Below are 144,179 nucleotides of genomic sequence, written 5' to 3' on the forward strand. Positions count from 1 at the left end.
AATGAATGGAGAATCCCTAAGATCCAGTCTTTTGAGAACTAATCCAGCACAAAAATGATCTGTAGCAACTTGCACAGCTGATCAACCCTTTAATTATGAAACAATGCACAACATCATGAGCAAAACTGCACATATTCCACACCAAGCAGCACTTGCTGTTACTTTGTGGAATCATGTGACTGCAGACATATTTCAGGACCTCTCATGTTCTACAGATTGCAAAAAAAACTCAGTGGAAGTCGGCATCCAATGCTTTAAAAGCAATTGTCTTGGCTCTCAAATGCAAAATTTGCTTCCAAGATCAGATGAGTGGAAATATGTTTCAAAGCAATTTTATATCTTTTATCAACGCCCGCATTTCATCAATAATCTCATTCCGACAATGGACTGTAGCAATGAAGAACTTTCATGCGGCTGCGGCAATGAAACTGCTGCTAGAAATCAAAAATCCTAAATATAAGGTGGTCTTATTCATAGATTACGAAGCATCATTTGATTCCTTATGGTGGCCCCATTGCATAAACCAATTCAAAAGTTATAAAATTCAGGGACCAATTGTAAAATGAATTAAACATTATTTCTTGAATAGAACAGCCAAAATACAACCAGATAACTTGGAAGCTGAAAAGAACATCACAAAAGGGGCCCCACAGGGGTCACTGCCGATGGACAGCCTATGCCAATGACGTTGTGATCTTAATGCCTGCGAATTCCAGGAGAGAAATAGAAAACATTGCAAAGGAATGTTGCCATATGGTGGAGTCATGGAGTGTGAAACTGAAATTCAACATTTCTGTTAATTAGACCAAATCAGTCGTGTTTGGGAAAAAAATGTTACGAAACCCAACTAGAAAAATCTATGGTCAAAACATCAAAAGAACCTCCGCATTCAGATATCTGGGCATTGAATTTGATGACAGACTTTACATTCTAAGAACATGCAAATTACGCAGAAGGCAAGGTCAAGAAAATATTTAACAACTTGCAAAGGCCGTGGAGAAACAGATTTGGCATCACCACAAATAGCCTAAGAGCTATATGCAATGGAGCCACCATTCCAATATTGGCATACAACTGCGAGGTTTGGGGAGAGAGGCTAAATTACAGCAGAAACTGGAGTAGGCCCAAAGATCTTGCCTAATTGCAATATCCGGGAGCTACAATATGGTCTATAATGAAGCTGCACAAATAATTACTAGGCTACAGCCGATAATATTCTCAATAGAGGAAAGAAGAATCAAGTCACTGATGAAGCAGATGGAAGAGGCTACTCTGGGAGATGTAACTTTGTCTCCAACTGAGAAATGAAAGGAAGGTTATGAGAGTGTATTTCCTAGATAAATGGGAATGAGAAACATTAGAAAAGGGGAAAACGACCAGGCAATTCCTACCTAGCATGAAGGAAAGAATGAAGATCAACTTTAAAATTTACAAAGGTATCATGTGAATTTTAACAGGAAGTGGGGAGTTTAGATCATACCTCAAGAAAATAGGGAAAAACAAGAAGGGGACGTATGAATGCATGATGGAGGAGGACACGGCAATACACAGAGTCCTTTATTGCCCAATTAATGCCGAGGAAACACGCAAATTTGAAGCTATCCTTGGATATTTGCATAACGTCCAACAAATTGGGAAATATCTGCACGAGGAACTGATTAAGAACATGTTGGATAGATTTATCAACAAAAGATAAAAAGGGAACTGGGAGAATGGCGGAAAGTAAGGGTATTTGACTCACATTTTGTATTTTGTAAATTATTAACTAAATTGTATTGGGAGTTTAAAAATAAGGTACCCTAAAAAATTGAAACAATAAATTGCCCGATTCTAATTGAACAGGCCAAATTTATATTATCAATGGACTGCATATAAACAGGTTTCTTCTCTGTACAAACCAATTAATGCCATCACCTGCTTCCTTATCCATGGATTTCCATTTATATTTCAATTACCAAAACATGAATGTGGTATGAATCGCATCATATTCTACTGCTCATTGGTGAGTGGCTGATATGTACAATAGCCTTCCACAAAATGCAGGAAAAATAGCACCGGACTTCATAATCCAGCAAGATGCTGGATTTTGTCACTGGTCACCAGAGCAGCATCCTTAGAATTTGAGCACACACAGCAGCCATGCATGCAAGGAGTCTACCACAGAAAAATTAAACATGCGCAATTCCAATTAGAGCAGAAAGTGATTCCACTTTTGCATCAGTACTCACTAAGGTCAGTAGGGAGTGACTAGAGAAGTGAGAGAGTAATTGAACTGATTGACTGAGTAACCTCAGAGCTTGTATTAGACAAAGTAGAGCTTGAGTGCATGGCAGAGGACTTTACCTTGGGCAACAAGGAGAAATATGATACCAAAAATGGTTGGCTAAAAACTTCACAAGAAAAGTACTGGTAGGTTGCTGTGATGTATCAAACTCACCAATAAATGCCCATACATCATGATCACCACAAAACACAAATTTTGGATGGATTAAGTAACAGAGTCATCCGTACATTGAGAATCATGAAATTCTATAAATAAAGAGAATGATATGAATGAGGAGGATCACATTTGCCTCACCTAACTACAAAAATCAGCCTTCGGCTTGAATTCCCAAACCCCACTCTAGAGCCATGTAGTTTGAGACAAGTTCAAGTAATCTAAGCTATGTAAATAAAATGAACTATCATATTTCCCAGCCCATAAGACACACCATGATTTTTCTGGTCAGAATTCACAAAAAATTCTTGGATCATTAGAAAAGATCAAATTATTTTTATGCTAACACTTCATACGGAGACAATTGAATTGTTACATTAAAAAATTAGCAGCTGCACAGAGTAATGTTTATTCATCATATAATCCTGGAAATTTGTCATCACTGGGTCAAAAATGCCTTTCAAACAGCCTTGTTTTGTAACATAACTTATGAATTCAAGTTTATATGCAATATTTCATGATTATCTTCTCTCTTAAGATCCCACAAAATGTTATCATCATTTCAACTTTTTATGCGATCTTTAGTTCTTCCTATTATTTTGACATTATCGAAATCTGTATTAAAAGCAACCATTTTCTATACCTTTACAAAACCATCATACAAATTAAGGTTGACTCTGTAGCACCTATAGACTCTGAGTTTATCGGGCACCCACATACAAAGGTAGTTAGAAAGGCTCTTGGAATCACCACCTGATGCCAGTGCTAGCACAACAAGTTTCCTACATAGTAGTAGGTAATCCTTAATGGGTAAACATGTAACACATCAGCTGTGGTCCGGATGCCTCTCTGCTGTCGTTCCCGTGTAGTGATTTGTGAAGATGGAAAAAATTGAGATTCTAGCAGTGATTAAATACTTTGTAAAGAAAGGTATGAAAGCAAAGGAAATTCGTCGAAATGTCGAGTTTCAGAACACTCTGAGGGACTCTGCTCCTTCAACTTTTATTGTTGCCATGGGGACAAAGAAGTTTAAGTTTGGTTGGGACAGCCTAGGTTATCATCCGTGTGTTGATTGGCCAAAATGTGCCGCTACCCAAGAAATTATTGCATAAGTGCGTAAAATAATCATGAAGGATTGCTGACTGAAAGTACGAGAGATCATTGAATCTGTAGGGATGCCATATGAATGCACATACAAAATATTAACAGTGGGCAAATTGAGTAGTTTCAGGTGTGATGTGGTGGAATTCAAACATAATTAAGAAAAGATAGCAACAATTTTCCACTGGATAATTTTGATAGCACGACTCAGTTTCGATGTTTTACATCATCTTCAGGTGACAAATTAATAATGGAATTGGATGAGAAAACTATCCGCTAAATGAGTGTCGTGACTCTTGACACAGGATCACAAATGTATAATAAGGGAAATTTCTGAACAATGATACATTATCTTTGATCTGTTTTAAGAGCAATGATTAAGATTTTCTGTGTCAGTTTGTGACCACAGATGAAACTTGTGTCAACCACTATACTCCAAAGAAAAAACAGCAGTCAAAGCAGAGGAAACATACTGATTCATGACCACCAAAGAAAGGGAAGACAATAGAGCCAGCTGGAACGTTGATGGCTTCAGTTTTATGGGATGCGCAAGGGATTCCACTGATAAATTATCCTCCAACTGGTCAAACAATTACTGGACAATACTATCCCAACCTCCTGGAACAATTATAGCAAAAGATATACAGAAAAGGCCGGGTTTAGCAAGGAAGAAAGTCCTCTTTCATTAAGGCAATACACGCCCACACACAAGTGCCATTACTATTACAAAAATAAATGAACTAAGACACCAAATGTTGCCAAACCTGCCTTTTTTGCCTTAATTGGCTCCATCAAATTTCCATCTCTTCCCCAAGCTCAAAGTTTTCCTCGTTGGATTAAGATTCTCTTCAAACAAAGAACTAACAGCCGAAGTAGATGGGTATTTTGCAGGCCCGAAGGAAACTAATTTTTGAGATGCGATCAAGACATTGGAACATCACTGGACCAAGGGTATTAGTGCACAGGGAGACTTCATTGAAAAATAAAAAAGTTTCCCTGAGTTAAGCCGTTTTTGTTCTATTCCCTTCTGAGAACATTTCTAATTATCCTTGCATGTATGCATTTTCAGATGGGCAACATTCCTGTTAGCCCAAGGCATATTAAGTTTTGTGGTAGCACCACAGTTGAGATGTAACTAAATACATGACAGTGTATACATTTATGATTTATTTAAGAATTTTTTTAGGGAATACTTTCATGGAAATACGAAAAATCTTTTGCTTACTATTGACTCAAAAGTGATATTATTAACATTTATAATAACGGCAAACATTTTCTATACCTGATGCAGGCAAAAATACTTAATAAGAAGTATTATTTCTGGAGATTCGGGTTGCAACTTATCTGATGAAGCCATACCCTTAATAACCCTGCCTATAAGAAACAGGCTGATTTTAGAGCACACTTTGGAGCCAAAAAGTGCATCTTGTTTGTAGTTTGGGAAATATGGTACATCTAAAGTGGTCAAGGAAATGAATAAATATTCCAACTAACACCATGCAATTTCATTATCTTCATTTTCTCTAAACAGCTACAGCTGCAGTATTGCACGGAAGTATCCATAGAAAATTTCACAAATAGTACAGAACAACAACATACAGTGGATACAAAAATTTATAAATGCTTTTTGATAAACTGTGATTTATCATGGGCCAATGGTAATTTTTGCCAGATTTTTGGAAGCTTTTGATTAAATTAATACCTACCTCTCATAATTACACTCGGTAAATAATTCAACATCAAGACTTATGATGGAATCAGACAAAACAAGATATGAATATAAATCAAAGAGATTTCAACAAGAGCAAATATGTTAAATCTAGCAAAATACCATAATTCTATTTATTACATTTGTACAAAAGAGGCTAGCACACAAATTTTTATCATGATAAATACTGAAAATAGTATCAAAGGCACATTCTTTTATACTCTTGAGAGCTATAAATTACATGGTTCATCTTCAATGTCAATCACAATGTACAAGACTTCTCAATCAAATTGACAAAACACGACTTGGCACTTTCCTGCAATGAGAAAAATGCAAGTGACTAGCACTCCAGGCATTCCCCACAGTCAGGAGTGAGAAGAAAGGGCAAATTAAATGCGAGAGAACACTTATCCAGTCTCTCGCAAGTGACACTCAGTCCCCTTGGAGTTTCCCTATCACATGCCGAACCCAGCCCTTGGGTGTGGCCCCACCCTCTGTACCCTCCAAGGTGATATCTTCCCTGACCCTCTGCCCTGCCCCTTCACACCTAACCACGGTGATGCTGTCCCCAGACATGTCAAGGCTGCTCCTCCACATTTCCAGTTCCTGCCTCCTCTCACGGACTGACTTCACCCCCTGCAGCTGGAGTGGCAACAGCGAGGGCCCCTGGGGAGTGACTTGGGGAGCAGAGGGGTGGGGTAGCCCAGCTAAGGCCATGCTGCATGCGGTGGGTTTGGCAGGCACAGGAGGTGGGATCCTGGGGCGAAGGGAAGAGGTGACCCTCGATGGGGGTGGCTCCAAGAGGGTCACTTTGGATGGGTCACCACTTGCCCTGCCGATCATCACTTCCACCTCTTCGTGGTCACTGAAAATTGCACTGTCCCGAAAGGCATCACCCACAATAGTGCAGCCCATGCTTGGGTCCGAGAGGAATGACTCAATGGCCTCAAAGGACTTCTCATAGTAGCTGTCTCCTGAACCACCTCCATAGTCATCCTCCTCATCTTCCTCAGCGCTCATGACAGTGCTGCAGGTACCTGTTTGTTCTGACTGCACTGAACTAGAGTCTTGTGGGCAGCTGAGAGTCTTATTGTCTGAATCACTGGAGGAAGTGCAAGCGGATGAAGTCGCTGACAAGAGTGAGTCAGGCCTTGAGGAAATGTCTTCTTTGATATCCACGACCTTCTCCCCAACTCCATGAATGTGTGGTGTCGCGTAGTCTGGTACCTCACCGCCATGAGCAATGCGAGCCCCAAGACTGGAACTGCCCTGCTTGTGGTATGTCACGGGAGGAGTCGAGCTCTTTGATGGGCTGGATCGATTCAATGTTTGATTCAGGTTGTCCTGGGAGATGAACTGGTCAGAAGAATGGCAGTCAGAATCTCTTCCACCTCTCGGACTCTCTGGAGGATCATGATCAAGGTTGACACTGCTCGTACCACCAACCAAGTTCATTGTCATGATGCTCCGTATCCTTTCCTTGAGGCTGCGACTGTAGTGGCGTGCCAGTGAGTACACCAACCAGCTGCCCCCTCTCCCAGCTTCCGGCTCAGAGTCCCCTCCACTTGGAAGACCCCCAGAAAGGCGACTCCCGTAGATGTGGTTGGAGTCGAGGGAGTTGGGACATGAGCTGCCAATTCTCCTCTGGCCTCCATGGTGACCTTCCTCTCCATCCTCCTCATCTTCCGTAGTGACTGAGGATGCACTGATGCGGAGGTTGGCCAGTCTACTGCTGACACTGGAAATTACGTGTTTCAGGGTGGCCCGGGACATGCTCGGTCGGTAGATCCTGTAATCTGGGTGCACATGGATGTGGGAAGCTGTGCTGGAGTCCTCCTCTTCCTCCTCGTCTTCCTCTTCCTCTGGCCGGGAGCCTATCAGTGGGGACAGAGGAAACCTTGGGGGGAGGAATGATGACCCGCCTCCTCTGCGTCCTGTCTCTGCCATGTATTGCTCAATGTCCTCAAAGTCAATCTCATCTGCTCGACCAGGAGACTCGGACGCTATTGTGAAGGGTCGCTCCATCCTGAATGTGCTCGAGGGGCATCCCTCATCATTGATGCCATTGATGGCTGGGGACAGTGGGGAGGCACTTTCAAGGGCACCATGTCGGTGGGAAGGCTGCCCAGGGGATGGCTGACCTAGCTGGAAGCCTCTTGGGAGGGAGCCTGACTTGAGGCTGGGGGTGGCCAGGTGACTCTCCTGCTGTTTCAGCCACACAGCAGGCAAAGTGGGGATGCATGCCTCCAGGCAGGAAGGAGAGGACCACAGAGAAGGCTCACCTTTACTGTGCTGGGAGTCCATTGGGGTTACTGCTCCCTTGTATTCCTTCTTGGCCTGCCTTACACTCTCCCAAACATTCTGCAGGTTATCATAATTCCCCATATGCCCATTGTTTGACCTAGGCAAGTTACTGGAATCAATGTTGAAGAGGTGTTCCAAACAATTTTCATTTTCTTGCACACAACTGGCAGTTTTTCCATTGCTTAAAGTGAGAGACATATAATCCTCTGCAATGATTTGACTAGGCTCCTCCCCTTCTATATCCCTGTGGTGTGATATGGACGACAGCCTTTGCTCTTGCCTCAGGGCATGCATGTGTGCTTGCCTTTGTGCTCGGAACATGTTGGCTGCTGAAGGCAATCTTGGTGTGAGTCCCTCCCCTCGGGGTAGCAAAGCCTCTGGTGACCCATGATCACCATGGGACTCCCCACAACTATCTTTCTCAGCTCTAGGATGATGCCTGCTTCGACTGGGACTTCCACTTTGGATCCTTCTGTGCTGCCTCATTAGCATCTTCTGGAACTGGTGGCTCTGCATCACCAGCTGCCCGACAATTTCCTCCAGGGACTCCTGCCTGCACTCTTCATTGCCAGAGTGTTCCCCTTTGCTACAGTCACTCTGCCTGCTTGGCTGATTGTACTCCAAATAATTAATTTTCTTCATCAACTGGTCATCCTGGCCATCTCCCTCACACATTTTCTCATTTTGGCTGATGGAGATCTCATCTTTTCTGGGTTCATCAATCAGAGAATCAGTGCTCCTCTCAATGAAGTCAGGTGAAACATAAATTGACAGATGACCAATGGATGTGCTTGATTTTGGTGAGTAGCTAGGCTCAGACTTCCTTCTCCAGCTGCCAAAACGATCCTAAAAAGGAATGACACACAATTGGAGATATTAGCATGTATTGACACCAAAGGCATGTCGTCATGTGTTACTTTCAATTATTCAGTATTTTTAACCAATGCAATGGCAAAATTTACGCTTGGATGATTTACATTTAAAAATAAAAGCATTCCGTGACTGAATTATGAGCAGAAAAACCATTCGGTTCCATCCCCATGAACATTTAGATCCATAATAAGAAATTCGAGGACTTTTCTCCAATTATAATATCCATCCATTACCATCCCACAAACCTAATGAAAATAGATTAGTTTATATTGCAGGATGAGCATGAGAAGGTGGTGGCAGGCATATGGTTTCTGGGAGCCTGCTCGGACCCAGAGCTAAACCTTTCCCACTGGGGAGCACACCCTTTTCCTTCCCATTGACCTCCGCCCCTACAGATCAACCCAATGAACCTCTTTATCCTGCCCCCATCCTTCCCATGCCCTAGCTGTCCTGCACCATAAACCCTAGCCTCAGCTTTCTTCCCTCCGTTGAGAAAGGTGGTTGTGCCACCAAAATATTGAAAAACCAAATATGTGAGCGTATCTTGAATTTGTGTTTCTTGAGTTTTGTATGCCATAACCATAGTTTTAACTGACTTTATATTCACTTCCAAGAATATTTTTCATAATTATTGACTCATCATCACCCAGCGCACCATTTCTGTGTTTTCTTCAGTCAACATGCTGAGTCTTTGCTTCCCGTCAGTGCAGTGAGTTGCAATCACTGTTTTTGTATCCCTGCCCTCACCACTCTTCCATTATTTCATCTTACTTATCCCCTTACTAAGTGGATCGTTCAATTGGTCCTTAGAAAAACAGAAAACATTTTTTGGGTAGACTCTTTTTTTCAACAATCTCCTTAAAGCTTGATACGATTTTCCCAGTGTTTCTCCTCATTTTTTAGTAAAATCCAACCAGTAGGATTTCGGAAGGTCCTCAAAATAGGGATCTGTGTTGGTGATGACCTCCTATTTTACATGAATAGTTTTCCACCACCCCATTTTTCAAGTTTGGAAAAAAGCCACTGGGGGCCATATCCAGTGAATACGCTAGATTTTGTAATAGTTGAAAATTTAATGCCATAATTTTCACAATCCAAACCATGCAGGGCCCACACATGCATTGTGTCCATGGAAGAGAATTTTTTTGTTTGTTTCCTATTATTTTGTTTGTGGCTTTCACTCAATTGTGAAACCTCATAATACAAGTATAATCGGTTCCGCAATCTTTCTCGTAAAGAGAAACAACTTTTTCGCAAATATAAATTCTTGTAAAATATGATAATGCATTTCATGCCAAAATATGTACAAGCTTTTTGAAGTTACCCTTTCTAACTGTTCTTTGCTGCCTTTGATTCAGAGCGAACTGCTTCACCATGCCTCACAATGCTGTATATGATGGTTCTCCTCATTAACTTCTTCAAGCATTCATGGCTCTCCTTAAATACTTGATTGGCTGTTAATGATTCTGACATCTTATTAATAAGATTGTTGAAAATCACTCTTTCCTCATCTCAAAAATTACATTGAAATTGATTGCTCTTCATTTATCCATATGAGAAGCAATCTTTCAACATCATTGATAAAACATAACCGTTGTTTAGATACTGTTTTCACTCTATTTGAAGGATCTTTCTCTTGAGTCTTGTCTGTGTTCTTGAAGAAAAGGCCAATCATTGATGTCAACTGATTGCTTATGTGCGTACCATATCAGCCACGCTCATACCTTGTTCCCTATTTTCAATGATTTAACTTTTCATTTCTGTTATTTTTATTCTCTTATGGCTTTCTTCTAACATATATTCCTTTAGATCAATTTTCAAAATATGCACACAATATTAGCAAACTTTGCAAATAATAAAAAAATAATATGTTTGAACACAAGTTTGGAAAAATGTGCAATCACTAGCGATGCTAAGATATTAGCAGAACAAGTGCTGGAGACAAACTGCAGTAGCCAGCTTGCAATGTATCCGGGAATTCCCCTCTCCCTGTCACTCGTTATGCGAAAAGTCACTCACTATTCAAGCCATTTTTGGAAACAATACTTTTTCTCATTATGTCAATAACTTGCTATTTGAGGTGGTCATTAGGTGAAGTTCCACTGTGTTCGTTTTCCACCTCAGTTTATTATTTAACTGCATATATGCCCTTCTACCTATCTCCGTTTTTACATTTTTCATATCCTTCTCGTCTACTTTTTTAATCATCTAGTCCATAATCCATGGTTCCTTGACCCATAAGATAAACTGGGCAAAATTGAATGAAAAAGGAGAGGCAGGAGGCAATACTAGAGAACACACAAGATACATTACTCTACAATATTTGATACAACTGAATGACATATACATATGGAAGGACAACAAAATAACAAGACATACACTGAAGAATGCAACTTATCTGTATACAAAAAAGGGGTTAAAATACACAAAAAAGGTTAAATAGAGCACATTTTCAGTAAACACAACAAGCACACATTCCAGATTTAATAGCCAGACCAACATCAGAGTTACAAGTAAATACAAGCAGCTGCAAGTAACTGGAGCATTAGCCTCACCTTGACTTTCTCAACGGTGCTTGGCAGTGTCTCCTGGTGCTCACGGTTGGTGCCAACACAACTATAACTTCCACTGCGATCTTGACTAACACTCTGTGCCCTGCGTCCACGCCTGTGAACAGCTGGTGAATGCTTTTGGGAAATAAAAGGATACTTTAATATCAACCACATTCATAATTGATTTTCCATAATTTTCAGGCATTATAAAAGCAACAATATCATTAAAATTCTGCAGAACATGACATGGCTTAAAATTAAATTGGAATTAAACATACAAAAACTAAGAATACACATTTGCATTTGCAACAGATGCCCATACATTTTCCTCACTATTTAGGTCCAATTTTATACTGATATATCGTATAAAATTACTGTGATCTTCCTTACATTCAAAGCTAATAAATGGCATGGGAATTACTCATGAAGTTAGAAAATCACTCATGGAGTGAAGGGTAAATTACAGATTAAATCTATTGTATAAATTGAAAGCAGGGCTCTTCAGTGATGATATTAAAAATGTATTAATAGCCCCATCGAACTATCATAGGAGAGATCAAGTGCATAACATCTAGATATAAGATATCATTTTTCCCACCAACACTCAGGGATCAGAATAACTGTAAGGGATTAAGTATTTTCCTATTTTCATTCTAAGTAGCCAAGTATGTTGTGATTATCTCAAGTAACTATAGTCAATATCCTTCTTGTTACTAACAACTCCTCAAGTAAGCATATGGAAGTATATCTCTCCTAGATACCGTAGGACATGTACATGTGTGTACTGCAAACCCTAGTAGTGGCTTGAAGATGCTACACAACCTAGCAGAGGCTTGCAAGGTACCATATACTAAATAGAAATAAAACATGAAATTACAACATTTCCTTCTAAGAACTCGGGTGCAGCTTTTGACCTTATGATTCCAATATATTCCATATATTCAATTTTCTATCCTGAAATAAAAATTATTTTTTCAGTTGAACTATTATTAATGGAAATAGTTGGAGAAACTACTGGTGTTCCTGGTCCCCCACAGATACCGGCCATAATAACATTGTAAGTTATCAATTTTGTTTTTATTATTTCCATTTTATACACATTCCGATATAAAAATTAAAATTACTTTTGCAGTTGAAGGCATGATGAAAGATAATAGAGCAACTAGCGGTTCTGGGACTGGAGATGACTCCCTAATTGTGTAAGTTTCCATTTTTTACAAATATACATCCTATACTCGTACTTCATTTCTTATTTATTATTTTCTCATTTTAGAATGGCAATATCAAAAATTGACTGTTGGCTTTTTGGTCAGTTGGCAGCTTATTTCTTACTAGAATTTATTTCATGCCAAATTTCTACGGCTTGAATAAAGGTATGATGGACTTCAATAGGGTTGAATCTAATAACCTGTTTTCACCATTTCAAAATGGCTTTCAAAAATAGAAGTCTACAGCTACTGTCATTTATCAATAAAATTGAGTGGATACTGGCTGCTCTAGATCAAAACTGTGAAATGATTGGAATGTGCTTTGACTTTGCCAGGGCATTTCATAATGTGTAACAACATTAAATTAAACATACTTCACACCTTAATCTCCCAATTCACCAGCAAAAATCATCTACTTTCCAAAGCCAAATGGCAACCCTGAAGGCCTTTTCACCACAGATATTTCCATTCCTCGACCACGCATCCCTCAACTACTCTTCTATCCTGCCCAAAATATGTGAAATGGACATGTAACGCCAACCAATTGTTTCTCCCTGAGAGAGGGAACGTGGGCCTTTGTTGACCAACTGGTGCTGCTGGTGCTTTCCTGAACTCAACCTCTCTCCCTCAGAAGAGCCCAAACCATCATGGTAACAATAGTGCTTCCCTTCACTCGCCTCCCTCGACATAATCTCGACACATCTCCATCCAAACACCCCCCAATATCCCAAGCACTGAAGCATCTCTTCTGAAATCCCCCTCACCCCAATCCTAACCGACTAGTCCCCTCCTCCTTCCATTGCATCCACGTCGAAGGAGGTGCGATGGCTAGTATCCAGCCCTTCACACACACACACCTCCAACTTCGCCTCTTCTTTGCTCTCTCGCTCTTTCCTATCACCCCAGTGGAACCTCTCTTCTGGACGAGGGACATTGAGGATGAATGTCTTCCCTAGCTACACTGCCCTGATTCCCTCAAAATATTTATTTCCTCCTTCAATTCTTTCCCAATCACCTAAAATCAGTCTAAAATTAAAATTTTTCTCACACTATTACTTGCTTATTATTATTTATCTAATTATTCATTTATTTTATCTGATCTATTTATGATTTAGGTACTATGTTCATTGATATTATTTTTTACTTTCATATTTTGTTGAAATATGGGTGAAGGATATTAATCCTCTGCCTGTAAATAAAGGCATTATTATCAAGAGACCCCATTCATATTTAAAGTGAACACTATAATCAGTGCCAAGTATAAAACAGGCACCAACCTCCTTGGAACTCATTCCATCTGTCATGGCTGCACTGCTGTCTTTCCTGTTACTTCTACGAAGGCGATTACGCAGTAAAAGACCCGTCTCCGATTTTCTCCTCTCTTGCTTCCTCCTCTCCAGGTACTCTGGTGCGGAATGCTGTCTCTTTGGAGTACTCTTCTCAGCCATTATTTCAACTGCAAATGAAAATACCCCATTTCAATTAGCTTTAATGAAAAGATGCAGAATTGAGTCATATAAGAGTGCAAGAATGACAAGAAAGAGCGGATAAAAACCTGCTGTTTGGGAATTAAATGGCAACATAAAGGCGAGAAACAGCAAAAGATACTTTATATCTTTTGCTGTTTGAGAATTGTATTGTATTGCTTTTAAACTGATAAAGAGACGATAGAAAAAGTAAATCCCACAATGTCTGAGATTTTATTTATTGTTATTTGATCTTGTCATTTTACAATGTTAAAATATAAGACATGTCACATAAAAAACAAAAAATGTTAACATACATGTTTATAATAAAAAATAAATGGCTACAGCTTGTCAAACCTTGATGAAAAATAACCTTAGACCATAAAAACAACTCTTGATTAAAAAAGATTTCAAGCTAGTTTTAAACATTTCATGAGTTGCTATCTTTTATATCAGCTGGTAAATGATAATTAATTTTGATGCCAGCATAAAGGGGTCCTTTTCGAAACAAAGAAGTAGAATACTTTATTACATGCACCTCCCTTCTTTGACTTATGGCATAGCAATAGATACTCTCTTTTTTTTTTAAATGGATACATGTTTTCTCGAACATGGACACATGCATATACGCACACCAACATGTTACAGGTAAGATTTCAAGTGAGGTATAAAATGAGTTTCACATGATTTTCTTCTCTGAATTTCAGCCATATATCTAATAACTCTTTTTGGACATGATGAATATTTTCCTAGCACTCGTAGCAGAACCCCAAAAGATAATTCCATAACACATTAGAGATTGGAAATTACCGAAGTAGGCTGTTTTTAAAACTGCTTGATCTACAGTAATTGCTACGTTTATTAGGGCCTTGGATATTATGATAAGTTTACTGTACTATATAAATGCCTAATACATTCATTCCAGTTTAAGCTTTTGTCAAATATTAAATCTAAACAGTAGATACAACTAACTTTCTTCAGACTATTGTCTTTCATATAAAGATCATCTTAGGGGTTTCTTTTTTTTAATTGCATATAGTTTTTCAAAATTTATAGTAATTTTATTTTTTATGAACCAGCTAGGTGTTAGGAAAAGTGCTAGGAAAATATTAGTATTATAATCCAGTAAGTTAGTAAGTGCTAGGAAAATATTAGCATTATACTCCAGCATTGGGTTGCTCTTGCTACTTAGTATTAAATTGTGTCATCTTCAAAAGGAATTGTTTCATCACTGTTTACATAGGTTATTAAATCATTTATATAAATAAAGAACAGTATCCGACCTAGTATACTTCCTTGTGGCACAAAGAAGTGTACAGATTCTGTAGTGGATTCCTTGTGACACAAAGAAGTGTACTGATTCTGTAGTGGATAAGTAACTGCTTCATATATTGCTAGAAAAGCTAACTATAATGTTGCAGTAGGTACCAATAGCATAAGATGCTAATGTAAAGATAATAATAGAAGATGAACAAGAGGAATACATAAAAGTGTTCTACGAAGGGCCCAAACCACATGAAGCTGACTTAATTAAATGAGAAATCTTATTAGAGAACGACAAACGAGGCCTCAACATTCTGAGAAGTGAAGTTGACAGAGCCGGGAAAGACCTGAAGAACAAATCGACCCAAGGAGATGACAAAAAGAAGAAATATTTAAGATACTCAAGGTTAAAGTGAAGGATACCCTCTTTGGGATAATCAAAGGTAGCTACGACAGAGGAAAACTACCACAGGACCTAAAGAAGAGTACTATGATAACAATACCAAAGAAACCAACAACACAGACCATTGAGCCTGATGTACCACATATCAAAAATACCAACTTGAATAATTAGCTAAAGAATAAAAGAAAATATAGAAGGAAGCCTTATAGAAAATTCTAAAACAAATTCTAAATTGGAAAAAACAAGGAACAAGAGAGACAATACTCAGCTTTAGGGTACTAAACTTTGACTAGGATTTGCAGAATACCTTCAACAAGGTTTAATGGAACAACAAGCTGAAGACACTAGAAGAACTTAGAGTTGAATACATTGATAAAAAGCTGTGATTTTTCTCCACCCAAGACATCTTTCTGAGAAACCATAACCGACACAGGAAAAGGAACTGGCCCCCATACCCTGACATGTGAATTTCACATGCGCCATATAGGGCTTGGTAAACTTTATCATCACAGACCAAACCAACCTTTGGGTTAATTGCTGTGTTTATGGTTTTATGTATTTAGCATTGTAAATTATAGCTATTAATTTTGATTTATTTTGCTCCAGGAAGCCATAGATTGAAGCAAGTGCAGTATGGAGAAGATGGAGGCTCACATTCTGATGAATTTCCTTCATTAGGAATGTTACCTTGCCCGGCAAATCCTAGATGAAATGATGATGATTTATGGCAATTATATCCGTATTTGATATAATTATATCATTATTATATGATATATAATGATACATAATTACATCATTATTCGATACAGTTGTGAGGTGGAAAAGGTATTTTCAAACTGGCCACATGCCCCTCGCAGACGATGCAAGAAGTGGAAGACCATTTCTCACGGATGATGCTACCACAGTGAAGAAAGTGGAGGACTTTATCCTATTGGATTTGAGAGCAACCATCCAAATGATAATGAATGAAACTGATCTTAGTTATGGTAGTGTGCCTAAAAGCATTCATGAAGAACTACGCAAATCAAAATGTCAGCATGCTGAGTTCCATGACTACTGACTTCTATTAAGAAGTAAACACAGAGTAACCTGAAATCATGACCATGGGATGACTGGTTATCAACACAATGTGGCTTTGAAATGTTGTCACATCCGCCTTATTCTCCTGATCTCACCCCAAGTGGCTTTTTCTTTTTTCCAGAACCTAAAAAATCCATTGTGGGGTTGGGGATTTGACAACACAAATGTAATCATTCAAGAGGTGGAACAGGGGTTTTCAATGTAATGTTTCTATGTTCTGTGTTCTACAATGAGTCTTCAAAAGGTCCAGAAATGATGGGAGAACTGAATGACAGTGGATGGTGATTATGTTGAGAGATTTTAAAAATAACAAATACAAATTATGTTTCTCTCTCGATTATTCTTAAAACTTTATGATACCCCCTCATACTAGAAGAAGATGTGAAAGAATAACAAGATTGGCCATCAAAAGGAGTCAAAGTGAATGGCAAAGAAATTAACATGCTCCAATTTGCAGATGACATTGCAGTAGTTGAAGAAAGGAAGTCCTCAAAGTTTTAAGTCCAAAACAGTAGACTAAATGCGATGCGGGAAACTATTGCATTATACCATGCATACGAGCCATCGCCCTAATGAGGCAGTGATGATGCACACGGGATATTAACTTAATGACAATTCTGAGTCACATTTTTACAAAATACTGATATGTCAGCAAAAACAAATGTCTCTGGACAACTTTCCAAACCGTATTCAATAGTAACCACCAGTCTCAAGTCATTGCCATCAATGTATATTTTATGAAAAAGACTAAAAAATAGCAGTGGTAAATTAAAATTTTAATGAAGTATACCAAAGACAATATTTTTTACAACTATTTAACTGTTTATTAATCACTCATATTAAAATAATCACAACATGCATTGTAACTAGTCAGCTCTTTGTAATTCCTGCAATTATTACACCTACTGTTTTAACTGGGTGTCAAAATTTTCAGTTCTTTTCATTCTCCTTTCATTTATTTTGCCATCTTACTCTTTCGTAAGCAAAAACTACATGATACCACCTATTTCAAGAGGAACAAATGCAAATCTAAATAAGTCAACTTTGTTGCTATAAATAGAAGAAGAACATAGCTTCTTCAATTAATCATTACTGTGAACTTACTCAATACCTGTGCAGAAAGTTGTAAAACCATATATTAAGCAGAATATATCAATTTCATTTATCTCATTCCATTTATAAACATAATTTTGATGTTTCTTTGAATAATCCTTGTAACCTTTGTTCCAACAACATTTTCATGTACATTCCTACTAAAGCCTATGGCTCATTGAACATTATTCAGAATAAAATAACTAAAACAACAAAAATGGGCACAAAACTTACCATCACTCCTATTCTGACCCAACTCCATCACCAATTGCCTTGCATGGGTTGGAATGACTGCATTATAATTTTCCAGGATGACTCGTTTCAACTGCAGGGTCCATTCACGCTTCTGCTCCAAGTTCCGAGCCTATGTTGCAAGTATTCATTTAAATAATCAATTATGACAGTTATGTTTAATGTGTGTTAAATCAGTACACTTTTCAAAATTTTTAAAATGGCAGCCTGAGGTCTCCACCTTAGTCAGTTATTAACACCAAATTTATGCCATAAATTTTACAATTACATCACTGATGGAAAGGAGAAGGAAGTGGGGAGGTAACGAGGGAATACTTGGGAGAGGGGCATACGTAATAGAGGGGCATACATAATAGGCGATTGATGGTTGTTTAGAAGGAGGTGTCAGCTAATGGGAACAATTTAGTCCAGGGGGTGAGGCAGGATTTAAGAAGATAGATTCTAGCTAACTTTAAAGTCTTCAATTGGTTAGGGTATGGCTGTTGGCAGGAAGGAAGCAATAATAGATACTTGGTAGCCATTGTAAATATTTTCCCTGTGGGAAGCTGGGTGCCCAAGAACTGGAAGGGAGGCAGATTGGGAGGATGGGTTGCAGGATGTTGTTGTGGTTGTTGATTCCAATAGAGGAGCATGGTGCATTTGCCAATATAAAAAACTGTGCAGAGTGTACATTGTAGGAGGTATATGGTATCTTTAGAAATGCAGGAAGAAGTCCAGAGGGATCAGAGATATTTTAGCAGGTGCTGTTGTGGAAGGGAATTTGTGACAAGGGTAGAGCAGGTTTTGTATTTAGCACAATTGCTTGGAATCAATGGGGTTTTGGAAATTGGAGTAGATTTAGAAAAGAGTCCAGTGGACTTAAGAATATTTGAAAGATTTTCTGGATCTTAGAGCAATATAATACATGGACAGCAAAATAAAACACAAATATAGGAAACATGAAAATGACACTGATATTTGAGAAAGTTCAAGCTTCCAGCCTTCTCTTAGGCCTCCTTCAGGTCAGACTGGCTGGTTTTGGGGCAAAAGGAATGCAAGGGCTGTGGTGCATGGCACAGCTAGAACGGGGGAGAGGAAAGCAGTCAGGATCTAGTGGTGACAGTTCAAACCAGGAAATTTGAACAACCAGAATGCTTAGTATAAATGCGGATTTGCGAGTTCCCACCTCCATAAAGGTGGTAAATTTTGGGCGAGATTCGAGGATGGTTAGGGAGAAGCACTGATCGGAGGAAAGGATGCAGGATTTCACAAGTGAAGAGAGGGAGGAATAAATAGATGAAAAGTGGAGATAGTTAAAGCGGATGGAGAAGGGGTTAATGCTTTCACCAATGTAGAATGAAGAGCATTGGTTGCACGATGGGCTATAGATCACGCATTTGGAGAGGCAATGGGCATGGGATGGGGTGGGGAGACAACAAGGGGATGTGGGGGGAGGGGAGCGGATCTGATGAGTGGACACGCTTTACATCGGGGGCAGTCGCAAGTCGGGAAGATGAGGAAATTTGTGGAGGGGGTTGATGGATCTCGGAATGTTTCTGAGATTGGTGGGTCATCTGTTTGCATGAAGGGGGAATTGGGGCAGGAGAGATGAGGTTGAATTATTGTCATTCATTATTGAGGCAGGCTGGCTGTGTTATAGCAAATCCGGTGTCCATGGATAGATTGAGAGTAGGAAATCAAGCATTTGGTGTGAGCATGGTGACAGCTGGTAAAGTGTAGGTATTACTAATGGTTAGTGGGTTTGATATGTTCTAAAATAGTGAATTTGTTGTTGTGAAGTGAGATGTGTGTCAAGAGGGTGATGGTGGAGTATGAAATGGAAGAAGTGAATTTAGCAGTGAAAGAAGAATTTAAGGCCGATAAGAAATTATTGAGGGGCTCAGAGCCTTATGTCCAATGAAAATGTCATCTCTCTAGTGGGCCCAGAAAAGAAGTTGAAGGGATTTTTGTGAAAAGAAAGCAATGAGGGCAAGGCGGCCCATGAAGAGGCATATTCTGGTGCCATCCGTGTTCCCATTGCTGTGCCTTTGGTTTGTCATTAGAAACAGTTTTGGAACGAAAATGCATTTTTTGTGAGGATGAAAGTGGCTAGGTTGAGGAAAAATTTGGTCAAAGGTCGCTGGGGTGAGGGGCGTAGAGAGAGACAGTGTTGGAGGGAGGATAAGCCTTCGTCAGGGTGAATGGAGGTGCAGAGGAAAGTAAGGTCCATGGTGGTCATAAATACATTAGAGGAGGAGGGAAAGGAGACAGAATTTGAAGGGTGGAGGAAGTGGTACGCATATTTCGTGAAAGAGGGCAAGGAGAGTACAAGTGGTTGTAGGCAGTGGTCAAGGAAGGCAAAGATTCTTTTGGTGGGAGATTTGAAACTGGAGGATATAGGGCGACAGGGGATTAAGGTTTGTATCATTTTGGGAAGAGGGGTGTTCTAGGGTTTGGCGGTGGGAGTAAGGATATGTCTTGGGAGGTGAGGCCTTCTTCTGGTCCATATTGGAGCAGCAAAGACCGAATTTTTCTTTGGAAAGTGGGCTATGAGTCTTTGGTAAAAGTTGTATAAGTGAATGTATCATTGAGATGACTGGGGATTTTGGAAATATAGTCTTTGGTGTTTAAAATTATTACCAAGGAGCCTTTAACAGTGGTGATGATTATGACATATAGGTTGGACCGTAGGATTTTTAGGGTATGATGTTAGTAGTTGGAGAGGTTATTTTTACGTCTGAGAGAGATTTTTAGGATTTTTTTCAGGTTTAGTGTGAGCATCTGAGTGACCATTTGAAGTTAGATTCAGATGACTCTGAGATTGTGATGTAGAGGAAAAAGCCAGGAGTTTTAGTGGAAAGTGACAACGATAATGCAATGCAAGCAATGACGTGACCAATGTAATTCTGCCACCAGAGTTCAACGTAATCTCTGGAGGCCATGACACTTGGAGTGCTAAAACCTATAGTTACACAGAAATACCAGGTCCCATGCATACTCCATCACTGACTCCAAATCCCATAGGATACTTCAATTTGTTTTTCACCTCTGGGCCATGGGATCTCTTTACACAGGTATTCTGCACCGTTCCAAGCCACCCATGAAACATTATCACCTATGAATTATTAGACCAATATTCAGAGATGGATTCATCTCATCATCATCAGCGGCAGAACTAGTTACTGCTTATAATTGGAGTTTCATACATCCATGTAATTGAACTATAATTATAAATCTTTGTAACATCATTTTTTTATGTTCACACATGATTATTTTTTGTATTAATATTGCAGGGACATTAATTGCTCACCATATTATACATTATTTGTCCTTCTGTTTATAAAGTATTCATACATCATAATCATAATATAATCATGTGTTTTGACAGACTATGCTTATGCAGAGACTTTATTTAGCCCACGAGCGAGGTAAGAATCAGTTAATTTACAAGAAATAGTTTAAGAAGTTTTTTATTTGTAAAGGAGTGTCTAAGTTGTAGCAGGTTAACTAACTAGTCAGGCTGGTGTGAGTTTGCATAACAAGAGACAAAAAAAAGTTACTTTAATACAATGTGTATAGATATCTGAAGTCTGATATCTACACTTTGGTATTAATTTATTGATTATGCATGGTATGAAACTGCTTATTTTCTCTACCTCCCTCCTCCTGCAAGAACATTAGCTTTATGATCAATATAGACCAATATGACATGTAGATATCATAATTAAGGACATTGACCTTTCATAAATTAATACATACACGCACAAGTACTATCACCAGAATGTTTTGCCATTTTTTATACTAAAAAAGCTGCAATTCTTTAGTCCACTCATTAAACATACATCCACACCACCTATCACCTTGACTTAAATCCCACAATCATACGCCCACAAAACAATTACACGCATTCATGAAATGATGATTAAATACAAAACTTACAAACACTTTACTTCATTCAACCACTACCTCTCATTGATCATTTCTTCAAAACAGTAAATGAAATTTAAACATCAGAATCCCTCATTCCCTAATGTCTCTTTCAAACATTGTTTCATTTTCAAAATATGTTTTATTCCATATCCAAAATCAGAATGTACTTAGGTTTCAAAAATAATGTTTAACACTCTATTAAGGGTATCTCACCATGATTTCTGTCGGTTAAATTTAACTACATAAAATATTGTAATGTCCTCCCTAAGGATGAAGCATTTCTAAATTACCTGATTTTCTTCAATGGTAAAATAATGACAAATAGCATTCTTCGAGTGGGTGTTTCAATACTTCAGTATTCTCAAAGAACTAAAATTTTGGAGGATAGATTTCTTCGTTCTAGGCTACTACAGCCGATGAAAATGAGCTTGGCGTCATTCTGATGAAATAGTTTTTAATATGCAAGTTTCCCTTCTCTTTACATAGGATTCTATTGTTACCATTATTAACTTTTAGCACCACAATTGATGCTGTTGTTGCATTCAAATGTTGTGCAACAATTGATTTGAATGCTTTAATATATAAAATACCTATTTTCTACTTCGGAAAATAACCATGTTGATACCAACCCACCAATTTTCTCATTATAGCATTATTTTTTTGTGGGAATTACATTAATATTTTATATTAGTATTTCTTTAGGAATTAATTTTCTCATTAATATAAATACCCAGGCAGATTGTTACAGTCACATCCTCAAACAAATTATTTATCATAATAGTCATAAAATATTAAATAAACAAACTCTTTCACACTCTTTATAATCATCTGCACAATATGGAAACAGGTGACTCAACCAAGTAAAGATTTGGTCATGATAGATTTTATTGACTTGCACAAGCACTTCCTGCAAGAATTTCCTCTCTTACATGAACTTCTTTGAGCACTGACTTTTCTCCCTTCTGGTTGGCAGAGCTTTCTCTGCTGGTTACAGACTTGCATCTGGAGAATTCTATAGGAGAAAACGTTTTCTCTTTTCTCCCGGAGAGAAAAGTAACAGACTTAGGCCCCTGCATAGAATGTTGAGATGATGTGTTTCTCTGCTGCTTGTATAGAATGCATTTTTTCTGCATGGTGACTGCAAAGCCAAATATAATTAGTGAATAACAATTGCTCTTACTTGAAGTGTGTACTGCAGTCGAGGATTATCAAACGGAATCACGTGAAAACTCAATGGCTCGCCTGGAACACTTTCAATCAGCATTAAATTGGAGCACTGGAAAGGAAAGAGATTCATAGAATGATTTTTCTTTCCATTGTTCCTCTAAACTTTTTATGAATACTATTTTACATCTATAATTTCTCAAAATTGCATGACATTTAATTTAAAAAATAAATTTTTTAAGTGAGTTTTGACCACCCCACAAATGCAAAAAAAGACTACTTTCTTACTGTGTCAATTTTACTGTTCCTTAAAAACGATACGGTCACTCTCATTCACTATGACAATCAAATGGCAAGTGGATAATCATTGAAGAGGTTAAATATATCAATAAGTGGTTATTATTATAGGGATGCGGTAGTCCAGAAATAGAGATTCCCCGGCACACCTCTCTGGTCACCCTCAGCTCCACCAAAGCTGTGTGATTTTTCGGGCACTAGGTCTTCCTGGGAAACCATAACCTGCAGAGGGAAAGGAACTGGCCCCCGTTACTACCCTGATGTGTGAATTTCACATGCCACATAGACCTCAGTACTAGGTGAACTCTACCATCACCTACCAAACCAACCTTTGGGTTCATTACTCTGGATTTGACTGTGCCTTTGCTTAATAGGAGTTGATCCATTATACTTTGTAGCCAATTCTCAAGATTATAAAATGGCTTGTGGATGGCTATAGTAATATTTAAAACAATTGGTGGTTTTCATCACAGCCAGTCTTTACAGAGAGACACATAAAAGAGGTAGATACATATGAGGATTTTCTGAAAGGTTTCCGACCTCAACAAAAAGATGACACCACTCTTCAACAAATATGGAGGAACATGTTTGCCCATCCATTGAAAGGTGCACACCAAAATTTCAGACATTTTCAACATTGAGTTGTCATTTAACAATATTTAAAGTGTGAGTCAATCTGAGGGTTTTTGTAAAAATAGAAAAAATTGAGCATTGAACTGTTATTAAATATTTGTTTTTGAAAGGCACTATGACTAATCATATTAAAGACAAATTGGACGCTGTATATGAGAACTCTGCAGCATCATTTACAGCCATGAAATTTTGAGCAGCTGAATTTAAACGTGGCCGGATCAGCTAAAACGATGATGAGCTTTTGGGATGGCCAAAAAATGCAACAATCACCAGGAACACCGAAAGTTCACCAAATGGCACTGCATGGCCATTGAATTAAGGCTAGAGAAATAGTAGAGATTATGGCTGCCATATCGTAAGAACACGTTTGTCATATATTAGCTTAAGAATTGGACACGTGTAAGCTTTCCGCGTGTTCAGTGCTACCTTTGATCACTTTTGCCCAAAAACACATTCAAATGAACACTTCCAAGTATGCCCTGTTCAAGAGGTTCAAGGGAGGGTAGTCAAATTTTAGGCATTCATTTATAACTGTAAATGAAACTTGGACCTACCACTACATTTGTCAGATGAAAGAACAATCAAAGCACAGAACTGCAAAGCGTGAACCTGCTCTGAAAAAGGCAAAGATGGTTCGATTGCCAGGGAAGGTGATGGCGACTGTATTTTGTGATAGTCCTGTGATTACATTTGTTGATTATCTTCAAAAAGGTAATGGGAGAGTAGCAAATGCCATTAATTGACAAGCTAAAGGCATAAAAAGACAAACAAATGGCCATTTGAAGAAGAAGAAGAAAGTGCTCTTCCATCAGGAAAATGCACCTGCTCACACTTCAGAGGGTGCCATGGCTGAAAAAAAAATTCAATAAAGTATGCTACCTTTATTTTTAAGGTCGGAAACTTTTCAGATGACCCTGCTTTATCATGGTGTAAGGATCTAAGGTTGTTGATTTCCTAGATAGAAATCAAAATTCCTCAATCAACTTATAAAGAGAACTCACAAGGATGTGGGCTTTGTAGATGAGCATCCCTTCTTCCTTCCTCTTGGTGAGCAGGAGCATGCGATCAAAGAGGAAGGCATGTCGCAGGGCCTTGGCTCCATGCATTCTGAAGGCTCCCTCCGCACACAACTCCCCAAATGTAGTCAGATCTTCTCCCTTTACATAGGAATACACAGCATGAAGCTTCACTCTACAAACTGGCTGAGCAATTCTGCATAAATAAACTACCATAACTGAAAAATTGAACACATTATATGCACATTGCAGAATAACAATAGCACTAATTATGGCTGTTGTCAAGGCCAGCCATGGGATGAGGATAAGGAAGTAAGTCCTGTGATTTGCCACTTATGGTGATCAGTCACTACTCCTAACATATCCCCCTCCCCTGGCCAAATCCCATATGATTGCCCTAAGGCCCAAGTTTTTGGCATTAACTTTAAATCTGACTCACTGAGGGAGCTCTCATGTGACATGCTTTGGGTCCAATTGAGCAGAGGAAGGGCAATTGATTCATAAGACAAACAAGTTGTACCACCACCAAATCGTAGTCTGTACCATGCTATGGCACATCTTACAGCCCTTGTGCCATTCACGTAATGATTTCAGTTCCAACTATTTGAAATAGAACCATTGACTCATTCATAATACATTTATGTTTCAGTCATGTCTTTGAGAGTATTAATTCTTACATAAACACACTCAACAATTTGCATCATTGTCAGTCACACAGGGGTTACTAAAAAGAACCAATAATTTTTTAAAGGTACAACTTCGAAGGCCTTCTATCCATACATACCAGTGGGGATAATGAGAGAAAATAAAGAGATTTTGGAACTATGTGAGGTGAGATAGACAGCAGGGATTGTTGGAGGGAAATTTATACAGCAAGATATAGTAAAGAGAAAGACAGCCATCAAGGGGTTGTAAAAATATTGATCATAAAGGCAGGAAGAAGAGTGATACAACATTAATAAAAGTAAAAGCTTAACCTATGAGTTTAGTCATTCATCAGGCCTACATGCCAACAAGCAATTACTGGGAGAACGAAGTCACCATCAAATAAGATCAATCATAGGAAATACTTGTGGGTGTTCCAAGAAGGAAACATTTTAGAGCTATAATGGATTGGTTTGGTGGTGGCTAAAGGGAGAGATGGAAGTGAGGTGGGCAACTACATTAATATGAAAATGAAGGGGATAAGAGTAGCTTAGATCCAGATAAACTTGAGGTTGAGATGGAAAGGGCATTAAGGAAATTGAACGATAGACCACGAGGAGAAAGCAATCAAAACAAACACTTGGTTTAGACACCACAAAAGGAGTAGCTCTCCGTGGAAAATTCCCAAGGATTCAAAAATATATCAGTTAGAATCTATTAAGGTTAGGCTCAGATATAGAAACTGTGTGATCAATTCACATTATTTCCTGGGACTGGATGCAGATACAGTTCATAATTTATTACAAATGAAGTGTAACCTCATATTCAAGAGGATAAAACAAGAAAGACAGTAAAGGTATTGGAATGCAAGGAAAGGAGTATAAGCTGGATGTAGAGACAATCAGCAGCAAGGAAAGGGAAATGGGCGCATTAAAATTAAAATGGGTTCAATTAAAAAAAGGTATTTACAGAGCCGTAAATTAAAGTACAGGAAAAGTAAATAGGAGGAGAACAAGGAAACCATGGATTACAGCTGAGATTATTAGAAAGGTAGAAGAGAGACGGAAATGGAAGAATATAAACACACGGTTATATAGAAGAAAGCAGTAAGAGTTAATAAACTGAGGTGCAAAAAAAGTACAGCAAAAGAAGTATGGCACAAAAATATGGGTGTGCACAAAAGAGTGAAATGGGTGCACCTCATGGAAAGGTGAAAGCAATACCAGGAAGTCAGAAGGGGAAAATCTTTGCAAATGGTCATAGATATTCATAAAGATTAATTAAACCAGGAAAGATCCAAGAGAGATGGAAAGGGTATATAGAATGCCTATATGTCAAAGGTACTAGGTCAGCAAGCTTAGCATAGGAAGAGAATGTGAAGGATATAGGATAACTTAGGCTTAGATATACTTGATGGTTAGAGACACAGGGCGTTAAGGGAATTGATATACGATAATGTTGAGGGAGTGAATAATATTCCCACAGACCTACTTTGAAGGCTTAAGAAAAGTTGGTAGTAAGAGTTTTTATGGAATAACTCATAGTATCTATGAAAGAAGGACTTTGGCTGGAAGATTTTGTCAGATCAGTGTTAGTTCCTATTCCAAAAAAGGTAAAGGCTACATCATGAGGGCCACAGAACAGTCAGTTTTCTTTTTAGCACAGATAAAGTGGTTCTCAGAATCATCAATAGGAAGATGGAGAGGAGGGTATATAATTATTTACGGGACGATCATTTTGGGTTCAGGAAGGGGAGAGGCCATAGCTGATGCCATTTCAGTAATGACATCATTAATAGTAAGAAATATAAAAATAATGAGAATTAGTTAGTTTGTTTTCTAAATTTCAAGAATGCATTCAATAGTGTGCATTGATAGAATAGTAATGAGGTACTAATAGAGAGGAACATAGAATACAATCATGATGTATTTTTCCATTTCATAGATTTGAAAAGGGAATCTGATAGAGTGAATTGGATGGAATTTATGAATGCATTGCAGAAAATAGGAGTAGATTGGATGCATATGAGATATCTGCAATCTGTATGTCTCAGACTGCTCAGGTGCAGTTGGGGGACAGAGAGTCTGGATGGGAGATGTAAAGAAAAGGAGTAAAACAGGAATGCTCATTATCACCTGTGCTATTCAACTGATTTGCACAGGATATAGTAAAAATGACATGAACGGAACGGGAGATAAGAATGTAATTTGGAGGGCTTCATAAAATCAATTCGGCTGTGGTTGATCAAGCTCTACTTAGCCAATAAGCTAAATTTAGTGTTAAAATAGGAGCAGTTCATGTATCTCAAAAGTGTTCTGAACCAAAATGGTCAAAGTAGTAGGGACATAAGAGGAAGGATTGTGTTAGGCAAAGCAGCTTTCAAAGGAGGGAAGTAATGCCTGGGCATTAAGTAAGGATTTTCAGAAAGCACTGAAAAATTTGTCATGGTTTTGTAATGTTAAAAAACTTGTTAGTTTAAGGAAGATGACAGGCATATACTGTAGGCATTTGAAAAAATTGGGAGTGCTGAAGGATCAAAAGGGTAAAAAGGATGAATCGGAAATTATATGAAGGAGTACTCGACATGGTGGGGGCAATAGAATGCCTGTTAGAGGGGAAGGCATAGGGTGAAATAGGGGGTGGAAAAGGATAGGCATGTTGATGAAAATGAAAGAAGATAGAATGCATGAAAGATTGAAGAGCAGTTTAATGTAAAGTTGAGTGTAAGGTTTTGCCCAGTTAGACAAGGCTACGAAACAATGGAGTATAGAGTCTGTGCCCAACTATCCATCCAAAAACTTTCCTTAAAACAGTATACTACCAAATATTCATATTATCCATACAAAAATACTCCCAATACTACTGCTACTTCACCTGGGCCAGATTCATTTATGTATATTAAGATGTAATCACAACTCTTCAAATACCAACTTTCATATGAGTTCAGAGCAATACAAGGTCACTAACTCATATTTTTATACTCTTTTTAGCTCTTTAACTCAGAGTCAAGCCCTTCACCCATACACCTGAGCACACAATCCTCTACCCCTGAATGCAATGCCAAACCATTTTATCCATTGCATATTTATTGCATTCAATAACTCTAGTTCATTTGCATACACATCTCTTGCATGCCAGACACCTCAAATACATAAGTGCACATTTACTGTCTCTTGATGGACCAATTCTACATGCCACATGATTACATCTAGCTTCAGACAACTGAGGCTTTTACTACACTTTTATGAATGTGGAAGAAGAGCATATGCTAGGAAGTAAACCTAAGCAGCATCCCTTCTATGATGAGCTTTCCCAGGTAACAATTACTTTTATCTACCAATCAGTTTTTGGTCCATATTTGCCGGCATGGTACTTGTGAAACCAAAATCCAGGTTTCTCTTCTGAACAAGAAAGAGACCCACTGAAGATATAACTACCTTGAAAGCCAGCATATTTTTACCCTGCTACTAGTAAGAGGCACGTGCAATTTACTGATATTCCAGGAAACATATTTTATCATTACTTTACGCTGGAACTAATGCTCTGATATTCTAATCACACATGGAAAAATATGATTGTGTGAAAAGTAACTGTTTAACCTTTAATTTATAGTGGAGGAAAGGTTTATTTAGTAAAAATGCCTTAGGAGAAGAAAATGAAAATTAATGTCTTTTCGGCTAAAATGGTAAAATTAACTTTTCCTTAGTTAGACGCTTAATTTTTGTTATTCATGCATGAGAATACCCATCAAATGCTGTCAGGTTTACAAGGCCATCTGCATTAATAAGCACATATAAAAGAAAACTTTTACATGAGCAAGAGCTTTTAAAATGATGAAAGATAATAATCCTGATGGGCTCCTAAGCATGTCCGTCCTTTTTTGGGCTTGCGCTGCTTTGTTGGAATGCTTTCTAACCATAATTGAAAAACAAGACCCTCATTGGTACTGGGCTACTCTTGCTTGTAAACACATTGGCACTCACCTCCCATCCATAGAGAAGAGACTGAATTTCTTGGACCCTAATGGCATGCTCATGCCGTCGTTTCATTTCATTGATGTGGTGAGCAATTCCCGTCATAGCAGAAAGAGCATCTTCTATGTCCCGATAGCCCTCCGATTCCTTCCCAAAGTGCTTCACTATATTCTGAAAGTATACATAGACTCACTTTAGACATGACGAATTACAAACAGGTAATAAATCAAAGGTTAACACATATGATTGTTTCATCTTTTCTACTCAGCACATCAAATATATGCAATTCATAAACAACTACAACAATGCCATAATAACCCAAAAAATCCATGGGAATATTTGATGTTAGACATTCGAATAAATATTGATGGAGAGAACATCCCACACCGCATATTCCCAACCCTGAGTTTCATCGGAACGTTTCTTCTATTTTGTGTAAATTTAAACTGAATGCATCTACAGCCGTGAAGAAATGGAAAATGAAAATGTCAAGACCATAAACTAAATTGGGTTTCAAAGAAACTGCGGGAGATGCCGCAACAGTAACTTTTAACGGAGTCATCCGCTAATGTGCATTTTAATGCAACAATTTCAAAGCGTAAAAATCATTCGCCTTGAGAATCCAATTCACACATACACTTAGGTTTTGCAAGAATATCTCCTATGCCAGGGACCCATTGTACTCACACAGGAATGAAAAACAAATTGAAATAAAAATCAAAAAAGAAAAGTGACCAAGTTCATATTCGCAGTCACTCAATCACTTGTGTGTAATAGACCTTCGTGAATCCCACTCACTCACTTGTTCGGGACTTACAAGGATTCCTTTCTCTTATGCCAGTGACTAGTCAATCAGGCAGATGAAAACAAAATTATAAAAAAGATGTATTCCACCAAAAATTCAAAAAATAGTGAGTCTCTTTTTTGTCTGTTTCTGTGTTTTTGTCTGTGTCCACTAGTGCTAAGTGTTATACATTATTATTCACGTCCGTGAGACTTTCAAAAAGTGTTATATATACATATATATAAAATATATAAAAAAATATATACATATATATATCCACACCTCCCCTCCCCGCCCATGCCTCTTCCCCTCTCCACAGCAACAGCATATTTTCAGTCTCTCTTGAAGAAGGCCGCTGAGAGGGCCGAAAGCTCGAACAATTTACCGTGTGAGTGTCCTTTTAAATGTTGCCATTCTATTCTATTTGTGTTATATTGTGTCAGCCCATTATATATATATATACATATATATATGTGTATATATATATATATATATATATATATATATATATATATATATATATATATATATATATATATATATATATATCCACATCTATATATATACTCTATATTTTTACTCTTGTGATCCGTTCGATTCCGCCTTCCCCATCTCTATTGTGTTCGTCCTTTATATGTGTTCCTATCCCTTTTCCTTATATCTGTTTCTGTGTATACGAGTATATATATATATATATATATATATATATATATATATATATACATATCAAAATATATATAAATCTACATCTGTGTTTTTATATATTTGTGCGTCCCCGAAGAGCATTACATTTCGAAGATATATATTTTTCAACTGAGAGGAATATAGAATACAATCAGGAGGTATTTGCCTATTTCATAGATTTCGAAAAAGCATTTGATAAAGTGAATTGGGGCAAAATTATGAGTATATTGTAGAAAATAGGAATAGATCGGAGGGAAAGGAGGCTAATCCGTGACCTGTTCATGTCTCAGACTGCTCAGGTGCGAGTGGGGAACGGGGAGTCTGGTTGGGCAGTGTTAGGAAGGGGTGTAAGGCAGGGTTGCCCATTATCACCATTGCTGTTCAACCTGTATGCAGAGGAAATGATTAAAGAGGCATGGGAAGAACTCGAGGTAGGAATGAATAGTGGGCGGGGAATTCGTAAAATCAGTTAGGCTTGCTGATGACCAAGCTATAGTTTGTCAGTCAGCCAAGGGGCTGCAAGTATTGCTCAGTGAATTGGAAATTCAGTGCGACAGGTATGGGATGAGAATCAATATTAATAAAACAAAGGTTATGCGATTTTCTAGAAAAAAAAAGGCTAAGGTAAACATTAAAATAGAAGGGCAAAAACTAGAGCAGGTAGAACAGTTTACGTATCTCGAAAGTGTTTTGGACCAACACGGTCAAAGTTGTAGGGACGTAAGGAGAAGAATTACACTAGGCAAAGAGGCTTTCACAAGGAGGAGGGAGTTGATGACAGGGACTTTGAGTAAGGATGTTAAGAAAAGACTCGTAAAAACTTTGATATGGAGCGTAGTTATGTACGGTGCGGAACTATGGTCATTGAAGCAGGAGGATAGACGTAGACTGGAGGCTTTTGAAATGTGGGTGTGGAGAAGAATGGAGAAGGTGAAATGGACCAAGAGGAAAACAAATGAGTAAATACTCGTTGTGGTAGGCGAGGACAGGGGTTTGTTGGGAGAAATCCTATGGAGGCAGGAAAAGTGGATGAAGGGGGTATTGACCGGCAGTGGGATGTTGAAGACTGTAATTGAGGGGAGAATGTTAGGCAAACGAGGAAAGGGAAGGAACAGGATAGGGATGTTGGACAGGATGAAGGGAGAAAGAGAGTACTCGGAGATGAAGATTGATCTGATATGGAGTAGGATGCTGGATTTTGTGTTTTGTTAGGTGTCACAAAATGTTTTTTTAGGAGCTGTTTCCATCCAAAAACCTACCTTAAATGGTAGATTACCTAATAATTATATATATATATATATATATATATATATATATATATATATATATACACATATATATATATATACATACATAATATATGTGTGTGTGCGCGCGCATAATAGTTTAGGGCATTTAATTGATGAAAACTTAATATGTTACAATCCAAGCTAACTTGCTGATCGACTTGTGCAAACAATTGCGTAACTTCAAAATTGTCGGAAGAAAATATAAATTATTTTAGATTCATTGTAGCTTTGATGTGATATAGCTAATTTCAACACTTTTTATTATTGACGAGCCCATTACTGCTATACCTGCAGTGTCGAGGCAATGCAAATGATCCCAGTTGTCAGTCACGTTTTCCATAGTTCATAATGTTTATGAGGAAATATGTAGAAAGAAATTCAGAAGATATTTCCAATTGGGTAAATATGTTTCTACATTTATATGTACCTTTAGGAGCCAACACACACATGGCACATAAAGTGCCTTGGGATGCCAGTTCAGATGGCCAAGATCCAATTAAATGTAACGGAAAAGTCTTTATTTGTTAGCTTATCCAACTAAGTCCCATGCATCACTATAGACTAAGTGCAATCACCCACTTGCAGAAGGAGGTGGTACTTGAGGATCCTCTGCACGGGCTTCAGGAGGTATGATCCAAGGGGAAGGGTGTGTTGAAGGGCACCCTGCCTTTCCCGAAACAGTCTCACCGTCATGTCCTGCCTCATGAGTTCCGTGAGCACGGAGACTGTCCTGAGAAGAGAGGAGGAATGTGGAAGAAGGTTTAGTCCACTGAGTTGGATCCAACAAAAGGGAAATGCAAGGTGGTGCACCCATAGCTCTGCTACAGAAATGCGAGGATACATGAAAAACATTCACACGAGGAACACTGACCATGTGCGCACGCATGGAGATGGCACAAGATGGAAAACAGCCACCAATCACTCATGCAATGCTTGGCAGCAGCATCCTAAGAAGCCTTCAAAGCGGCACGGCTTGTTCCCACTTTGCAATGCAGCATAGAAATGGGACATGTTTAACCCCAAGCACAGAGAGCCAACATGACAGACTTATTATTCCCTCATTGCCCTTACTCTTATATTAATTGATCATCAAAAGTTCATTGATGCTTATCATGTTTTACAATATTTGTTCTCTTTAAGGATATTAAACATGATACAATTTAGGTAGATGAAAACTAGCTCCAATGCATTTAATGCTAAAATTGAATGAACAAAAGTATAATTTTTTAAACAAATATTACTGCTTTATAGAAAATTTGTAGGCGAAGATTCAAGATTTTGTCTTTACAATGAATTAAAGTTATGGAATTTTTTTTAGTTTATGAATTGATTCTTTATTTTGAATTTACAAAATCAATGAGAAAAAAGGTTCTTACCGAGGGTAGTTTGTGCAGTACTCTGTGTAAATTGAAAACCCAGCATTGTTCCTGACAAATGTTTTGGCAACTTTCACGGGATCTAATCCACACCGCTCCAGTTCACATAAGAATTCACTGGAATGAAAAATATTCAAATCAAATATGCTTTTAAGTTATTGAAGGAACACTATGAATCAATTAATGTAAAGTAAATAAGTTTATTTCCACTAGTGATTTTTCTATCTCTATCTATGATTGTGTTCTATTAGGGATAGTACAATCTGTAGTGGCTACTCTTGTAAAAAAGAGATTGAAAAAAAACTAATTGGAATGAAGTTAATGATATGATAATAGGCAAAAATTTGCAAGTAAAAGGAATGAATTTAGAAGAAATAGCAGTATACAGTATTCTTTAAAGAATGGACACGGAAACTCTTGAATCAGACTGAAAAGGATCAAAGCATTTTAATTTTAACATTTAATATGAAGAAAATGGGATGGTTACATTAAATATTTGGCAACTGTACAGACATTTATTCATCATAGAATCCCAGAAATTCATCATCACTGCAGCTAAAATCACCCTCGCAGTTATTTTTGCTGCGTTTTGTCACTTTCTTAACACACACAATATCATCTTCACTTCCATTTCACCCTTTGCTTATTCAACATCATTAAGACTTTATAATAGTCTCACTTTCAGTTTGGTGCCATGAATTTTTCGCTCAACCACAAACACTAGTAATCGACAGCTGTTTCAATCTTCCCCGTGGCATGACAGCATGAGTTGGTGCCTATATCCACACTCTTCATGCATTGATTTCTTTAATGGTTTATTGACTGAAATGTCCACGGGCTGCAATTGAGAAGCTAATCCTCCAGGAATCACTGCAAGATAAATCTTCAGTTCAGCAGCAAGACTTTTAGCTAACTTCATCATATGGGCCCTGATCATACACTAGTAAAGAGGATCCCTGAGGCAGATCACCTTGACCACACCTCTAACTGCAGCTTCATGCCATCTCCACCCATTCATTTTAATTGACTTTAAAATGTGTCATGTTTTGCTTAAACTGTTTAAACACCCACATGCATTTGAATGACCATTTCTAAGACCCACAGGGTCTTAGAAATAGTCATTCGAATGCATTTTCGGTCCAATGAGAGCAAATGAGGCATTGGACAGCTTAAGAAAATCCAATTCTTCAGTAAATATACTATGACCAATGTGTTCTTTTGATATGCCCAGAGCCTCTGCTCTCTCTCTCTCTAAATATGATTCACCGGTTGGTCGCATGGCACCATTTGGTGAACTTTTTTGATGTTATTGGTGGTTGTTGCAGTTTTTGGTTGTCACGAATGCTCACCATCACTCAAGTTGGTACAGCCACGTTTAAATTAAGCTACTCAAAATTTCACAATCATAAATGATGCTGTAAATTCCCCACACACAGCATCCAACTCACCTTTGAATTGTGCAGGCATATTGCCTTTCAAATCAAATATTTAATACATTGATGTTAATCACAAAAAACATTTGGAATGACCACTTAGTCAAACTGGATTCTCCTGAGATATTTTGGGATCGACCATTAAAAAATGAAGTAGCTAGGTAACTAAAAAAAAGATTACAAATGAAAGACAAAAAATGAATAATTTAGATAAATAGTAGTTCATCACATGATTGAATATCATGAAAAAATACTTTCAAGCAATCACATGTGGATAGTATTTTATCTAATGGTGACAGTCTTATACTTATAGCAAAATCTAGGTCATATTATTAATAATTCCAATATTCAATTGTTTCTGGCTCAACCTTGTGGAAATTCATGTTAATGAAATTAAGAATACAAAGTAACTTTCCACTGTTCTTTATTAGCGTACAACCGGTTTCAACGCTCAAGCGTAGGTACCTGATGATGACGCTTGAGTGTTGAAACCGGTCGTACGCTAATAAAGAACAGTGGAAAGTTACTTTGTATTCTTAATTTCATTAATAATTCCAATGTTTGTGTAGAACATTTTCAGTCGGAAGTGAACCCTGTTGGACCAATTGCGATGGTGCTGGGGAGGCAGAGCTCCGGAACCTTGGAACACCATGGGGCCACAGGTGATGCCACCACCCACTGAGTGGCAAGAGTGGCTCACCTGTTGAACAAGTATATGTCCTCAATATTGCTGAACAAGTCCTTCAGCTGCTCCGGCTCAATGGGGCAGTCTTGACTGGATCTCCACCGGTGAAGATATCCCTACACCCACAAAGAGAAAGACCCAAGCAAAATTAGCAAACTTCTCTATAGGTGTCAGCACAAGGGAGCATAGCAAAACAAGCATGGATAATCTCCCGCTTGAGCAAGGGGTCTCATCGCTCTCTCGGACAACTCAGGGAGCAAACGATGCCCACCTTGATCCTATGTGAAATGCCTCTCTCTTGAGATTTGCGACCGATAACGTCAGAATTTGCCCTGTATCACCTTCAGTTACCTAATAGTGCCACTGCAGTGGGAGGCTGCAGCCAAGACTGAATTGGATTTGTTAGCCTGCAGCCGAGTCCCCTGCCTGGGCATTGTTGTCGCATGGCTGAAACTCACAAATTCATCCTGTTGACGCCCTATAGATCAGTCCCTTGATACTGTTTACATTATTTTGGTGGACTAGAGAACTCCAAAGCAGTGATTACCCTACAGTTTATAATGAAATAATCACAGTAATTCAAAAATTTCCACTGCAATGGTTTATTCACTACCTGTTTCATTGTTGAAGAACCATCAACAAGTCCAGGAAGGTACTCAAAAACCAGGCAGTGTCTGAGGTGGATGCTAAGATGATGAAACAGGAAGTTAATAAACTGTTAAATTGAGAATTTAGGAATTACTGCAGTCATTAATTACACTACAAACATATTCCACTATGACCTAATACCATTGTATGGACTGTCTGCATACATACTGCTGGTAGGATGGCGGTTGCCAAATAATGCCTGAAAAAGTAGATGCAAAAGTTCACAGTAGGGTGCAATTTTTTAGTATAGTATAGAGCAAGTCTGACCCACTGGTAGACATAGACCAGGCGGGTGTCAGTCACTGTTCTGGCCTTTTATAGTCTTCTTCCTGGACAACTTTAAGAGGGTTCCCCAACTAAAGAATCCGGCCGATCTCCCCCTCCATCCCTCTCCAGGTTTAGCATCATCCAGGGAGGGATCAGTTTTCATTGCAAACTGAATCTTGTGGCCATATAAGCTTAGAAAGAAATTGAAATTTCCATGCTCTCTTCTTAGTGAAAATTCCCAAATTCAACTGCGGAACCTGAAAGATGTTGCATTTTCAACTCCAAATCAAGAGGAGATACACATTTTAATTTTTCGAAGGGAGTTGGGAGGTGAGAAAGTTGAGCACTAAGCACGTCTAATCAACGTATTGCCCATTTATTAATTCTGAAATCACTTTTAGCTTTGATAACAATCAACATTTATTTGATACGTACATTAATCATATGGGACACATAATGTCATTAAAAAACAATGAATTTATTTGCAGTTTTCCAAAATTCTAACACCAAAACTGTTGCAATATGATGGACTTTTTGTCGTATGCTGACTATTTATTGATATGTAAACAGCAATTTGGGTATTTCCTTATGTTTTAGTTGTTTTACTTATTAGAATTATTCTCCAGGTGATTTCTACCACAACCTTAACTGTTTATATTGCAGTTTGAATGTCTGACATTCAAAAATTATTGTCAGTGTCATAATAAAGCCTGGATAATGGTTCATCACACAATCTTATTTATATTAACTTGTATAAGTGTATATACATTCTCCCATGCAAGCTGTTCTTCAATTTGATAAATTGAAGAGCTTTCAAGTATATGGCATGCCAATTTCCACAGGGAAAAACTGGTAGAATATCATCAATAATAGAACTAGATGTTCATTTCTTATATTTACTCCTCATTCGTCAATTTATTCATTCACAAAAAGCTTAAGAAAAGGTTTTAATAATTTAATAAATATACAAGGCCTGTTCAAAAAGTTACCAAACTTTGGTTTTTTTTTTTATCCACTTGGAGATGTTGTGTCCATAGAAACTTCCCAAATACCCACCTTCAACCCCTTTGCTGATATCTTGTTTTGCTGATTAGTTATGGCTGTTTATGTGAATGAGTGTTCATGGAGTGCAGCAAAAAATCAGATCTGCGGAAACGAGGTATTTGAAGGGGCAGCAGCATCGTTCTGATTAATTCTGTATGAAACTTTGCAAATCCTTCACGGAAACGTTTGAGTTGAGTACCAAGATGAGAATGCTATGAAATGCACAGCATGTTATGAGTGATTTACAAGGTTCAAAAAGGGGCAACAACCAGGGGAAGACAACGAGCATTCTGGAAGACATCAACTAATGACCGACCTCCACATTAAGAAAGTGAACAATCTCGGCCTTTCAAACCAACATTTGGCTTTCAGGGAACTTACAGAAGGGTGTGATATCACAATTGGTTTCTGTTATGAACTCTTGACTGAAAATTGAAGATGCATTGATTCGCCGGTAAATTCGTGCCTCAACAATTGACAGCAAACCAGAAACAACATAAGAGTCCAAGTCTGTCAGGAACTTTTTGATCAAGCTGAAGAGGATGAAACCTTCTTGTCCAGGATCATAACAGGTCATGATGGATATGTTATTTCAACAAAAGTGGAAACACAATGGATTGGGGACACATCCCCCAGCCACAGAAAAGCTCAACAAGTTCACACAAACGTCAAGGTGATATTGACATTTTTGATCCAAAGGGGTTGCGCATCATGAATACCAACCTAAAACCCAGACAGTCAACATGGAGTACCACCTGGGGATTGTGAAATGCCTAAGAGAGAGAGTCAGGCAAAAATGTTCCAAACTTTGGAGTAGTGGCGAGTGGTTTTTATGCCATGGCAATGCGCTGGCTAATTCATCTTTCACAACTTGTGAGTTTTCAGACAAAAACAAGACTGCTGAGCTTCCTCACCCACCCTACTCACCAGACTCTTCCCTGTTCCCCAAATGAAAAACCTCATTCAAAGGAAACACATTTGCCACCAATCCAGAGATAGAGAAAAATTTGACAGAGAAACTCATGAGCATTCTGAAAGCAGCGTTCCAGAACTGTTTCATAAAGTGGAAACACCATTGGGAGGGAGGATTGGGATTGTTTAAAATTGGAGAGGGAGGAGACTACTTTGAAGGGAACCCTGACCAATAATTTGTTGGTGAAGTATTTTTTTTGGAATAAAAAAGTTTGGGAAATGTTTGAACTAACCTCGTATTTCATTCTGCCACACTACTCACACCAAAAAGTTTAAACTCTTGTTATTTCTGAAGTTAATCTCCCAGGAGTTATAAACATTTTTACAATGTCCTTGTGATGACTCCTTGGCCCCTGAAAATGTTTCTGTAAGGTTTCCTTTGGCCCACTATAAAAACTGGCTGGTTTATCGCCAAGGTATCTTGGGTTAGTTGCCACTTTAGGCTTTCTTTGAATTCTAGTACCAATGAACGCACAGTTTTTGCATGCATAATATCATCATCTATTCTTCTTATGTCTCACTCATTTGACAATAGATTTATGCAGGTTAGTTAAACCATTCAAGTGAAGAAAACAAGATTATTATGAGCACTTTTTGCACAGTAAATGATGCATTTTTAAGACTGAAAAAACATTCATTTTGGAGGCAGATTTATGAACACTGTGCAGTGAATGGGTCAGCCGTGTATTCCCTTATTCATTAAGCATGTCCACTACTAAGTAGTTCTGCGGTAATATTGTTAACCTCCACGGAATTATTTCATTTCAATTCCCTTAACGCTTTTCCTATCTCTGCATCGAGTAAGCCTGGACCTAAGCTATCCTCATCTATGCTATACTCTCTTTCTACATAGAAATCTCTGGCCTAATGCCTTTACCATACAGTTCTTTTACATATTCCCTCCATCTCTCTTGGGTCTTATTTAATTCAATTAATATTTTTCCAGACTTGTTTCCGATTTTTCGCCACGATTTTCCCTTTTTACTTCTTGAAAGTGCTTTCACCTTCCCCCACAATGCACCAATTTTACCCTTTCCCTCTAAATTTCTTATATCCTTGCACTGAATCCTCCAGCACGCTTCTTGTTGCCCTAACTGTTTCTTGCCTCAGTTTACTGTTGAACTCTTTACGTCCTTCTCAACTTATTCTTTGTATTCTTCCATTTTGTTCTCTCATCTATCTTTCTCACTATCTCATCTGCAAACCATAGTTTCCTTGTCCTCTTCCTTCTTAAACTTTGTTTCTTACGCAGTTTTTCATATACTTATTTTGATATGCTACAATTTTTGCAACATAGTACCCATCTCACTTTCCACATTCATGAGATCCTCTTCTGACTACTGATGCCTTGTGTGAGTTATGGGTATGCAAATTGTCGAGGGTTATTTCCCAATTAGAAATTTACTTTGTTGGTGCATTTTACCCTTGGAACATTATAATATTTTGTAGCTTTAGGCTTGATTTTGTAGAACTTATCCAATATGCAAAGAAAAATACAGCTATCAATGTCAATTCCACTATCTTAAGTGGAATTAACATAGTTGTATTTTTATATATTATTATATTTGTTAATATTTAAATTTTATTACTTTAATTTTTCCAAGGTACCTAATAAGTTGATAACATTTGTAATTTTGGTATATTACTTTCTTCCAGCTTTTGAGTTTTGAACCCTTTCTAATATTCTTGATCCATGAGTCATTTGAATCATATAAAACTTGACAAGTAATACTTTGAAGAGAAAACCATGTTGAATCTTCCACTGCAAGGATGCACTATCCATGTGTCAGGTAAAAAGTAACCATTTCACCTGTGAATTCAGAAATTTCTTCCGCCTGCATTAAAATTGGCATACTGTTATATTTCTTAAGGTAGATAGGTCCCAGGTACCAAGTCATTGATGAAGCATGGCATGCTGACTCAAACTTTTGAATTCAAGGATTCGTTGTAGAAATAAATTTCTCATTGGGAAATGACCCACAACAGTTGAAATCCCCCCCCCCCAAACTCACATAAGTTATCATCAGCAGTCAGTCGGTTGAGGATCTCATGAGAGATGGGTACTATATTGAAAAAATGGGAGCATATTACGAAAGGGATATCAAAAGCTGCAAAAGAAACTACTGGCATTCCTGTAGTTAAAGCACTGAGCTTAAGCTGAAGGTTAAGTTCCTGTTGTAACATCTATCCTCGGCTTCATCCGGCTGTGTAATTTCTCGGGTACCACATCCTCTGGGAAACCACGGTTGGCACATGGAAAGGAACTGGCGCACCCTTATTACTCTGTTAATGCGTGAATTTCACACATCAATAAGGACTTAGCGCCAAGTGAGCTCTACCCTCGCCCATCAAACCGGCCTTCGGGTTGATACCTATGTTTTTTAATGTACGTAGAAAACAAAGAATCTATGAACCTCCCTTTCCTTCGCTTTTCTGGTAGACGCACGCAGCCCCCTCAGTTGGACCTCCACCACCCTTAAAAACGTCTCCCCACCCGCGCCTCCACGTGGTGGGCACGCTTCCCGTCTGCCATCCACCGCCATTATCAATTATTTCCGCGACGATCTTGTCCCAGTTTCGCCACCATCCATAGGTTCAAGTTTATTTCACGTCCGTCACCTATCTTTTCCTTACGCCTCGTCCCCAACACACACTACCGAGTCGTCATTCGCTGCAAATTAAGCGCGTTTTCAAAGTGGTGAAGGGAAGGGACCTCACCTCGATCACTTGCTGGAGGTCCCGGACGTAGATGGCCTCCGTCTCGGCGATCTCCATGACGACACGGTCCATGTAACTGAGGTTAGGGTCGCAGTATCGCGGCTTGGGTCCAGTGGGCAGGGAAGGCGCGGAGATGTGGCTGCATGTGGCAGACGAAGACGAGGAGGAGGACACGCCGGAAGATGAGGACGCCGCCGCGAACAGCCTCCGGGTCGACTGCTGCCGGTACGACGAGGCGTGGAGAGTCCGGGGATTCCTGCCCCCGCGGGCGAAGGCCGCGCCCTCGGCGGACCCTGCGGGGAAAACGAGAGAGCCGAGGTTAGGCACGGGCGGGGAAGGCCCGGGCTATCGAGAGAGTTGGTAATGGCGTCGCAGGTGCAGGTCGGGTGCGGGGATTGAATGCCGACCGACGCATTCCAGGACGACAAATGAGGGCGCGTTTGCTCGCCACGTAGGATTGCGTCAATTGTTGAAGGTACCACCTCTCGAAACTCACGGGCAAAAATGTCTAAACTTTCATCCGTCATGCTATAAACCATATTGATGCAATTCACTTCTGGAAGAGACGACGTTCCTCGCGCAACTATCACGGGTGTAAACGCTGGGGACGAACGAAAGTGTCATCCCTTCCTTCGACCACTTACTTGAGTGGAAATGCATATACACGGCAAAATGTCTCGCCGCAATAACTCCAATACGAAGAAAGTGAACGCAATGCAAATACTAATTACTCGCAAAACTGGAAGAGGAATCTCCAGTCAGTCCACATTAAATATCCTCTATTTCATTACTAAATATAGTCGAACTAGAAGATATTCACTATGAAAACGAATTCGATAATTTATTGAATCCCATAGTTCGAGAAGCTATATTCTACAACACGTGTCGTTAACACGTATCGTTATATATTCAGATGGGAAACAACCTTATCCACAATTATACAGAAATACAGGTATTACCTGTACAAACATACAAGTGTAAGTAACTGTTCTGAAGACATCCCCAACGTGCACTTGGTGAAGGCTTCGTCATGGAGACGATTTTATGCCTAAATCGACGAGGCCCCGAAGTCAAGAGGGCGATTCTTCCCAAACAACCAAGGAACCCAAAAAACCACTGGAAGAGGAGTGAAGCCTTCACATGTAAACTTGTTTATGCATAAAAATCATCAAGGGGTGTGAATATCGAAAGATTTAACGGGGAGGTATATTCCAACCTTCATGGATATTTTGATTTAAAGGTTGTTCAAGGACAAACAGCTTCACGCAAGAGCTGACGCTAAATGATAAATAAACGACGGGATGCATAACCGCTATTGTTTCGAAAAACAATAGCGCTGATTTCGCGAACAAGAACAGCGACATCGCACAATCCAGTGGAAGGGAGGCCACGGCGCCCTTTCGAATGCTTGGTGTAAAAACAAATGAAGTGCTATTCGCGCAGTCGTGATGAGTGTCTGATTAGGGAAGGGTTGAGGGTGTTTCGTGTGAAAGAGCCTTCGCCGCCTGGGCGAGCATGCTTTGGGTTCCGCGGCGAGTCCATCTTGGAGGGTGAGCGACCAATATCGTTACGTCTAGCGCATACGAAATTGGGAGTTAGCCAACCAGGTTTGAAAACGGATTGATAATAAAAAAATATTCATAATTTATAACTGTCCAATAAACAGATAAGGGTATTGATCACAAGCAAAATGAAGCATGTACGTATTGCATAACCACCACTGCGGATAATAATTAGGGATACTCGTAGTGGCACAGACGACTTCCACCGAGGTCAACAGATTTCTTGGCGAATTACTTATTGCTTCATTCTCTCCGTGCTCCGTTATGTAGGCAGATGGATCCGTCGCACTGATCACTGTACAATGTCAAATTACAAGGTACTGTCACGCTGGGCACCGCGCTATCTCGTCCTTACGATTACACGTATTTTATTCAAGGTCAAAGAGAACATGAGGGCAAGTGTTTACGTGGACAAATTCGAAGAATTTATAAGGGAAGAAATTAGCCAGAAGATTTCGTCATATTTTTAGTTCCTATCCCAAGAATGAGAAAGGCAGCAACATTGATTCCAATGACGGGACAATATAATTTAATGAGGGATTCAATATTAATAAAAAACTATCCTCGTTCAAAATTCAAGCAACCCTAACTTCAAGGAAAAATTATCTGGATTCGCAGTTAATTGCCGAAAATTAAAAAACAAAGTCGCAGAACATTATGACCTAATTCAAAGCACAGGCCAGAAAGCTGGTTATCCACAGTTATCATCGACGGTGAAATTTTACCAAAATCCTTTTCCGTTTGCAGAAATGAAAAAGCAAAGTGAACAGAGGGCGGTATCTTTATTACGATTAAAAATGTTTGCGTCAGCAGGACTGAGGTGATTCCAGGTGACGGTTTGGAAAGCGTTTGGTGCTCAATTAGAAGTCCTGAATCCAAAAGAATTTTTGTATGCACATTTTTCAGGTCGCCGGACGGTGATGATAATCCAACACTAGAAGTACGAGGACTGTCCAGAAAGCAAGTAATCTCCGTTTTCGTGAGCATTGGAGGAGGGAGCCACCAAATGATCGCTGAACTGACGCTCACAGTAGGTCAGTCAGCACTCCTCGAGTGGCTGTGGTTGGAAGGTCGAACCGCTTGTCATTTGTTTACAATAGTGAGTAAAAATGAACAATACAATTGAAATTCTAACCAAATGTGAGATCCGTTCAGTGATAAGGTTTTTACCCACCAAAAAACTTCAAAGATGCTGAAATTCATCATCGGGAGTTTTGTGTTCTGTAAGGACCAAATGTGATGAGTGACGAAGAGTTGTGCGTCATTGGTGTCGTTCGTTTTTGTCCATGATAATGAAAAACGTTTCTGAAATGTTAATAAATTTTCCTCAGATTTCTACGAGTTATTCAGCAAATAAAAAGTTTCAATAAAACGATCGCAGCGTTATAATCGGTGGAAATGTATATGTCCCATGCATTGATTGGAGCATATATAGCTTTAAAACGGGGGCTAAGATGCTGCGAGTCACTTTTGAATTCCTTGACGCTGAACTGCATGTATCAACTTTTCACTTTACCAACCAGTGGTGATAATATTCTTCATTTACTAGCAATTAACATACCCGAAAAAGTCTAAATTATAAAAACTAGCACAGGATTCAGTGATCACAGAGCAGTAAATGCTAAGTTTTCCCTCTATGGGTTCAGAAATAAGAAGCCTGAAAAATTCATTTGTTCAAGAAGTGGGGATATTTGACTAAAATGCGTGTCACAGAGTCAATTAACAATTTTAAGAAAGAGAGTCATCACCAAAATACCAACAAGTTCATTCCCAATAAATTTATAACAGATAACACGGAACATAGATGGTACAAAGCGGATGTTAGAAAAGCACTACGATGTCAAAGGCTATGTCACGCCAAGATGTATAGTACTAAGGATGATACGATATATCTAGCGACAAAAAGAATGAGATCACTTACGATTAAAAGAAATCTAGGGCGAATGCCAAGAAGGAACTTTGGAAAGCGATAAGTGAATTCACAAGAAAAATATAAGCAGAAAATATGAAAGAGAATCCGAAGGCATTTTAGTCATTCGTCAGAAGGGCTAAGGGAACTAAGTCAACAGTTAATTCACTCAAAAACGAAAAAGGCAAGAGCGAGTCAAGCAGTTTCAAAAGGCCAACTAATTAAATTCCTTCAGTCAAAAGAGTCTTCACCAATGCCTCAAAGGAATGTCTCCGATAGCTTACCAAATCGTTTCAGCCAACCGATGCCCGAAGTTGAAATGTCATATAAAGGAAAAGAACGTTTGCTGAAATCTATTAAGTCTCATACATCATCCGGGTCCGATCAAATACCCGCTCTTATATTAAAGGAACTAGCGTCGGAAATCGCACCGTATCTAGAAAAAATATATAATATATCGCTAGTAGATCACACGGTTACCAGTGATTGGAACTAGGATAATGTAACACCTATATTTAAAAACGGATACAAGGGGCAACCGAGCAATTAAATACCTATTTCTCTCACATCCAGTTCGGGCAAGGTTACGGAACATATAGCTGCCAGTTCGACCATGAGACACCTCGATAGTCAGAAATTATTAATGAAACACATCAGCAAAGTTTTCGCAGGAGTAGATCCTCAGAGATACACCTTTTAAAAAAGTGCGTAGTGATGAATTTTGGAATGAGAGCAATTCCCTCCCGAGCACATATTACATTGGGAATACCGAAATGGAATGTTTAGACTCGATTAAATACCTGGGCGTTACCCTCACTCACGACCTCTCCTGGGTGAAACACATGCGGGGAATATGGGGACAAGCTAACAAACGATTATTTATTTTATTTATTGTTAATTATTTATTTATGTACCCTGCGAACCACCGATAGGTTGTGTGGCAGAGGGTGAGTACACATCAGACTAATTTAATTAGGATTTATTAAAAGAGTACTGGGTAATTGTGATGAAAAGGTCAATGAGAATTGTTATTTATCGCTGGTTAGACCTCATTCATAGAATATGCTGAGTATACATATGGGATCCTCACGAAGTTGGATAGATTGCCATATCGGATCGCGTGCAGCGCAGAGGAGATAGATTTGTAAAACGTTGTTATGCACTATGGTAGGAGAATAAAACTATGGAGATTAAGTGTAGAACAAATAGATTTAAGATGACATTTTTTCCACAAACGATATGGCATTGGAATAACATTGTCCGAGCGCGGTAGGGTCATGCTCAGGTAAAATTATTCCGGAGTTCATTCACCCCCTGCCACATACCCCAGCGGAAACTTGCAGGGAACTAAAATAAATGAATAAATAAAATGTGCATAAGTGCTTCCAATCGTCTTCGTTCTCGTTTTTGTAAACGCGACTCGGAGTTTTAAGTGTGGGCTGATCGCAAGGCTTTTTTGATGTTATTATTATTAAGATTATATTTTAGGTAACTCTAATATTTAACGAATTACCAAGCTTTCAAGCAATTTATTTCTAAAAAAAGAAGTCATAAAAGAAAATGAGAATGTGTCCAATGGATGTGGAGAAGAAATAAGATAAATAATATTCATTTGACACAAAAAGTATAACGAAAATTGAAAAATCTTGTTATGACATTTTTTTCCTGTTCCAGTGTTTGGTGCCTCCTGTCGAGGTCGAGGCGACAACTGATGAACTTGGCAGGATCAGGAGTTCTTATCAATTCTGAATTCCTTTCGACAATGCTATTACACTTTTGGAAACGGAGTCACTGTATTTCGCCGCATCTTACTTTCTGCGTGAAAACAAATTATCATATTTGAATAAAATATTCATTGCTGGAAATAAGACTGATAGGAGAGGTAGGTGTTCAATGAATCCATGGAGAAAGCACGTCAACCCTTCAAATTACCCTGCCACGGGTAATTGCACATTCCCGCTTGCGATTCCGCGGTTGACGTTAGAAATAATTCGCATCGGGTGAGAACTGTTTATTCCATCAATCCGCAGCGTTCTTAAGTTTTCCCGATCGTCAAAAGAGACCACATTGAGACAAGACCACACGAAGAATTCAATGGCAACTCCCAGGTATCATTGCCTTTATCCCCCATTTTATAACTATGCGAGGGGAAGGTAAAAAGTTCTCGACCTAACAATAAAATACTGACAATTTCAGTTAAAAATGATTTTACTTCATGAATAATCTCCTTTGATTTCAACAAACTTAAACCAACTCTCTCAACTTCTTCAATGGACGCAAAGCGCTTTCCAGGAACAAATTTATTCAAGTTTGGGAACAGATAGAAGTTTAAATCTGGAGAATAGGGGGGACGACCGAGAAAATCCTACTCCAAATCCCGTAGTTTTCCATGTCTGTTTCCATGGTGACAAATTGCCGCACAAAATCCGTCGGCTTCCTTTTGAATAGGTCCAAATACTATATTGCCGCGAAAATCGTTGGCGCATTTGCTTTCGATCGGCATTCAGCAAATGCGGCGGCACCCACTTCGCGCAGAGATTTCGCATCCCTAATTCTTTGTGCAAGATGTTTCGCACCCTTTCTCCCGATATCCCCCACACAGCCTCAGCTTTCTCTCACTCACCTATCATCCAACATGATATCTTGCACCTTTTCGACGGTTTCGAGGGATGTGCGACCACGTTTAAATTCCGCTGTCCACTTTTTAACGATTTACATTGAAGGAGCAGAGTCCCCATTACACTTTGGTCAGCTTCGGATGAATTTCGGATGATATCAGTGGATAACCAGATTTCTGTTCCAATAATTATATCTGTGCGTGTTCTGCACAGCCGCGATGACATTCTGCGACTCTGTTTTTTTTTAACTTCGGCAATTTACTGCCAATAATGATAATGTTTCCTTGGCATTACGGTTTTTTGAATTTTTAACTAGGATCATCTTTTTATTAATATTGAATCCCATATAAAATTTTCTGCCTGATGCCATCCGATCCATGTTAAGTGACATCATTTTCTTTAAAGCTAAATTATTTGCCAAAGAGGACGGTAGAGACCCACTATGTGACTTACATGCTGAGGTACCCTTTAGTATAAAAAAGCCCCGCAGTGCTCCTTGAGGCCTCAGACGTGTAGTGAACACCAGAGCGGTTCAGGGGGTTCCTACACGATTAGATCGTCGGCTGAAGGTGGGCAAAGGACGCCCCGATATTCCTGCAGAAAGAACGCAACCTCTGATTGATGCCTTCCACTCGGCTCCAATACAGAGGTCCACGATCAATCCTCGGGACAAGGCTGCAGATCGAGAGCGCCCAATCAACCCCTTCGACGCCACCCACCCGCTTCACTTCACGAGTTCAAATCCCTGAAGGAATTCAGAATCTCTTCAGATCCACGGTCCGCAGCATCGTTGGAGTCAACACGAGCAACCCGCATCCACCCCTACCACCGCCTTCGTCACCATGGGAACGCCGCCACTAGGAATGCACCAGGGGCTGGCTCACACCCCCATGGTCTGCCTCCGCGATGGGACCATCACACGCCCGACATTACATCTACCTATCACTAGAATCCCCCCCTTCCCATTCAGACGGTTCCTTCTGGGTGGTGCCCCCGCAGGGGCGGAGGTAGGGGCTGCAGATACTACAGGACTATCATCTGATGTCACCTGATATCTGGTCGTTGAAGCAGGATATTAGATATAGATTGGGGGCTGTGGACATTGGGTGTGGAGAAGGATGGAAATGGGGAAAGGATAGCAAGGGAAGCAAAAGATGAAGTGCTATGCATGGTGGGAGAGGAGAGTGGATTGTTGGGAGGAATTCAAAGGAGGCACAAATGAAAATTCAAATCCTCATTCGCTACACACCGCGAAAACGTTCACATGAAAGATGGATGCAGAGCGATTTGATTGGCAATGGGTCGTTGAAGACTATGATGGAGGTGAGAATGTTGGGCAGACGAGGAAGGGGCAGGAATAGGATAGGGATGTTGAGTGGAATGAGGACAGGAAAGAAGCATTGGGAATTTAATGCGCACTTGTTGCAGGGCACGATTTCTTATCCATGCCACAAGCTTCTACATTCGTGAATAGATCACCGTGCTATATTTTACTTTCTCGGAAGCTTTTCTTAAAGCCTAGAATTTAAAACCGCGCACACTGGAACATGGCCCTCTCCCGAACCGATGACAAACCATGAGCAAAAAGCGTAAGTAGTAAGATCAACCCATTCACAAGTCATGCCGGGTTTTCAGCAATAATTATTCACTATCAAGGTGTCGTCTCATTATCGATCAAACAACTGAATATTCTATGATCTAGCATGGTATGAATGTGAATTGTCTCGGCATGAAACTGCTCGGTTCCTCCCTGTCTTCTTTTTCATAGTTAGGGACTACAACCGCTGTTTTGCGACCTCTAGGAAGCCTGTGATCTATTAGGGACTTTTTCAGGAATAATTTTAGATTTCGGCGCGATTTTCAAAATCAGTTACTTAAAGACACCGACTGGTATTTAATCGGGCACGTAGGTTTTGTAAGGGTCAACGTTTTTCAGCAATTTTACATTCCATTATGCGAAATTTCATTTTTTTGCATCGTCATGCGGAAATGCTTTGGTGAGGACATGGGGGCATGCATCGAGTAGCAATCAGTCTTTCTTTGTTACTTCTCATGAAATTTCTCATTTCTTATTATAGCTGCAGTGAGTAAACTCAAAAAAGTCTCCCTTAAAATTATAAATCGAGTAAAAATTTCATAATTAAAATATTTTTTCAGACATCTCATCTGGAATCACTTTTTGAAATTTCCTAGTATCCACGTTAGTGGAATAAGGTAATATTACTTTCTGCCAAAAAGAATAGTGTCGTTCGATGCATATAATATTTCAAGGATTTCTTTTCGGAGGAGCGAAAAAAATTGTTATTTTTTCGCGTTAAAAACTGCGTGTAAAATAAAGAAATCTACACCGAAGAACGAGACGAACAATTTCCTCATTTCGCTCAATGCAATTCCATTTCGTGACCTCCGTCTCTGTGTACGAAGTTTTCCGATGAAATCGAACGAAATGGACGAATTAAGAATGACACGAGAGGCGGGAATCGAAGGCGAGACCTCCCGGGAGGGCCAAGGAAATTCAGGCCAGGGTGAAGGGGCCCCCCCTCGTCCGCACAATGGACCCCGTTGTCATCGTCGAGGCGACGGGTTAGTCGGGGGCAAGAGTGGGGCGGGGATTGGAGCAGAAGGAGCGCTTTCCCGTGGGTCGCCGCCATATGACGCCGCGGCGGCCGGCGTCACGGAGACAGTGGGCCTCGTTCTTGTCTGTCCCCTACGCGGGCCGCGAAGGGGCGGGGCCCACTCCAACGGCCTTTCAAGTGTGTCCGAATGAGGTCATCCATCTACTGACTTACAACAAGCAAGTAAGAAGGTACAAAATAACCGGATCTCACCCCCCTCCCCCCGGCCCACTGCGAGGGCGTGTGGCAGGGGTGGTTGGTTCACACCAAACCACACGATTCGTGATGATAACAGCGAGGGATTTAAAACTTTGCCACGTACACACAATATTTCCGACAAGTTTTGGCCAAAAGCTGCGCAGTGGTGAAATAATTCTTTGCGTCGATGGGTGGCGAAGTCTTAGTATTACCCTCAAACATGTCAGTTTCCTAGGATTTTTATCGCCGTAATTGAAAATGTCTTCCTTCATGGCCAGTGTGTAGGGCTATCAGATCCGTTGACCCATTCAGCTGCACTGGTGCGGGTAAATATACTCGCTCCTGGAAGGGTGTCACACCCGGAGGAAGGAGCCAGACGTCAAAGGAATCCAGCAGCAGTCTGGCAGCATATTCTATATTAGAGGCCTAATCACCGAAAGATAGCATTTATCTATGACCTTTTCATCACAGCTACCCCGTACTCTTCTTACAAATCCTAATTTTTTGTTAGCTTGTCCACATATGTCCCCGTATGTGTTTCACCCCAGAGAGATCGTGAGTGAGGGTAATAACGCCTTAGTAATTAATGGAATCTACAGATTCCATTTCGGTGTTCCCGATGCAGTAGGCGTTCAGGTGGGAATTGCTCTTTTTCCAAAAATTCATCACTACGCACTTTTTTAAGTTAAATTCTGATTGCCAAATGTCTCCCCAGAATGAGAATAAGAATAAAAAAGCTTTAGCAGTTGACCTAAATTCTATCCACCCCTGGTGCGACACTTGGTATATGAAATTAAACTCAAAAAAGTCCATCATCCAATATACACATTGCGAATGTTACACTATTTGTAACTAATCCACAGACTGCACTTAAAATAAAAATAGTGAAGGGCATTAAAAAGGGCGGGCTAACATGCGAAGCAGTCGCCAGGTAGAATTCAACTCATAAAGGACGGACGGACAATGTATTATACTTACTACTACTACTTGTCCGTAGCCCATCGCCCGGCCCATGGGCTCGTGTCGGGGGCGGCGTTTGGGCTTCGGCCATGAAGGGAGGCGAGGAGGAATGCAAGTTCCCTTCCTGTATATACGACAGTGTTCACCCATTTGTGTCTTACTGCTTCACCCTTGTGTTGTTGCCGTGAATTGAGCACCCTAATAAAACCATTGCTTGACTGTCCTCTCTTATTTTACGGCAATTATCTGTCCTGGCGATGCAATTGGGGGCCTGAATTATTTCTCCCACGTACGTCGGATGCAAAACCACGCGATTGGTCCATTTGCAATCTGGCTCGCGTACCTTAATGTTCCCATCATACATCTTGAGGCTAATTTTTTACCCTTTGTGCTCTTTTGTGCGGATTTTTTTACCGATTCGGCGGTCCTTCTCCTTGCCTTGTCTTTTGACTCGGCGTTTTATGAGATGAATCGCATGTGCTCAGCGCATACTCTATGCAAGAGGGGCCTCAACAAAGAAAATTTGAACGTCTCCTTCGCCTTTTCCATCACTATGCTTCCCAGCAATAAGCTGGATGAATGGCGGCTTCTTAAAGGGCAATCCACAAATAGCGCACCACGCACCATCTTACCCATGCGTGATCGGGTGCGATGGTGGCACCCAAGCATTTTACGTGCGTCGACTGCAACGTTCATCCGAGCACCTCCCAGGGCGGTGAAGTCTGCTTGGTTTTCGTCAATTTTTTAAGAATTGCACACCTGCATATTTTAAGTACTATCAGATTGAAGGCCCCCTTCCGTCAATCATTTCTTTATTTTGTTTAAACCATTGTTTAGTATTTAACGATATGTGTTGGTCGGTATTTTCATGGATAACAACTAAGTCCCTTCGGTAATCAGTCTTAGGTTGCGTTTGAATTTGAGGAAATAATTATGTAAATAAGAAAAGGTTGAAGGGCCTATGGCACTACCCAGAGGATTGCACGCACGCACGCAGTTAGCACTTGGGCCATCTACATATTACTAACTTTGGTTTACGCTTTCTAAGGAAGTCCCGAGGCCAGTTTCATACATTGTCATATATTACGCGCCGCTACGGACAATAATAATACGTGGTCTGCGCAATAAATGCGCAAACTGGTGCAATCTGCCGGCCATGACGCGGACTATAGCCACGCCCACTAGTGGCGCTAGTTGTCTGAGACCCAATGAGTCGTCTGTGCTTGGCGGATCGTCGAGCTGTGCGTATGGCGCCAGTCATGTTACAGTTTCTGTTGTCCTTGTTTTTACTATTTGTAGAAAATGGAAATGGACAAAATCACGGAGCAACGAATCGATATAAAGTATTTTTGTGAAGTGCGGTAAAATTTATCAAGAAATTACTGAAATGATACATCTGTTTACGGTGATAATGCTCGGAAGAAAACATCCGTTTTCAAGTGAATTTATCGTTTTAAAGATGACCGACAAGACGCCACGAATGATGCAAGGCCGGGAAGACCTTCAACCACCTGTGTTGACGACAACATTGATCGTGTGCGGTCCCTTGTCCTTACGAATCGTCGAAAAACTGTCCGAATGATAGCTGATGAATTGAATTTAGGAAAATCAACGGTGAACATTATTTTAACCGAACATGATGGATGGATTCTTCACAATGACAATGCACCTGCACATTCAGCATTGATTGTTCGCCAGTTTCTGGCCAAAAAGTCAATCATCATCTTAATCATCCTCCTTATTCGCCAGATCTCGTCCCGTGCGACATTTTCCGATTCCCAAAATGCAAAATGTGATGAGGGGACATCACTGGGAAGGTGTGGACACAATAGAGCAAGAAACTACGAGAAAAATCGATGCAGACTAAATTTTGCTAAATGAAGTTTTTATGGCCTCAATTCGCGTATTTATAGGACAGACCTCGTATATCCAAAAATTTTACATGAGGGGGAGGTTATCGAAATTCGTCGGTTATTCCTGGGGTCTTATTTATTTCCAGTTTTTAAGAAATTTGTGACGCCAGCTACTTTCCATTTCATCGAAACTACAACTTACAATATTGATTCGTCAAATACGTATCCTAGGAGGGGCTGGAACGTGAATGTGGCGATTATTTCCGCTTCCCACGAAGGAATGAGAAGGACCAATGGAGAGAGAGAGAATGAAACTGCGCGTCGCGTGGCGAGGGACGAAGAATAACATCAACAGACACGTCGGAGAGTGTGATGCTCGTCGAGAGAACATAAGCACCAAAACATTGGGGGGGGGGGGGGGCGCAGCATAACTTCCCTTTTTAAAGAGGACTTTGAAAAAAGGAAGTTATGGCACCGCACTCGGCATTAGAATCCCGACGAAAAACTGGCCACCTGAAGCTGTTTGTGATTGAGAAATGCTCTATGAGCACTGGTGGACCTCTCCTCGATCATCAGGATGAATATATATCTTTTAACCTTCCAAGGAGAACCGTACAAGTTGACCTTGGCAGTATTTATTGAAAAATGGACGTTTAAACTGTAGCCAATGATTTCGTATAAAATGTGGAGCTTAAACTGAGCATCCCACGGGCTCTGCTGACATCTCAAGGCGCCGATGTCCTCCCAAGGACGCTTACAAATGGAATCGAGGCAGACGCATGTTACTACCACTATCTGGCAGTTTATAAATAAGATCTCAAAAGGATGTCATTAGATGGCATGAGAGTCTCCTTGAAGAAAAATACAAGAGCCAGTAGTGATACGATGAGAGGGTCAACATAAATATTCAAAGAGGATCAGAATAGCATTTTTTTATTTATATATGCCCTGCAAGCCACCACTAGGGTGTGTGGCAGGGGGTGAATACAAACCAGACTAATTTTACCCGAACATCACCCTAACGCGGTCGAACAATGTTATTATGATCCCCTATCGTTAGTGGAAAAAATTACAATTAAATCTATCTGCTATACACTTAATCTCTCTGATATTATTGACATGATCTCTCCTACCGTAGTACGATGGGGGTAATAATACATTTTTAACATCACTTCTAAAGAAACCTCCTTCCAATTCATATGTAATAGCTTCAATCTATGATTAAACCTTCACTTCATTCAGTGATTCCCAGCCTAGCTCCCCTAATATTTTGGATACACTACCAAGTTTATCATAACAACGTTTTAAAAATCTAGTTCCTCTACGCTGCACGCGATCCAATTCGGCAATCAATCCAACCTCGTGAGGATCCCATACGTATTCTATATAAAAGGCCTAACCAACGAGAGGTAACATTTCTCTTTGTCGTTTTCGTCACATTTACCCAGTACTCTTCTAATAAATCCTATTTTTTTGTTAGCTTGTCCACATATATTCCCCATAGTACGTGTTTCACCCAGGAGAGGTCGTGAGTGAGGGTAACTCCAAGGAGTCTACGCATGTTCGACCGCGGTAGGGCCATGTTTGGATAAAAATTATTCTGTTTGTGTTCACCCCCAGCCACACACCCTAGCGGTGGCTTGCGGCGAACATGAATAAATAAATAAATGTGCGCTATTATGGAGATGGGTGCCGATTCCACTTGAACTCAGTTTACAGATTCGCCAGATTGTAACACGTCTACGCTGCAGCCTGCAAGTCACCGCCACGAGGCGTGAGGTAAGCGGTGTTGGGCCACCAGGCTTAAGTACAAGATAAGAGTTCAAGGTCAGTAGTTCACAGCAAGGTTAATCGGCCGCAGTGTTTTCGCTATTGTATGCCATTCTTAATCGTCGACGCTAAATTACCCTCGTCCTTTTCTTCCTATGCCCTGTTTATTCGGCCTCGGCGAGGAATCCTTGTTTACACATCGGCATGGTGCGGTGGCTGGTGTCTCACCCCGAGAGGGCGCAGGTTCGAATCCCGGAGGTTGCATGACTTTTCAGTGCCCTCCCGGTCTCTATTTAGGGTGCCCCGTGTTACCCTACGCTGCTTACTTTTTCCCCTCTGTATAAGTGATACTTAAGAAGTATTTCTAATTGCAACCATCAGCTTTATGCCGATTATTTACAAATATATCACCATTCCCGTTTTCATGACCTACCTAGAATTATTGACGAAATTAATTCAGATCTAGCTGCTTTGTAACTATGGTTTACTTAACATTTACTGAAGATAAACCCAATAAAAAGTCAGTCCATTTTAATCGGATACCATAAACTACATTCTAAAATAAGTGTCGATAAACTAGCATCACTAAAACTGCAAGAATCTATCATACCATACCTAAGGACAGTAAATAATTTAGGCTTAACCATAAATGACACGTTATCTTGGACTGATCATGCAATTGCTATCTGCAGAAAAATAAACTCATCCCTGCTTTCACTAAAAAGGTTACAGCACATTGCTCCCCCCTCCTTAAAGATGCTTCTTGTGTCCTCTATTCTCATACCCCACTTTGATTACTGTGATGTAGTACACCAAGACCTTTTAGGCGAACTGAAAACCAAACTCCAGAGGACCCATAATTCCTGTGCGCGGTTCATATGTGATCTCAGAAAATACGATCATATTTCCGACTCATTTACAAGAATATCCTGGTTAAAGCTAGAAGGCCGCAGGCATTTACATATTCTTTCAATTTTCTACAGAATATTTTCAAACCACTCACCCAAATATTTATGCACAAATTTCGTCCCCTTCAGCTCAATCCACAACGGAAATACTAGGGGTAATAATAAACTTCTCTTTTCCCACACCATCGCAAGGAAATCTATCACAAATCTTTTCATGACACAGCCTGCCGTACACCCTTCCTTATTCCACTCAGCTGCTATACAGATCACTGTTTCTACTTTTCCTTTTGTCATCTCAAGCAGTAGGGATTTACGTCATTATTTTTAGCTAATGTTAGGTTTCTCATTACTCTTCATGTGTAGTTAATGTTATTGATTTCTTCATTTGAAGTTCAGTATAATAAAAATATGTATACTATGTAAAAATAACTGTTACAATGTATATGTATCTTTCCTCTCGTTAACTGGGTTTTCGCAGGTTTTTCATACCTTTCCTTCCTGCGTGGGTTTTTACTAGGAGAACATTGCCACGCTCTGCCGAGTTTTTCCCACAAACCTTTTTCTTTGCTTAGACTCTCCTTATTTTATTGTTCTCTCTCTTCACACTCATAACACACACACACACACACACACACACACACACATATATATATATATATATATATATATATATATATATATATATATATATATATATATATATATATATATATATATATATATATATATATATATATTTTTTTTTTTAAGGTAATCTACCGGTTAAGGTAGGTTTTTGGATGGACACAACTACCAAACAAATATTTTATTACTCCTAACAAAACACAAAATCCATCATCCTACTCTATATCAGGTCCCTCTTCATCTCCGAGTACTTTCTTCCTCCCTTCATCCCGTCCAACATCCCTATCCTGTTCCTTCCCTTTCCTCTTTTGCCCAACATTCTACCCTCCATCACAGTCTTCAACATCCCACTGCCGGTCATCACCCCCTTCATCCACTTTTCCTGCCTCCATAGGATTTCTCCCAACAAACCCCTCTCTTCGCCCACCATAACAAGTACTTCCTCATTTGTTTTCTTCTCTGTCCATTTCACCTTCTCCATTCTTCTCCACACCCGCATTTCAAAAGCCTCCAGTCTACGTCTATCCTCCTGCTTCAATGACCACGTTTCCGCGCCGTACATAGCTACGCTCCATATCAAAGTTTTTACGAGTCTTTTCTTAACATCCTTACTCAGAGTCCCCGTCATCAACTCCCTCCTCCTTGTGAAAGCCTCTTTGCCTAGCGCAATTCTTCTCCTTACGTCCCTACTACTTTGACCGTGTTGGTCCAAAACACTACCGAGATACGTAAACTGTTCTACCTGCTCTAGTTTTTGCCCTCCTATTTTAATGTTAAGCTTGCCCTTTTTCTTTCTAGAAAATCGCATAACCTTTGTTTTCTTAATATTGATTCTCATCCCATACCTGTCGCACTGAATTTCCAATTCACTCAGCAATGCTTGCAGCCCCTTGGCTGACTGACAAACTAAAGCTTGGTCATCAGCAAACCTAACTGATTTTACGAATCCCCCGCCCACTACCTCGAGTTCTTCCCATGCCTCTTTGATCATTTCCTCTGCATACAGGTTGAACAGCAACGGTGATAATGGGCAACCCTGCCTTACACCCCTTCCTAGCACTGCCCATCCTGACTCCCCGTTTCCCACCCGCACCTGCGCAGTCTGAGACATGTACAGGTTGCTGATTAGCCTCCTTTCCCTCCAATCTATTCCTATTTTCTGCAATATACTCATTAGTTTTTCCCAATTCACCCTATCAAACGCTTTTTCGAAATCTACGAAACAGGCAAATACCTCCTGGTTGTGTTCTATATTCCTCTCGATTAATAATCTCATTACTGCAATGGCATCACGCGTACCTCTCCCCTTCCTAAACCCAAACTGATCATCCCCTAAGTAATCATTTGCCCTACTCTCTATCCTTTTGTTTATGATCCTGAGAACAACTTTAGCTGCGTGGGATATCAAACTAATTGTCCTATAGTCCTCACATGACGTGGCCTTTACCTTTTTCGGAATCGGAACTAAAACTGCTCTCACAAAGTCTTCCGGCCAGATTCCTTCCTCATAAATGCTACGGATCAGCCCATATAGCCTCTTCCTCCCACATTTCCCTAAGCATTTTAAAAGTTCCACGGGAATGTTATCTACCCCCACGGCCTTTTTTAGTTTCATCTCCCTTAATGCCCTTTCTATCTCATGGTCTAGTATGCCTGGACCTAAGCTGTCTTCCTCTACGTCATTTTCTTTTTCAATGTCTAACTTTGTAGGTCTGAGTTCTTTACTATACAGTTCTTCTATATACTCCTTCCATCTCTCTTGGATCTTTCCTGCGTCAACTATTACCTTACCCGCCTTATCCCTAACTGTTAGCATAGCTCTTCCTTTCTTACTTCCCGATAACGATTTAACTTTGCTGTACAGCGCACCGATTTCACCCTTCCTCTGTCCTCGCACCCTCCATATCCTCGCACTGCGTCTTCCACCATGCGTCTTTTGCCTTATTTGTTGCCCGCCTCAATTTATTTTTAATTCTTTGTACTTCATTTTGCCTAATTCTGTATTTATATTCTTCCATTTTCGCCGCTCATCCATCTTTGTAATCATCTCATCCGTGATCCATGGTTTCCTAGTCCTTTTAGCGTTAACGGTTCCAATAGTGTCTTTTGCGGCTTTAGACAACCCTTTCTTGATCATTTCCCATTTTTCTTCGATAGTACTAAGCCCCATGCCATCCTCCATGATTTTCTCTACAGCCTGTTTGTATTCCTTCCTTTTCAAACCATTTAATGCTTCTACATTCCATTTTCTAACTCGCCGCCCCTGCCTTATCTTTTTGAAACGTACGCTACATTTCATAACAACTAAATTGTGGTCTGAGTCCGCATCCGCCCCCGGGAAGCTGTGGGAATTTATCACACTGTTCCTAAACCTGTGTCTAACCAGGATATAATCTAGCTGATATCTTCCTGAGTCACCTGGCATTTTCCATGTATACCTGCGTCTTTTGTGGTGTCTAAACCAAGTGTTGGTGATGACTAACCCCTGTCTCCTGCAGAACTCAACTGCTTTCTCCCCGCGGTCATTCCTCGTGCCTAAACCGTAGTCGCCCACCTCATCACCATCTCTTCCTTCGCCTACCGTCGCATTCCAATCCCCATCACTATCAAATGTTTCCCTGCAGGAACACACGCGATCATGTCCTCTAACTGATCGTATATCCTATCGACCTCTTCTTCCTTATGGTTGCTCGGTGGCATGTATACCTGAATAATAACTAAGTTCGTCGGTTCTGCTTTTATCTCCACTAGTAGTATTCTATCCGTTACCTGCTCTATGTTGACTACGCTTCTTCCTACCTCTTCATTTAATACTATGGCAACCCCTCGTTGGCTCTCGTCCCCACCGCTGTATATTATTCTATACTTATCACTCCAGTAATCCCCGCTATCTTTCCATCTCACCTCGCATATACCTAAAATATCTATATTTCCCCTTTCCATCTCTCGCTTAACATTCTCCAATTTCCCTGTCCTCATCATTGTCCTAACATTCCACGTTCCTATTCTAACTAATTTTGTCTTCTTCTCCTGCGTCTTCTGTCCTGCTGCTGCTGGTTTTCCCTTGCAAGGGTTTATATATATATATATATATATATATATATATATATATATATATATATATATATATATATATATATATATATATATACACACACACACACATATATATACATATATATATATATATATATATATATATATATATATATATATATATATATATATATATATATATATATATATATATATATATATATAGATATATATATACATACATACAGGGCACCTGCAGCTTGGGTGGCCTAGCTTGTGATTTTTCGGGTTCCAGATTTTCCTGGGAAACCATAACCGGCACAGGGAAAGGAACTACAACCAGGAGGTATTTGCCTGTTTCGTAGATTTCGAAAAAGCGTTTGATAGATTGAATTGGGGAAAACTAATGAGTATATTGAAGAAAATAGGAATAGATTGGAGGGAAAGGAGGTTAATCTGCAACCAGTACATGTCTCAGACTGCTCAGGTGTGGGTGGGAAACGGGGAGTCCGGTTTGGCAGTGTTAGGAAGAGGTGTAAGGCAGGTTTGCCCATTATCACCGATGCTGTTCGAAATATATTTCGAGGAAATGATTTAAGAGGTATGGGAAGAACTGGAGGTAGGAATGAAAGTGAGCGGGGAATTCGTAAAATCAGTTAGGTTTGCTGATGACCAAGCTTTAGTTTGTCATTCAGCCAAGGGGTTGCAAGAATTGCTGAGTGAATTGGAAATTCAGCGCAGCAGAGATGGGATGAGAATCAATATTAATCAAACAAAGGTTATGCGATTTACCCGAAAAGAAAAGGCTAGGCTAACCTTTAAAATAGCAGGGTAAAAAATATAGATGGTAGAACAGTTTACGTATCTCGGAAGGGTTTTGGACCAACACGGTCAAAGTAGTAGGGACGTAAGGAGAAGAATTGCGCTAGGCAAGGAGGCTCTTACAAGGAGGAGGGAGTTGATGACAGGGACATTGAGTAAGGATGTTGAGAAAAGGCTCGTGAAAACTTCCTCCCGTCTAACATCCCTATCCTGTTCCTTCCCTTTCCTCGTTTGCCTAACATTCTCCCCTCAATTACAGTCTTCAACATCCTGCTGCCGGTCAATACCCTCATCATCCACTTTTCTTGCCTCCATAGGATTTCTCCCAACAAACCCCTCTCTTCGCCCATCATACCAAGTACTTCCTCATTTGTTTTCTTCTCTGTCCATTTCACTTTCTCCATTCTTCTCCACACCCACATTTCAAAAGCCTCCAATCTACGTCTATCCTCCTGTTTCAATGACCACGTTTCCGCGCCGTACATAGCTACGCTCCATATCAAAGTTTTTACGAGTCTTATCTTAACATCCTTACTCAATGCCCCTGTTGGGACCGTGTTGGTCCAAAACACTACCGAGATACGTAAACTGTTCTACCTGCTCTAGTTTTTGCCCTCCTATTTTAATGTTTAGCTAAGCCTTTTTCTTTCTAGAAAATCGCATTACCTTTGTTTTATTAATATTGATTCTCATCCCATACCTGTCGCACTGAATTTCCAATTCACTCAGCAATGCCTGCAACCCCTTGGCTGACTGACAAACTAAAGCTTGGTCATCACCAAACCTTACTGATTTTACGTATTCCCCGCCACTTTCATTCCTACCTCCAGTTCTTCCCATGCCTCTTAAATCAATCACAATATTAATGCAACATGTTGAATGGGCATTCGTGAATCTAACTGATTTCACACGGCGAATCCAAGTTCTACTGACAAGACATTGCCGGGCATTGTTTGACCAAGCAAAATGTGACTGCGCTGTGGTGAAAAACCGCATTTGCGCCCGGTGAATGTTTTCTCTCCCCAAAAGTAAAATCCCACTCGAATAAGCGTCTCTTTCGCTCCATTTCGGAGGAGTCATTTCATTTTCGCTAATCCTAAAACCCGATGAATGCTCCGTTCACCAAAAGGGTGCGCTGTAAGAGGGTGGGTGACCTCAGAGGCTGGGGAGGGTTTCGTCGTGACTTACCTCCGGCGCCCTCTTGCGCGTCCGGCCCCCGCCGGCCCCCGGGCACCCGCTGCCCGGCGCCCTTCTCCTCCTCGTCTTCGCATGGGCTCAGCTCGTCGTCGCCGAGGGACTCGACGCTCGCCAGGTAGGCGCACGACTTGGAGCGCCCAGCCACGCCCTCGCCGCCCCCTGAAGACGACGACGACGAGGAGGAGCAGAAGGAGGCGATGGAAGTCACCGAGAGCGGCCTCTCGCCGCACCCGGGGCCCACTTCCGGGGGAAGGAGGCGGCGGGGGCCCTCGGGGGGAGCCGACCCGGGGTCGACTAGCCTCTTCGGTTGATGCTGGTGCTCGGAGGGACGTTCCACGGGATTGTCGGCGCGGCCGATAAGGGCGTCGTACATCCCCAGCAGAGTCGGCACCAGGTCAGAGGTCGAGGAGTTACCTGCGGAAGGAGAGCGGAACCAAGGTCTTAAATAAACATTATCCTTAAATGCGCCGACGATTTCAGGCGCGGGTGGTCGAACGATGGCCGGCGGGTCTCAGTCCATCTATTGTAGTTTTTTACCACTCTGCAAGGCACCACGAGGGTGTGTGGCAGTGGGTGATTACACGTGCAGAATAATTGTTATTCGAAATACTTTCTTCATCTAGAGCGGTCGGACAAACTATTCTGATTCCTTATCGTTCGTGGGAAAAATGACATCTTGAGACTATCCATTTTAAACATAATCTCTCTAATTTTATTAATATGATCTCTCCTAACGTAGTGCGATGGGGGTGATAATACATTTTCAACATCACCGCTAAAGAGATCTCCTTCCAATTCATGCAAGAGCTTCAATCTGCAATTTAACCTTCGCTCAATTGAGTGATTACCAAACTAGCTCCTCTAATAATTTGGATACGCTACAGAGTTTATCATAACAACGTTTTACAAATCTACCTCCACTACGCAGCAAGCGATCCCATTCTGAAAAAGAATCCAACTTCATGAGTATCCAATGCTCGAGGTCGCACAAGGTCAGTCCCAAAAGCAGTATCACTCATTATTTCCCGGATATACGGGCGGACGGACGGGCGGCGGTTTCTCTGGCTGGGTTAGAGGAAGGGAAGTCTCAGGCAAGGCTAGAGACTGGTGGTAGTTGTTTCCCAGCCTTTACAAAGTGTGGATCGTTCGTTTGCGAAACATCTAAAACATGACCTCGTTGCGAATGAAACGGCTAATGGAATAGCGCTATGTCGTCAAATTTTGCGTGGAACTGAGCAAAATCGGGGAGGAGACTCATGACATGCTCAAGGCAGCTTAAGGTGATGACGCAATAGTTAGATCGGGTGTTTTTGACCGACACATGTTGTTTCGGGAGGGTAGAGAAGATGTTGAAGACGCCGAGCGTTCAGGACGCCCTTCGACCTCAAAAAGCGACTAAAATCTTACGAGAGAGAAGGCTTTGTTGGACACGGATCACAGGTTAAGTGTTTCCATGGTTTCTGATTAACTTTGCATCCAAAAAGGTGATAAGCTTCAACTTTTGACCGAAAACATGGGCATGAGAAATGTTTGTGCAAAATTAGTGCCACGAGTGTTTTCAGACGAACAAAAGGAAACTCGCACGCGGATCCGGCAAGAGCTTCTCGTCCATGTGAGGAGTGGGGATTCAAATTTATTAGACAATGCCCCACCAGACCTCTTATTCTGACTCAAATCCGTGCAGAAAGGACGTCACCACGGCTCGGTGAAACGTTAAAACAACAATGGCAACATTCTGGGCTCCACCTTCCAGAAGACGTGCGAGGTGTGGAAAACCCGATGGCAGTGGTGTGTGGAAGCAAAAGGGTGCAACTCCCAAGGAGTTGGAATGAACGAGTCAATTCTGGCAATGATTTGTTTAGTCAACGGAGTCCTACTACTTTTTACAGACCTTGTTCTAGCAATACATTGTAAATGAGGTTTAACAAGCGAAAGATAATATTTCTCTTTGATCTTTTCATCACACTTCCCCACAAAATAGAGCCTACAGATTACATTTCAGTGTTCCCGATGCAGTAGGCGGTCGGGAGCGAAATACGTCTATTCCAGAAATTCATCAACACGCACTTTTTAAAGTTCTATTCTAATTGCCAAGTGTCTCAACAGTGTTGAATACCGTTTACGCAACCCGCTAAAGGTGCTTTATCCTAAGAAATACAGATATCTCTCTAAACCATTGCATAGTCGGCAAATAAACCTATCTTACTAGTGACTACGGCGGCAATGCCATTACCGTAAATAAGAAATAGAAGAGGCCCAGTAACACTTCCCCGGGGCACACCTGGGAAGGAGGAATGTAAGTTCCCTTCCTGTATATCCGACAGTGACCACCCTTTTCTGTCTTACTGTTCCACCCTGGTGTTGTTGCCGTGAATTGAGCACCCTAATAAAACGAACGCTTGAATCGGTCTGTTCGGCAGTCGATCTCTCGAACGGGATGTGTTCCAATAGTAATGCAATTGAATTTCCCGCGCCGCTCCTATTAGTCGTAGTATGATCAAATTACTTGGAGTGGGTGGGGAAGACACTAAGCTTTGCCGCGAAACAAGTCTAAGTGCTCTCCAAACTGTGGAAGCGGCAGGCCGTCAGTTATTGTAAACCTCTGCGCGCCGGGCGTGTCACGAAAGACCAACCAAGTGGAAATTTCAAGTTAACTTTTGAAACGTATTGAAAATGAACCTGATTATTTGGACAGCGTCATCACCAGTGATGAAACCTGGGTTTTTGAATACGACACAGAAACAAAACTCCTAAGCTCTGGAGTGGCACACCGATCAGTCCCCCAAGCTCAAAAATGCAAGAATGAGTACATCAAAAGTTAACACAATGCTCATTGTCTTTTTGACAGTAAAGGAGTAGATCATAAGGACTTTGTTCCTCAAGGACAGACGTTCGAGTTAACGCTGCCTGCTACGCGTATGTGCTGGAAAGGCTACGAAAAAGGGTCATCAGGACGAAAAAAGACATCGCTACCTGGCAACTCCATCACGACAACGCACGACGAGCCCACGAGTTCCTGGCCAAACACAAGGTGCGAACGCAGCCTCACCCCCCCCCCCCCTGTATCTTCCCCATGCATGATCGGGCGCGATGGTGTCACCCAAGCATTTTACGTGCGTTGAATTCAACGTTCATTCGAACACCTCCCAGAGTGTAAGTTGCTATGCATATGCTTCCCTCCTATCACTGTGAAGAATGGCGTTAGGGATCCCTTCAGCGAGCACGTTTTGCTCTCTCCCCTCCACCTCCCTTGCACTCTAATGACCAAAACGACTTGGGGTCACTGCCCACCTATTCATATTGCATTCACGGTGATTTCCTCCGGGATAATTTTCATATTGCCACCGACGTTTCAACGGAGGACTCGTCTCCATCGTCTTCAGGGCTGAGTGAAGAATGGATCCCTGAAGAAAACGGAGACGAGTGCTCTGTTGAAACGTCGGCAGCAATGTGAAACTTATTCCGGTGGAAATCCCAAGAGGAATTCGCCAATAACATACGCCGGGAACACATCAGATCCTTCTTTACTCTCATAGTACTTTACGTCAAAGTATCACACGGCGCTGCGTAATATTCTTTTATTTTGAATTCTTAAATAAACTCATATATGTCCAACAACCTCATTGATGTGGTGGTTGGGCTTGTGAGCTCTGATGAACCCCAGAGCTCTGCTGGCTGGGGCAGTGATAATTGCCCCTGGCACCCAACTCTGTTACTTGTTCTCTCCAAAGAAATGAGCTTTCGAATCTCCCAAAAGGGCTGATTATCCAAACCCCATGTCTGTACCTTGTTTTCTCTCGAGGTAGAGACGAAAATGACGCCCTCTGGGAGAAAATGAGTCCATCAGCGGAAGTCTGTAACTCGTGGAGCAACTTCCGGGAGACTCCGGCGCTAGAATCAAACACGTCGGTCCAGAGAGGGTGTTCTTAAAGTTATATCCAAGGTAAAACTGCGCATTTTGACGTTAGGTGTGCACTAAATTGCTAACCACGATATGGACCACTGGTATTAATTTCCGCATATCAGGAGTAGTTAGTTGGAAGCAATTTTGCAGGGTTCTGTGAAAGATAGTTCTCAAATATTTTTCTTTGACTACTGAAAGAATCCCTAAGTTGCCCGTCAAAATGGTACAGTGTGTTGGTGTTGTGCAGCCTGTTTGTTTACGATTGTAGACGTTTAGTTACATGTAAACAATACTCATAATTTATGTCCCGAGTAGTAAGTACTTGACGCTATTGCTAATGGTTGCATGAAAATAACGATCGTATTACCTACGGTGCAAACGAGCAAGATTGCAGCAGTGCAGATGAAGTAGGTACTTAGCTTTAAAAATCGTTCTCCTGGGCAAGCCGGGCTGCTAGGCTTTAATTAATGATGTCTATATCGATATTCTGTTCTCGAAAAGACACTCCACATTGTATTCAAACTCAATGAGTTAATTCTGTTGACTTGCTCCTAACTCCTATCGAAGTTAGCGGAATACCATCCACCAGAGTAGACCATATTTGGGAGATTATTCGAATCATTGGCCGATATTTTGTAACGATCTATAACTGGCCTTTACATAATCATTCCTCTAACGCAAAGATGTACCTTAAAATATAGAGAATTACAACAAAACCATGCAAAAAGTTGATTTCAACGTTTGACAATCAAGCCGGTGGACACTTCTTTTCCCTGTGAAAACAAATGCTTTTACGCCAGCAAGTACACAGAAGAGAAGCTATTCAAGTAGCCAAGTAACTAAAACCGTGGCTTGCGGATTAAGGGTTAAGCTGTGAACGTTTAGGGATCATAACTACAATACATATAGATAACCCTTTACAAATTTTGGAACAGCCTCAGATACCAACTACGATTAGGTTTTATTTTAACCATCCAACATTCCTCCAGTAATACGAAATTTTTAGGAAACAAACTGGAAAAAATGAATCGACCTTACGCCAATATCTCTAAAAGACAACGGCGCAAAAGTTATTGATATCACAGAATTCTCTCAAATATTGTAAGAATATTTCACTAGTTTTTTTCGCGAGTTGCTAAGAGTCGCTTTGTGGCGTTTCTGACCACGTCATAGGAACAAGTCTGCAGTTCAGTCAAACAAACATCTTTCTTTATTGTACTTTCATCCTCCCAGCCTCTGCTGTATTTAAGAGAAAAATAGTCTTTCACAAAATAAGTCTTCAAAAATGGAAGAAATGAAATCAAATTATTAAACCTTGCCATTGAGTCTTGCCATGTTGCCTTTATTGAATTCATTTAAATCTTACCATCTTCCCTTTATTGCAGTTAAACACTCATGCATTAGCAGGGCTGAGGTCGTCGAGGAACAGTTTAAGGAGTATTTGAGGTTCAATTTACGTCCTCAACCAAATAGAGTCTTTGCAGGCCGCCCGACGATACTTCAATGCGGGAGCGAAAAGATTACATTACTCAATGGCTCCTCCATTAATGGGAGAACATATAGCTTTACCGTAAAACGGGGTGTAAAGACAAAGATATCCGAAAGTCGCTACTGAATTCTTTCACGTTGAACTGCAAGCATCAACTTGTCACTTCGCCAACTAGGGGCGAGCATATTCTTGATTTCTTAGCGACGTACATAGATGAAAAGTTTAGAAATTATTTAAGGAACCAGTGTCTGCAGAGCAGTAAGTACTACGGTTTCCTGATATGGGTTTCGAAATAAGAAGCCTTAAAATAAAACTTTATTTGCTTTCAGACAGGGATTGCAATGGCCTAAAATGCGTGCTACAGAATCAATTTGCTAGTTTCAAGAAAGAGGGTAATCACCGAAACACTGAGGATGCCTGGTATCACTTCCTTGGCATCACGCGCTCGGCAGTCAACAAATTCATTGGCAGCAAATACATAACAGTTGACACGGAACCTCGATGGCACGACGCGGATGTTAGGGAAGCACTGCGACGGAATGGCTTTGCGACGCCATGATGAAAAATATTAAAAAAGATGTCTACCGACAGGTCGATAGTCCAGGGGTAGAGCGCTGGACTACCGGCCGGATGGTCCAGGTTCGATTCCCGGGCAAGGCACCATCAGCTCCACCCAAGGAATGTGATTTTTCAGGCACCAGATCTTCCTGGGGAACCGTAGCCGCCATAGTTGGTGGAGATAAAGCACTGAGTGGAGGTCCAGGAGTAGAGCGTTGGACTACTGACTGGAGGGCCAGGGTTTGATTCCTGGGCAAGTCTCTCGGGGCACACCAAGCTATGTGATTTTTCGGGTACCAGATCTTCCTGGGAAACCATAACCAGTACAGGGAAAGGAACTGGCCCCCCTGTCCCGATGTGTGCAATTCACACGCTGTTTGGGCTTCGCAGTGTTTGAACTCTATCATCACCTACCAAACTGACCTACCGGTTGATTACTGTGTTTATGGTTTTTTATCTAGCGACAAAAGGAATGAGATCACTTATGATTACAATCTATCTAACGCGCATGCCAAGAATGAATTTTGGAAAGCGTTGAGCGGATTCGAAAAGAAAATAATAGCAAAAAATTGGAAAGAGGCATTTTGAAGTCATTTTGGTCATACGTCAGAGAGGTTCAGAGAAATAAGTCTGCGATTGATTCACTCAGAAACGATAAAAGCGAAAGTGTGTCAAGCAGTTAGAAAATGCCTTAGGAAATGGCCAACTTATTATAGTCCTTTTGTCAAAGAATCTTCACCGATATCTCACCGAATGTCTCCAATAGCTTATTAAATCGTTGCACTCAACCGATGCATAAGATCACTTATTATTACAAGATATCAATGGTGAATGCCAAGAACGAATTTCGGAAAGCGTAGTGTGAATTCAAAAGGAAAAGATAAGCGGAAAATTTAAAAGAGAATTCGAAAGCATTGTGGTTGTCTATGAGAGAGGTTCAGGGAAAGTCAACAGTTTATTCACTCAAAAGCGATGAAGGCGAACTTATTGAATTCCCTCAATCAAAGCATCCTCACCAATTTCTTCGATAGCCAACCAAATCACGCCGGCCAACTGATGCCCGAAACTGAAATTTCAAATAATGGAATACAACTTTTGCTGAAAAACAATAATCGCAATGTATCCTTGGGGCATGACCGAATACCCGCTCCTATATTCAAGGAAGTAGCGTCGGGCATTGCACCGTATCTATAAATAATATTTGAGACATCCCTAATGTTTCCCAGTGATTGAAAAAACTGCTGCTACAACGCCTACTGTACATTCAAACACGGAAACAGGCAGAAGCCAATATGTTACAGACCTAGTTCCCCCACATCCATTTTATGCAAGGTCATGGAACATTTAGTTTGCTAGTTCGATAGTTATCTAGTTCAACTTTATTAGTTAAGAGGAATTCATGAAAAATCAGCACGGTTTCCGAAATGGTAAAACGTAACTTGCAATTTTTGTTAATGATATCCTTAGTTCGGGAGAGAGCAATGTTCTAGCATAAGCTCTTTTTCCTGATTTTAAAACGTTTTTCGACATAGTAATCCATAGTAATCCTACTCATAAAGCTAGAAGCATTTGGCAGAGATAAAAATATACCAAGTTGCATTAAAGACTGTTTGAATGGTAGGGCTCAAAGTGCAGTGGTAGACGGCCGATGTGTGTTACTACAGTAGAAGTCCCTCCGGATGTTCTCCACGATACGGTTAAGGGATCTCTTCTAGAGTTTCTTTCCGATCATTGCGTTACCGCCGTAGTCCCTAGTTAGAACCGAGTTACCGTCGCAGCATCTCCCTCAGTTTCTTTGGAACATAGTTAGAAACGTTTATTTGCACGTGATGCAGTGGTTTACAGAGATATTCGTATTCCTGAGGATAAAGCAGCTATAGAGGAAACACCTGTGACCAGTACGACACTTGACAATGAGAATTAAACTTAAAAAAACGTCCGTGGTGATAAAATTTTGGAATGAGAGCAATTCCCTTTCGAACGCTGGCTGCATTGGGAACACCGAAATGGAATGTGTAGACTCGATTAAATACTCAGAGGAGTTACCCTAACTCACGACCGCTCCTATGCTGCAAGTCACGAAGTTGGATTAAATCCCGTATGCGTGCAGCGTAGAGGAGCTAGATTCGTAAAACGTAGGCATGGTGAACAATGTAGCGTATCCAAAATATTAGAGGAGCTAGGCTGGGAATCACTCAATGGAGCGAAGGTCTGCGCGCCGACCGTGTCATAAAAAATAGAATCGACGTTCGAGCAACGTTATGCGATTTTTGAGTTTTGGGCTAAAATGAAAAAAATTCGTTGAGGAGTCTAACAAAATGATTCGTGAGTCTTACGGGGACTCTGGTCTGTCCCACTCACAAGTTAAAGGAGGTGGTTGAAGGCCTTTAAGGAGGGCCGGGAAGGGGTTCGCGAAAAAACAACGCTCTGGGCAGCCGTCAACTAGCAAAACCGACAGCAATGTGGCTCGTGTCCACCAAACGTTGGACTCTGCCAGTCGATTGAGTGTCGAGATGGTTGCCAACGAACTGAACTTATTGTCTTCTGTTGTGTTTCGCATCGATACTTAAGATTTAACGATGAGGAAAGTGTGAAAACAGAAACGCGGGAAGAAGCGTGGGACGGGCCATGTTTGCTCCCAATTGAGAATAAACGCAATCGTGCGGCTGCCTTGGCGCTTTTTTGTCGCAAAGTTTCCGCGTGGATGAGCAACTGGAACCAACGAGGATACACTACTACACTGCAGGGACAAAATCCCACTCGAATGAGTGGATTTCTGGAGGTGATCCGGCTACGAAGAAGGCGAACACGATGTATTAGGATAATCATTTGCATTTGTTATACCCTAAAAGCCACCGCTAGGGTGTGTGGCAGGGGGTGAATACAACTAAACCAATTTTGACCCTAATACTTTATCCACCAAACGCGGTCGGAAATAGCTATTCTGATCTTCGCGGAAAAAATGACATCTTTAATCTATCTGTTCAACACTTGGTCTCCCTATATCAATTGACATGACACCTTCGACTTGTGTTGTAGTGACGATTACCCTTCAGTACGCTGAAGAGGGCTACTTTGTGGCCGAAATACGCGTATTCGTATTCACCTTTCTTATCCTCTCCTTTTTTACCTTTTACCCCTTTTACCTACCTCATTATCCTTTTTTACCTTTTACCCCCTTGTGGCGCTAGCCAATTAATTTCAATTTTACTTTGTTTAGAAAGGTAAACTGTTTACGGCTGTTGGAGTTTCACATTTATTATATATTACTAGCCGTAAGAGCTCATTTCTATCAATAAATTGACATGATTTCACCGTACCGTAGTGCGACGGGGGTAATAATATAGTACGAGTACATTGCCAACACCATCGCCTTACGCGATCTAATTCGGCACTCATACCAACTTCGCGATTATCTCATATTCTGGCAGCATTTTAAGAAGGAAGCCTAACAGGTGATTGCTCTTTAACCTTTCCATCACATTTGCCCAGTACACTTCTTATAAATCCCACATTTTTGATAGCAGGCACACTTGTTGCCAGGTATGTATGGTTTTCACCCAGGAGAGGTCGTGGGTGAGGGTAACGCCTAGACATTTAATTTACACATTCCATTTCGGTGTTCCCAAAATTCATCACCACGCACTTCATTTATTTTTTTATTTATTTTAGTACCCTTAAAGCCACCACTAGGGTGTGTGGCAGGGGGTGAAAACACACCAGACTAATTTATAACCGAATATGACCCTACCGCGGTCGAACAATGTTTTTCTGATCCTCTATCGTTCGCGGAAAATATGACATCTTTAATCCAAGTGTTCTATACTTATTCTCTATTATTTCATTGACATGATCCCTCATACCGTAGTACGATGAGGGTAGTAATACATTTTCAACAACACTGCTTTCAAACTATATATGCTTCGATCAATACCTAACTTTGGAAACTAATTAACTTGCAAAGTTAACTCTCCCTCTCCGCCAAACAGCTAATATTTCACACACGGGGATAAGAAACGAACGTCACCCAGTAAACCCCGAGAAGGAATAAAATATTAGTAATACAAAACATGAAACAGTAATCGCAGCATTGACAACCCAGTCAGCAGTTGGTCACAGCAACGACGCACTCATGATGAAACCCGTCTGAGCCAATCGGGGCTCGCATCAATCTCTTTTAGATTCGTCTCGTTCCTCCGCTCGCGGCGACGACATCGTTATTTCTCTCCGGGGGCGACGGCGGTGGAGGTCGCCGGGATAGGCGTCGCCACTACGCTCCGGGCTGGAAAAACGGCGAGAGACGTCTCCCCCGCAACGCCACCCCCCGGAAGGGAGGCGAAACGGAGAAAGCAAGTGGCGCCAGGGGATGGAAAGTGCAGCCGCCGAGGCGCCCGCAAGTTTCCAATTCCTCTGGTCGACAACGGCGCTGGGTTTGTGACGAGGGGCGCCGGAGGGGGGGGGGGGGCGACGCCCGCTTTCTCTAGCCCCCCTGGGGGGGGGGGGAGTCGCCCGCCACCCATGATGCACCACTCTCGCCCTTAATCATTAAGCGGGCGGGGGGGGGGGGAGGAGGGTTGATTAGATTCGTCCCTTTTTCACGGAAACTTCGGGAGATGCCGCGACCCCAACTATTAACGGAGTCCTCTCCTAAGTGTGCATTGAAATACAGCAATTTAAGAGCCCCGATCAAAGCGGGTCCGACTCTTAAATTGTTGAACGTACATATTTCCTTGCTTCTAAAGTTAAACTCTCCAAATATCATTTTTCCCGTCAAAAACCTATCCCCAAGTTCGATAATACCATGAAATCAACGCTTCCATTTCTATTTCTACTCGTGGATGGTAATGGGGTCGCCAAAGTCACGATGCGATATTAAACCAAGAACGCAAATTTAAAAATTAAGTTGTCTCATTTTTCGTCACACTACTTCCCTGTAGTATAATTCGAATTGTGTATTTGAGGGTAACTAAGGAATTTGCATAACCGCATTCCCTATTGTTTATTATTATTATTTATTTTATTGTTTACTATTCTATGCGCATTTTACAGACCGTCAGTCGACAGAGACAATTCAATACTAGATTTAGATCAGCAAATCAAAGGTTTCTTATCCAAACACAATGGTCGCGACGTCAAAATGGGTGGATCGGCTCAATGTCCCATCTATTGAATGGAGCACATATATTTTTAAAACGGGCGGCAAAGACAAAGATATCTGAGAATAACTATTGAATTATTTCACGTCGAACTCATCTTGAATCAACTTGTTACTTCACAAACTAGGGGCGATAATATTCTTGATTTGTTAGCAACGAATATTCCAGAAAGAGTCTTCACTGTAGGTACTATTAAAGCAATTAGTGACCACAGGGCAGTAAATGCTACGTTTTCGCTACATGGGGTCCGAAATAATAATCGTAAATGGAAAATTTACTTGTTTCAAGAAGGAGACTACAATGGCGTAAAGTGCGTGCTACAGAATCAATATGAAAGTTTTGAGAAAGATAGCGATCACCGAAATACTGGAGATACGTGGGATCACGTCCTTGAAATAACGCGCTCAGCAGTCAACAAGTTAATTTCCGGGAAATGTATACAAGAAGACACGGAACCTAGATAGTACAACGCGGAATGATATCTCTAGCGACAAAAGAAATGAGATCACTTATGATTGATTACAAGATAACTAGAGCGGATGCCAAGGCGAAGTTTCGGAAAGAGTTGAGCGAATTCAAAAGGAAAAGATTAGCGGAAAAATTGAAAGAGAATCCGAATGCATTTCAGTCGCACGTCAGAGAGGTTCAATGAAATAAGTCAACCGTCAATAATTCACTCAAAAATAATAAAGGCGAACGAGTATGAAGCAATTTGAAAAGGCCACATTATAAAATTCCTTCATTCGAAGCGTCTTCAGCGAATGTCTTCAAATGCCGTAGCTTCCCAAATCGCGCGTGTAAACCGCCGTCCAACATTGAAAGTGAGCAATGGAAAAAGAGCAATTCCCTCCCGAACGCGCCTACTGCCCCGGGAACTCCGAAATGGAATGTGTAGACTCAAATAAATACCTAGGCGTTGCACGCACTCACGACCTGTCCTGGTTGAAACGTACACCAGGAATATGTAGGCAGGTAAAGAAAAAGATAAAATTTATTTGAATAGTACTAGGGTAAATGTGATGAATAGATCAAAGAGAAATGTTATCTGTCGCTGGTTAGGCGTCATTTGTAATATGCTGGTAGTGTACGGGATCCTCACGAAGCTGGATTAATTGCTGATTTGGATCGAGGGCAGCGTGGAGAAGCTAGATTTGTAAAACGTTGTTACGATGAACTGGATATCGCATCCAAAATGTTAGAGCAGCTAGGCTGATAATCACTCAATGGAGCGAACGTTAAATTACAGATTGAAGCTCTTGCACATAAATTGAAAGGATGTCTCTTTAGCAGAGATGTTGAAAATGTTACCACCATCGCACTACAGTAGGAGAGATCATGACAATAAAACTCGACAGATTAAGTGTAGACCAGATAGACTTAACATATGATTTTTTCTACGAACGATAACCGATCAGAATAACATTGTCCGAAAGGGTCATATTGCGGTCAAAATCAGTATGGTGGTGTATTCACCCCCTGCCACGCATCCTAGTGGTGGCTTGCCAGGTACTAAAATACTATATACTATAGAGGAACGTATGTTTCCTGGGAAATTACTGGAGATGCGCGTTATTACTGGATATCCCGGGGTATTGGGGGGGATGGGGGGGGCGAAATGGGGAGTTTTCCGCCTGGCGGGTCGGCCCTGTTTCTTCATTAGCGGTACCTCTGCACGATGCTGCCCCTCCTCTGGTGCGGGGGCAGCGGCTGGTGCTTGTCGAGGGTCAAGTGGGGGGCGGAGGTGGTGTCCGCCAGTCTCCCCCTGCGCTCGCCGGCCCTGACCCACTCCATGACTCCCTTGTCCAGGGACAGTGACTTCCGATGGTAGCATACTTGCTTACGCTACTAAGTTTATCATAACAACTATTTGCAAATATATATGTGAGGCCAAACGAGGGCAAGATAACATTTCTCTTTGACCTTCTAGTCACGTTAACGCTGAACTTCGTATATCAAATTGTCACTTCACCAACTAGAGAAGATCATACTTCCAATTTGTAAGTAACACTCATGCCTCTCTCCCGAAATTGAATATTAGGAACATAAAGCGCAGGTCTCGTCTCGCAGGATCTATCTTTACGGAAACCGTGCTGATTTTTTATATTCCTTAATATTTTTCGTATTGGCGCGACATGTCCTTTAATAATTATATTTACCCATTAGCTTTGAATAAGGTGATCATATTCTGCGACTTAATTTTTAAACTTCGTAAGCTAACTACCAATACAGAAAATGTTCCTTTAACATTAGCGTTTTTTGAATTATTAACTTGGATATTCTTCTTATTAATTTTGAATCCCATATAAAATGTTCCGTTCGCTGCTATCAGATTCGTGGTTCAATGAACTATTGCCAGCACTCAACCTCACTTCATTTAAAGCTATATTATTTGCCGAAGAAGACTTTATAGGCCCACAATTTGAGTTACATGCAAAGGTACACTTTAGTATCAAAAAGGCCTCCAGTGCTCGAATATCCTAACCGCTACACTCCTGGCGGCCTCAGATGTAATGTGCACACCAGACTGGTTCAGGGAGTTCCTACACGATTGGATCGTCGGCTGAAGGTCGACGAAGGACTACCCGATATCTCTGCAGAAAGCACGCCACCTCTGATTGATGCCTTACACTCGGCTCCAAACCAGAGGTCCACGGTACATATCTTCGGGACGAGGCTGCAGATCGAGAGCGTCACATCAACCCCTCGACACCACCCACCCGCTTCACTTCACGAGTTCAGTTCCCTGAAGGAATTCAGAATCTCTTCAGATCCCCGGTGGGCGGCATCGTTGACACCAACATGAGCCACGACCCGCAACCTGGTACATTTCGTGCCCGCAGTCGCCGCAGAGCAACTGAGCTTTGATCTAAGGTGGAAGAGCAACCTTCCGGCCAACCTTAGACCGAAGCTCAGTCACGATACCCTACAACGCAGCGATACGGGCCTTAGAGCCACGCATTCACTCGCGCACGCATTCACGCGTTAGCTCAAATGCAGTAGAAATTACTTCATATGTTCCCCAGGGAAGTCTCATCGGACCTCTTTTATTCCTAATTTACCTTGACGACATTGACTCCGTAGTCACTAGTAAGAGACGTTTATTTGCCGACTCTGTTGTGGTTTACCGTGGTATCCGTGATCCTGAAGACAGAGCAGTTTGTAAAATGATCCTAATGCTATAAAACGCTGGTGCAACACTTGGGAATTAGAATTAAACCGGAAAAAGTGTGTAGTCATAAAGTTTTGGAAAAAGAATAATTCCCTCCCGAACGCCTTCTGCATTGGGAACACCGAAATGGAATGTGTAGTCTCAAATAAATACCTAGGCTTTACCCTCACTCACGATCTCCCCTGGGTGAAACACATACGGGGAATATGTGGTCAAGCTAACAAAAAATTAGGATTTATTAGAGATATACAGGGTAAATGTGATGAAAATGGCAAAGAGACTTGCAAAGGCAAATGGCAAAGAGATGGAAGCTCTTGCATAAGTTGGAAGGTCTCTTTAGCAGTAATGTTGAAAATAAAATGTTACCCCCCATCGTACTATGGTAGGAGAGACCACGTTACTAAAATAAGGGAGATCAAGCGTAGAACGGATAGATTTAAGATGTACTTTTTCCACGGGCGATAGGGGATCATAATAACATTGTTCGGCCGCGATAGGGTCATGTTCGGATAAAATTATTCTGCCGTGTTTTCACCCCCTGCCACACACCTGGCGGTGGCTTGCAGGGTATATATAAATAAAATTCACCGACGCTGGCGTACATCGCGACGGAAGACCCAGTGGGCCCTATCCTATTTCTATGCCTTTGACCCTCTGATGCCCATCGGCTTTGTAGGGGGCACACGACTCCCCTCGCCTATCCCTGCAGGGAGGCCTCGATGATCCCTGCCACGCACCCTAGCGGTGCCTTAGCAGAGTTACATGAATGTATTGGTAGGCGAAAAGGGCAAAGAGGGAAATTGACTGCCGAATCGATCGATATAAATAATAATAATTGGGACTGGCGCGATTGGCGACGTCGAGAGTAGAGGGACATAAGAGTTGGACAAACTGAGCTTCTGGAAAACCCTAAAGGAAAGCCCGCCACGTCCAGAGGAGTGGGGCCCTTGCTGTGCAGGACGAATGTCAGAGCGGAGAGCGGCTCAACCTGCTCTGACGCCCCATGGCCTCCTCCGTCGCTGACGTCTGCGACGGCGCCGTCCGTCTATGCGGGCATCGGCGGCGGCGCCGCCTACGGGAGATCGCGTGCTCCAGACCTTCGCCTGCGTCCGTCTCGACTGCCAGGCTCCTGAGAGGAGGCCGGCGGGCCGTTTGAGTCTCGCCTCTCGAAGCGAGAGCGACTCCCGATGATCGCTGACGCAACCGCGTCCGCCAGGCGCCGACTTTCACGGCGAGCGATCCAGCGCTCTCTCCACTCCACCTCCCCTCCCTTGCCCCTCCTCCGAACACACGCACGCGGGGGATTGGTGGGGGGGGAGGGGGGGTGGTTTCGCGACGGATAATATATTTAAAGAACAACAACTGACATCGCTTTCTCGAAATTAAACTATGCTTAGGTGAGAGGTGAATATTAAACTTACGGAAAGATAAAATTGAATCGCGATTTCAAGACATGCCTACTAATAGCATTAATATTATAATTTGTATTTCCACTGCAAAATACTTATATGACTGGTGCGGTGCAACTATGCTCATGGGGATGCCATAAACATATTTGTTTATATTGTATGCAAACGTAATTCATTCCAACGTCCACGCCCACTTCGTATCACTTACGGAGTGAAGGCTAAATTACAGATCGAATCTCTTGCATTTAATTTAAAATATCTTGCATTTGTCGTTATATCCGCGATCCTGGGGACACATCGGCTTTATCAGATGACCTTAATAATGACCACCGACAACGCTGGTGCGACATTTGGCAATTAGGATTTAACTTAAAATAGAGCGTGGTAATAAAATTCTGGAAAAAAATTCCCTCCCGAACGCCAACTGCATTGGGAACACCGAAATGGATAAACACCAAGGCGTTACCATCGCTCACGACCTCTCCCGGGTTAAACTCATTCGGGGTATACATATGGGGACAATCTAACAAAGAATTAGGATTTATTAGAAGAGTACTGGGTAAATGTGATGAAAACGTCAAAGAGAAATGTTACCTGTCGTTGGTTAGGCCTCTTATATAGAATACTATATGCTGCTAGTATATGAGATCCTCACGAAGTTGGATTGATTGCCGGATCGCGTGCAGCGTAGAGGAGTTAGATGTGTAAAACGTTGTTACGATAAACTTAGTGGCGTATCCAAACTTTAAGAGCAGCTAAGCTGGGAATCACTAAATGAAGTGAAGGTTTAATTGCAGATTGAAGCTATTGCATGTGAATTGGAAGGAGGTCTCTTTAGCAGTGGTGTTGAAAATGCAGTATTACCCCCATCGTTCTACGGTAGGAGAAAACATGTCAATAAAATTATAGAGATTAAGTGTAGAATAGATAGATGTAAGATATCATTTTTCGAGGAACGATAAGGGATCATGATAACATCGTTCGACCGGGGTAGGGTCATGTTCGGGTCAAAATTATTCTGGTGTGTATTCACCCCCTGCCACACACCATATTGGTGGCTTGCGGGGTAGGTAAATAAATAAATATATTAATAAATGAAATGTCTAAACGGGGGCAACGTGCCCCTCCCCCCCGCCCGCCCGCGCGCCCGACAGATACAGAGAGACGCATACCGCTGCTTCATTTGCGTAATTTTCGGGCCTCCCCCCTCCTCGTCGATTCGATACATCTGGCGACCGCATTTCCCTCCGAATGCCGAGGGCGGGAGGGGGGAGACAGGGGGTGGGGGTCACTGGCGGGGGAAGCTCTTGCCCCCGTGACGTGTATGCGCACACCGATCTGTGCTGTGGTCCTCGTCGGATGGACACGAGTGCCCAGGAGGTGACCACGCTCATCTTAATCCCACGAGAATTTCCTCGAGTACTGATATCCTTGGATATTGAGCTTTTGGCGTTTTTTCAACCGAGCATTTTAAAACTACGTTCTTTGTGCTTGCACAGGTTACCAATTTCCCAAATGCAAGATCTATCGAAGAGTAATAAACCCAGTAAGGGATACTTGCATATGGAAATAGGAGGCTGAAAAAATTAAATACCCATGTTGAGCGAATTAAACAAAACTAAAGCATCCCATGGTGCATCCTCAGAAAGGATCCAGGGAGCGGATCGATGACAAACACGCGATAATATTCAGCAGTGCTCGCATTTCCTTTTTCGAGGGAGTAATATCAACTGCTCATTGACAGCGCATTAGGCCAATTAATTACACCTGATGAGCTGGGCCTTCTTTTCCCAAACGTTTCCCTTACCAGGACGTCCTCTGGTCTCCACCTTATTGTGTGGACCCATACTATTGTAACTTCCACTCCTCAATTTTATCAGGTAATGCCTTAACGACTAGTTGTTTCTCCAAATAAAATAAAATTTTTTCACTATGCATACAAACTTCCACTGAGTTAGCCTTAGTATTGCAATATTTTCCCAGTTCACTATGTAAATACGAAATTAGCTTAAATTATGAGTAACTATTGTGCCATGCTGTAAGTGACCAATAACTAACACTGACTTCCTTTCGCCTCATAAACAATTATTTATACTCAAACGGCTCAGAGGGGTTTGAGATGGACACAGTAAATACACTGCGGATAAGTGTACACGAAGTATTTACTTGCCTCCCCTAGCAAAACAAACCCCAACATCCTACTCTACATCAGGTCCCTCTTCAGCTCGAAGTACTTTCTTCCTCCCTTCATCCCGTCCAACATCCCCATCCTTTTCCTTCTCTTTCCTCGTTTGCCCAATATTCTCCCCTCAATCACAGTCTTCAACATCCCGCTGCCGGTCAATACCCCCTTCATCCACTTTGCCTGCCTCCATAGGATTTCTCCCAACAAACCCCTCTCTTCGCCCACCATACCAAGTACTTCCTCATTTGTTTTCTTCTCTGTCCATTTCACCTTCTCCATCCTTCTCCACACCAACATTACAAAAGCCTCCAATCCTTCTTCAGAGGCCACGTTTCCGCGCCGTACATAGCTACGCTCCAAATTAAAGTTTTTACGAGTCTTTTCTTAACATCCTTACTCAAAGTCCCTGTCATCAACTCCCTCCTCCTTGTAAAAGCCTCTTTGCCTAGCGCAATTATTCTCCTTACGTCCTTACTACTTGGACCGTGTTGGTCCAAAACACTTCCGAGATACGTAAACTGTTCTACTGGATGTATTTTTTACCCTACCATTTTAAAGTTTTGCCTAGCCTTCTCCTTTCTGTTGTATCGCATAGCTTTTGTTTCATTAATAATGATTTTCATACCCCATCTATCGCACCGAGTTTCCAATTCACTCAACAATGCTTCCAACCCCTTGGCTGACTGACAAACTAATGCTTGGTCATCAGCAAAACTAACTGATTTTACGCATTCCCCGCCCACTTTCAGTCCTACTTCCAGTTCTTCCCATGCCTCTTCAACCATTTCGTTCACATATACGTTGAAGAGATGGGCAATCCTGCCTTACATCTCTTCCTAACACTGCCCATCCGGACTCTCCGTTCCCCACTCGCACCTGAGCAGTCTGAGACATGTAGCAATGTAGCAGCAATGTACAGGTTGTGGATTAGCCTCCTATCCCTCCAATCTATTGCTATTTACTGCATTATACTCATTAGTTTTTCCCAATTCACTCTATCAAACGTCTTTTCGAAATATACGAAACAGGCAAAAACTTCCTGGTTGTATTCTATATTACTCTCGATTACTAATCTCATTACTGCAATGGCATCACGCGTACCTCTCCCCTTCCTAAACCCAAACTGATCATCCTCTAAGTAATCATTTGTCCTGATCTACATCATTTACTTATGATCCAGAGAACAACTTTAGCTGGGTGCGGCATAAAAACTTATTTTTTTATAATTCTCACATATGCTTCTCCACACGATATAGCCATTACCTTTTTCGGAATAGAAACTAACAATGATCTCAGTCTTCCGGCCAGATTCCTTTTTTCATACTGTAGATGCTACGAGTCAGTTCATATAGTCTCTTCCTCCCACATTTCCCTTAACCTTTATATACTTCCGCTGGAATGTTGTCTACCCACACGGCCTTATTTGATTTCATCTTCCTTAATGTCCAGGGAAGTGGCATCGGACCTCTTTCATTCCTACTTTACGCTAACGACATTGACTCCGTAGTCACTAGTAAGATACGTTTACTTGCCGAGACTTGGCAGTGGTTCACCGTGATATCCGTGATCCTGATGAAAGAACAGCTCTATCAGATGACCTTAAACCTATACAACGATGGTAAGACACTTGGTAATAAGATTTTAACTAAAAAAATCGCGTAGTGATAAAATTCTGGAAAAGAGCTATTTTCTTCCGAAAGCCAACTGCATTGGGAAAACCGAAATGGAATGTGTAGACTCAACTATAAATACTTAGGCGTTACCCTCACTCAAGATCCTTCCTAAGTAAAACACATACGGGGAATATGCGGAAAATCTACCGAAAAGTTGATATTTATTATAAGGGCATTGGGGAAATGCGATGAAGGGGTCAAAGAGAAATGTTATATTTTGCTGGTTAGGCCTCTTATTCAGAATTTGTTTCTAGTATATTATGGGATCCTCGGGAAGTTGGCTTAAACGCCGAATAGGATCGCGTGCAGCGTAGAGGAGCTAGATTATTGAAACGTCGTTATGATGAACTTAGCAGCATATCCAAAATATTAGAGGAGATAGGCTGGGAATCACTCATTGGAGCGAAGGTTAAAATTACAGATTGAAGCTCTTGCGTAAATTGGAGGGAGGTCTCTTTAGCAGTGATGATGTTGAAAATGTATTATTACCTCCATCGTAATACGATAGGAGAGATCATGTCAATCAAATTAGAGAGATCAAGTGTAGAACGGTTATACTTATAGTATGATGTCATTTTACACACGAACGATAAGGGACAATAATAACATTGTTCTACCGCGGTAGAGTCATGTTCGGGTAAATTATTCTGGTGTGTATTCACCCCCTGCCACACACCATAGCGGTGGCTTGTACGGTGTATGAATAAATAAATAATAAAATAAATGCCATTTATATCACATCGTCGAGTACGCCTGGACCTATAAGCTATCCTCACTTATGCCACATCCTAACTCTGTGCCTAATCTCCCTGGTCTAATGTCTTCGCCATACAGCTCGTCTATTATTTTCTTCCAACGTTCTTAGATCTTTAGTGATTCAACTAATATTGTTCCTGCCTTATCTTTGATTGTGTACAACGAGTTTTCCTTTTTACTTCCTGACAGGTAATAAAGAAGGAAAAACTTCTTTCACATCGCACCAATTAAACCCTTCCTCTGCAAACTTTCCATATCATACGGTAGGAGAGATCATGTAAATAAAATTAGAGAGATTAAGTGTGAAACAGACAGCGTTAAGAAGACATTTTTTCTACGAAAGATAAGAGATAAGAATAGAATCGTCCGACTGCAGTAGGGTCATATTCGGGTCCAAATTAGTCCGGTGTGTATTCAGCCCCTGCCACAAACCCTAGCGGTGGCTTACAGGGTACATAAATAAAAATAAAATACATTGTGCAAGACTGACTATCAGCAAGCCAATTGATTGCTTCGACTTGTTGACTAAGTCCGTTCAGTCTATCAGCTGATCGCTGAGGTATCTTTGAACTCAGATTGAGTATAGTTATCATTGGAAAGAATAATAATCTCGGCATCATAGGAAACTTCAATGACTGGATTTAAACATAGGACTACATTCATTTCAATAAATAGTGTCACGCAGTTTTAAATATTCTTAGTTATACTATATCTCAAGTGACTTCAGAGATAATGATCTATATCTACGAACATTTCAATGAATTTCACGACATATGCAGCAAGAGGTTCATGTAAACATTAACTATAAGCCAGCGGCTATGAAGATAATACTTCTATTGTTGAAAAACAGAGGGCAGACCCAAATTTTATTGACATTCACGGATTCCTAATGTTTCTCCGCCCCCATTATTTAATTAACAATGTGCAAACAAATATTTTCTTTGGTTAGTTTTAAGTAGGGAAAGGACCATCGATATTTCAAGAAGGTTAAAGTAAAGTTGCCTCCATAAGATCGCAGCGAACGAATAAAAATGCCCAATAAAACCTGAGAAAAGATACATAAATTCACGAAACCTTATCAGAATCTTAATTGATGATTAAAGTTTTTGGTTGTTTTCGAATTCCCCAGAAACTCACGGGATAAACCAATTTTTGAAAATCTTACCGACGACATGGTAAGATTAAAATTGGGGCCACTCATGGTAGCCACTACCACCTAGAGACGGTTTGTACGTGACCAGAGAACTGAATCACTTTGGAAGTGATCACGAGCAGCTTAGCGACTGTCATTTGACTCATTCACCTACAGAATGAACGGCAAAACAATAACGGGTTGTTACCCGCAGCATCCGCATGGTAGGCACTAACCAAAAGGGGGAAGGGATCTCGCGTCCATGTTTCAGTTTAACTAGTACATTTAATTAATATTTCAAAGGATTTATTATTGTTATTTTTACCATTTTTCTCCCCCGATTGCAGTTCGATAGGGTGGCATTACCCGTAGCATACTTTCAAACCTATGCACTCACACGGCAACCTTCTTCAGATACAGTCGGGGAAATTTTCCCGACAGGTTCAAACATATCGCAGATACTTTTTATTTATTCGCTGCAATTAGGCAATTGCCAAATTCATTTCCATCGAACCAATGACATCAGGTTCAACCTGAGGTGCAAGAAATTAAATCCGTAATTCAACCTTCGCTCCATGAGTGTGCCTCCCGACCTAGTTTCCACAGTAATCTTCAAACGCCCCTCTATTTATGGTAACCGGGTTTTACAAAACTCGTAGCTCCTCTCAATGCACGCGATCCAATTAGGCAATCGATACAACTTAAAGTTAATTAATATGCTTGAATTCCATTCATAATGACTCGTAAAACATACATGATCATTTGGGAATAGGAATGCCTTTGCGACGACGACGACGAATGAGTAGTGAACCTGTACTACTCCTTCGGAACTGTGTTCCACTGGAGCCATACCTGTAAGGTGCTTTTTTGAAGTGATAGTTGGAGTATTTTATGCTAATATTTTTTTTAAAAAGTAATTTATAGCAATTTTTTTTATTATTATTGTTATTTTTAATTATTAATTTTTAGTAGTTATTTTTATTATTATTATTTTTTTTAATGATAATGTAGAGGCAGGGAGGGAGGTTTAAGGAAAATTATACATTACACAAATTATACAAGGATATACTGCGGAAGGGGCTGGTGACAATTTGCGCTTGTAGTTGATCAGGTAGGATCGGGTGGAGTGAGGTGAGGGAGGTTAGGAGAACCTGGACCGGACCGTTTTTTTTTTTTTTGATACTTGCGAAGAATTGATCCACGGCTATATCTAACAAATCTTATCCTTGTGGCGACGCAGCCCGATGCCATCAGCAGGTGACCGCCACTTCTGGCCTCAGGGGGACCTCGCCTTGCATTACCGAAGCTAGAACAACGTTTTCCCTTCTCGCTCGCTAGTTCTGCATGACGTGAAAGTAGTAGGGTCTAACGCTCTATCATACATATTAATGGTTCATGTTCAACATGCACTGAAAATCTCAGGAGTGGGTGGAATTACTTAACTCTTGTTTCGAATACTGTTTGCCGCATTCACATACGCATTTATGTGCATAACCCTTCCCCTTACATCCCTTACTCTGCGACAGACCTTCAAGGTAGATCGCGGGGTGTCTGTGTACATGCAGAACTGTCCGTGTAAATGCTTCCTTCAGGCCACGCCCAAAACCCTTATTCTTTTCCTTCAACGAAATCCTCTTCAGTTAATGACATAACGAGTATCTGGCAACACCGAGGGATGCCGTGATTATGGATCAAGTACAAAAGCGTGCATTAACCCGCGATTACATATATTGTCCTCCGCGGTTTCAACATTCATACATCATTTTCGATGAAAGATTATTTACAAGATCTTTCTTTGGGAAATGACGATTGGGGAATGTTAAGGTGGACAATATACACCTTCCATAGAAGATCTTGACGACATTCTCCTTTCTATCGCGGCCTCCAGCGTACACACATCCGCTCCCATTATTCTCTCCGCCCACTTTCTCCGCCTTATTCGGATTTTCCCGGCAACTTCCTCTCTTCTCCATTCACTACAACTGAAACCTCGTCGGTGGCCTTCCTCCCCTTCAAAATTGCTTTCCCATCCCACCGCCTTAATGTCTCAAGTGCCTCCGACCCGCGGTCCTCCTCTTCCCTCAACAAACAAGTTTCACATCCATTCGGCGCTACGCTCAAATAGTCGTACTGCACCGGGCAACGTGAGTCTACCAACAGGGTCAAATAAACTACAAACTTACAATTTGACGTAGCAAATCCATTCCTTATTTCGTGAAAGAAAGTTAGTTCAACGTTGATCCGGCGAGAGAGAGAGAGCCGTGCGCAGAGGTGGAAATGCGAATTTCTGTCACCTATTTTTTGTGCGGAGTGCACGAAGTGCGTGGCAAAGTGTTCATCGCTCGAGGCGACAGTAAACCTACAATTCTGAGGACGGGGGGAGGGAATGGGGAGGGGAAGGGAATGGGGAGGGGAGGGAATGGGGAGGGGAAGGGAATGGGTGGAAAAGACAACAGGAAGGACGACCATTTGTTCGTTTGGTGAGGTCACGGCACGCATGATATTCTATGGACGAGGGAGACATGGCCACTCGTGAGTGAGTCCTCGTGGAAGTTAATCTTCAAACCAAAATTGCGACTGTTGCAAAGGGTGCAATAATTATCAGGGCTGAAAACACGAATAAGTAATTCAATCTTCATTGGGAAGTGTCGATGTGGGATTCAATCTGGTAGAAGAAGGACGATTCGTAGATTGGTGGGCCCCTTTGGGTGGGTCACGCCCCCGCGGTGAACCCTTGAAGCACAAAGCCCATGTCGACCCCTCGCGACCTTCGAAGGACGACCGCCCGTGCATGACGCCCATGATTCGTAATGTCCGGCGGCCGGCTGGGGCAGCACTTCCTTCCTTCCGGTAAGGGGGACGGATCGAAAGAGTAAAGGGATCTCTCCCGTGCGGTGACACGTAAGCATTGCAACCATTTCCTACGCCGGCGTTCCACGCACTGAGATCTGGGCGCTCATTGCCCGCTCGCAACACACAGAGGCCGTGCGATGTTCAGGTCCTTATTGCTTCATAAACTTTCCGAAACATGTATATCGTCTCGCCGATTGGTAATTGCACAGCCATGGGCATTTGCGAACATGTCACGGCGGCACTCGTCTTCACTTCCGTCCCACCTGGGGGATGACGCACTCAGAGAATGGAAGTGCTTTCACCACGGATTGGCGAATATCTTCCGGCCGACGAAGGCGCATTCCCCGCTGCGACAAATGCCGATCCGTCGTCCTTCCGCGAATCTCGCGGACAGTGGAAAGAGCGAGGACTCGACCGCACCAAGCAAAAGCACGATCCGTACGCGGTGGGAAGGGCAGGCATTAAATGGTTTTTGGAGCACAACCTTAGCAATCAATTGTTGACGGATTTCCAGCACTCGCGACTGGAGAGAATTAGTTGCAATGGAAAACCAAGTTTCGCTAAGATATTACATTTAATAATTTTTATTGACAACCATTGGTACTATGTACGTTATGGTGTAGGGGCAGGAAGACTGATAATTTAAACAGTCAGTTTGAAACATGTGTCTTCAGGTTCATAAACAAACTCGTACTTTGTTCTTCCACATATATGTTATTATGCACGACCTAAGTTTTGACTTACTAAGTAATTATCAGGTCTTTGTTAGTCGACACCTAACTCGTGAATAAAAAATATCCGTGGAAGAACAAAGTATTTTCTTTTCCGATATGAATCGCTTCCACAAAGTGAGGATTCAAACCATTTCATTGACATTCTCCCCTCTGCCCCTCTATTACAGTTTTCAATATCCCACTGCCGATCAATACGCCCTTCACCTATTTTTCCTGCCTCTTATGATTTCTTCCAACAAACCAATCTCATCGTCCATCATACCTAGTACTTCCTCATTTGTTTTGCTTTCGGTCCATTTCACCTTCTCCATTCTTCTCCACACCCACATTTCAAAAGCTTCCAATCTACGTATATCCTCCTGCTTCATTGATCATGTTTCCGCGCCGTAAATTACCATGCTCCGTATCAAATTAACCTTAACTTAACATCCTTACGATCAACGTCCCTATCATCAACTCCCTCCTCCTTGTGATAGCCTCTTTCCGTACAATTCTTTTCCTTACGTCTCTACTACTTTGAACATGTTGGTCCAAAACACTTTCGAGATACGTAAGCTGTTCCACCTGCTCTAGTTTTTGCCCTCCTATTTTAATGTTTAGCTTAGCCTTTCTCTTTCTGAAAAACTGCATAACCTTTGTTATATTTATAATGATTCTTATCGCATATCTATAGCACTGAGTTTCCAATTCACTAAACAATGCTTGCAACCCCATGGCTGACTGAAAAACTATGGCTTGGTCATTAGCAAGTCTAACTGATTTGACGAATTCCCCGCCCACTTTCATTCCTACCTCCATTTCTTCCCATCCCTCTTTAATGATTTCTTCCACAGATACGTTGAACTGAACCGGTGATAATGGACAACCCTGCCTTACTTCTTTCGTTAACACTGCCCGTAAGGACTAGCCAATTCCACTCTTCGAAATCTACGAAACAGACACACTTGTACATCCTGATTGTATCCTAGGTACCTCTCTGTCAGTGATCTCATTACTGCCATAGCATCAGCGTGCCTTTACCCAAACTGATCCTGACATACGTATTCATTAGTCCTGCCCTTCATCCTCTTACTTATGATCATAAGCATCAATTTGCCTGCGCGCGATTTAAAGCTTATTGTTCTGGAGTCCTCACATATTTGGCCCTATCCCATTTATCGAAAAGGAGCTAAAACTCATCTGGCAGTCTCCCGGCCAAATTCCTCACTCGGAAATTTTAAAAATTAATCCATCAAAAATCTTCTTCTCACGTTCCCCATAGCCTTTAAGTAGTTCCACGGGATTTCTGAGTGAAAGAGAACACGTCGGTGAATGTAATGGCTATAGCGCTGGGCATCGAGGGATCCGGGTTCGGATTCCGGTCAAGGCGAATGATTTTCACACTTGTATCTTATTGCGTTGTTCCGCAAGAATGTTGTCTACCTCCACGGCCTTTTTTGATTTCATTTCCCTCAATGCACTTCCTATCTCGGCATCGAGTATGCTTGGACCTAATCTTCCTCTACGTCATTCTCTCTTTCTACTACGTACGTCTAACTTGCTGGCCTAATTAATGCCTTCACCAAACAGTTCTTTCATATACTCCTTCCAACTCTCGTGGATCTTTCCTGGGTCAACTAATATTTTCCCCGACTTACCTTTGATTGTCCGCGACGCCTTTCCCTTCTTACTTCCTGGCAGGCTTTTAACCTTCCTGTTCAGCCCAACCATTTTACCCTTCCTCTGCCAACTCCCCTTCTCCTCGCAATGCGTCTCCCACAGTTCCCAATCTTAGTTTACTATTATGGAACTCTTGATACTTACTTCCGCCTTAATTGGTGAGCTTATATTCTTCCATTTCCTTCTCTGATCTAACCTTGTAATCATCTCGTCCGTGATCCATGATTTCCTTGTCTTTTTCCCTTTACAGATTCCTATAGTTTCTTAGGTGTCTCTTGATATCACTTTTTTGATATGATCCAATTATTCCTTGATGGACCTCCGCTCTTTTCCCTCACTTGTGATTTTCTCTACAGCCTGCTGATAGTCCTTCCTTGTCAATCCAGTTCATGATTCTACATTCTATTTCCTCAAGCGCCTTCCATGCCTTATATTTTTTAATCGGACGCTACAATTCATGAGCACTAAATTGATATAAGATTCCTACTTACATAAATATATAAATAGGTCGCGGTAGTCAAGGGGGTAGAGCGTTAGACTACTCACCGGAGGGTCCCGGGTAAGCTCTCTGGGCACCTGCAGCTCCACCCAAGCTATGTGATTTGTCGGGTATCAGATCTTCCTGGGAAACCATAACCGGCACAGGGAATGGAACTGGCCCTCCTACCCTGATGTGTGAATTTCACACGCCACGCCATCTTCAAGTCAACAATACCAACTGCGAGCACCCCCGTCTCTCCCCCGCCCCTATCCGCACCATGTAACCGCCCACGCTGCAAATGCTGCCATCTTCTAAGACCCTTTCCCTCACTTAGTAACAACTCCCAACCGGTCGCCAACTGCACCTCAAAACATATTATACATCGCCTCTCCTATAACTTCTGCCCTGCCTTCTACGTGGGCGAATGCACGACCGCACTTTCCCTCCGCATGAGTAAGCACCGATATTCCACCAAATCTTCTTCCAACCTTCCTTAATTATCCCATTCCTACTCACACTGATTCCCACAACCAATCTTTTGACGAGTACTTCTCCGTTTCGGTGATTGTAATCCTCCCCAAATCTGCTAGTATAATAGAGGTGAGAACCCGCGAGAGGGTGCATATCTGGGTGACCCATTCATTTAAGACCCCCGGTTTAACCAAGACCACTGAATGCATCATATGGCTGCCTACATATCCCCTCCCACCCCCCCTTGTTCATTTCCAATTGGTCCCTTACCTCTCCTTCGCCCTCCTCTTCCCCGAGAATGCCTTCCTGATGATGACGGCCGTGCCGTTGAAACGTCAAAACAGCATATGTGGGTGTCCTTTCTTTGTGTTTCTATGGTTTAAAAATCTACATCTCTGTTTTTATATATCTGTGCGTCGCCGAAGGGCGTTCCATTTCGAAGATTATATATATATATATATATATATATATATATATATATATATATATATATATATATATATATATATATTATATATATATATATAGGCAAAGAGAAACAATTTAGGAAACATACGGACGAACACAAGGAGAAGTAAATTTGTACGGATAAAATAAAACAAATTCGTGATCCTAAGCCGAGACCTTTCACTTTGCCAGGCGAGTACTCTACCACACTCCTGGAGGAAACGTCAGACGAGGAAGAATGATGGGGCATGAATAATGAGAAGGCTGGATGGAGTCAGTTTAGCTCGGAGGGGTGGAGAGAGTAACGTAACGTGACTAAGGGTAGCTTGGAGGGGCGACTCGATGGTGGCGCGGCAGAAATGGCAGCTTTCGGTTATTAGTGCGCTTGGTTTAGGCCGGGCAACTCGAAAGCTCTTCACTACCAAATATATGCGCCATGGCAGGCGGGAAATTACACGGGGAAGCGGTTCTTTTGATTTTACGGTGATTGTTGATACGGATGGAAAGGGTGGTGGTTAATTCTCCTATCTATGAGGAGAAGTAGAAGTTACAAGAGAGGAGCTATCTTATGTTTTTTGAAAAGTAAGGCATTAGGCTTGTTTGGGAAGAGAAACTGCGAACCAGAAATTCTGGATTCTAAGATCAAGAGCTGCAGTACATTGGCCATCGTAAAATGGGGAGTACACCTGTGGCTGTAGAAGGTGAACGAGGACACTGAAGGATCAACAGGAGATACAGGATCTGTCCGATAAAGATCCAACCACGCTACATTTTGAGAAAAATAGCCTGCAGAGAACAATGAGGTCACAGTCCTCTTACTCCCCTTTGGAACTCACAATTACTCCCTTTTGGAACTCACACAATCATCCCAGCGTCTCATCCACATTTAAAAGCATTTGGCAAAAATCCTTCGTATCGGAATTCGTCGCATTCTCTTTTATCTCGTCAACGTCAAGAATTTCGTTCTGCAATTGCAGGGAAGTTGCTCCAAGCCGCAAACGATGACCCAGGCACGCTTAAAACTGGAGATGAGTCACCCTGGCTATGACCCTGAAACAAAAGCCCACTCTTCTCAACAGTCGGTTATGGGCGATGCATCTGATGACCATTGTGATAAAAAGGACTTCGTCACTTGTTTTGGAAATTGGAAGAGACGCTGGGGTGAGTGCGTGAGACCCAAATAGGAGGAATTTGAAGGGGAATATGTCCTCATTGTTTTGGTAGGCTATTTTTCTCAAAACATTCCATGATTTAATCCTTTTCGCACAGCCCTAGTGTGTGGTTCCTGCCCTACACTACCAGCCGCCTACCCCTCCGAAATTTACACCTAATATTTTTCAATCAGCCGACAAGTCGCAATCCTTAGAACGTATTCCCTCACTCTCATCTGTACCACTACGAAACCGCTGGATATAAACAAGCCTTTCTTCCCATTACCTACATTTCGCAACTTTTAATCAATAATAGATACTTACAAATCTTTAACGATAGTTTCATTAGTGAGTGATGCTCTCTTTGGAGAAAAAGGATTAATGAAATTGTTCCTTCATAAAAAGATATCTGAAAAAATCTAACAAATAAAACCACACCTTATTTTTTCCTCCCTTACCTTTCGTAGATTAATGCAAATGAAGCCCTTCCCCCAACCACCGCAGACAGTCACGCAATTAAAGAATCCAAACTGTTCGCGTGCCTCCGATCACGGATGCCCCACGCTCTCGTTTACATTTCTTCCCCGAAACACGTATTGGGCCGCACGCCAGAACGAAGGGCAGGGGAAGAATCGTGTCGCGCGGAGGCGCCGGGGGGGGGGGGCTGCAGATTCGATGCACGGCGAGGAGCAGAAACGGGCGGGCCCTCTCTCCGACTGTTTTGGGCGCCGGCGCCTCGCATGCCACACCCAACCTAGAGCCAGGGCGGCCAGGGGATGGTCCTCAGACCAACGGTTTTCATACCCATCACATCAGTGCTGGCATTTAAACGAGAGGTTTGTCGAAAGTTTGTTAACCATTCCATTTTTTCCGAGGCCAACGGAAATGACGACGAGCGGCCCGCGGCCCGATTAAGGCCCCTCAATTTTGCGACCACAGTGTTAAGCATCAAGTAACTGAGGCTACATGGAAGCATTACTTGGAATTTCTTGGAAATAGACACGGTATAGATACATTTACACCTAGTAAAGAGAAAAACGATAGTCACGACCCACTGTGGTACAACACGGAGGTGAAAAGGGTTTTGAGACAACAAAGGAAGTTGCATTCGAAATGCAATAAAACTTTGAAAAAAATCTTTGGCCAGGGAAAAACTTCTGAAAGTGCACGAATAAAATATTTAACGCATCGTAGGGAAGCAAAGAAAGTAATGCAAAGCAGTTTAATAAATTTCAAAAGAAAAATTCAGTTCAATTGCCTCGAAAATGGCCCCAAGGCGTTTTGGTCGCACGTTAGGGAATCAAAGGGAAAACGTCCAATCATATTGTTCCTCAAAAGCAACAATAGTATACTTTTTCACGATGGTACAATTTATCTGTTGTGTATTCACCCCTTGCTACACACCCTGGCAGTGGCTTGCAAGTTATACATAAATAAATGAAAAAATAAACATATAGACAGCACCCAAAAGGTGAATTTTTTAAATAATTTTTTTCAAGGCGTGTACACTAATGACAGAGAGACGCCCAGTGAAGGCCACACCTATCGCAAAGATGGATGACATTCGAGTTACGCGCGAATAAATCAAAAGCCAGCTTCTATATATAAATAATAATAAGTAACGACAACACAAGTCGAAGTGAGGCGAAGTGTTGTCGTGACGATTACCCTTTAGTACGCTGAAGAGGGCTACTTTGTGGCCGAAATACGCGTATTCGTATTCACCTTTCTGATCCTTTCCTTTTTTACCATTTACCCCTTCTTGACTTGTGGCGCTAGCCAACTAATTCATTTGTACTTTGTTTAGAAAGGTAAACTGATTACGGCTATTGGAGTTTTTTACATTCATTCAACAATTTTAACAAATCGATTTCAGGAGATTTAGTTTCCCTGGTCTGGATAATAGCCAACATCACACCTAGATATGAAAGCGGAAATAATCATGGCCCTGGTAATTACCGAACACTTTATTTAACCTCCTTCTCCTGTAAAGTCTTGGAATACAATATTATCATTTATTAATAAAGTTAAACATTGCAAAGATATCAGGTGTATTTGTAGGTGCATGCGAATGTTAGTTGGTGGCTCGTGAGTTGGTATGTGTGTAGGGTGTAAGGCTTTTGAAAGTGGTTTTTTTTCGTAATTACGGGTGGTGCTCTAACACCCCCCGCAACACGCCCTTGCGGCGGCGTGCGGGATTTTAAGTGGATGGATGGATGGATGGAAGCATCCAGTTTCACGCTTTGAAATACGCATTCGCGTCGACGAGGACATCGCAACTTTTGCTCCCAATCATGAATTGACATTTTCACAATTATTCCCTTCACTAACTGGCTAAGACCCGAGAGGAATTTGACCCCGAAGTGTAATCAAGGTGCAAGGAACATCGATAATAGATGTCTCACTTATGAAAACTGCTAATAAAAGCTCAAATCCACATCGCCGTCGGTGAACCCGAGGTCCGTTTTGGCGCCCTTTCGATTTCCACCCGCGGGGTTGTTCGTGAAGACACTGGGCGCTCGAGACATCGCTGCCCCCTATCTCGCGATTTGACGACTGTTGTGACAGCAGGGGTGTCAATGACGCATCCGGTGACTCACTCGGGTCTCCTCCGGGTGTAGATCACGTTCTAAAGCGGCACGGCCGATTAATCTCCCTCTCTCGTCACCGAAGGGCGCCCGTGGGCGGCTGACTATCGACATAACGCACGCACCTAACACAAGCGCATAATTCAAAAGGCGGGCCCCACAAGAGGAGCCCTCGCACGACAAAGACGGGGGCGCTCGCTTCCCCTCGAGGACGTCGGGCTCGGGGATTTACTATTTGCGCATTAAATATTGCGGCGTGCAAAACAGCGGACTGCGCGAAAAATTGGCCCCACCATCACCACTGATTTCCCAAATTTCCATTCCCATGTATTACCACTACCAAGATGGCTCCCACCTCCTGGTGATATTAGAGCTAAAGTATATCTACGTCGACATAAATAACCCGCGATCCACTAAAAAGTGTGTGGCAGGGGGTGTAAACACCAGGTGGGAAGGGTTAGTGATGTGGGAGAGGAAGGGAAAAGGGAAAACTATTCAGTAAAAAACTATCATATAATATGAAATTTTCATTACATGCTGGAGAAAGACTTAATTCAAAACAAGGGTTAATTCACCCGACAAACTAGTTATTTGTTATGCGAAACAAGGGAATCAATATGAACCACAACCACCAATACGATAGACCTCCACCAAAATATGACATGTCGTGCAGAACTGAAAGATAGAAAGGGGAAACTCCACCATCACGTGAGAACATCCACCTCATGGTCCCCGTCCCTCAGGCAGCGGAGGCGTTCCCCCCCTGCTCCCAAGAAAAAGAGAGACGAGGAATGGAAGCTTGAAAACAACAAAGTAGGACAAGCAATACTGTGAATGGCAGTCCCATGCGATCTGGCGGGAAGGGATTTGACAACTAAACACTCGAACCCAGTGAAGTGCACGCATTTCAGTAGTTCCCCGGACGCTGTTTATACATACAATATAGCGCGCTTAAGCTCATCGATGAAGTAATATATAATACAGGCTTTGCATAAGCATTGACCGCCGTCTGATGTTCATAAAGTGGGGATGCGATCGATGTTATGCGCGAGAAAAGATAGCCTCTCCTCGGGAGCCGCAGGGAGTTGGATGCGAAACCAGGTCACAAGAGTTAAAATATTTCGGGGTTGCCCATGGTCCTCGATGAGTGGAGGGGCGAGAGCGCCCCTGGGGCTCTGTCTAGGCAGACAGCCCAGGGGCGTGCGTCGAACGCACCTCTGCAACTGCCCTCGAGTAATCACCGCCCAGGAAGTAGCAGGGACAACGGAATCTCTTCGTTGGAAGCCGTTCGGTTACGTATCACAGAATAGGGTCCACGCCAAGGGTTCCGCTCCGAAACGAGCACATTTGATCATCTCGCGTGCGCCTCTCCGTTGAGAGGAGAGGAGCAGAGAGAGCCTCAGGGCAGCGGTTTCGTCACTTCGCATTCGACCATCAGCAGCTGTTTTGGCGCCATCTGGCAAAATCTTCGACATTCATTTAGAGACGTAAATGTATAAATTACGGTCAGGTGATTTTTTTATTTACGCTCGAAGGTGTGTTTTAATATGTATTGATCTTACATTTCGTAAAACATTGGCGCGAAACATTGAAAATGAACTTTAAAGGACTTGAGTTGCTTCCGCATGAGCTACTTAACATTAATAGCGCCATAAAATGACGTGGAATCAAGAATACGAGGTTTATTTTTTATTGAGGTCCGTTTGGTCATAAAAATATACACCTTAGAAAACTTTTTTAATTGCCGCGTTTGTTTCCTACAATCAAGCTTCACTTCTCTACACATAATCACCATTCCCTTCTTAGCACCTTCCGTTGCAAGTTGCGCCAGCTTCTTTAATCCCTCAGCTCAGAACTTCGCCGCATGGATCAGTTGAAAACTATTCGTCTTCTGACCATTGTCCATCTGACCACAGGTGCAAGAAGAGAGAATGGTCTCTAGGGCCAAGGTCTACTCATCTCCGTCTTTTCAGTAGTGGTCCAATGATGCTCGCTCGCCCAATATTCTTTATTTGCTTTTTGAGTCGGTTGGCAAGCATTTTCGTCACCCATCCAATCGCACACAGTTTCTGATATCCAAGCTTTTCCTTAGCAATCGTGTACATAAGTAGTGCTATGTCCAATGAGAGGATACTTGTCAGTAAGAGAGCACTAATCGTTGATCAGATCGCCCTCCTTTCGTTGAACAACAATTTCATCCGTTTGGATTCTGGGCATGCCACTACGCTCTTCATCATGCATATTTTTGCGACCATCTTTGAAGAACTTGTGACACTTAAAAACTGCATTTTGTGACATTCCTTCATCCTTGAACACTTGGGGATTCATGCCCAGCGTCTCCGCACCCGATTTCCCCGGTCCAACACAAAATTTGATCGCGAACGCGTGTCGTTCGCTGAATTTTGCGATGGTACCGAGTCACTCGATAGGGGTCACTAAAACACGAGCTAGCTTGAACGAACGCTCGCAGGCGATTGGCGTTTAGCCCGTGTTGAAGGTCAAACCCTCCATCACCGAGCCTGCGCGGTTCGACGTCCAGTCTCTTTAGAAAAAACTTTCCGATATTTTTTTATACAAACCATATGTATCATCTGTTCATTGAAGGTCCGGAGAAGAGATAGAAAGGTTTGGTTCGGACCAAATTTGGGATCAAGATGGCCGGCTGATTGGTTTGCGTGAGCCGGAGTCATGCCAGTTCTCATTTCGGTGCCTCAAGTTGGTAGGTTACATATAATTATTACTTCAATTGGATGCATTTCCGGTTAGGACGAGTTCCGCTAAGCGAACGCAACGATGTAAGAGTTTTGAAGGAATCTGTGGCAAGTGGGGAAAAGTTCAAAAAGGATTATATGCCTTCTATTTTGTGCAAGGACGTGGTAAAGAGAAATCAAGGTCTTAATTAATCTTAAGGCTTCCGCGACGTCTATCTGATGGATAATCCATGTTGCCTCCGGGAATTACAGTCGCGTAGGTTGGCTTGTTGGACAACAGTTTCGCCCACAGTCCTGAAGACGTCTTCAGGTCGAAGTGATCTTATTTGATTTCCAATTTTTTTACGATTTAAAAGCTTCTATTTCCTTTCTGACAGGATAGGATTGACTCCACTTCGGGGTGGAAGGAACAACAGAGGTATATTTTTTAAGATTTGGAACGTTTCCGTCAAGGATTCCCAGAATAAACACGAATGGGGGATTGGAATGCGATAGTATGCGAAGGAAGAGATATAGATGAGATGGGGGACCACGGTTTAGGTACGAGGGATGGTCGCGATTTGGCCGCTACACACAGGAAACCTTGGCTGGACCAGAGCGCTCAGATTGGATGTTCCTTGTGGTAAGGTAGACCCTTACCCTTTTTCCGCCAAAGTCAGGGTGCAGCCGTCCTCCCGGTTGAAATTATTAGTAATATTCACTACCACTTCTCTTATGAGTCTTGGGAAATAGCGTTTACCCCAGCACTTTTGTTCGGTCGAACTCAATTATGTGTCCAGGTTCCGACCACGTATGTCCAAGAATTGTTGAGAGTCGGAACTGTTTCTTTTCCGTGGCCCTTTGGTGCTCCTTGGTCCTGCATCTAAAATGGAACGTCCTGTTTGGCCGATAGAGGATTCTCCACTAGTGGGCCTAACATCATATTCTCCTTTGTCTTTGGGGATCTGGTCTTTAGGCTAAGGGATTTTGTCGCCGATTTTTCTCGTTGTGCAGAACCTAGTCACCATATTATGTTTCCGTAGGAGCTTACTTTTCTTTTCCACCGTTCCGGCGAAGTACAAGATGGTGGCATATGCAGCCGCTTTTTCCTTTTCACGCTTCTCCTCGTTCTGTTTCCTTGACAGAATTTGGCCCTTCGTCAGCCCCTTAATCATTCTTCGAGATCCTTTCAGGATTATTTTTCCTGATATCCGATTTCTCTACCGAAGAGATCAGGTGCCGTTTCTCCGAGGGATTGGAGAGAGTTGGAGGATACAAGGTAATTTGGGAGAATGTCACTCAAATCTCCCGTAAGGCGAAACCAACTACGTGATGTAAAACCCCCTTTGCATCGAAATAAACAATCAACATTACCTTGGCAACCAGGCAAACCTGGGGCGGGGGGATGTTTCATCAAGGCGGCGAGAAGATTGCCCTTTTTTTCGGTGGCACCTAGATTAACTCATGACTGACCACCAGTTATGATCCTGGGCAAGAAGGCTCCATACTCTTCAGTTCGATCGAACAGCTCCTGATAGACTTGAAGTCGGTGTTGTTTCTGGTCTGCTGTCATCCCCAGGCGAGGCATGAATTTGGCGGCGACTCGATGCATCCTAAATTTTTAATCAGGATTTCATAGCAAACATCAATCGAAATGCCCCACTATGCTGCTTGTTTCCTGACAGTCAATGTCGATATGCACAAACCAAATTGTTCACTTTCTCGTTGTGGAGGCCATCAGCTGGCATTGATGGTCTTTCGAAACTATCACCATATTTCTCTGATGGCCACCCCTTTTTGAACCGGGCAAAGTACTCATAACACGTGGTACGTTTCATAGCATCCTCACCATTAAAAGCTTTGACAATCAACTCAAACGTTTCCGTGAAGGTTTTTCAGAGTAACTAAAGGAATGGGGGATTGTAATGCGACGGTAGGCGAAGGAAGAGATGGCGATGAGGTGGGGTAACACGGTTTCGGTACGAGGAATGGCCGCGGTGAGACAGCAATTGAGTTCTGCAGGAGACAGGTTAGTCATCACCAACACTTGGTTTAGACACCACAAAAAGCACGACAGTATTCATGGAAAATTCCAAGTGAATCAGAAAGGTATCAGATAGATTATATTCTGGTTAGGCACACATTTATAAACAGCGTTATCAAATCGCACAGTTTCCCGTGAGCGGATACGGACTCTGATCAATATTTAGTATTTATGAAATGTTGCGTCCGTTTCAAAAAGATAAGGCAGGGGCGGAGGGTTAGGAAATGGAATATAGAAGCATTAAATGGATCGACATGGAAGGGGTACCAGCATGCTGTAGAGAAAGCCATGGAGGACGGTAAAGAGCTGAGTACTACCGAAGAAAAATGGGAATTTATCACGAAAGGGATATCGAAAGCCCCAAAAGATACTATAGGAGCCGTTAATGGGAAAAAGACAAGGAAACCATGGATCACGGATGATATGATAACAAAGATAGTTGAGAGAATAAAATGAAAGAATGTAAACACAGAGTTAGGCAAAATGAAGTACAAAGAGTTGAACAATAAATTGATGCGGGCAACAAATAAAGCAAAAGAAGCACAGTGGAAGACGCAGTGCGAGGATATGGAAAGTTTGCAGAGGAAGGGGGAGATTACTGCGCTATACAAGAAGGTTGAACACTATCGGGAAGTAGGAAGGGAAAATCTGAGCTCACAGTTAGAGATAAGTCGGGTGAGATAATAGCTGACTTAGAAAAAATCCAAAGAGATGGAAGGAATATATGGAAGAACTAAGTGGTCAAGAACTTAGGCCAAAAAGGCTAGACATAGAAAAGGAACATGACGTAGAGGAAGATAGCTTAGGTCCAGGCATACTCGACGATGAGATAGCCAGGGCATTAAAGGAGATTAAATAATATAAGGCCGTGGGGGTGGACAACATTCCTGCAGAAATATTAAAAAGTTAACGAAAATGTGGGAGGAATAGTCATTATGGATTGGTTGATAGCATTTATGAGAAAGGAATCTGGCCGGAAGACTTTGTGAGAGCGGTGTTGCTTCCTATTCCGGAGAAGGTAAAGGGTACATCACGTGAGGACTACGGAACAAATAGCTTTTATTCCGCACCCAGCTAAAGTTGTTCTCAAGACCATTAAGTAAAGGATGTAAAGCAGGACAAATGATTACATAGGGGATAATCAGTTTGGGTTTAGGAAGGGGAGAGGTACGCGAGATGCCATTGCAGTAATGAGATTATTAATCAAGAGGAATATAGAACACAACCAGGAGATATTTCCCTGTTTCGCAGATTTCGAAAAAGCGTTTGGTAGAGTAAACTGGGAAAACCTAATGAGTTTTTTTTTTAACGTAATCTACCGGTTAAGGTAGGTTTTTGGATGGACACAACTACCAAACAAATATTTTATTACTCCTAACAAAACACAAAATCCATCATCCTACTCTATATCAGGTCCCTCTTCATCTCCGAGTACTTTCTTCCTCCCTTCATCCCGTCCAACATCCCTATCCTGTTCCTTCCCTTTCCTCTTTTGCCCAACATTCTACCCTCTATCACAGTCTTCAACATCCCACTGCCGGTCAACACCCCCTTCATCCACTTTTCCTGTCTCCATATGATTGCTCCCAACAAACCCCTCTCTTCGCCCACCATACCAAGTACTTCCTCATTTGTTTTCTTCTCTGTCCATTTCACCTTCTCCATTCTTCTCCACACCCACATTTAAAAAGCCTCCAATCTACGTCTATCCTCCTGCTTCAATGACCACGTTTCCGCGCCGTACATAGCTACGCTCCATATCAAAGTTCTATCAGTCAGCCAAGAGGTCGCAGACATTGTGAAATGAATTGAAAATTCAGTATAATAAAAATGGGATACGAATAAATGCAGATAAAAGAAAGGCACTGCAGTTTTCACAACCTTTGTTTTATTAATATTGATTCTCATCCCATACCTGTCGCACTGAATTTCCAATTCAATCAGCAATGCTTGCAGCCCCTTGGCTGACTGACAAACTAAAGCTTGGTCATCAGCAAACCTAACTGATTTTACGAATCCCCCGCCCACTTTCATTCCTACCTCGAGTTCTTCCCATGCCTCTTTGATCATTTCCTCTGCATACAGGTTGAACAGCAACGGTGATAATGGGCAACCCTGCCTTACACCCCTTCCTAACACTGCCCATCCTGACTCCCCGTTTCCCACCCGCACCTGAGCAGTCTGAGACATGTACAGGTTGCGGATTAGCCTCCTTTCCCTCCAATCTATTCCTATTTTCTGCAATATACTCATTAGTTTTTCCCAATTCACTCTATCAAACGCTTTTTCGAAATCTACGAAACAGGCAAATACCTCCTGGTTGTGTTCTATATTCCTCTCGATTAATAATCTCATTACTGCAATGCCATCACGCGTACCTCTCCCCTTCCTAAACCCAAACTGATCATCCCCTAAGTAATCATTTGCCCTACTCTCTATCCTTTTGTTTATGATCCTGAGAACAACTTTAGCTGCGTGGGATATCAAACTAATTGTCCTATAGTCCTCACATGACGTGGCCTTTACCTTTTTCCGAATAGGAACTAAAACTGATCTCACAAAGTCTTCCGGCCAGATTCCCTCCTCATAAATACTACGGATCAGCCCATATAGCCTCTTCCTCCCACCTTTTCCTAAGCATTTTAAAAGTTCCACGGGAATGTTATCTACCCCCACGGCCTTATTTAGTTTCATCTCCCTTAATGCCCTTTCTATCTCATGGTCTAGTATGCCTGGACCTAAGCTGTCCTCCTCTACGTCATTTTCTTTTTCAATGTCTAACTTTGTTGGTCTGAGTTCTTTACCATACAGTTCTTCTATATACTCCTTCCATCTCTCTTGGATCTTTCCTGCGTCAACTATTACCTTACCCGCCTTATCTCTAACTTTTAGCATAGCTCTTCCTTTCTTACTTCCCGATAACGATTTAACTTTGCTGTACAGCGCACCGATTTCACCCTTCCTCTGCAGACTTTCCATACCCTCGCACTACGTCTTCCACCATGCTTCTTTTGCTTTATTTGTTGCCCGCCTCAATTTATTGTTCAATTCTTTGTACTTCATTTTGCCTCATTCTGTATTCATTTTCTTCCATTTTCTCCGCTCATCCATACCTAATGAGTATATTGCAGAAAATAGGAATAGATTGGAGAGAAAGGAGGCTAAGCTGCAACCTGTAGATGTCTCAGACTGCACAGGTGCGGGTGGGAAGCGGGGAGTCCGGATGGGCAGTGTTAGGAAGAGGTGTAAGGCAGGATTGCCCATTATCACCGTTGCTGTTCAACGTATATGTGGAGGAAATGATTAAAGAAGAAGGGGAAGAACTGGAGATAGGAATGAAAGTCGGAAGGGATTCCGTAAAATCAGTTATGTTCGCTAATGACCAAGCTCTAATTGGTTGGTCAGCCAAGGGGCTGCAAGCTTTGCTGAGTGAATTGGAACCTCAATGCGATATATATGGGATGAGAATCAATATTAATAAAACAAAAGTTATGCGATTTTCCAGAAAAGAAAAGGCTAAGCCAAACATTAATGTAGGGGCGCAAAAAATAGAAGAGGTAGAACAGTTTACGTATCTCGGAAGTGCTTGCGTCCAGCAAAGTCAAAGTAGTAGGGACGTAAGGAGAAGAATTGCGCTCGGCAAAGAGCAGGGCATTAATGATTACTTAGGGGATGATCAGTTTGGGTTTAGGAAGGGGAGAGGTACGCGCGATGCCATTGCAGTGATGAGATCATTAATCGAGAGGAATATAGAATACAACCAGGACGTATTTGCCTGTTTCGTAGATTTCGTAAAGGCGTTCGATAGAGTGAATTGGGAAAAACTAATTATTATATTTCAGAAAATATGAATAAATTGGAGGGATAGTAGGTTAATCCGCAACCTGTGCATATCTCAAAACACTCAGGTGCGAGTGGGGAACGGAGAGTCCGGATGGGCAGTATTAGGAAGGCTTAGATAAACGATGTTTAAAGCACCCCAAAAGGATTTATGAGGAAGGAACCTTGTCCCTCATCACCTGTGCTGTTCAACGTTTGTTTGGAGAAAATGATTAAAGACGCATGGAAGAACTATGGATAGGAATGTAGATTGGCGGGTAATCCATAAAATCAGTTATTTATATATTCTATTATTTCAGGCTTCACTTCGTGGAAGCATTTAATATCCATACTAAAAAGAAAGACTTGTACTTTTCCACAGATTTTTCTGTGTAAGTACAAGTCTGTGTGTGGGGAATCTGTGGAAAAGTACAAGTCTCTTTTTAGTATGGATGACTATATTTAGTTTGTCAGTCAGCCAAGGGGTTGCAAGAACTGCTGAGCGACCTGGAAAGTCGGTGCGATAGGTGTGGGATGAGAATAAATGTAAGTATAACTAAAGTTTTACAGTTTTTAAGTAAGAGGAAGGCTAAGTTAAATGTTAACTTAGGAGTACATAAACAAGAGCAGATGGAACAGTTTACTCATCTCATAAGTGTTCTGGAGGGATATGCAAAAGGAAATGAAATGCATGAGTGAAAGAAGCTTTCACAAGGAGGGAATTGATGACAGGACGTTTGAAGAAGGGTGTAAAGAAAAGACTCGTAAAAACTTTGATATGGAGCGTAGTTATGTATGGCGCGGAAACATGGTCACTGAAGCAGGATGATGGGCGTATGAGATTGGCGCGTGTGATTGGAGGCTTTTGAATCGTGCGTGTGGAAAAGGATGGAGAGGGTGAAATGGACCGAAAGGAAAACAAATGAGGAAGTACTTGGTATGGTGGGCGAAGAGAGGGGTTTGTTGGCAGAAAGCATAAAAGACAAATTGAGCAGCTCCAGTAGGCGTGACGTGGTGGAAGTCGAACGTAATGAATAACTGATTGAAGCACTTTTCCACTTGATAAGTGCTTCAATCAGTTATTCAAAGCATAAAGAGGTAGGAAAATGGATGAAGGGCGTCTTGATCGGCAATGGGATGTTGAAGTCTGTCATAGAGGGAAGAATGTCAGATAAGCGAGGAAAGGGCAGGAATAGGATAGGAATGTTTCCTATATTTTAACTATTTTCAAATTTCTGTTCTCTACAAAGTGTTAATGCTCCAAGTCCCCCATCCATCTGGTTAGGCCCTCTGCTCAGTAGCTGTTGACGATTTCCCTTTGCAAGGAGTAACACGAGGAGTGGATAGATTCATGGCCCCGAAATCGCAGCACGTCTACGCCCGAGACGATGCGATTCTTCACCCCCGATTCGCCCCCATCACTCGCCAGGGGCGGGAGCAACAGATGGAGACACGGAACTCGGCCCCTGCAGTTGCAGTGGCGCCTGCGAAAGAGAGAGACTCCGGGCAGCAGGAGCGGGCCCATGCATCCCCAGCGCCTCAAACATACGATACATTTGGACTTCACAAGGGATTACGTGCGTTGCGCAGTTCGAATGAGTTTCCCGGCCGTTCTTGATCGCCGACTGAATAAAGCCCTCCTTTCATTCGCCAAGGGGAGACCGCGGCAGTCGCGAGAACAGACTTGAGAGCGCACTGTAACGCCATCTGCACCGGACGGAGGTGCGAAACGGCTTATCGGGTGAGGGGCTCAGTCAAGTTGCCAACACCTCGCTCGGCCGCCCCCCGATGGTTGTGAAAACATGGGAGACCAATTTGCCGATAAAAAAGAAGCTACCGTTAACCAACCCTCATGTCACTCATTTCTTCTTCCTGTCTGCTAATATAAGCGAATGGCTAACTAGGACAACCATTACCGATTCGAAAAATCAACACCTCGTTCAATTGTCCAGCCGCAAACGATGGCCTTATATTTTCAAACAAGGGAATGCAAGAGGATATCATTTTCTTGCACTTTCGAGATGGCGCGCAACCGCCTCGCGGGAAGCGTGAAGAAATTTCATCGGGACAGCGACAAATCTCGAGTCGGTGCATCGGCCCCGGACGTCGCTCCCTCCGACTCCGAATGCGACGAGGTAAACCAGTCAAAGAGTCCTCCCTGGTCGAGAGAGCACTCTTTGCACAACGGCAAACACTCCGCACGCACGCACGCGTCGACTCCGATTCGCGGAGTGCATACCGCTGCGCAATTAACCAGAAATATTTTTTCCCCGGGATATCCGCGGGGCGTGTCGCGATGACCGTGCATGCAAGGTTAGTCACACGTGCGCATTTCTGTGCTGCAGTACGCAACGCACGATTGGGATAACATTCCGGACTCGTGGAGATTCTTCGCTTCGAATTGCCCCATGCACGAATTCGCGCATGGAATTTCGAATTTCGCAATATGTACCACAAACACCGAACGAACTGCCACCACTCTACTGACGACAATGGATTTCAAAGGCATCTAGCCACAATGGTTCCCGGGAAAAGAATATTACAACGCTTTGTGCTGACGCCTCTCATTCATCGTTCTTCCAGGAAGGTCAACGGTACTCTAACTACGTAAACACGGCAAATCTATATATGTCCATCACTGGACCCAAATGCATGCGGCATATAAATCATACTGTACAGATTATAAGACCTAGGGCCGCCGCATCCATGCAGTCGCTAGGATTAAACATGGCAATTAAAAGCGGCAGAAATAGTGCAGCTCTTGATCGCAGAACCTAATCAAGTCCACATTTACGCGCCAACGTTTTTCAAAAACTATTTCACCGTCGAGAAACTTACCACCGCACACCACCAATTAAGCATAAAATGGCAGAGGGCGTTATATATTTCTTACTACAATCATAACTTTTATCTTGACTTCGATGGAATAGATTCCTTCAACAGGAAACTAATGCATTTCCTAAGACGGGAGTAGCGAAAAAGCAGGCTGCTATCAGTCATGGAGCGGAACGGAAAATAACAAATTATTGGACACTAGTAGTGATTTTTTAATCATCGCTTTCTCCTTGAAGCGTGGACGGCAACCATTTTAAATATTACAACATTCAACCTGCATACAGAGTCTGCAAAGTTTTCTCGTCGGTCCACCTGCATTCAAGTCGCGAATGCTGACGGCTACAGAGGTCGATTGCTCTGTTTCCCATCGACGAAATCAGGCTTTAAATTCTCGGGTGTTATTTTTCCGTATTGCGTACGCCTTCGGAAAATTTTCTCGAGGCGATGAGAGGAGAATGAATCCCTGGGTCGAGAGACGTGCGACGTTGCCGGATCGTCCGCGGGCGCCAAGTGAAAACACACAACACACACCGCAGTCACAAACACACACACACACACACAGCTGTGGGGCCGTCGGAGGCGGGGGCGGGAGGTGAGGAGGGGGTGCAGGGGCGGTGATCGTCCTGCAGAGCAGAGGGAGGGGGCGAGAAGGGCATAACGGAGCGAGGGGGATGCGGCCGGCGAGCCCTTGCCATCCAACACGTAGGGGCGACCTGTGTGCGCGCCGGCCGTCGCCCGCTCGAGGAATTGGCGATGATGCGTGCGTAGTGCAGTTCAGACGGGATGGAAGGCGACCATTTCCCTCGCGAGAGATGTCGCCGGAGGAGCGGGGTTCGGAGTGGGCGGCGGAGCCTACACCCTGCGGGGGAAAGCGCGGGCACGGCCAGGATTTGCGATGGCTAATGGTTCGCCCCATGAATCGGAAAATAAATACGGAAGATTAAATAAAATGGCAAGGGAATACTAGTTTCAGAAACCACTCGCTCGCTGTCTTAGGATGACGAGGATTGAAATAACTTCTGCTACTTCTTAAAAATGATGTTCGATAAATTTACAGTTCCAAAAGTTATAAAATCAACTGTGACTATTATGAAAACTACGACCAGACCGTAGAAAATCGATGCCATTTGCACCGATTGGTCGTCCAGAATGAATGCGTGAGAAATTTGGCATGCCCCTTCGATATGTTTCAAGAAATCATTCTGATTTTCCTTAACCAGTAATCTTTTGAATTTATATTTGTACATATTCACAAGTCGAAAGGCGAAAAGGATATTGTCGATGGAACAAATATCACGAGAAATTGCGGATATTAAAAGCTGCTGACTAGCAAAGAATTCACTCACCATGAGATCCTCCACGGGAAGATCCACGTGCCCCCCACACCATGTCTCCGTCACAGGTGGGTCACTCCAAGTGTACCCAACGGCTTCCAGAACACCATTTCCAAAATATTTCACCTCCCACCTCCAACAGATTCCGATAAGCTCTTGGTTTAGTGAGGCATAGCCCACCTACGAGGGCCAAAGCACACCGATGGCCAGGGGAATGTGCTCACTCCGCCTGCTGCGGTCGAAGGCCAGGAAAACGCGCCAAGCGGACCGAGCGATACCTCGTTCAAAATGGCCTTCCGGGAATCCGCGTCGACGCAATCCAACTCCCTCCCCGGACCACCGGCACCCGACGGACGGCAACAGGGCTCCTCCCACGTCGCGAGAACTGGAGATTTCTCTCAATAAACCATCTCGCACGATGCCAAAATCCACTCCTTTTCCCCGCAGGCGCACGGAGGCGAGAGGGAGAGAGAGACCAGAGCGGAGGCCTCGCCTCCGGAGCGGAATCCGCGGCACGCACACCCCACCCCGCGACGGTGACTCCAACGCTCGGGGAGACTTGAACGCTCGTCCTGCCCCGTGTCCTCTCGTGGCGCGCGCGGCCGCACCGTCGCGACCCACACCGGAGTGGCACTGACTGACCGACTCTTGAGCGTGGGGAGGGAGGAGGGCTTTCTTGTGGAAGGGCAGGTCTCTCGCGAGAGGTGGTGCGCAGGTCTCGAGGACTGGATGGTTGGTGCGCGCGCTGAAAAGGTTCGTGATGTGCGGGGGGGAGGAGAGGGGCAGAGAAAACGGCGCGCTGTTTAGAGAGGAGGTCCTTGTTACGAGAGAACCCCGCTCGGGGCGGTCGCTCTCAAAAGCCGGTCCCGGAGGGGGAGTGGGGTGAAGTTGTTTTGAAGCTACACTGAGGACGTTGCCTTTCGAAGTTCTGGCGATGAGGAACTACCAGAAACAAAAAAGTATTGAAATAACGGTCAGTTCGGAGGGCCTTTTGGAAGAGATGGAGTGTACCTAAGGTGTTCTCCTGGGTTCGCGGACGCGAGCTCACGCCTCGATTGGATTCTCCCAGGACCAAATGCGCAAGGTGTGGTGGCCCCGCGAGAGAAGGAATCCCGCAGAATTAAAGGTCGCGTCGGGGCGGACGGAGATTTCTATTCCACATTTGCTTTTGAATGACAGCTGAAGGCCTAGAGTGACAGATCTGAATCCGTCCCATTTGTTCTTGTAGTCTCATCTTTCACTGGACTGCATTCATGAGTTACTAGAATAATTGTAGCTAGTAATTATAGGAAATGGACAATATTTTTCGGATCAAGAATCGTGCAAATCAGGCGTAACGAGGAGGAAAATAATTTCAAAGTTGTATCTTTTTACAGAATGTGGTCATCCGTCATTTTTCCACATCCGTAGTGAAGAGAGATGACATGAGGAATTCTACCAACATACTGTCACTCTTCCCCGATTCAACAGAATCTAAATTAAAAACAAACAGGTAGGCGCGATATGACGACAACCCTTTCGTGGTCACTCCTGGGTCCGAATATACAAGGTTTGTAAAAAAGTGTCGATAGCAATTTTTTCATTACGTGTTCGTGAAGTGCTGAATTCAGACCGTCGGTTAGGGGTGCGCATGTTCACAGATTGTATTGGCATTGATAAGATGACGGTTTACACGCCATCATCAATAATAATTTGGCAATGCTAAATATCTATGCCAAATTTGCCCCAAATGTCTTGAAGGATCAAGAGCAGAGTCGAGCGTTTATTTGCGAAGACCTTCTGCAACGGCATCGCGACGATTTCCCAACTCCCTCAGAGTCCTGAAATGGCAACAGCAAACTAATATGCCTATTCCCAAGAGTGAAATCTTCTCTCACAGGACCCCAACATGGGACCCTAAGTGCCGCCAAAGAAGCTTGCACGCGTACCAGGGAGTCTTCGAATCGTGAAAAATCCGCTTGTTAAAGTGTGTCGATGCTCAAGGGATGTAGGACTTTGAAGAATTTTGAGACATTGTAGCAATACCTGAAATAAATCTATTTTTCCCTAAACTTTTCCCGATACTTTTTATACAAACCGTGCACGGAGATATAGGCAAGCCATGCCTTAATACCTTGATTATGGCCTATCTCTATGAGCGGAATCGTAATCCTTGATGCATGAATGACTTTTTCACTCATCCTAGGAGGACTCTTTACTAATCATTGAATTACATACAGACGTGTATAACATGTAAATGACCGCCTGATACTTAAAAATGACATCGACTGCCTTGGTGACTGGGTTAAAAATAATAATATGGGCAAGAGAACGCATTTAACTTTTTCAAATAAAAATAATGCACAAAAGGATATTTACAGAATCCCATGTAGCAGGCATTGCAAATATTTAGGCGTTTACCTAACTCGGGATCTTGGATGGGAAGTCCAAGTAGATAATTTCACACGGAAGTCATTTAAAGTATTGTATTGGTTAATGAGAAATATAAAAGGAAGTAGCGTAGTCACAAAATAAAAAGCATATAAGGTACTGATTATCCCTATCCTAGAATACTCGTGCATAGTATGGGATCCATATGAGGTGGGAAATATTAAAAAGATAGAAAAAGTTCAAAGAAAGGTAGCAAGATATGTACTCGGAGGGCAAAAAGAACAGTGTATCAAGGAAATGTTGGATGTACTGAAATAGGAGAGCTTGGAAAATAGGAGAAAAAGGAGTAGGTTGGTGCACAGATAAACAGGGGTAAGTGCGATGCACAGATGTATATCGCAACTAACCTTCTCCTTCGGCATCGCAAATATACATCTGTGCGATGTACATGTGCAATGTAATTAAAAATTACAACGTGTGGAAAGATTTATGGAAGGAGAGAGAAAAACCAAGTTTTAATGGAGAAAACGACTAGAGTTTTCGAATAAAAATAAGAACACAAAAATCAAACACGAAAAAATATTCATTCTTAAACAGAGCTATCATTGAATAGAATCAGCTGCCTGGAGTGCTGTTTGAACCCTTTCAGTTCAATTTTGGGAGTTTTTAGGAGGAGAAAAGGACTGGAGAAGCCTTAGAACAAAAGACTGGGCGATAAATTTCATTTTTGTGATTATTTTATCTATTAAAAACATTCTTCTTTTCGCGATCTGGATGTGGTGAAGAGTTGGATTGTAAAAGTGTGCGATTTCTTCACAGTGTTTGTGATTTTGGACGGAGTGTTATTTTGGACGGTGGGTTGCTTTGCAAAGTGGGAACCTGGGTCGTATGTGATAGCACAGCAACGGTTGGGGAATTTGAGAATTTTTAAGTTCCATTACTTTTTAAATGCATTTTGTTCCATATACATATGTTCTTCTGGTGCATTATAGGGGTGCAATCACAGGACCGTTTCCACCGGGGTATTTGCCTAATTGTAATGAAATGCAAATAATTATAATAATGATAACTTAAATTTCGAATGAGCGCCATCCGGAGCGACTTCAGAGAAGTCAGAATATGATCCGCGCTCGTCTGGGTAGCGCGGTTGGCGGAGAGACCAGATGCCATCCCACCGTCACACCCATCCGGGGGGTCCATGAACCCACGAAATTATTGGACTTTTCTTGATAATTTTCTCTCGCAATATATTTCGAATTCATTTTCCAATTAGACACCTTCTGTCCCAGTGCCAACGATTCAATGAAATTTGACATTGACTCACTTCTTAAACAATATTCAGCGGACTTACAAAAAGTGGTTTATAAAAACGCTAACGCATATTAAAGGGACTCATTGTTGATATTTATGACACACAGTACATGAAGATGTCCAGGAAGCTCCTTAATCTTAATAACAGAAGTAATTCGTGCATACTGACAGAGAAAAGTAATATATCAGCAGGGATACGTGAAATCTCTGCCCTCAACCTCAATAAGAAGCTACTCTCAGGCATCAGATTGTGAGCACACGCAACGGAAGGACTCCGCAACTGAAAAGCTCTTTTTGCACCTTTTCAAATGTGCGTATATCGCGTCCTGCAGTGTAGAGCTGTGTTTGCCACATAGGCTGCCGTACTTAACGACCGCCGAACAAGCTAATCGATGAAAACTATCGAGATGTAAGACGTTATCAACCAATTTTCCAATAAGAGAGGGGATAAAGAATAACGACCGTCCAGTGCAGCTTATTGGTGAACAACAGCCGCTAACATTGCACCTACAAGTATTCTTATATTTAATAACCCCTTTTCCAATTACCGAATTCATAGCATCAAATTATACAATATTTCAAAAGGTCTTTCCGCTATCGTACTTTATATTAACATTGACATCCACTGATTAGCGCGATAACTGGGTAACACTTTTAAAATGTCATACTTTAGCTTAAAGAGAGTATTTCAAAAGCGTTTGTGGAAGTCCAGAAACTATACATTGTTTTCGTTTACAAGAAAATAATTGAAATGTCCTCTCCCTATGGACTACACCCTTGACGTGGTGGAAGGGCTTGTGCGTTCTGATGACCCCTAAAGCTGTGTTGGCCAAAGAAATGACACTAGCTCCTGATAGAGTCACTGATGATAGATAGGTCGAAGTTTAGGAGCCAGACGAAAGGTAGTCCACGCAGCGTCTGTTCCTCAATGCGGCGGCTGCAATGGCGTCTGACCCCAGTGGGGCGGCCATCGAGTGATGCTATCACATTAAAAACAATATTGAGGAAGGCAACGGGAAACCACCTCAATTATTAATCTCAGAAACGAAACACCATCATAATACATCATAATAAAAACGAGTCCTGACAACATCGGGACTCAGTCGATTCGTCCGTGTGCCGTGCTAAGCAGCTGGAGGAAGGTAAGGCTTCCGCCGGCATCATCCCAAGGAATCCTTGCGAAGTAAAGGCGACGGCAATAGAATCAGCACATAAGACGCAGAATAGTACCAAATTAGTTATAATTGGAACTTGGAATGTTAGGAACATTGGAGAATATTAAGCGAGAGATGGAAAGAGGAATAATAGATATTTTAGATCTATGCGAGGTGAGATGGAAGGATAGCGGGGATTACTGGAGTGATCAGTATAGAATAATATACAGCGGCGGGGACGAGAGCCAACGAGGGGTTCCTATAATTAAATTAAATAAAGAGGTAGGAAGAAGCGTAGTCGACATAGAACAGGCAAGGGATAGAATATTACCAGTAGATATAAAAGCAGAACCGACGAACTTGGCCATTGTTCAGGTATACATGCCACCGAGCAACTATAAGGAGGAAGAAGTCGATAGGATATACGATCAGTTAGAGGACATAATCGCGGATGTTCCTGGAGCAACACAACAGTACATGAAGGAAGTTAGCAGGGTATTGGGCTGCAGCTTAGGATCAAGGGGTACCTCGAGGAGATAGCTGCAGGAGGATTCTGCTGGAGACATGGGTTAATCATCTCCTACACTTGGTTTACACGCCGCAAAAAGCGTAGGTTTGCAGAAGAAATGCCGGGGGACTCATGAGGGTATCACACAGACTATAATGTTTAGGCGGAGGTTTCGCTACAAAGGGATCAGATCGAACAGTTTTCCAAAAGCGGATGCGGGCTCGGATCACCTTTTGATAATTATGAAATGTAGCGACCCATTCAAAAAGATACACCAAAGGTTAAGAAACGGAACATAGAAGCCCTAATCGAATTGAAAAGCTAAGAATATTACCGGAGTGATGCGAAATTCGTGGGCGAAGTGATGGGGAAATAATTGGATAATATCAAAAGAGTGATATCAAAAGACACCTAAGAAACTATAGGAATCTGTAAAGGGAAAAAGACAAGGAAATCATGGATCACGGACGAGATGATTACAAGGTTAGATCAGAGAAGGAAATGGAAGAATATAAGCTCACCAATTAAGGCGGAAGTAAGTATCAAGAGTTCCATAATAGTAAACTAAGATTGGGAACTGTGGGAGACGCAGTGCGAGGAGAAGGGGAGTTGACAGAGGAAGGGTAAAATGGTTGGGCTGAACAGGAAGGTTAAAAGCCTGCCAGGAAGTAAGAAGGGAAAGGCGTCGCGGACAATCAAAGGTAAGTCGGGGAAAATATTAGTTGACCCAGGAAAGATCCACGAGAGTTGGAAGGAGTATATGAAAGAACTGTTTGGTGAAGGCATTAATTAGGCCAGCAAGTTAGACGTACGTAGTAGAAAGAGAGAATGACGTAGAGGAAGATAACTTAGGTCCAAGCATACTCGATGCCGAGATAGAAAGTGTATTGAGGGAAATGAAATCAGATAACAAGATGCGTCCCTCAAAATACCGCTGAACTACTTGAATGCTTAGGAAAATTCGGGAGGAGGAGTTTTTATGGGCTAACTTGTACCATAACTATGGTAAGTACAAGGCCAAAGGACTATAAGATGAGTGATAGTTCCTATTCCGAAAACGGCTAAGGCAGCAAATATGCGAGGAATACAGAACAACAAGCTTGATTTTGCTCGCAGATAAAGTTGTTCTGTCGCAATATACTTGCACCTATAAGAAGATGGTCATGTCGCAAGTATACGACATAGTCTTCCTTACCCGGCTCCTCCGAATCTCCCATGTGACCAAAGACAATGGTTATCTGGCGGTGACCGGTAGGACGCGAGGCTTCGGCTGTGTTGCGCTTGTCGCGACAGCGCGTCCTATTGCTGACTCTCCAACGGACGACGGCCCTGCCTAGGCTACGAATTTCGTGACCGCCTCCACCCTACCTCTATCCTTTACTTTCCGACCGACGAGGGCCTCGCCCGTGTTACAGTGTCTGTGACAATGTTCGCCGTTCCCGCGCTCCTCGTTGGACCTTGCCTTTGGACGAGGGCCCTGCCTGGGTTACGAGTCTCGTAACCGCGTCTATCCTGCCTTTACCCTGCCCTAGGTAATGTTCTGCCATTTTAATGTTGTCCGTACTCGCGTTAGGTCACCAGGAGTCTAGCCATCCGTAATACTCAATTGCTTATATTTATGTAAATGGTGTAATATGATTGCATTGCAAACCAGTTGGGTTTGCAGAGGTGCAATCAAGTTGCAATCAGGCAGCTCTTACAAATTGCTTCCCATGAAAGAACACGAAAGGTCGAGGATGAACAGCGAGAAAACCAAAATAATGAGAATAAGAAGTAAGATCGCTATGGTAAACATCGACGTGCGAATCAGTATACTGCAGCAGTTGGAGCAGCTTAAGTACTAAGTCAGGGCTTTAGAGCTTAAACAGTAGAGTAGTGGGGAGATGAGGAGAAGCACACGGCAGAGGCGGAAGAGGCATTAGACAGAAAAGAATTAATGCCAATTACACTGAACAATTATTAGAAAAAATATCCAATGCAGTCTGAAATATGTATCGTGGTGCTTTGTGTGAATTGAGACTCGGGCTTTGAGGTAAGAAGAGAGAGGAGGTTGTGGTTGAGTGCGGAGGAAACAAGAGGAACAAAGGGGGGAGGGGGGGGAGACTAAAACTGGAATGTTGATCGTATTGGGTGAAGAGAGGAAGTCAGACAAAGTTACCGAAGGAAATAAATTGAATAATACTAATGAAATTGAAAATTGGAGTGGCACGCTGAGCGCCATGATTGGAGGGAGAATGCAAGGAAGGAGAAAGATTGTCGGAGTGGGCAATAAGAGGGCAGGCAGGCTGAGGCACGAGGAAACGAAGAGAGAAATAGTGTACAACTAAGAATTGAAACTATATAAAGCCCTGTGTCTTCTGTTCTTTACCTGATGATGACTTTGTAAGTCGAAACCTAGGTCGTGTTAATAAAATATATGTGGAACAACCAAGTATTTCTTTCTTTTCCGAAGAATTGAAAGTTAAAGTGGAATGTAGAATTGCCAAGCAGTTTTGGACCGTCCATAACCTACTTATAAATAGGTTGAATATCTCCACTGATAGAATTCACATTTTACTTTTTAAATAAACGCTACCATCACCAGCAAAACGGCGATCGCAGCGCTGCAATTTGCGACTTTTGAAGGTTTACCCAAAGCGATGGATGCAAGCAAGTGCTCTGGGAAACAGCGATCCGGGGGGTAGGAGTGTTGAAAGGGGGTCAACAAGCAAGCGGTGATTGGAGGAGAATCGGCGGCGGAACCCCGTGATTCTGGGGGGAGGGAGGGGCGTGGATGGGGCCACTGCAGCCCCTTATAAGGGCTGAGGGGAGGGGGAGGTTGAGGATTCCTTTTGAAACAAAGGGGGGGGGTGCCGCAGGTGATGCGGCGGCGTGGACCAGTGTCTGGGAGCGAATTCTTTCCCTTAAAGGGGAAACGAAAAGGAAGGAAGGGGTTCTTGCTTTCTTGGCGGCGGGGGAAAATGAAAGTGACGACCGCTCATGAATCCCCGATGTCCGGCAGGGGGAGGGGGGGTTGGCCAGGGGGGGGGGGCGGGCCGCCGTTTCGCAGGCCGAGGAGGAGGAGAGTCGAGTTTTACCATGGGGGAGGTGTCCATCATATCCACTGGGGATTCGTTCGACCCGATGCTCGCTCCCTCGCAACAGCAAGAGCGGACAGGTGTAAGGGGAGAGAGGCAGGGTTGCGGCCCGCCTGCATCAAAGGACCCCCTCCCTCTCGACGAGACTGGCCCACCGAATGAATACGAGCGACGGACGGCATTTTTAAGCGACGTTTCAGGGTTGGGGACGCGGGTACCTTGAGCGCACTCTTCGATGTCCTGAGAGGCGATTGGTGGGCGGGGAGAAGGGCGGGGGAGGGGGGGCCATGGACGGTCACGTGACATTCTCATGATTTTTAAGTATAATATCATAATTCGGCGTAAAAAAATACTGCTCTCCATGGTGATGTACCTCGAGTAAGATCCATCACTGATTAAACCCGACACTCCTAGGGGTAATTACACTAAGAGTACCAGAATGCCATAATCTGCGGCATCTTAGGCTTCCACTGTTTAATAGTGAATACTTTTTGTTTGATATTTCAACGTGGGTCGCGGTAGTCCAGGGGGTAGAGCGTTAGACTACTAACCGGAGGGTCCCGGGTTCGATTCCCGGGCAAGGCACTCTGGGCACCTGCAGCTCAACCCAAGCTATGTGATTTTACGGGTACCAGATCTTCCTGGGAAACCATAACCGGCACAGAGAAACGAACTGGCCCCCCTACCCTGATGTGAGAACACGCCGTATAGGGCTTAGTACTGGGTGGACTCTACCATCACCCATACTAAACCGACCTTCGGGTTGATTACTGTGTTCGTGGTTTTTTATAATTCGATAAACTAAAGGCGATGCAACAAAGATATGTTATAGCACCCTACCAGCATCTACCAGAACAAAGAAGTTTAGCAATATTTAATAAGCATACCATCGCAGAGCAAAAGCTGAAAAATTATTGACCGCCCCAAATGAAGGATTTCCTGCATCAAATGCGTAAGGCGTAAGAATAGGCATATGCACATTAAGGAACAAGTGGGGGATTCCGACAGCAATAAAGATTGTTTTTGCCAGCGATAAAGAGCCTGGGAGGGTCAGCAAAGTAGGGGGTGCTGAAAGCAGAGCAGGACACTGAATTTTCTTGAGGGTAAAAGGGGGGGGGGCAAATGAAAGAAAGCGACGCGGGAGCAAGGGAAGCGTGGGTGGATGGTGATGCTTCCGCGAGCATCGAAAGGGGGAAATAGCACGGAGGGACTCGCGGTCGGGAGGCATTTCGCCCAGGGCCGCCGCCGCCTCAACACATGAGATTCCGCTCGCCTGCGCTGCACCGTGGACGATTTCAGAAAGGTGACGAGAACCTTAAGGCGATCCATGAGAACATTTTAAGGAGCCGAATTCAATTTTTTTGACTCCACAACAAAAGCGTACAAGCCCTCAACTGAAACGAGTTTCCATGTTTGACTTGCTTTTTCTTCTATTTTATAATACTTCGAACATTAACACACCTTCACTTTTAATGAATAATGTCGCAAATAATCCTGATATATGCAACGGGGAGAGCAAAAGAAAAAGCAAATTCGTAGCGCGAACATTAAATTGCAAGAGAGCCCGCCCGCGCACTGAGGGTGATGAGAAATTGAAAAAGGACATCGCAAGAGTCACCAGGGGTAGCAAATGCTCGCTCCTGATTCAGTTTCCTCTAAGGAGCCCGCCCCTCGGAAAGGCCCTCCTCCTCAAAGGAACCGTGCGAGTAGGGGCTCTGGGAGCACAAGGGGAGGATCTCAATCAAATACGCGCGGCTCAATCTCTCAAACGTTAATTAAGTAGAAGACATATTCTTTTTCGCAAAAAATCTATTGAACTTAGCTCCTGAATTGATATTTTGAATTATGATTAGGAACACATGGAGCTTATCATACTTGATATAATCAATCGTTCCAGGCGTAACTTAGAGGAATTGTTCGCTTACATAAAAACAAAACTTTGTAAATCCACATGAAAAGTAAACATCAATGCGACCTAGGTTTCACTGCGGTGCAGCATCACCAGGTCTGGTAAAATGGTACAGCAGCATCTTCGGGCGCCTGCACAGCATTGAGACCTGGGACGCATCGAAATTTACTTTTCATGTGGAATTTTTACATTTTGATATTGACATTATTCATCTGATTATACTTCCCTAGGGCATGGAAGATGTTAGGACATTGCATGCATGTGAGGGAGGCGAGAGGGGGTAGTGGGGCGGCCGGGGGAAGGCGGCTGGTGCCTGGGGAGAGGAGCGTGCGGTGCAGGGGGGTGGGGTGGGAGAGGGGGGAAGGCTTTCTTGGGATAGATCTCAATACATCGCCAGGAAGGAGGATTTGCAGTTGATCCAAAGCGTCGATTCGGCAGTCTTGTGTCCACGGAGGGGAGGGGGGCGAGGGGAAGGGGGAGGGGGGGGTGAGGGGGAGGGGAAATGGAATTCGCGGGCGGGTGCGTGCAGAGAGAGAGAGAGAAAGGGAGTATGAAAGAGTGACGAGGCGACCCTTCGACCTTATTTTAAACTTCGGCCGAAACAAATGCCATTTCAATTATTCCCTCCAAATCCGTATGCACTAGAATGTCGCCTCGGTCCATTTTTTCCGCCGATATCACAGGAAAGCAGTAAAAAACAACTGAAGGAATCTTTGCATTTGCGGGTAGAGTGAGAGGCGGAGAGTGAGAAGGGGAGAAACAGTGTCGCGGGGAAGAGTGAATTACGTCCGCGCGCGTGGCTTTCCTGTGAACAGCACATTCTACGACAGACCGCTGACGATTGATAAGAGTAACACAGAATATATGTTGATTAATTACGGATTCGCTCTTCTTATTCACAAGTAAATATTTGCCCTTCACGGAATTCAGTCATGTAACAAGCGTGTCGAGCTGCCCTTCCATTCTTGCCCCTAAATGCCATCGACCAAGGTGGGTGAATTGCCTTATTGATGACTCCATATGAAATTTCCTTATTGACCTTTTTTTGACGCAAAACAACCGACTCCCCTCCCTCATCGTGCCCCATCGTCTTCACCAAATCCTATTCCCCAAATCAGCTAAATTACCTCAAATTGCGAGTTGAAATCATCTACACTGGCGCACAGTGTCTCTCTTGACCTCTCTCTTCAAAGATACACTCTTCTCTCTCTCTCTCAGAACAGTGCCTCTATTTTAGTCGGGTCTTTGTCGGTTTTTTTTCGCAAGGCTATATCCGAGTATTTCTTTTACGACAAGGAAAGACCTTTCCTTATACTCATTAACTTCCTGCTTCTATCACACATGGTCACGTTCGATGCATCAACAATAAGCGACATACATCGCCCGTTGATATGGAAACACTTCCACGATTGCGCGTTAGTCCTTCGTTCGCCCTTCCCTTCCGGCTCCCGGGCACCCGCCGCCATGAATGGAAGTCACACACGCCAACCCCGTCCGGTAGCATTGCCACGGCCCTGCCCTCTATCCCATTTTGCTGCTGTACGGCCAGCAATCGCTCCTACCGCCGTGCACTGCCACGAGGGAGTGGGGTACCGACAATGGCCAGGGGCTTGCCCCTGCCGCGCCAACAATCGCCGACACCTGTTAAAGCGCCCGCGGCGCCGTCCCTCGCTACTCCCAAACACTACGAGCCTTGAACCAAGGACTCCCGAAGAGAGGAAAATGAAGAAGGATTAATATCTCTCACCAATTCCCTTCCGCAAGTAAAACATCTCCATATCGCCTATCCCTTCCGACGTCGTCCGTCAGTCAAATAATGCAACTTATCATCTCAATGTGATTTCTAACCAGCTTTTGAAAATAGCAAAGCACCACGCCCCCCTCGATAACATATTTAACATACCCATCCGCCCCCTCCCAGTTCCCCAATACGAAGCAAACCTACGGAGAGAGTTTCGAATATTGTTCAAATGCATCTATTATTTCCTCCCTCTCGCTAAGAGCAACAGCGATGCAATAAGAACCCTAGCATCGGGCCATTTAATTCCTTAAAATATCCTGTACTAAACAATTCCAATAACCTAAAACCTTCATCTCCTGTTCTCTCAACAACCAGTCACCCATTGCGAACACTCGTCTGTTTAACCTTAAGTAACATACCGACATAACATCGAACATTGTTCAACGCCATAAAGATATTATATTTACTATATATGTGTATGTGTATATATATATACACATTATATATATATATATAAGGTGTATTATATATATATATATATATATATATATATATATATATATTACCTTAAAATATATATATATATATATTTTAAGGTAATCTACCGGTTAAGGTATGTTTTTGGATTAACACAACTACCAAACAAACATTTTATTATTCCTAACAAAAAAAAATCCATCATCCTACTCTATATCAGGTCCCTCTTCATCTCCGAGTACTTTCTTCCTCCCTTCATCCCGTCCAACATCCCTATCCTATTCCTTCCCTTTCCTCGTTTGCCTAACATTCTCCCCTCTATTACAGTCTTCAACATCCTGCTGCCGGTCAACACCCCCTTCAGCCACTTTTCCTGCCTCAATAGGATTGCTCCCAACAAACCCCTCTCTTAGCCCACCGTACCAAGTACTTCCTCATGTTTTCTTCTCAGTCCATTTCACCTTCTCCAATCTTCTCCACACCCACATTTCAAAAGCCTCCAGTCTACGTCTATCCTCCTGCTTCAATGACCACGTTTCCGCGCCGTACATAGCTAAGCTCCATATCAAAGTTTTTACGAGTCTTTTCTTAACATCCTTACTCAGAGTCCCCGTCATCAACTCCCTCCTCCTTGTGAAAGCCTCTTTGCCTAGCGCAATTCTTCTCCTTACGTCCCTACTACTTTGACCGTGTTGGTCCAAAACACTACCGAGATACGTAAACTGTTCTACCTGCTCTAGTTTTTGCCCTCCTATTTTAATGTTAAGCTTGGCCTTTTTCTTTCTAGAAAATCGCATGACCTTTGTTTTATTAATATTGATTCTCATCCCATACCTGTCGCACTGAATTTCCAATTCACTCAGCAATGCTTGCAGCCCCTTGGCTGACTGACAAACTAAAGCTTGGTCATCAGCAAAACCTAACTGATTTTACGAATTCCCCGCCCACCTTCATTCCTACCACCAGTTCTTCCCATGCCTCTTTAATCATTTCCTCTGCATACAGGTTGAACAGCAACGATGATAATGGGCAACCCTGCCTTACACCTCACCCTAACACTGCCCAACCGGACTCCCCGTTCCCCACTCGCACCTGAGCAGTCTGAGACATGTACAGGTTGCGGATTAGCCTCCTTTCCCTCCAATCTATTCCTATTTTCTGCAATATACTCATTAGTTTTTCCCAATTCACTCTATCAAACGCTTTTTCGAAATCTACGAAAAAGGCAAATACCTCCTGGTTGTGTTCTATATTCCTTACGATAAATAATCTCATTACTGCAATGGTATCACGCGTACCTCTCCCCTTCCTAAACCCAAACTGATCATCCCCTGAGTAATCATTTGCCCTACTCTCTATCCTTTTGTTTATGATCCTGAGAACAACTTTAGTTGCGTGGGATATCAAACTAATTGTCCTATAGTCCTCACATGACGTGGCCTTTACCTTTTTCGGAATAGGAACTAAAACTGATCTCACAAAGTCTTCCGGCCAGATTCCCTCCTGATAAATACTACGGATCAGCCCATATAGCCTCTTCCTCCCACATTTTCCTAAGCATTTTAAAAGTTCCACGGGAATGTTATCTACTCCCACGGCCTTATTTAGTTATATCTCCCTTAATGCCCTTTCTATCTCATGGTCTAGTATGCCTGGACCTAAGCTGTCTTCCTCTACGTCATTTTCTTTTTCAATGTCTAAATCTGTCGGTCTGATTTCTTTACTATACAGTTCTTCTATATACTCCTTCCATCTCTCTTGGATCTATCCTGCGTCAACTATTACCTTACCCGCCTTATCTCTAACTGTTAGCATAGCTCTTCCTTTCTTACTTCCCGAAAACGATTTAACTTTGCTGTACAGAGCACCGATTTCACCCTTCCTCTGGAGACTCTCCATATCCTCGCACTGCGTCTTCCACCAGGCTTCTTTTGCTTTATTTGTTGCCCGCCTCAATTTATTGTTTAATTCTTTGTACTTCATTTTGCCTAATTCTGTATTTATATTCCTCCATTTTCGCCACTCATCCATCTTTGTAATCATCTCATCCGTGATCCATGGTTTCCTAGTCCTTTTAGCGTTAACGGTTCCAATAGTGTCTTTTGCAGCTTTAGACAACCCTTTCTGGAAATTTTCCCATTTTTCTTCGATAGTACTTAGCTCTTTACCATCCTCAATGATTTCCTCTACCGCCTGTTTGTATTCCTTCCTTTTCAACCCATTTCATTCTGCTACATTCCACTTTCTAACTCGCCGCCCCTGCCTTATCTTTTTGAAACGTACGCTACATTTCATAGCAACTAAATTGTGGTCAGAGTCCGCATCCGCTCCCGGGAAGCTGTGCGAATTTATCACACTGTTACTAAACCTGTGTCTAACCAGGATATATCCTAGCTGATATCTTCCTGAGTCACCTGGCATTTTCCATGTATACCTGCGTCTTTTGTGGTGTCTAAACCAAGTGTTGGTGATGACTAGCCCCTGTCTCCTGCAGAACTCAACTGCTTTCTCCCCGCGGTAATTCCTCGTGCCTAAACCGTAGTCGCCCACCTCATCACCATCTCTTCCTTCGCCTACCGTCGCATTCCAATCCCCCATCACTATCAAATGTTTCTCTGCAGGAACACACTCGATTATGTCCTCTAACTGATCGTATATCCTGTCGACCTCTTCTTCCTTATGGTTGCTCGGTGGCATGTATACCTGAATAATAACCAAGTTCGTCGGTTCTGCTTTTATCTCTACTAGTAGTATCCTATCCGTTACCTGCTCTATGTTGACTACGCTTCTCCCTACCTCTTTATTTAATACTATGTCAACCCCTCGTTGGCTCTCGTCCCCGCCGCTGTATATTATTCTATGCTTATCACTCCAGTAATCCCCGCTATCTTTCCATCTCACCTCGCATAGACCTATAATATCTATTTTTCCCCTTTCCATCTATCGCTTAAAATTCTCCAATTTCCCTGTCCTCATCATTGTCCTAACATTCCACGTTCCTATTTGGTCTTCTTCTCCTGCGTCTTCTGTCCTGCTGCTGCTGGTTTGCCTTTGCAAGGGTTTCGTGGGATGACGACCGCGGAAGCCTTGCCTCCCCCGCTGCCTGGCACGACACACGGCCGATTGGGCCGAGCCTCGTAGTTGCCAGGACTCAAAATATCTCTATTGTCCATCATATTTTTCTTGGGAATGATAATTGAGGTGGTTTCCCGTTGCCTTCCTCAATAGTGTTTTTAGCGTGACACCATCAATTATTGGCTGCCCCATTGGGGTCAGACGCCATTGCAGCCGCCTCACTGAGGAACAGACGCTGCGTGGACTACCTCTGGTTCGTCTGGCTCCTAACCTTCGACCTATCTGGCATGGGTGACCCTACCAGGGGCAATTTTTATTACTCCCGCCAGCACAGCTCTAGGGGTCATCGGAACGCACAAGCCCTTCCACCACGTCAGGGTTGTAGTCCGCGGAGGGATATATATATATATATATATATATATATATATATATATATATATATATATATATATATATATATATATATATATATATATATATATATATATATATATATATATATATATATTTATATACATATATATATTATTAGGTAATCTACCGGTTAATGGACATAATTACTAATTAAATTATTTGTGACACGTCACCCATGCCAGATAGGTCGAAGGTTTGGAGCCAGACGAAAGGTAGTCCACGCAGCGTCTGTTCCTCAGTGAGGCGGCTGCAAAGACGTCCGACCCCAGAGGGGCGGCCAGTAAGTGATGGCGTCACGTTAAAAACACAATTGAGGAAGGCAACGGGAAACCACCTCAATTCTCATTCTTGAGGAGTAGCCGAGGAAAAAAGAACTTCTAGAAACGATGGCACTCGGCCCGAACGGCCGTGCCTCGAGCCCGGCAGCGGGAAAGCAAAGGCTTTAGCGGTCATCATTCCAACGAAACCCTTTTTCAAGTGGCAGGAGGTGGGGGATGTAGCGGGAACGGGGGTTTTAGGGTGGGGAGAGATGAGGCGAGGGAGGTGTGCTTTCTATTGCATTGCGTAGTCAGGGTACTTTTAAACTAAGGAAACAGGTTCAATAGTGTAGTGTCCACGATTCTCGGTTCGTTGTTCTTGATATTGCCTCTGTGCTCTGGGTGGCGTCGCGCTTGAAGTTATGCGTGTGCCTATGCGGCGATATATCTTGAAGAGTATTAGGATGTGAAGTCTCGAAAATGTGTACATAGAAGTCCGATTTGTCAAAACGACAGTTCTACTGTTCAGACAAGTGTTCGTTGAACCTAGTATGGGAATAGCGTGGTGTCTGTCCAATTTACAAATGATTTGTGGAATGTGCGGCACTTACTCCAGAGATTCCGGGTTCTCGTACTGAGGCAGTTTCGTGCGTTCCGATGACCCCTAGAGCTGTGCTGGCGGGAGTAATAAAAATTGCTCCTGGTAGGGTCACCCATGCCAGATAGGTCGAAGGTTAGGAGCCAGACGAAAGGTAGTCCAGGCAGCGTCTGTTCCTCAGTGAGTCGGCTGCAATGGCGTCTGACCCCAGTGGGGCGGCCAGTAAGTGATGGTGTCACGTTAAAAACACTATTCAGGAAGGCAACGGGAAACCACCTCAATTATCATTCCCTAGAAAAATATGATGGACAATAGAGATATTTTGAGTCCTAGCAACCACGGGGCTCGGCCCAATCGGCCGTGTGTCGTGCCAGGCAGCGGGGGAGGCAAGGCTTCCGCGGTCGTCATCCCACGAAACCCTTGCAAGGGAAAACCAGCAGCAGCAGGACAGAAGACGCAGGAGAAGAAGACCACATTAGTTAGAATAGGAACGTGGAATGTTAGGGCAATGATGACGACAGGGAAATTGGAAAATGTTAAGCGAGAGATGGAAAGGGGAAATATAGATATTTTAGGTCTATGCGAGGTGAGATGGAAAGATAGCGGGGATTACTGGAGTGATAAGCATAGAATAATATACAGCGGCGGGGACGAGAGCCAACGAGGGGTTGCCATAGTATTAAATGAAGAGGTAGGAAGAAGCGTAGTCAACATAGAGCAGGTAACGGATAGAATACTACTAGTGGAGATAAAAGTAGAACCGACGAACTTAGTTATTATTCAGGTATACATGCCACCGAGCAACCATAAGGAAGAAGAGGTCGATAGGATATACGACCAGTTAGAGGAGGTAATCGCGTGTGTTCCTGCAGGGAAACATTTGATAGTAATGTGGGATAGGAAAGCGACGGTGGGCGAAGGAAGAGATGGTGATGAGGTGGGGGAATACGGTTTAGGCACGAGGAATGACCGCGGGGAGAAAGCAGTTGAGTTCTGCAGGAGACAGGGGCTAGTCATCACCAACACTTGGTTTAGACACCACAAAAGACGCAGGTATACATGGAAAATGCCAGGTGACTCAGGAAGATATCAGCTAGATTATATCCTGGTTAGACACAGGTTTAGGAAGAGTGTGATAAATTCCCACAGCTTCCCGGGAGCGGATGCGGACTCTGACCACAATTTAGTTGTTATGAAATGTAGCGTACGTTTCTAAAAGATAAGGCAGGAGCGGCGAGTTAGAAAATGGAATGTAAAAGCGTTAAATGGGTTGAAAAGGAAGGAATACAAACAGGCGGTAGAGAAAATCATGGAGGATGGTAAAGAACTTAGTACTATCGAAGAAAAATGGGAAATGATCAAGAAGGGGTTGTCTAAAGCCGCAAAAGACACTATTGGAACCGTTAACGCTAAAAGGACTAGGAAACCATGGATCACGGATGAGATGATTACAAAGATGGATGAGCGGAGAAAATGGAAGAATATGAGTACAGGATTAGGCAAAATGAAGTACAAAGAATTGAACAATAAATTGAGTCGGGCAACAAATAAAGCAAAAGAAGCATGGTAGAAAACGCAGTGCGAGGATATGGAAAGTCTGCAGAGGAAGGGTGAAATCGGTGCGCTGTACAGCAAAGTTAAATCGTTATCGGGAAGTAAGAAAGGAAGAGCTATGCTAACAGTTAGAGATAAGGCGGGTAAGGTAATAGTTGACGCAGGAAAGATACAAGAGAGATGGAAGGAGTATATAGAAGAACTGTATGGTAAAGAAATCCGACCGACAAAGTTAGACATTGAAAAAGAAAATGACGTAGAGGAAGACAGCTTAGGTCCAGGCATACTAGACAATGAGATAGAAAAGGCATTAAGGGAGATGAAACTAAATAAGGCCGTGGTGACAGATAACATTCCCGTGGAACTTTTAAAATGCTTAGGAAATTGTGGGAGGGAGAGGCTATATGGGCTGATCCGTAGTATTTATAAGGAGGGAATCTGGCCGGAAGACTTTGTTAAATCAGTTTTAGTTCCTATTCCGAAAAAGTTAAAGGCCACGTCATGTGAGGACTATAGGACAATAAGTTTGATATCTCACGCAGCTAAAGTTGTTCTTAGGATCATAAACAAAAGGATAGAGAGTAGGGCAAATGATTACTTATGGGATGATCAGTTTGGGTTTAGGAAGGGGAGAGGTACGCGTGATGCCATTGCAGTAATGAGATTATTAATCGAGAGGAATATAGAACACAACCAGGAGGTATTTGCCTGTTTCGTAGATTTCGAAAAAGCGTTTGATAGGGTGAATTGGGAAAAACTAATGAGTATATTGCAGAAAATAGGAATAGATTGGAGGGAAAGGAGGCTAATCCGCAACCTGTACATGTCTCAGACTGCTCAGGTGCGAGTGGGGAACGGGGAGTCCGGTTGGGGAGTGTTAGGAAGGGGTATGAGGCAGGGTTGCCCATTGTCACCGTTGCTGTTCAACCTGTATGCAGAGGAAATGATTAAAGAGGCATGGGAAGAACTCGAGGTAGGAATGAAAGTGGGCGGGGAATTCGTAAAATCAGTTCGGTTTGCTGATGACCAAGCCTTAGTTTGTCAGGCAGCCAAGGGGCTGCAAGCATTGCTGAGTGAATTGGAAATTCAGTGCGACAGGTATGGGATGAGAATCAATATTAATAAAACAAAGGTTATGCGATTTTCTAGAAAGAAAAAGGCCAAGCTTAACATTAAAATAGGAGGGCAAAAACTAGAGCAGGTAGAGCAGTTTACGTATCTCGGTAGTGTTTTGGACCAACACGGTCAAAGTAGTATGGACGTAAGGAGAAGAATTGCGCTAGGCAAAGAGGCTTTCACAAGGAGGAGGGAGTTGATGACGGGGACGTTGAGTAAGGATGTTAAGAAAAGACTCGTAAAAACTTTGATATGGAGCGTAGCTATGTACGGTGCGGAAACGTGGTCATTGAAGCAGAAGGATAGACGTAGATTGGAGGCTTTTGAAATGCGGGTGTGGAGAAGAATGGAGAAGGTGAAATGGACAGAGAAGAAAACAAATGAGGAAGTACTTGGTATGGTGGGCGAAGAGAGGGGTTTTTTGGGAGCAATCCTATGGAGGCAGGTAAAGTGGATGAAGGGGGTATTGACCGGCAGTGGGATGTTGAAGACTGTGATAGAGGGTAGAATGTTGGGCAAAAGAGGAAAGGGAAGGAACAGGATAGGGATGTTGGACGGGATGAAGGGAGGAAGAAAGTACTCAGAGATGAAGAGGGATCTGATACAGAGTAGGATGATGGATTTTGTGTTTTGTTAGGAGTAATAAAATATTTGTTTGGTAGTTGTGTCCATCCAAAAACCTACCTTAACCGGTAGATTACCTTAAAAAAATGCGTATTCCTCAATAACAACCGGAGTCAGCTGGTTGCTCCTTAGCCGGTGGGCTATGTAATTAAGGGCAATGGAAATAGGGAAATTGACACGCTCAATGTCACCAATGACGTTTTCTGTGTTTTAGATGTATCTGTGGGTCCAAGTGCTTTGTACTGCGCGTCAAGCCAATTTGCGAGAAATCTTAGGTGGGGGAGTTTAACACAGTGAAATAGGTCCCATTTCGCTTTCGCGTTCGTGAGGGAGGACCATTGTTGTTTGCGATTTTTAAACTGAAACTAGTTTTAATGTTTAAAACTGTGGTGCAACGGTCGAGTGAGTTTTTGAGGTCACCCATGATTTTGTTGGTTAGATCCCTACGTACTTCGGCATAAGGACCTCATTCAATGGCTTCTATGGTACAATCCATGTTAACTGATTTATCCAGTATGGCGGGAGTGTTTCCCTTAACGGATTTAGGGCAATAACAGCCCTCATTTTTGAGATGTTGAATTGTTGTTTTTTGTGTGTGTTGTGATCATGTGGTTTGCGTGCTATATTCATGATGTTGTGTTTTAATTGAGCGGGGCAACCGAGTTTTACGAATTGTTTTTTGGTTTCACCGCAGTGTATTATGTTGGATTCAATATCTGACCAGGTCCTCTATTGGGGGGGGGGGGTGATTGTATGGTAAAGAATGTTTCCATCCTTTGTTTAGAAGGGATTTTCCTTCAATTGTGGAGTGTTTGGACGAAAGGTTCAATAGAAAGTTGATTTCATGATTCTCTCTGGAGCCTTTTGTCGCGGTGCCATTTATGGCTTCCAATTTACGATTAAGTTTTTTGTCAAGCCAGTTTTTTTGTCGTGTCCGTGTTATGAAGCTTAGGGAAGAAATTTAAGTTTCATATCGCGTTTTCATTTTTGATATTTTGTCAGTGTGGGCTGTGCGTCAGACTTTCTATAACTGTCCGTTTTGTGTACTTTAGTTTGATTTCCGTGTTTAGCCAAAATTCTTTGGCTATGTGGACGGCTTTAGTAGCGTTGGAATTATGTGCGGGTGTAAAGTTCTGTTTGATTGACGGGTCACTGGCAAAGGAGGAATCCTTTTGAGCCCCGTGACAGCGTGAGCACGCGCACGAGCAGGGTGCGTCCATCCTCTTTATAATATTGTAATTATCTGTGTGATTGACGGGTCCCTGGAATAGGAGGAATCCTGGTAATCCCTAGACAAGTGAGTGAGTGCGATTAACAACGGTCTAATACACCCGAGTGAGTGATTGAGGGACTGCGAACATGAACTTGGGCCCTTTTTTATTTCTATTTCAATTTGTTTTTCATTCCTGTGTGAGTACAACAGAACCCTGGCAATACGAGATATCCTTGCAAACCCTGAGTGTAGGTGTGTGTGTGTGAATGCGATGCATGAGAGTGCCTGTTATTCCTCAACACACCCTAGTGATCCAGGGGTCGAAAGTTCGCTTCCTTATTTATTATTTTTGAATTGTAAGCATGTTATTGAGATACCCGTGGGTCACTGTTTCTCTAACGCCCCCAAGTGACCTAATGTGAATTTCCCATCTTTCCCCTTACATGTCACTTCGTTTTTACCTCCCCTACCTCTAAAAAAACCTAGTGCCAATCAAGTTTGCGGCCTCAGATTTTTTGTTTTCCATCTTCGGGTGGTTTGATTTTCCTGCATTTAGGGAATACAATATGCTACCTTCATTTTTGTAAAAAGTTTACGTCAAAAACTGTGTTATTGCCAATTATTATGATTTTGAATCTATTTTTTGTCGTCCGCTGAGTTCACATGGCTGGAGGGCACAATGAAAGGAAGATGCTGGGAACTATTGGCAGTGAATATGAAAGGCGTGAACCCTGTGGCCGATATTTGAACATTTAAGAATAATTCTTAGTGGATATTTTTCGGTCGGCCACCTGTCCATCAACTGGATTGGGAAATGTTGACAACGGGGAAGACAACAGAAGCGAAATTCTGTAGAGAGTTATTCTTAAATACTCATTATTGGCCGTCACTTTTAACATTTGACACCTTTTTAACGTTAAACACCTCACATATTCAAAGCCAATAGTTCACAGCCTCTTCGTACTAGAACTATGATCGAGCTCGTTGATTCCGCTTTTACTGCGACTAGTAATATTCTATCAGTCTCCATCTGTGCCGGCGCTTTAGCCATAGAGATGATATATAGTGACTTCATTTTTTAACTTCGGCAGTAAACTACCATACAGATGATATTTCCGTGAAATACTGTTTCATGATATTTAACGGGTTTCCTCCTTATTATTATCGTGTCCCTGTAAAAAATTCCTTCCAATGCCAAAGGATTCCCATTTAATATTATAAGGTAATCTACCGGTTATGGTAGGTTTTTGGATGGACACAACTACCGAATAAATATTATGTGGCTCCTAACAAAACAAAAAACAATCCAGCAACCTATTTTACATCAGGTCCCTATTCATCTCTGAGTACTTTCTTCCTCCCCTCATCCCGTCCAACATCCCTATCCTATTCCTTTCCTATCCTCGTTTGCCTGACATTCTCTCTTCAATTACAGTCTTCAATATCCCACTTCCGGTCAATACCCTCTTCATCCACTTTTCCTGCCTCCACAGGATTTCTCCCAACAAACCCCACTCTTCGCCCACCATACCAAGTACTTCCTCATTTGTTTTCTTCTCTGTCCATTTCACCTTCTCCATTCTTCTCCACACCCACATTTCAAAATCCTCCAGTCTACGTCTATCCTCCTGCTTCAATGGCCACGTTTCCGCACCGTACATAACTATGGTCCATACGTAATATATAAAGAGACTTATCTTAACATCCTCACTCAGCATCTTTGTCATCAACTACATCCTCCTTGTGAAAGCCTCTTTTCCCAGTGCATCCTTCTCTTTATGTCCATACCACTTTGTTCCTTTCGGTCCAAAACACTTCCAAGATACTTCAACTATTCTACCTGCTCTAGTTTTACCCCTCCTAATTTAATGCTAACCTTAGCCTTTCTTTTTCTGGAAAATCGCATAACCTTTGTTTTATTAATATTGATTCTCATCTCATATCTATCGCGAAGAAATTTCCAATTTACTCAGGAATGCTTGCGGCCCATTGGCTGACTGGCACACTTTCAATGCTACCTCCAGTTCTTCTAATGCCTCTTTAATCATTTCCTCCACAAAGACGTTGAACAGCAGCGATGATAATGGACAACCCCTTCCTTACACCTCTCCCTAACACTGCCCATCCGGGCTCCCTGTTCCCCATTCGCACCTGAGCAGTCTGAGACATGTACAGGTTGCGGATTAGCTTCCTGTCCCTCCATTTCATTCCTATTTTCTGCTATACACTCATTAGTTTATCTCAATTCACTCTATCGAACGCCTTTTCGAAATCTACGAAACAGGCAACTACGTCCTGATTGTATTTTATATTCCTCTCGAATAGTGATCTCATTACTGCAATGGCATCACGCGTACCTTTCCCCTTTCTCAAACTGATCATCCCCCAAGTAATCATTTACCCTACTCTCTATCCTTTTGTCGATGATCCTGAGAACAACTTAAGCTGCGTGGGATATCAAACTTATTGTCCTGTAGTCCTCACATGATGTAACCAGTATATGTTTACCTGTTTCGGAATAATATTATCATTAAATGATCTATTTCACTCATAGCAGGTGCCACACTGTAGTGTGGGTTTCTCGGAAGCCCCCGATATCGGTTGACTCTCCCAAGGAGTGCCCCCCAACATACCAGACAATGTATGGTGATGTAGCGCGGGTTTCTTGGAAACGACGACAATTCCCTTGTAGCTACTATGTAGCTACATTTGAGTCATCCCTCCCCCCGAAGGCGCGATGCCTTATAAAGCGAGACGATCCTGGAGCAGGGACCTCATTCCTCACCCTAGATACCCTGTCTCTGAGGTCGTCGGTCGAGCCTACGACCACACCAGAGACAGTAGCTGTTATCATTGCTTCGATTTCACTGAGTACTCACCCAAAAGTCACCATTGTGTAGGAGGCGTAACCTTAGATCTACCCGTGGAGGCACTCACCTGCAAAGAGAAGAACATGAAAACCTCAAGTCTCAGGGAGAATTCATTTTAATGCAATTATCACGTGATTAATGAATATTATATTAATTAAAATAAACAATACAACGGTAGCCCACTAACCTACTATCCGCGGAGGTAATATCGTTAACGCAGAGGAGGAATATAACATCCAGGGGCAAACTAAGCGTAGCCAACCGCGTAGCCAATGCCCGAGAACGCTGATGCGATCAATCCTGAGGCGGAGGATATATCAGACAGACAAGGATTGCTACATTGGTCAATCCCAGGGCAAATGGACAATGGGGCCTCTCTCTCCTCTGGGCCAGCCTCGTGTCACCTTCGCGATTCCCTCTGAGGCAACATGGCGAGGTAAAGTCTCTCACGAGAGGCAAAAAGTTTCGAAGCCTCGACGAATTCGAGAAGAGAAAGGAAACCTGTGACAAAGGGACAAACCTTGGGATTGCAAGCATGTACATACTGGCTTATGGACATGATGCCTTCAGCCACACAAGAGTTTTTGAGTGGCACAAAATGTTTAAGGAAGGCCGGGAGTCGTTCGAAGACGAGCACCGCGTCGGACGCCCGACGACCGCTCGAAGCTCGAATGCTCCGGTGGCAATATTGAAAAAGGTTTTGGACTCTGACAGGCGTTTAACCATCGCCTTTATGAGTGAGGAGACCGCCCTTTCAGTCAGAACCGTCTACACCATTGTAACAAAGGATCTTGCGATGAAGAAAGTGTGCGCGAAGCTGGTGCCGAAAGTCATGGGCGAGGAACAAAAACTGTCGCGGGCGGAAATTTCGCAAGAAATTTTAGACTGCGTCCAGGAGGATGAAGATTTTTTCGACAACGTTATTACCTAAAAGGATAGCTCAAAAGGAGCTCAAAGGATATCGGTTGGACTCCATCGAGGTCGTTCAAAGGCCGACGACAAAGGCTCTCAACAGTAGTCGGGAAACCGACTTCCAGCGGGCTTCTGACGAGTAGAAGACGCGCCGAACTAAGTGTATCGATGCAGGAGGAATGTATTTTGAAGATGATTAAGTAATTGTCATGATAACTCATATAAATTTTGATTTTTGGAACCTGTCCCGAACTTATTGTACGGACTATGTGCATATTTCATACTTCAACTGCCCTTCATAGAAGAGTGTAGAATGCATGAACATTTTCCCACCGTAAGAATAGCTCATACAGGAGCCGCAGAAGATTCTGCGCAGGTATTCCGAAATTCCCTCCACGGACTACAACCTTGGCGTGGTGGAAGGGCTTGTGCGTTCTGATCACCCCTAGAGCGGTGCTGGCGGGAATAATAATAATTGCTCCTGGTAGGGTCACCCATGCCAGGTCAAAGGTCAAAGGTCAGGAGCCAGACGAAAGGCAGTCCACGCAGCATCTGTTCCTCAGTGAGGCGGCTGCAATGGCGTCTGACCCCAGTGGGGCGGCCAGTAAGTGATGGAGTCACGTTAAAAACACTATTGAGGAAGGCAACGGGAAACCACCTGAATTATCATTCCCAAGATTTACATGATGGACTATACAGAGATTTTAGGTCCTGGCAACTACGGGGTTCAGCTCAATCGGAAGCGTGTCGTGCCCGGCAGCGTGAGAGGCTTCCGCGGTACTGGAGTGATAAGTATAGAATAATATACAGCAGCGGGGACGACAGCCAACGAGGGGTTTCCATAGTATTAAATGAACAGGTAGGAAGAAGCGTAGTCAACATAGAGCATGTTACGGATAGAATATTACTACTAGAGAAAAAAGACGAACCAACGAACTTGGTTATTATCCAGGTATGCATGCCAGCGAGCAACCATAAAGAAGAAGAGGTCGATAGGATATACGATCAGTCCGAGGACATAATCGCATGTGCTCCCGGAGGGAAATATTTGATAGGCGAAGGCAGAGATAGTGACGAGGTCGGGGACTACGGTTTAGGCACGAGGAATGACCGAGGGGAGAAAGCAGTTGAGTTCTGCAGGTGACAGGGGCTAGTCATCACCAACACTTGGTTTAGACACCACAAAAGACGCAGGTATGCCAGGTGACTCAGAGAGGTATCAGCTAGATTATATTCTGGTTAGACATAGGTTTAGGAACAGTGTGAAAAATTCCCACAGCTTCCCGGGAGCGGATGCGGACTCTGACCAATATTTAGTTTTTATGAAATGTAGTGTCCGTATCAAAAAGATAAGGCAGGGGCGGCGGGTTAGAAAAAGGAATGTAGAAGCAATAAATGGTTTGAAAAGGAAGGAATATAAACAGACAGTAAGGGAAATCAAGGAGGATGGTAAAGAGCTAAGTACTATCGAAGAAAAATGGGAAAGTTTCAAGAAAGGGTTGTCCAAAGCCGCAAAAGACACTATTGGAACCGTTAACGCTAAAAGGACTAAGAAACCATGGATCACGGATGAGATGATTACAAAGATGGATGAGCGGCGAAAATGGTGTGATCAAAAGTGAAATCTATTCCTTCCACTCCACGCTAATTCCTTAATCTTGCGAAGGTAGTCTGAAGGTTTAAGACGTAAGAAATATACCAACTAAATATGTATACTTTCCGGTTTCAGGATTCACTCCGCGGAATTGTTTGATGTCCATGCTCAAGGAGCTTGTAATTAATGTAACTAATGAGTATATCGCAGAGAGTAAAAAATGATTGGAGAGACAGGATGCTAACCCGCAACCTGTAATGTCTCAGACTGCTCAGGCGCGAGTCGGGAACGAGGACCCCGGATGGGCAGTGTTAGGAAGAGGTGTACGGCAGGGTTTCCCATTATCACCGTTGCTGTTCAACCTGTATGCAGAGGAAATGATTAAAGAGGCATGGGAAGAACTGGAAGTAGGAATGAAAGTGGGCGGGGAATTCGTAAAATAAGTTAGTTTTGCTGATGACCAAGCTCTAGCTTGTCAGTCAGCCAAGGGGTTGCAACCATTTCTGAGGGAATTAGAAATTCAGTGCGACAGGAATGGGATGAGAATCAATATTAATAAAACAAAGGTTATCCGATTTTCTAGAACGAAAAAGGCTAAGCTAAACATTAAAACAGGAAGGCAAAAACTAGAGCAGGTAGGAACAGTTTACGTATCTCGGAAGTGTTTTGGACCAACACAGTCAAAGCAGTAGGGACGTAAGGAGAAGAATTACGCTAGGCAAAGAGGCTTTCAAAAGGAGGAGGGAGTTGATGACAAAGATGCTGAGTGAAAATGTTAAGATAAGTCTCTTTATATATTACTTATGAACGGTGCGGAAACGTGGTCATTGAAGCAGAAGGATAGACGTACGTTGGAGGCTTTCGAAATGTGGGTGTGGAGAAGAATTGAGAAGGTGAAATGGACAGAGAAGAAAACAAATGAGGAAGTACTTGGTATGGTGGGCGAAGAGAGGGGTTTTTTGGGAGCAATCCTATGGAGGCAGGTAAAGTGGATGAAGGGGGTATTGACCGGCAGTGGGATGTTGAAGACTGTGATAGAGGGGAGAATGTTGGGCAAAAGAGGAAATGGAAGGAACAGGATAGGGATGTTGGACGCGAGGAAGGGAGGAAGAAAGTACTCAGAGCTGAAGAGGGACCTGATGTAAAGTAGGATGTTGTGTTTTACTAGGGGTCACAAATTATTTAATTAGTAATTATGTCCTTCCAAAAACCTACCTTAACCGGTAGATTGCCTAATAATATATATATATATATATATATATATATATATATATATATATATATATATATATATATATATATATATATATATATATATATATATATCCCGGGCAAGGCACTCTGGGCATGTCGGGCAAACGAGGAAAGGGAAAGAACAGGATAGGGATGTTGGACGGGATGAAGGCAGGAAGAAAGTACTCATAGATGAAGTGGGACCTGATGTATATGTTTTGCTAGGAGTCACAGAATATTTATTTAGGACCTGTGTGCATCCAAAACCGACCTTAACCGGTGGATTACCTGATAATAATTCTGAAATTAATAGAAACCCAGTGCAGTCTCACACACCAATCCAATCGCCATCAGCCAGATTTGAGGCGCTGCGACGGTGCACGAGGAAAGTGGGTGTGTACCCCCCGGGGGGGGGGGGGGTAAAGGGTGACGCCCGGGGGGAAGGGGACTCGGGGGAGGCACTTGGCCGCCATCGTCGGTTCGCGGTGCCTCTTTCGCTTGTCGTTGTCTGCCCCCCCCCTTAGAACCTTAACTCGAAAATGTGAGCACAGTTTAACGGCGGCGACATTCCTTGAAGACCTCAATGGACGTGAAGTGACGTACTTATACACCCACTCATTGTTCTCGGTATATCGACCAATACCGGTGTATTTTTTATTCTGATAAGTTGATATAGTCTAGGACATTCACCAAAATCGGACTCGATTATTCTGTTTGATGCTCACATTTAGTTGTAATAACCTTTATGCCAACACCCATCTGGCATGTAAAATTACAATAGCTCGCTTGCGCGAGTCATATGTACACCATTTGAGGAGCTACCTCCGTCGACTCTGTGAATCGACATGATCACATTCGATTAATTCCAACACTACGTTCAGCACGTGTCACGAGAAATCACGGAAAATAAATTAGGTTCAATAACATCGGTTTTCACGACCGTGGTTTATGAAGTTCCGTAATAGTACACCTAAAATGCTTTTGAACTCTGCCCACGCATTCAAAAATTTATTACCGTGATGATTATGTATGCGTACTTATAATTTCAGTTACCGCGCAAATGATAAATGCATAATGAATTAATTACACTTCACGATTTTCATTTACATTACTTGGGTTTTGACACTTCTTGCCACCTTGAGCACCTGAATATGGCTTAAGATTTGTGTACCAGATAATTATGTTTTTCATTTACCAGCAGACATGAGTGGGTAACCGTGGGCCCATGACCTTTACTGGGCAGGAATAGACTCTATAGTACCCTGCAGAGTAGACCGTGGAAAAATGGGCCAATAGTTTTCAACACCATAGACACCCTTCCAATTTATGCAAGATATTTAATCTACAATTTAACCTTCGCTCCGTGAGTTATTCCCAGCCCTTTTCGATATGCTACTAAATATGTCATAACAACATTTTACAAATCTAGCTCCTCTGAGCTTCACGCGATCCAATTTGCCAACCAATCCAACTTTACGTGGATCCCATACACCATTTCAAAGCGAGGTAGGCCGAAGGAAAGATAACATTTCTCTTTAACCTTTTCATCGCATTTCCCTAACACTTTTCCAATAAATCCTCGTTCCAGTGCACGCGCGTATCTATTTCCATATGAATGAGGATATGTTCGCCATATGGCGGGTTTTTGTGTTTGAATATGTATACATCCATATTTGGGAGCACTTTATATATTTATGTATTTATATATTCACACACACACACACACATATATATATATATATATATATATATATATATATATATATATATATATATATATATATATATATATATATATATATATATATACATACATACATATATATATATGTGTGTGTGTGTATGTATACGTATATTAGATTCTAATAATAACAAGACGCAAAATGAATGAACGGCTGACGATGGCCACTGTGGCCGACCGTTTGGTGGCAGCGCTGCCTAGCTGGTAACCATGGAGTGTCGCGGGTGATTGCGCTTGGCCGAGGGGGTCAGGGTGAGGAACAAGAGGGGGTAGGACCGTTCTCTCTTCGAAGGGTCGGGCGACAGGAATAATGCGCGCACATGCACGCACGCACGCAGATGAAGGGTGTGGCGGCGCAACCACGTGGAATACGTGGGTGTGGGGGAGGGGGGTAATCCTCCGCACACCGTGAAATGGGCGTGGGTGAACCAGTCCGCATGGAAAGCGAGGAGTCGGGACGGCTAGGTCCCCCGTCAAGTGGGCGTGCAGGGGATTCGACGCTCCGCCGCCGGGCGTAAAAGTGGCAGGTGGCGCGACCCGATAGAACTGTAGGTCTCGAGCCATGGTGCTCGAGAGCACCTGGTGCACGCGAGGGCACGCGTCGGCGAGGGGAAGGAGATGAAGTGAGTGGCGTGTTGGGAGAGGGGCCTGACTCGAGAGACGTGGGTCAAACAAGCACGGATGGTGCCGGCTGGAGGGTGTGGGTCTGCGGGGGCGTGGGGAGGGCCTGACGCGGCCCACAGAGCACGGAGGAGTCCGGGGTTGACGCGCGGAGGGGTTTTTGAGGACTCGTCCCACGCGACCATTGGCATTCTTCCGAAACAGAATGCAGCAAGGGAAACATTAATGCGTCGATAAAATATGTTTTTGAAATTGAAGAAGTGAAATAACACCCAGTCCCGATTTGAGAGGCAAATAAGAGGGACCGTCGAGCGAAGTCAACAGTTCAGTGCATTCATTGTGGATTGCGATTTTTTGCTTTGTGGCTTACCGCTCCAAGCTGGTTTTGGATGCATAAAGACCGTACGATTTTCCTGCTTTAGTTAACCTAACATAAAAAGACTTCACATTACATCCCACGCCACGATACATTAAGCCCCACGTCAATTTAGCGCACTTCCTTCCTCTCTTCATTCCATCCGACATGCCCCATACCTATTCCTACCCGTTCCTCGTTTGCCTAACATTCTTCCCTCTATTGCAGTCTTCAACATCCCACAGCCGATCAATACGCCCTTCATCCATTTTTCCTGCCTCCATAGGATTTCTCCCAACAATCACCTCTCCTCGCCTTTCCTCATTCTTTTTCCTTCTCTCTGTCCATTTCACCTTCTTCTCCACGCCCACATATCAAAAGCATTTAATTTACTTCTACCACCCTGCTTTAATGACCACGTTTCCGCGCCGTACACAGATACGCTCCATATCAAAGTTTTTACGAGTCTTTATTTAATATCCTTATTCAACGTCCCTGTCATCAACTCCCACTTCCTAGTAAAAGCCTCTTTCCCTAGCGCAATTCTTCTCCTTACGTCCCTACAACTTTGACCGCGTTGGTCCAAAACACTTCCAAGATACGTGAACTGTTCTACACGCTCTAGTTTTTGCCCTCCTATTTTTGTTTAGCTCAGCCTTTCCCTTTCTGGAAAGCCTCTTAACCCTTCTTTTTATTTATATTGATCGAGTGAAGCCTGAAACCGGAAAGTATACATATTAAGTTGGTTTATTTCTTACGTCTTAAACCTTCAGACTACCTTCGTAAGATTAAGGAATTAGCGTGGAGTGGAAGGAATAGATCTCAGCAAGAGGTTAATCATAACGAATACTTGGTTTAAATAACGCTATTTGCGTACGTTTCTCAGGTAAACCTCCGGAGATTGATATCATATAGGTTACTTTTTACCATTAGTCCGAGCGGTCATAAAAATATATATTTATCAAAAACGTTCCCTAAACGGTGTTTTTTCCTGCTAACATAATACACTACGATTCTACTCGTACTCCACACATTCGTCATTTACTTGTGAACATGTCACACAGCTGCACCAGTACTTATAATCTCTCAGCAGAGAAGTTAACTGCTAGGGAATTGAACCAGCTGAGAACAGTGGTCTTGAGATCTCCCTCACCCCTGCCCACCAAGCCACTGCTTCAAGTGCTAGGAAGTCACAACGTCAAGCCATCTCCATCTTTCCGATAGCGGTCCGAAAATTCTCATCTACTACACAATTGTCGTTCTTTGGTCTGGGAGACAACGGAAGCGCGAACGCCACAAGAACGTCTTATCTTATACGTGAATTACGGTTCACCTACGCCACGCATACGAATAATGCCAGCGCCCCATTGATATTCTTAGAGAATTCGCCACTCTCGCAAGGCAAGACAGACGAAAAATGAACCAGTGCAAGCCCACCCTTCCATTCAAGCCCTCTCGCCCTACAACCCGTGACCTCATCCGACCTTCGCCCCACCCCTTCCCCCCTCCGAGTAGTTTCCTGCCAATTGTCCGCCTTCCCCCACTGCGGACGCTCCGAAGACCCGCCCTGTTGCACCAGCCCCGGGTGCTGCGCGCCCCTGGACAAACAGGGGTGCTTGGGGAATGGGGGGCGGTTTATTTCCGGGGCCACCTCCTCGCCTGCCCGCCCACCCCCTGAAAGAACGCCTCTGGACCCCATGGAAAAGAAAAATACTGCGGGGCTTCCCGGAACGCGTCTTTTTCTGGCTCGATGAGGGAGAGAGGGGGGCGCTCCTGGTCGTTGGGAGGGGTGGGAAAGTTGGGGGGGGGGGAAGGGTCGGAGTGATCCCACGTGCGCCGCGCCAGAGATAAACACTTCGGGGGGAGCCATGGGGCAGTCGCCACTGTCGCTTTTTCGTAATCCAGAAAACAGGCAAACACGTCCTGATTATATCCGGCATATTCCTCTCTAATTCAGCTCATTACAGTAGTGGTATTACTCGTGCCCTTCCTTAACCCAAATTGAGCATCTCAAGTTATTGTTAGCCCTATTTTTCATCCTCGTGTTGATGACCCTGAGGACCATGCGCTATGAAACTTATTGTCCTGTAGTCCTCACATGATGTATTCTTTACGTTTTTTGGAATAGGAAGTAACACTGATACGAAATAGCCTTCCGGCAAAATTCTTATCTCTAAGATAATACGAATTAGTCCATATAGTGTCTTACTCCCACATTTTTCTATACATTTAGTAATTCCGCAGGAATGCTTTCCACCCACACGGCTTTATTTAATTTCATTTCCCTTAATTCCCTTTCTATCGCATCGTCGAGTATGCGCATACCTGTCTTTTCTTCATTTACGTCAAACTGTCTTTCTAAGTCTAACCTTGTTGACCTAATGTATATATTCATGTACATTATTTAAATATATATATATAATTATTATTATTAGGTAATCAACCGGTTAAGGTACGTTTTTTGGATGGACATAGCTACTAATTAAATAATTTGTGACACCTAGCAAAACAAAACATCCTACTTTACATCAGGTCCCTCTTCATCTCTGAGTACTTTCTTCTTCCCTTCATCCCGTCCAACATCCCTATCCTGTTCCTTCCCTTTCCTCGTTTGCCTAACATTCTCCCCTCTATCACAGTCTTCAACAACCCACTGCCGGTCAATACCCCCTTCAGCCACTTTTCCTGCCTCCATAGGATTGCTCCCAACAAACCCCTCTCTTCGCCCACCATAACAAGTACTTCCTCATTTGTTTTCTTCTCTGTCCATTTCACCTTCTCCATTCTTCTCCACACCCACATTTCAAAAGCCTCCAGTCTACGTCTATCCTCCTGCTTCAATGACCACGTTTCCGCGCCGTACATAGCTACGCTCCATATCAAAGTTTTTACGAGTCTTTTCTTAACATCCTTACTCAGAGTCCCCGTCATCAACTCCCTCCTCCTTGTGAAAGCCTCTTTGCCTAGCGCAATTCTTCTCCTTACGTCCCTACTACTTTGACCGTGTTGGTCCAAAACACTACCGAGATACGTAAACTGTTCTACCTGCTCTAGTTTTTGCCCTCCTATTTTAATGTTAAGCTTGCCCTTTTTCTTTCTAGAAAATCGCATAACCTTTGTTTTCTTAATATTGATTCTCATCCCATACCTGTCGCACTGAATTTCCAATTCACTCAGCAATGCTTGCAGCCCCTTGGCTGACCAACCAATTAGAGCTTGGTCATTAGCGAACATAACTGATTTTACGAATCCCCCGCCCACTTTCATTCCTACCTCGAGTTCTTCCCATGCCTCTTTGATCATTTCCTCTGAATACAAGTTGAACAGCAACGTTGATAAAGGGCAACCCTGCCTTACATCCCTTCCCAACATTGCCCATCCGGCTCACCGTTTCCCACCCGCACCTGAGCAGTCTGAGACGTACAGGTTGCGGATTAGCCTCCTTTCCCTCCAATCTATTTCTATTTTCTGCAATATACTAATTAGTTTTTCCCAATTCACTCTATCAAACGCTTTTTCGAAATCTAAGAAACAGGCAAATACCTCCTGGTTGTGTTCTATATTCCTCTCGATTAATAATCTCATTACTGCAATGCCATCACGCGTACCTCTCCCCCTCCTAAACCCAAACTGATCATCCCCTAAGTAATCAATTGCCCTACTCTCTATCCTTTTGTTTATGATCCTGAGAACAACTTTAGCTGCGTGGGATATCAAACTTATCGTCCTGTAGTCCTCACATTATGTAGCCTTTACCTTTTTCGGAATAGGAACCTAAACTGATCTCATAAAGTCTTCCGGCCAGATTCCTTCTCCATAAATGCCACGAATCAGACTTTTCCTCCCACATTTTCCTAAACATTTCAATAGTTCCGCGGGAATGTTATCCACCCCCACGGCCTCATTTAGTTTCATCTCCCTTAATGCCCTTTCTATCTCATTGTCTAGTATTCCTGGACCTAAGCTGTCTTTCTCTACGTCATATTATTTTCCAATGTCTAACTTTATTGGTCTAAGTTCTTTACTATACAGTTCTTCTATATACTCCTTTCATCTCTCTTGGATTTTTCCTGCGCCAACTATTACCTTACCCTCCTCTCTAACCGCTAGCATACTATAGCTCTTCCTTTCTTTCTTCCCGATAACGATGTAACTTTGCTGTACAGCGCACCGATTTCACTCTTCCTCTGCAGATTTTCCATATCCTCGCACTGCGTCTTCCACCATGCTTCTTTTGCTTTATTTGTTGCCGGCCTAAATTTATTGTTTAATTCTTTGTACTTCATTTTGCCTAATTCTGTATTTATATTCCTCCATTTTCGCCGCTCATCCATCTTTGTAATCATCTCATCCGTGATCCATGGTTTCCTAGTCCTTTTAGCGTTAACGGTTCCAATAGTGTCTTTTGCAGCTTTAGACAACCCTTTCTGGAAATTTTCCCATTTTTCTTCGATAGTACTTAGCTCTTTACCATCCTCAATGATTTCCTCTACCGCCTGTTTGTATTCCTTCCTTTTCAACCCATTTCATTCTGCTACATTCCACTTTCTAACTCGCCGCCCCTGCCTTATCTTTTTGAAACGTACGCTACATTTCATAGCAACTAAATTGTGGTCAGAGTCCGCATCCGCTCCCGGGAAGCTGTGCGAATTTATCACACTGTTACTAAACCTGTGTCTAACCAGGATATATCCTAGCTGATATCTTCCTGAGTCACCTGGCATTTTCCATGTATACCTGCGTCTTTTGTGGTGTCTAAACCAAGTGTTGGTGATGACTAGCCCCTGTCTCCTGCAGAACTCAACTGCTTTCTCCCCGCGGTCATTCCTCGTGCCTAAGCCGTAGTCCGCGACCTCGTCACCATCTCTTCCTTCGCCTACCGTCGCATTCCAATCCCCCATCACTATCAAATGTTTCTCTGCAGGAACACACTCGATTATGCCCTCTAACTGATCGTATATCCTGTCGACCTCTTCTTCCTTATGGTTGCTCGGTGGCATGTATACCTGAATAATAACCAAGTTCGTCGGTTCTGCTTTTATCTCTACTAGTAGTATCCTATCCGTTACCTGCTCTATGTTGACTACGCTTCTCCCTACATCTTCATTTAATACTATGTCAACCCCTCGTTGGCTCTCGTCCCCGCCGCTGTATATTATTCTATGCTTATCACTCCAGTAATCCCAGCTATCTTTCCAATTCACCTCGCATAGACCTAAAATATCGATAATTCCCCTTCCCATCTCTCGCTTAACATTCTCCAATTTCCCTGTCCTCATCATTGTCCTAACATTCCACGTTCCTATTTGTTCTTCTTCTCCTGCGTCTTCTGTCCTGCTGCTGCTGGTTTTCCCTTGCAAGGGTTTCGTGGGATGACGACCGCGGAAGCCTTGCCTCCGCCGCTGCCGGGCACGACACACGGCCGATTGGGCCGAGCCCCGTGGTTGCCAGGACTCAAAATATCTCTATTGTCCATCATATATTTCTTGGGAATGATAATTGAGGTGGTTTCCCGTTGCCTTCCTCAATAGTGTTTTTAGCGTGACACCATCACTTATTGGCTGCTCACTGGGGCCAGATGCTTTTGCAGTCGCCTCACTGAGGAATAGACGCTGCGTGGGCTACCTTTCCTCTGGCTCCTAACCTTCGACCTATCTGGCATGGGTGACACTACCAGGAGCAATTATTATTACTCCCACCAGCACAGCTCTAGGGGTCATCGGAACGCACAAGACCTTCCACCACGTCAAGGTTGTATATTGATATTGGGGAGGGATATATATTTATATATATATACACAAATATATATATTTATATAGTTGAATTGATATATATATATACACACAAATATATATGTATGTATATATATATATATATATATATATATATATATATATATATATATATATATATATATATATATATAAAGACACCAACAGCCTTAAACATACAAGGAGAATTTGACGCAGAAGGGGATAGCTTAGGTCAAGGCATAGAGGATGGAAGACAGAAAGGGCATTACCGGAAATGAAATCAAAGAAGGCCGTTGGTGTAAACAACATTCCCCGGAACTACTTAAAATCTTTGGAAACGGTTGGAGGAAGAGTTCTTAGGGACTAATCCGCTGCATTTCTAACGGAGACATTTAGACACGGTTTTTATGGAGTATATTGTGTACAATGAATGTTTGTAATACAAACGACAGAAGAGTGAATTGGAGGGACATGAGGATAATCCGCAACCTATACATGTATCAGACTACTCATGTGCGAGTGGGGAACGGAGAGTCCGGATGGGCAGTGTTAGGGAGATGTGTAAGGCAGGGTTTTCCATTATTACATGTGCTTTAGTTATTAACTAAAAGGAAATGGTAAAAATAGCTTGCAGGAGCTAGAGAACTGGAGATATTAATGAAAGCTGGTGGAAAATTCACCATACCAGTTAAGTTTGCGGATTGTCAAGCCTAAGTTAAGATGGTCAGTGAAATGTTTACAGTCAGATGAGTGTGTAGAAAGTCAGTTCGGTAGGCAAAAATGAGAATCATAGTAAACACAACAAACGTAATAAGGCTGCGTAGGTTTTCGCGGCGGTGGCTTGAAGAATTCTGAGCCACTAGACGGGACCGCCTATATAAGTGCAGCAAAATTCCGAGTCCCTCATCTTCGACCTGAAGACGCCGAATGCAACTTCGGCGAAACTGTTGTCAGCATCAAACAACGACGCGGTGAAACTCAAGAATGCAGAATTATTCAAATGTAATAAGGCTTCGAAAGGGGCAATAGCTAAGCTAAACGCTGATGCATGAGGGCAAAAATTTAGGCATACTACATTTTGTGGGCCTTGAAAATGTAGCTGTGATCAGTTTGTCTGCCCAACGTAAACATTAATTTACCGGTAGACTATCGGTAATATATTTTATCAAATGTTTACTGGAATTTGTATCTCAGAGTGAAATGAAGGCATGAAAATTTCCGTGAACGAAAAAGCGAATATCCGACGACTGTACCCTGAAAATCTCTATTAGTGTATGATAAACGTGTGTGGAAATGCTAATAATGTGCATTTTCAATGGCAATCGGTGAGTCATGGCATAGCCTACATTCGGATCTTCAAGTTGATGCCTCGGTATCTGTTTCTTTAAGTCATTTCTGAGGTGTGCCTCGGGTATCGCCCCGCGAGGGACAGCGAATATCTCTTTAGCATGGGAATCGTGGACGCCTCCTCGGCCCACCAGCCGCTCAGGGGGCCGCGGCCCCTCATCCCGAATCCAGGGCCCCAAGGCACGCAGCCCCACCAAGCGAGATACCGGAGCACTTCTGCCCCGGTCTGAGGTGGCAAGGGGTGGGAGAAAGGCACTTCAGGGGAGGGTATGAATGGGGCGGGTTTCACCTCATGGAAGATCGAATGGAGCCGCTGAGATCTTGGGAGGGGAAGCGATTTATTGAGGCTTATGGTTGTGGCTTAAAGAGTCTCCCCAAGATTAGTGGGACGTCTGAAGAGTTGGGGAGTGCGTTAGCGGTGTTGGATTGATTAGTTGGTACGTGCACCAACTAATCAACAACACCTTTC

The 144,179-nt window shown here is 42.6% G+C and overlaps 1 protein-coding gene across 1 annotated transcript; it reads right to left on the reverse strand.

The window, feature by feature from the left end:
• Window positions 1-5,056: 5,056 nt before the first annotated feature.
• GEFmeso (Guanine nucleotide exchange factor in mesoderm) lies at window positions 5,057-106,152 on the reverse strand. Its single transcript, XM_071594269.1, has 13 exons — window positions 105,899-106,152; window positions 61,341-61,763; window positions 41,278-41,570; window positions 35,644-35,744; window positions 33,511-33,627; window positions 32,714-32,864; window positions 29,387-29,548; window positions 24,744-24,899; window positions 22,829-22,924; window positions 17,722-17,851; window positions 13,461-13,639; window positions 10,979-11,110; window positions 5,057-8,396 (listed from the first exon to the last, which is right to left on the reverse strand). The coding sequence occupies exons 1-13, from the start codon at window positions 105,939-105,941 to the stop codon at window positions 5,679-5,681; spliced, it is 4,701 nt and encodes a 1,566-aa protein (XP_071450370.1). The 5' UTR covers window positions 105,942-106,152; the 3' UTR covers window positions 5,057-5,678.
• Window positions 106,153-144,179: the final 38,027 nt, after the last annotated feature.

This window comes from Hetaerina americana, unplaced genomic scaffold (assembly GCF_022747635.1).
Source record: "Hetaerina americana unplaced genomic scaffold, ioHetAmer1.1.p SCAF_6, whole genome shotgun sequence".
Classification (NCBI taxonomy): domain Eukaryota; kingdom Metazoa; phylum Arthropoda; class Insecta; order Odonata; family Calopterygidae; genus Hetaerina; species Hetaerina americana.

Bases quoted from the DNA above. Each gene is read 5' to 3' on its own strand.
- GEFmeso (XM_071594269.1), bottom strand. From the start codon at position 105,941: ATGGTGTGGGGGGCACGTGGATCTTCCCGTGGAGGATCTCATG. The intron at 61,764-105,898 runs GTGAGTGAATTC...CTCCTTCCGCAG, and splicing joins TTCCCGTGGAGGATCTCATG to GTAACTCCTCGACCTCTGAC. The intron at 13,640-17,721 runs GTAAGTTTTGTG...TTTCATTTGCAG, and splicing joins GGGTCAGAATAGGAGTGATG to TTGAAATAATGGCTGAGAAG.